Source organism: Primulina eburnea, chromosome 6 (assembly GCF_022965805.1).
Source record: "Primulina eburnea isolate SZY01 chromosome 6, ASM2296580v1, whole genome shotgun sequence".
Taxonomy (NCBI): domain Eukaryota; kingdom Viridiplantae; phylum Streptophyta; class Magnoliopsida; order Lamiales; family Gesneriaceae; genus Primulina; species Primulina eburnea.
In genome coordinates, this window is record NC_133106.1 from 31,360,059 (window position 1) to 31,504,237 (window position 144,179).

Genomic DNA, 144,179 nt, shown 5'->3' on the forward strand with positions numbered 1-144,179 from the left:
AATATATCAATTCAAATTTACCAATTCAAAAACAATCAGAGTTCCATGACAAATGATTGTATGATTATAACAAATATATTTACAACAAAAATTCCAAAAAATAAAATAAAATTGTGAGTGTGTTACGACTTGAAAATCACATAACGATATTAAAATTAAACTGAGTGCAAAGTCTCGAGTTATTTTTTATCACTAGCCTAGAACATATTTTTCTCATCCTCTTCTACTTGGTCTTCTTTCTTATATGAGAACGGGTCAGTGCTTGAGGAAACACTCAGTAAGCGAGGATGATCGGTGCACAATATATATACAATTACATAATTTTCAAATATCAAGAATACCAAGACAAGGCATATGACAACAGATCACAAATGCACTACACTGATGTTTCATGGTTTGGTGATCAGTTTTCAATTTTTAGTCCTCCAAGGTGCAAGTCAACAATTTTCTTCCTACCGTATATGTGCCATATTAGAGATGATAACATTCACCATGGGTTAAGGATCCCGCGGAAAAAACCCGAAACGGGGATGGAGATACCGATTTTTCGGGTTCGGGGATTTTTAAAATCCCCGATGTAGTTTGGGACGGATATGAGATTATTATCCTCATCTCCGAATCCGTCTCGAAAATAATATCAATAATAAAATAATAGTATTATTAGTATCAATAATATAATAATATTATTATTTTTTAAAATATTCATAATAATAATATTATTATATATATTAATATTAATATTATCACTAATAATAATAGATAATAATAAGTTTTGGTTCGAAAAAATCTCCGAATCCGTCATCGTCTTGTCATATTAATATTTTTGAAACAAAGATGAGAAGTTGATCCTCGAAATTTCGAATTTGGGGATTCCCTGAACCCGAAAAAACAAGGATCGATACGGGTATGTTGGTGGGGATGTGATTCAGGAATATGGATAGGGATGACAAACCCGCCCTCGCCCCGCCTCGCCCCATTGCCATATAACATTTCTATACTCATTGTGTAGGTGGGTATGTAACGATTTCATACCCGTACCAGTTTTATACCCAACACATAGATGTCATATAATGATTTTATACTCATTGTGTAGGGATCATATAATGATTTTATACCTACCATATAGACGTCATATAATGGTTTTATACCCACCGTGTAGGGATCATATCATATTTCAATAATCTTTCTTCATATTAGACTTTAAAAGTTCCGTTTCCACAGTGTAAATATAATGAGGATGAATGTTGTGTGTATCAGAATGTAGGTGTTGTGCGTGGGTGTTGTAACACCCACGACAACATGCAGCGGAAATTATAGTTTGATACATTAACACGCAACAGGACTGATAACAATACGAGAGACGAGATATAAATTATGCACAAGTATAAAATACTTGCGCGGTGCCTCAGGGCAAAATAATTCACTAGAAAAATTTGTAAGTTTACGAAAACCAATACTAATGAAAGAATAAAACAACTCCCTAATTAAGACGAGTAAAAAACAATTGCATCCCTCTAACAATCCGTATAACCAATATACAGATGATGCATCAACTTAGAAGTGAAAAGTCTTCAGAAATCAACACACTAATCAAAACATTAATTAGGCGTTGTCTTCAAATATTGTACACTTCACAGCAACATTTTAACAATGGCACGTGATAGCTTTGATCTCAAAAACTCTTCGTACAAAAATTCGTCTATAAAAATTTTTTATACTCTCTATCTTATATTTTCCCTTCTCTTTTGAGTCCTATTAAACATGGAAAACAATTTAATTAGGAAACAAACTCATTTAAAATAAGGATATCATATCTTAAAGATTTTATAAGTCATATCAATCATAGTCCCATATCAAATATTAAATCTACACGAGATTATATCATAAAATTCGAGATTATATATATATATATATATATATATATATATATATATATATATATAACATAAGTCTATTTACCAAAAAAAAAAGTGCAAAACTTTATATATAAGCTCGCTTTATTCATAATAAAACGTGAATAACAAGGGTGATTCTCGAAATTGCTCTTTCTTGTATAAAACATAAGTCTATTTACCCAAAAAAAGTGCAAAACTTTATATATAAGCTCGCTTTATTCATAATAAAACGTGAATAACAAGGGTGATTCTCGAAATTGCTCTTTCTTGCTCGAAATCTTGAGCTTTTTTGAGATATTCTGCCTAAGCACCTCTAGCCTTAATCTCGAAGACATGGAGTGAAGTGTTGTACATTTTCAAATGGCAAGATATCCTATTTATAGGTATAGAGGATGATGAGAGAGAGACATTATTTTCATCTTTAAATTTCGAACATCAGGATCCAAAGTTTTTATTTATTTTTCTCTCGATAGATGACTATTACGATTTGCTTGTCTTTTTATTATGTTATCTTGAAATATATATCTTGATAAAAGTTCACCAATTTCGAAAGCCATTCATCTATCAAATTTAACTTTCAAATTCTTGGGCACAATCTAATACAACTCAAAATTTTATCCTGTACAAATGCCCAGTATTTAAAATAAAAGATTTAATAATTTGAGGGCTTTACATCCTCTCTTTATTGTAAATTTTTTTCTCCAAATTTGAGTTTACTCGCTCTTCGAAGAGGTGAGGATGTTGCTTACGCATTTTTTCTTTCATTTTCTAAGCGACTTTTTTTTTCCAGTATGATTGGACCATTGGACCTCGATATATAGAATAGTTCTCCGCTTTAGTACTTGGTTCTTTGTATCCAAAATCTAAATAAGAACTTCTTGGTACTTCAATTCCTCATTCGAATGTCCTTTGATCTCGAGTAGTCCGGTTTTAGAATATGACTTGGGTCCAAAATATATTTCAGTGGCTGTGAGACGTGAAAAACATTGTCGATCCTAGACATGTTTGGTGCTAGTGTCAGTCTTTATGCCAATGTACCAATTTTCTCAAGAATATCAAAAAAAGTCATTCATATTGAAGGTTCGATTTCATATCCTTACTAGATCGAACAAACCCTTTCATTGGTGAGATTCTTACATAGGCCATTTTTCCAATTTCGAATTCCACTGGTCTCATTTTTAGATCGGCCTAGCTCTTCTGTTGATCTTGTGCAGTGTTGAATTTTTCTTTAATGATAGCTATTTTTTCCACTATCACTTGTATAAATTCAGTCTAGTGATAGCCTTTTCCCTTAACAGGTCCGAGTATAGTGGTAATTGACACATTTTCCCAAATAGAGCCTCTTATGGCATCATTCTAATATTATCGTGGTAACTATCGTTATAAGAGAACTCTACTAAATATACATGTTCAGTCAAAATTCTACTGAAGTCTAGGGTGCATGCATTCCCTCCAAGGTTTGGATCGTTATCTCTATTTGACTATCAGTTTGAGGGTGACAAGTTGTACTAAGAGTAACTTTAATCCTCATAGATTTTTGGAAATTTTTCCAAAATCAAGATACAAATCTCGGATATCTATATGATAGGATGTTAGCCGAAACTCCATGTAGCCACACAATGTTGTCCATGTACATGGCATCTAGCTTATTCAGATTATCGTTTATGCGAACAAGTGGAAAGTGTGTAGATTCTTGGATGTCTATTTACGAATACTCATATTTCATCGTGAAATTTTCTTGCACTGACCAATCTAATTACAAAATCCATGGAAATATGCTCTTACTTTCATTATGGGTGCTCTTACTTTCATTATGGGTTTTCCGGAGATTGGAGTATTCCTCTGGCCCGTTGTTGTTCAACTTCGACTTGTTGACAGACTTGACATTTAAAGATGAATTGTGATACATCCTTCTTCGTTCAGCTCCACAAGAATTTTTCTTTACATCTCTAGACATATTTGTACCATTAAGGTCGACTGGAAATTTCTACTAATGTACTTCAGACATCACTTACTGTCGAATGTTATCAATATCCGGTATGCACAATCTTTTATTTTCCCACAAAACTCCACTATCATCAATATGAAGATATGGAGACTTTCATTCTTTAACTTGTTCTTTAAGTTTTGTCAAAAGCTTAATACTTTCTTGAAGGCACTGTTGCAATGATATCGAGTTTATAATCTTCTTATCCATGTTTTTCCGAATTAAAGAGTCAGATACCTTGTTTCCTTCCCTAGATGGTAGCTTATCAATAAGTCATAATCTTTTAATAATTCAATCAATCGTCTATGTCCCATGTTCAATGATTTATGTGTGAAATAGGTACTCTGATGCTCCTTGAAGATTTCACACTTAGGGCCGGAAAAGGTAATGCCTACAAATTTTTAAGGCAAAAACCAATGCGGTTAACTCGAGATCGAAATTTGGGCAGTTTTGCTCGTACGGTTTCAATTGTGTTGAGGTATAAGCAATTATTCTTCCTTCTAGCTTGAGCGCTCATCTCATACCTTCCTTTGGCTCATTGCTGTAAATGGCAAAATCCTTGCATTCATGAGGCAGCATTAACATTGGCGTAGTTGAAATTTCTTCTTCAAGGTTTCAAATCTTTTCTCACAATCTTCGATCTAGTTAAATTTAGAGTTTTTTCGTCTGAATTTGTAAGCGTTATGACTATCGAAGAAAAACTTCGATGAATTTTATAATAGTATGCTAATCCTAAGAAGTTTCGAATTTTGTCACAGTCCACGATCATGTCTAGTCAGTGATTGCCTATAATTTTTTGTGATATATTGACACCCCTACTACTAAATATGATGAGTCCAAAAAGGTAACATTCTTTAAGCAAAATTCTAATTTCTTGAATTTGGCGTACAATTTTGTTCCTTAATGTTTGGAGTGCGAGACAAAGGTTTTCGTTGTAGTCTTCTTCGCTTAGAGAATAAACGAAATAGATTACTATCCAGATATTTGAATTTAATTTTGATAAATGAAGATTATAATCTTATCTTGTTATTCCTTCGTCTTGATACATATTCATCGATTTCGAATTTATTCATCTAACTAGTTTAAATTTCAAATTCTTTTATTAAAAAAATTTTAAATTCTTTGACACAATCTAATACAGCTCAAATATTAATCGCACAAATTCTCAGTATATAAAAAGAGGATTTGAACATTTGAGGGTTTTATAGGGCTATTTTTGGTCTTTTCATGGGTTTCTGATTGTTTGTTGCGCGAGACTTTTATATTAAGCAAAAACTTGTGTGAGACGGTCTCATAGGTCGTATTTGTGAGATGGATCTCTTATTTGATCATCCATGAAAAAGTATTATTTATTATGCTAAGAGTATTACTTTTTATTGTGAATATGGGTAGGTTTGATCCGTCTCATGGATCTTAGGGTTGATCGGTCTCACGGATTAAGATCAATGAGACGCTCTCACATGAGACGCACTCTTTATATTATTATTATTATTATTATTATTATTATTATTATTATTATTACGAGAGAGTCTCGGAGAGTTAATGATATGAAAAAAAGTCCAAGTTGCTTTGGGTGACACAACAGGTTTTAATTAGCTCACGGCATTTCGAAACTTGTTTTTTTGACTTTTATTCATCATTTTTATCATGGAAAGTGAATGTTGGAAAAAAAAGGATAGAGGGTATATGTTAAGTTATAAGCTCAACACCAATTTTTTTTTATTCAATGTTATAATCTAATAGATTTATAAATTATTTTTTTATTAATTTTAACGTTCGATATATAATATTGTAACAATATATAATATTAAAAAATGGAAAGTTTTCAAAAAATCATATTCCTTCAATAATTAACTTTTTTTGTAATAATTTATTATAAAATTTAAAATTCAAAAATCTTTGTAAATTTAACTTGTAAATAAATTCTTTAACAAGGGCTTGTTACAGATACTCGAAAACCTAAAAAATAAAATCGAACAACTCTCATATTCTCCTATCATTCTTCTTTATTTTGCCAAAAATATCTTTACATATTAAATAGAATATTTCCCATTTGGAATTTTACCTTCAAAACAAATATCATATATATTGAGTAAAAACAATGACAGCCACAATGTTTATCCGAGTTTGTGTAATACGTGAGTGATGACAAAAAAAATAATGACTTTAATTCTTAATATCAGCACTTTCTCAACCAAGTTTATAGCATAAGAATTGTCTAATCTGATTTAACCGATTCATTTTTAGCTGATTAAAAAATATTTTGGAAACCAAATTTGATCGAAATTACCAGAGAATTAAGTGAATGTGTATTTTGATCCAAATTAAAGTCATATTTTACGTGGAACGTTTAAAGCAAGCATGATTGCATGAACTAGGCTAGGTTTCATCATACTGCTCACTAACAGGGTGGGAATTAAGATCCAAACCCGTATTCTTTTTTTCCTCCGGTTCCTTCTTAACTCCGGCGAAGTCCTCCTGTTCGAAGGACGGACTCCAAGGCGCCGCCGCCCACTCACGGTCGCCACGCTCCTTGAAATACTTGACGGCCACCTGTATTCTCCTCAATATTGCGAAGAACTCCTCCACTTCCTCATCCGCCGGCTCCGCCACCTTGACCCCTCGGCCGACTTCTTCTACCATTGCTTTACCTTTCTTCTCCTGATTTTCTCCGTCCTCCTCCGCCCGCTTTCTCTTCTCAACTTCCATAGAAAAAGCTAGTTTTTTTACACTATAGAGAAATTATTGTTTTGATTTTTTGATATATTTGATTAAGGATTGAATGAAGCAAACGTACGATTTACTTCGTTGATTTAAAGAGTGCACGGTGCTGAAAAAACGTGGAGTACGATGTAAGACCAAGATGTCGGTGACCTCATCGGATGACGTATGTGTTGATGACGCCAGGATGGTGATGCCGCAGCCTGATAGAAAATCTCGAGGGAACAGTTTATGCCGTAGAAGCATAAAAGCTGAAAAGAATAAAGATTGCATTACGTAATCATATGACATCATCATTTTTAATTACTTTTATATTATATAAAATTGAATTTCTAATATAATTGCATTATTCGATAATTGTTATAATTTATAGTCATTTTTGGCATATAAAATTAGAAGAGAAAAGGAAAGGAACAAGAGTTGAAATAGGCTTTAGAGTGATCAATTAATTCAATTTTTTTATAATTTTCTGTTAAATAACAATATTTAATCTATTTATTTTAATTATAAATTATCATTATAATATATTTTTGGAATAAATAATTAATGATCTTGAAAACAAACTTCATTTGACGTGGTTTAAATCAAATTATTGTATGTTGTTTAAAGAAACGTGAGGGTATGTTTAAATAATATATAATTTACATAATAATATATATATTTTTGAAGGCATCTAGCTACTAGGAGAATAAAATATATATAAAAAAAAAACGGAGTGTTATTGACGGCGGAAAATTTCAAAATTTTAATCAAATAACGCTGCGTTTGGTTGATAGGATTAGGTAGATTTATTTTTTATAAACCTACCTAATCACTTGTTTGTAGGGGTGGGTAACGGTCGGTTTGGTTCGATTTTAGTCTACAACGGTTCGCTTTTTCGGTTTTCGGTTTTGAATATCTCTAGTCCAAAACTAAACCATTTTATTACGGTTCGGTTCGGTTTTTTGTAATACGGTTCGGTTTTTACGGCCGGTTATATACGGTTGGCTAAAATTTGTTGAGAGATAAAATTATATGTCACTTTATGTCTTTAAAATCTAAATCATAGTATTTTTCAAATATTTAATTTGTGAAACTTGATCATATTTATATATATATATATATATATATATATATATATATATATATATATAACATGTGTTGTGTATAAACATGTCATACGAATATAATAACTATATATAACTAATTAACCATGTAAACACGGAAAATGCATGAATCCAACGGAATATTCAGTAATAAGAATGATAACAAGGTGTCAACCAGCTCGAATGGAACACAAATAATCTTACGAAATATTAAAAAATATATACAGAAAAAAAAGAGAACGTCGACTGATGAGTGGTGAGAAATAAGAGAAAACGGTCGGATTGAAAAATTGAGGGTTAATGATACTAAGTTCCTAAATCTTAATAGGCCCATTATATATAAAAAGACTTATATTTAACAATAATATGACTCATTATACATAAAAACCTTATATTTAACAAAAATATGGCCGGTTCGGTTTTTCGGTTTTTTTGGGGCTTAAAACCGAAAACCGAACCGAAAAACCGAACTTTATATATTTTAAAACCATAATCGACCGAAAAACCGATAAAACCGAACCATTTAAACCGAATTATTCAGTTCGGTCGGTTTTTTCGGTTTTTCGGGTTTTATGCCCACCCCTACTTGTTTGGTACGTTTTTTATTTAATCAGGTCAATCTTTCCTATGAATGATTAGATTATATTAGGTAGGTTAAAATAATATCTCCTCATCTTATAGGATTATTTATCTCACTCTTAAAACATCTTATTTTTCCAATTTTACCCTTATACTAAATCCAAACTCCCCACCACTTCCTTTCACCGACCGCCCATCGCCGCCGGCAACCGCTGACCGCCGCCGCCGCTTCTTCCGGTCGACCACCGCCGCCGATTCCGTCCGACCATCGCCAGCCGCTTCCGGCCGACCACCGCCAGCCGCCGCTTCCGGCCGACCGCCGGACCGGGCCGTCGCCGAAGTAAAGAAAATAAAAAAGCAAAGGGCAATTTCGTCATTTTATCAAAAAAATCAAAATTATCTCATAATTAAAAATCATACCAAACATAAAACTATTTTACATCATATATTACATTTCTATCCCAATCATTTTCTTTATCATTTACATATTAATCATTAGTTTATTTAATCCTTCCAACCAAACTTAACCTAAGTGGCTTCAAGAAAAAGAAAGATAAATATTAAACAATTAGAATTCAATTTTATTTATTTCTACTCAAACATCTAAACATTCGAAACAACGATTTCTTCGAATTTCTCAAGTAAATAACTATTTTCTAGTTCAATCCAACCATCTAAAAAACGTGATTATGAGAAAATCACAATGTTCGTATGTAATTTGCATTTTTCAAGTCTTTTCATATTAATGATGATTTGTAATTTAAATCCTGAAATTTATATGTTTCTTTCATTTATGGTCATGGTACGTGAATTTTTGTTTTTAGTCTTGTAAGTATATATTGTTTTTATTTTTTGTATTTTAACTTGTATGTTTTTTGTTTTTGATAATTTTTTGACGGAAAACCTGATGTACTCCGGTCAAGATCGTAACAAAAGTAAAAAATAAAAATAAAAAATATATGACTAAAAATAAATATTTATTATAAAAAATAAATACAAATTATAGAATTAAAAATACAAATTCATAGTTAACAACTTAACATAACCAAAATCGAAATAAAAAATTCTAATTTCAGGACAAAAATTGTAACTTTCTCCGTGATTAATAAACAATCCTCTGTTGCTATTTTATTACAAAATTTCACTTTACATTGGATATCACATAAATTCACAAAATTTAAATCAATACAATTTAGCTTCGATCCATGGATTGATATGCATGGCTCTCCTATAATTTTAATTAAATTTATATTTAAATTATTGTGAATTCATAGATTTACATACGTTATTATTCATAATATTATCTCATCTAGGTCGAACTGTCTATGTGGGCAAGACTCTTGCCCAAATATTTTAGTATACAAGCTTATATCTCCACGGTTTATGTGAGGTTAAAATAATTTTGGCCAATTATTTTCATCATTATTAGCTCGCAATCATTAAATACCAACGACCTCCAATATCAATGCATACACTTATAAGTGACAACTCTCACAAGCCACAAGTATTACAACATGTCTCTTATGAGACGATCTCACAAATTTATATCTATGAGACAGGTCAACACTACCGATATTCACAATAATAAGTAATACTCTTAGCATAAGAAGTAATATTTTTCATGAATGACCCAAATAAAATATCTGTCTCACAAAATACGACCAATGAGATCGTCACACATAAGTTTTTATCCAAATATTATAGACATCCAACAAACTCGTTACTAGTGTTCAGTATTCCAGCATAGTATGAACTTTTTCCTCTATTATTTATTTAATTGTGTTTTTATTATAAAAATAGGAGAATATGTATTATAATATTTATTTAATAAATTTCAAGTTGAACTCTTAAAAGACCAAAATGGAGGATGTATTTATTTCGAATAAATTGGTAGTTTTTGGTTAACTTTACTCCCAAGACATTTTATATTATAAAAACCATTCATATTTATTAACATAAATTAAGTTATATAATATTATTGAATATTTTATAAAAAATTCTAATCAATACGGTAGTTATTTATATTGAAACGAAGGTTATTTTTGATAATATTATACTATGTTTATCTATGTACACAAAATAGCAGATATTTCTGCTTGGCGACCGAATCATCCCCTGGCGGCCTGGCCCTATGTATATTCATATATACACTATTAATAAAAAAGAAAGATGTTAATAGTATTGTCTATGAAGTTTTTTTTTCAAAATTTACACTATTAATAAAAAAGATATTAATTGTCACTACTTTTGATGATGTTTTTTTAATATTTTAAAATTGGTCTTAATTGGTTTTTAATATTAAAAATGTGTTAGCTTTGTCATACAATGTACTTGTAACTTAGTGGATGAATTGTTGCTTTCTTAAGTCATGAGTTCAATCCATACTTAAGCGCAATTTTTTTAAAAAAATCAATATTTCAAAATTGTAGATCAATCATCGTTTTTTTCATAATTTTGTCACGATGTTCGTTTAAATATAAATCAAATTAATTATAAAAAAACTATACGAATACGTAATAAATCTCAATTTATCGAAAATATAATTATGTAAATCCAAATCTCAAATAAAATATTTTGATGGAAACACAACCCTTTTAACACGCAGATTCCTGCACACCAAAAGCTCCACTTGCTAACCCGAATCCGGGACATTACCGGCATCAATTTCATTAACCGGGTCTGAGTTAAGATCCAAACCCGCTTTAACACTACCCCCCTCCACCGTACCAAAATCTTCCCTTTCCAGTAACGGAATCCACGATGCTGCCGTTAGCTGACGGCCGTTCCGCTTCTTGAAGTATTCCCACGTCACCTTCATTCTCCTCACCATGACGAAGAACTCATCCACCTCCTCGTCCGCCGGCACTTCCACCTTGACGCTGTCGTCTCCTTGCCGTACCGTCCCTTTCTTCCTGTCAGCTGCTTCTCCGTCATCCACCCGTTTTCTCTTCTCAAATTGCATTAGTTATCATGTATCAGAAACTTGGGATTAATGAAATCGCAATTTTTTCCAACATTAAATAATTTGAAGGGGTTGAGGGACAAAATATATTTGTCAAATAAAAAATTAAAAATATACCATGTGAAATTAGGGGATGGTTACCACGAAATTTGATTCCGCTTACGTCATCTGAACCGCGTTTGCTGACGTCATAGTACCATACAGTAAATATCCCTGGTTTGAGTGATCAATTGCCAACCAATAATTTGGGTCTAAAAGGACAAAAATTGACGTTGATATTCTAAAACCTGACAAAAATATTTTAATTAGCTTGGAGTTTGGTGGAGTGGGGTTGGGGCTGGTCTGAATTTTCTTCCCTCAAATAATTTTGGCTCCCCCAATCAATTTATTCCATTCAAATAATAAAATTAACAAAAATATAGAGAATAATATCTCGAACAATTTATCATTTTTATATCTATATTTATGTATGATAATTGATATCATTAGTTATGAGAATTTTATTTATTATTGTTTTTTAAATATACATAATTCATGTGTTCTTCGATCTTCAAAAGCTTTTTTGTGATTCAATGAAGCTTTTAAAGATCGAAGAGTCTGTCTCCTTCCTTAAACTTCATCAACATCTGCATAGAGGTTAATGTAAGGGGCATAATAGAAAAATAAATTTTTACTATCTATAATCAACAATATGCACGTACAGAGATGTTAAAACGAGTTAACCAACCAAACACACTCGTCACAACCCGTCCTATCTCATAACCCAAACGGTCGACTATTTTGATTAACTATCAAATAGGTTGCTAAAACCTTAACTCAACTTATCTTTTATGGCCAATTGGTTAGCTAGGCATGCTTAGACCATTTTGTCATCTCTCTATATGTATAATGAAGAAAACCGAAAATTGTAATTTTTTTGTTCAGTAAATTTGATTGCATACCATACTATCAAATTTCAGTATTAATCCATTATTTTTTGTGTTTTTAATTTAGTCATTTTTCTGATGTGATACTGACGTGACGTTGATGTTTGTATTATCATATCAATATTTTCTATTAAAAAGGATACTAAGATTGCAAAAAATCGAGAGAATTTTCTCTAGGAGAAAGTTTTAACTTAAATGGCAAGTAAGTCAATACAATAATAGTGCATGACTCTAGGAGATGACTCCAATTGTGATATTTTCTTTCCCCGATAGTGATATGTGACTGAAAAGATGTGTTTGTTCGGCAACCTTTCCAAACAATTTCCATATTTCCATCAATAAAATAGAAGACTATCGTGGTGCAGTCGTTGTCAGATGGTAGCAACATTTGCTGATAATAAAATAATATATTAAGAAAACAAAATAAATATACTTAACGTTATTTCATAATTATAAATTATTTTTCAAAAATATATTTTTTGAACTCATTTCACATTTTCCGATCAAATCGTTTTTTTTAATGTTTAGTTTTTCATTACCACAACACGAATTAATCGGTTATTATATTAAACTATAATATATTAGTTTTCAAAAAAAATTTGTGACATGACATTTACAATAGAAAATATCCCCTTGAAAAACATACATAAATCCATCTTTGCAGCCCAATCAGATCTACAGGCCCATTGTTGAGTGGACCAAACTTTGATTACCGTCTTTAATTGGCCCACCAATCTCCAGGCCCACTATTGAGTGACTAAAATGGATGAACGAGGGAATCCGTTTCAATTATCATAATCAGTAATGCGTGGCGTATGTGTGATAGTAATCAATGCATCCATTTGGTTAATTGAGATACTGCTCTATGATTATTTTGATTTTTGAAATTTAAATTAAAAAAGAAGAAAAAACTTGCAAATATGAGTAATTCTAGTTAAGAAATAATACAGTAATATGAATCATAATACGAATTTCTTTCTTGCAGTGTATTGTTTTCGTAGTATATTCAAATTAATTATTCTCTTTAATTTTTCTTATCAACAATAAATTATATTTTAAATGTTTTAATTCTATTTTAAAATAATTTTGTAATTGATTTAATAATAAAAATATATCCTACGAGCTTATATCTGTTTTTCTATTACTTAAAAATCTAGACACGAAAACCCAATTTATCAAATAATTTGTGTAATGATTTATTTCAACTGACAAAATTGTTCTTTAATTCAATATTTGGGAGGAAGGATTTATACTGAAAATATAAAATGATCTTTATTTTTTATATTTGATGGAAATATTTATATTTTAAGTTTTATTTGAGTGTGCTCTGTTAAAATGATAATTTAATAGTGTAGTGTGCCAAAATTAGTACAATAGAAGGTGTATATCGCCAAATAATATCCTAATTATTATTGGTAATTGTGAATGCATCCCTATAACATATTTTGGAAAAAGAAGGTAAAAAGAAAGCAAATATATATCGTCATTTTTAAGGGGGAAAAAATCAGGTTTGGAAAATCAAGAGCATTCTTTATATGTTATACTCTATTTCCAAAAAGTATAGTCCTTAAATATTTTTTATTGAATATATTACTTTCCAAAGTTCTCAATAAAATATATTTTCAGTGAAAGGAAAAATATGTATCTGATTTTATGAAAACAAAGAAACAAACCTAACAATAAAAAAACGATTATATTAAAACCGTCTAACGGATACTAATATGTGAAACATGTCAACTCTACCCATATTCACAATAAAAAGTAATATTCTTAGCATAAAAAATTATAATTTTTTTATGGATAACCCAAATAAGATATCCGTCTCACAAATTCGATCGTTGAGACCGTCTCACACAAATTTTTGTCTATATTAATATTAATTTTGTATTTTTAATAATATATTAGAATAAAACCATAATTTAAGTATCGAACAAAATCCAAGGTCATCAACTCCTCACGTGACCTTGGGAACTCAACAAAGATTGGATGACCACGTGAATCACTTAGTGATATTACTAAAGGCAAAAACTTATGTGAGACGGTCTCACGGGTCGTAGTTGTGAGACGGATCTCTTATTTGGGTCACCCATGAAAAAGTATTACTTTTTATGCTAAGAGTATTACTTTTTATTGTGAATATGGGTAGAGTTGACCCGTCTCACGGATTATGACCCATGAGACGGTCTCACATGAGACTCACTCATTACTAAATGCCACCAAACAGTCTTGTTTGTTTTTTATCATATGTTTTCGTTAGTTTGGTGGTTTTGATTTATATTTAAAATAAAAAATAATATTTTTAATTTAAACAATATTATTATTAATTGAGTCAAACAGACAATTTGTCACACGAAATCGATTCATCAAGACAATCTGAAAAAGTTTTTGTAAAGATATAGAGACCGAAAACCTGAAAAAAATCATCGTCTAATTTTTAACTTTATAGAAAATATATCCTAACGTTTAAAAAGTACTGAATTTTTATTTAATAAACAATATTATAAAAATATACAATAATAAATTTGTAATTTGACAAAAATTTGTGTGAGACGGTCTCACGTATCGTATTTTGTGAGACAAATATCTTATTTGATTTATCAATGAAAAAAATATTAATTTTTATGTTAGAAGTATTACTTTTTATTGTGATTATGCTAAAAATATTACTTTTTATGCTAAAAGTATTATTTTTATTGTGATTATCGGTATGATTGACCCGTCTCACAGATAAAAATTCATAATACCGTCTCACAATAGATCTACTCTTGTAATTTATTTACAACTTTCATAAAAATTCGTAAATTATTTCTCCATTATCTAAACTTTTACTTTTTTAGTTGATTATATACATCATAACTTATTTAACAGAAAAGATTATGATTGTGTATATCGCATTCCCAACTACATAATATGTATTAAAAAAATTCACGCTTTATGAGATTTTCAATCGAAATTTTGGTTAAAAAATAAATCGATTTATCTTGAACTTAATAGATTTTTAATCAGATATAAACACTTTTTTATTTAATTTATCGAATACGATTACATAACAAAAGCTTGAAAATATTTTAAAATTTATTTAAACGATTAGACTTCTTTCGCACCTCGCAGTGGCACAACCGTGAATAATGGCGAAGGAAAGTCCCAAAATGGGCAAAACGGAAGATGAGCTGTAATCAGTCGCCGGGTTTTCAGAATCGGCTGGTCTCGAATTCATTGCCTGCCAACAACACAAATCGTATCAAATAAATCATAAATAATTTTTTAAAAAAATATATAAATCATAAATAATTTTAGATGCACTAAAAATTATATTATACTAATTTAAAATCATTATAAAATATATAATACATCCTTTTTTTAAAGACCATTTCTCTGACTATTTGTATAAACTATGCATATAATGTTTTCCAACAAATTAAATTGAAAAAACTCAAATTCACCGCTACTTATTTATATTATAAATTATAATAATTTATATATTATATATGCGAAGACAGTGAATCAATTGACGAAATATTAAATTCATATCATAAGTATTTATATATCAGTTACATAAGTAAAATGAATTTCAAATGTCTCAATTATTTCGTAAATTTGAAATTCATCATAATTATCACAAAAGTATATAAACATAATATGTTTTTTCGTTCAAATATAATAATGATCACATTAGTCAGTCAGTTATAATATATTTCCTGAACTGGGGGACATGATATGATATTGGTTTCATCATCGGAAATCGCAAGATTGGGTCGAGCGGCAAGTCAACTTGGTGCGGGGACAGATTTAAGAGTTTTTTTCAAAAAAATGACCATGAACCGTGTTGTGAGGAGAGTGGCAAGAGTTTGGATGATCGCGATTTAAAAATAGTTTTATCAACATATCATGCAAAAAATTGAAGAACATCGAATGTAATTTTATAGTATTTTAGATTTTGTGTTTCTTAAATCAGACATAAAACTCCCTATTAAATAATGTAAATCTGCCTGAATTTTTATAATGTAGGGGGCGAAATGTAATTTCCTTTTAAATAAAAATATATAACCATATTAAAGTTTTTTAATGAAATTTTATGCTTTTTGAACTTTCATGGGGAGGTGTAGAAACGATTAGACCATTTATCGATAAAGCTGGAATCTCCTAAAATTAATAGAAAATCTCGGACTTTTTGTTGAATATGAAAAAAAACAATCTATTTTGCGAATTTATTCGCTGCCAGCAGTGAATTTAGGAATTCTCAAATCTAATTATATAATATAATTATATAAATATACCATGTACATACGGTGTACACACTCCTCCCTTAAATGGTCCATTTTGACTGAAGAAAATAGAAGCAGAGGAAGAGGCAAAAGAGAAGTGAGGGTGAAAACAGACCGGAGACCAAAGAAATCAGTATGCGTATTATAATGTTTTGTTTCATATTTTATTTAGATTTTAGACGCAACGCATTGATATATCTGTGTTTTTTTTAATGTAAATTTTATAATTTTTTTCTACTGAGATCTGCTTTTATGCTCAGTCAATGGTGGTGGTTGCGGAATTAAAGAAAAAACCAATTTGTTAATTAATAGTCCACGTTTTGCATTTTATATTATTCACAGCGAGAAGCCGTAGCGATAGCATCATTTTTCGTATACCCTTTTTCGATAGTGGTAGAAGAGGTCTATGTCACTGGTTTTTCTGCTGAGATTTCGATAACACCACACCCTGAGCTTTGTCATTTTGTATTCCGGCAAAGAAGGTTATAGCCATAGATTTCTAATCCATTTTCTGCACTCTTCGGGTCGTTTTTTTAACTCTTTGTTTCTCTTATAAATAGGCGTTTTTTATTCATTTTTTTCTTTCCTTTTTGTGGTTCTTTTATCAAGAGTTGAGCAGAAGAGGAAGGGTTGATTGAGGTAAGGGGGGATAGGAGTGATAGATTTATGTCGGCTGGTTCTGATTCGGCTGTTGTGTTTGGGGCTGCGTTGAAGCTGGGTTTCTCATCAGTTTCTTCTTCATCTGCTCACCGCATGCGAAAATCTCTCTGCTGCAAACTCCAGCAGAGCGCCTACCTTTTTTTCCCAACCGTTTCGATGCGTTTGAGGCCCAAAAGGTATACATCTATCACCCTTAAACCCTCGTGGGTTTTGGTTCTTAAATTATATATTATGTTTGAGGTGATTTATGGCTGTTTTTGGGGTTGTTAAGCGCTGATCTGAAATGGGGTTTTGTGATTTTATTTGGTTTTGTGTTGATTTTTTGTGGGTTTTTGTGATTGTGTTGCAGGACTTGTTCCGGAGTTGAGTGTTTTGGTGGTTATCACATAAATCGGCTATTCCATCTACTTTTGTTCTTCAGAGGTTTTCGTACTTAGAAAAAGTCCTTGATTGAAGTCTTTTTGTTTGCTTGAGACCCATTTTTGTTTGCCTATTGTTGTTTTTTAGTTTGTTGACTTATAAATTTTGAGGGTATTCTTTATTGAGGGGTTATTTAGTGATTTGAAGTAAGGCAAAAATGCCGGAACCTCACAAAACAAATTCATCGAATCAAGAATCTGTTATCAGAAAGTTGGGGAACAAGTTTGAACCCATCCGAACCTTGAGGAAAGTGGTGATTGTTTGTGATGACCCGGATGCTACCGATTCATCTGATGATGAGGGAGCCAGTAAGACTAAGGGTAAGAGGTTTATCCGCGAAGTCTGTTTCCCTGTTGAGGACTATAGTCAAGTGGGGAAAGTTGATGAATCGGAGAGGAACCCCAAGAACAAACGGGCAGCCCTGCTAATTGAGAGAAAATGTAGCCCGATGACCAGAAAATATAGAGGTGTTCGGCAGCGTAAATGGGGGAAATGGGCCGCGGAAATCCGTGATCCTATCAAGCAAAAACGAATCTGGTTAGGGACTTATAGTACTGCTGAGGAGGCGTCAAAAGCATATGAAAACAAACGAATGGAATTCGAGGCTTTGGCTGTTAACACAGACTTTTCAATGCACAAGAGTTTGAATGACTCTAACAATGAAATTGTATCCTCTGTGGTGCTATCTAAGAACAGCGAGAACAAGAAATCAAATTATTCAAATGCTTGTGCGTCTGAAAACGACTCTGGTGCAAGTTCTGTGTTGCCGGTCTCCCGCACGTCTCCATCTTCTGTGCTTGAGTTGGATTCTTTGGGCTCAAGCTCAGGAGTCAGCCCTGAAAACGAGGATAAGATAGTTGATGTTGTACCTGTGGACAAAAATGTTTCAGAGAAGCAGTTAGCGGGTTCTGGTGATGGTGGATTGGTGGGCAATGAATTGATGGCGCTGACCCAAATGGGTGTGGATATGGACTTGGCTTTTGAGCTCGATTCGTTCACTGAGTTTGATGATTTCGCCCCACCATTGGACGACATCCTTGGTGAATTTGATGATCTTCCCATTTGTGGGTTCGATGATGGTGATCACCCTACCGCGTTGCCTGATTTTGACTTCGACTTTGACTTTGACGCTTGCAATGAAGCCCTTGCTTGGATCGATGAAGTGACTACCTCGATGAATGTGGCACCACCGATGATGAACGGTGCACCCCTCGATATAGCATGCCCTAAGTTTTGCAGCTATTAGGACTATAATCTTTATTATATGTATCGGTAACTTCGAGCTAATTTAAGAAGAGTGTTCTTCTCTCGAAGACCAGACTTCTTAATTTTCTCGAGGGGCTTTTTCAATAATGAGTTTATTTGTTTAGTTCATGAAGAGACATTTTGTATCCATGCATATGAGATTTTGTTGAAGAGTTTGAAGAATCCTTTGGGTTTTCTTGTGCTATCGGAGCAGTCCAAAGGCGTTTTAAACTTTAAAGTGTTTTGTATGTTTGGATTTGAGATATTATGAATTTCAAGTTTTGTCATCATCTTAAATCCTTGTTCTTATTTATTTTTATGATTCAAATTGAAATACGAGATGGAAATCATGATGATGCTTGCGTTAAGAAAATTTGATCAATTTGCATGCATGAAACGTATTTTGGCGTGTAAAGGATTATTATTTTGCTAAAGATTATATACGAAATTTAAGATTTCTTTCAAAAACAAATTTGTGGGACGTATATAATCCAAACGCGATCTTACATTATAGAGTGTTGCATTCCGGCAATTTGAACATTGAGTAGGTCTTTTGTGAGACGGTCTTATGAATCATTATTTGTGAGACGGGGCAATTTTACCGATATTCACAATAAAAAATAATACTCTTTTAATAAAAAGTAATATTTTTTCATGGATGACCCAAATAAAAGATTTGTCTCACAAAATACGACTTTTGAGATCATCTCATATAAATTTTTGTCTTGAACATTTGGCCTAGGACCAAATCTGAAAAATTGCTTCACCTTAATGGTAAAATATGAAATTTTTTACTGGTTGATTTTGTGAGATAGATCTTCAACACGATCTGGATCATGAAAAATTATTATTTTTATGTCAAAAGTATTATTTTTATTTGTAAATATATATCAGATCATTTCGTCATACAAAAATAAATTTATGAGATCGTCTTACAAAAAGATTTATTTATAATAAAGTAAAAAGTTCAAGGATGTTTTTACTTTATTATTGATTGTTGTTACCATTTTACATCTTGTTTCTCTTAATTGGTTTTTATAGTTGGAATGGAAAGTTACATATTCCTCATACTTTGGTTCCACTTGTGTTGGGTCCGCCCCTTGTTGTTTTGTTGCTTTATTACACAGTTTGAGGCTGCTGGTATACATTCAATGGACACATTCATTCCATTGAGTTGACCTGTAAGTGTCCTAATGGATGGTATACACAAATAATAATTGGGAATTTCACATTTTTTATGCTCCATATCGAAATCTACTTGTAGTATGATTTTAATTTTAGAGTAGGTCTTTTGTGAGACATAGTACAAAATTATCTTATAAGAAAGACAAAAACTTGTGTGAGACGGTCTCACGGGTCGTATTTGTGAGACAGATCTCTTATTTGGGTCATCCATGAAAAAATATTACTTTTTATGTTAAGAGTATTACTTTTTATTGTGAATATGGGTAGGGTTGACCCGTCTCACAGATTATGATCCGTGAGACGGTCTCATATAAGACCTACTCTATAAGAAAATATTACAAATACAAAATTTGCATAAAATCGATTCATAAAACCATCTCACAAGAGTTTGTGTGTGTGTGTGTGTGTGTCTATATATATATATATATATATATATATATATATATATATATATATATATATATATATATATATACCTAATTAGATTTCTTATAGTTGGTGGGTGTGTGTGTGTGTGTGTGTAACTTGTAATGTTTTCGAAGGGAATATCTCACTCGATTTTTTTATAAAAAATTTATGGAACGGCCTCTCGATTAAAACTGAACCCATCCTACTTCTACTTGTGCTAGTGGCCCTTGACAAGAGTAGAGTGGTTGGCAAAAACTTTAGTGAGTGGTCCATTACCATTATGCTTGTTTGCTTGCGGTGAACGCTAAATTCAAGTGCCTTTGACTTTTCTGTGTCAAACCAATTTTAATTCATGTGTTAAATGGTAATAAATTAAAGCATACTCGATATCAATTTGGATATTAGTAATATTGAGTTAAATTTTAATAAATTCTCGTAATATCGATATATAACAATAACACAAAATATTGGGTTGATTTTGATTATAACAAATTTTTTTTTATTGTGTTTCTAACATATTTATTCATATGTGAATTGCTAACTCAAGATAGAAACTGAAACTCTAATTTAGCCAAAGTAAAAATCTGGCTAGATGCAGTATAAAAATATAAAAATCATCACATACAATCACTCACATATATACATGAGAGTTGAGTTTCAAAGTTTGGTTGAGCAAGTGTTCACAAAAAGAAATTAAAGATTGTGTTTGTAGTTTTGTTATAAGAGACATTAAACGTTTTTGCGAATTGTGAGGTTACAACCAACAATCGACCTCACAATCGAAAGTGTGCTAGAAGTTTCAATTAGGCAAGAGATAAATCTTAAGTTGAAATGTGTTTGTACATAAAGTTATGTAAATCAAAGTCCTCTAGTGGATCATTACCAAGAGGAAGAAAGGTTGACGTAAGAGTTATTAATATCTGAACATCCATAGATAAATTTGTGTCTATTTATTTATTGCATTTATTTATTACTACTATTTTAAAGATGAATTAGTGAATTATTTTATGTGTTCTTCTAATTCCTAAAATATTGCATATCATTATTTGATAAAATATTTCACCAAAAAAGTTTTTACACATTTAACTTGCATATCTTTTAAATATTTTATCAAAATATTTTCTATTGGTTTTTACGAAAAATTATTTTGATCGTCTTAAGCTTGGTTTGAAGACCAAACTCGATTTAAGTAATCGGTGTTCAAGATTTCAAGAACCGAACTACTGTAGTTCAATGATTATCTTCCAATCGATCATATCACAAAAACTCTTATATGATCTTCTTACAGATTAATTCGTGAGATTGATCTCTCATTCATTACGATTCATAGAAAATATTACTTTTTACGTTAAAATATCACTTTTCTTTGTAAATATAGATCAAGTTATTCCATCTCACGGACCCGTCTTGTGATACACTAGAAAACTGGAATTAGGTAGTACTGAACCAAAAAACAATATATATATATATATATATATATGTGTATGTATATATATTTTGAGAAAGTACAAAAATATAGGATAGAGTAATATTTTATACATCGAGACATATCACATGGTCCAGTGTTTTTGTATTAATGTGCCCTTTTTCGATTGAGGACCAATGTACCAAACTTGCCCCATTAATGCCCCCATCGGCACAAACCTAGTACTTTATTCGTACTTGCTAACCTAATTAGTTAAGTGTCTGTCAAAGATTGGGTTTGAATTGGGCCAATCTTACCTATGGACATTATTATGTAATGGGCTTTCGAGGGCATGTCTATTTAAAATTTAGGAATGAGATTTTTTTTTGTTTTTCTTTTGTAACAATACTTAGATGTGGGCATAATATAATCTAAATCGGAAAGCCGAAAAACCAAACCAGAAAAAATCGAAAAATCGAACCAAACCGTAATCTGAACTTCTTATTTTGATTTTATAACCTAACCGAAATTATCATGATTTGGTTATAGTTTTATGTAACTCAAAATTTAACCGACCGTTTAAACTGTACATTAATAATTTATTATTATTTATATTTGAATATTAGTAACTAAATATAATTTTAATAATTCAAATATAACTTTTGTATTTCAATTTATATATTTTTATTCCTTCAATTTGTATAAATAATTATAAATATTTTACTAAAAAATTGATTCAAATTTGCACACACACACACACATATATCTATATATATATATATATATATATATATATATATATATATATATATGTATATATAAAATTAGTTTAATTTATAACTCACACAATTAATAAATCTAGACTAACAAAACTAAGTGATATATAATACAATTAATTTATATATTTTTTTGTTGCGAATTATGTTGGATAATATAATATATTTTGGTTATGAAAAAATTAAGGTATGTTTATTATATTGTTAAGTAAATGAAGACATGTTTATTACATTATTGTCACCAATACAAAACAGATAATGAAGCTCAATGCATTCTAGAAAACAAAATAAGCAATATATAATTCAACCAAAACAAAACATCTTATAAAATATATGTGTTCCAATGTATTAAACCAAAACACATTACATTCAAGTTTCCAACAATTACAGTGAACCAAAACACATTACATTCAAATTTCTCACAATTAAAGTACAAGTTTCTAACATTTCCATTCAACTAAAACACATTACATTCAAGTACATAACCGACGGTTTGAACGAGGCCGATCAATATTGAAAGATTATATTAACTAGCTTGTAGTCTGTAGAGATCTTTTCGGGGCAAAGTGATACGGTCTCACGCGGGTTGTATATTGTGAGATGCAGAGACGGATCTACGCTAGGGCTATACTGGGCTGTAGCCCAGCCCAATTTTTTTTATTTAGCGACGATTTTAGCGACGGTTTTTTGATAACCGTCGCTACTGTTGCGACGGTGTTAGTAAACCGTCGCCGATTGGATCGGCGACAGTTTTATCAAAAGCCGTCGCAAATATTAGCGACGGTTATTGCTAAAACCGTCGCTAAATTATTAAAAAATAAAAAAAAGGTGGATCGGTGGTTTTAATTAGCGACGGTTTATTCAATAGAACATCATTACCACTTTGATGTTTTTAATGCAGCAATAGATTTCATTTTGATGGAGTTAAATACTCGGTTCAATGAGTCATCGGTGAAACTTCTTTCTCTTAGTATAGCTTTAGATCCTAAAAATTCATTTGACTCATTTAACAGTGATGATATTTGCAAGCTTGCGAAGAAGTTTTATCCTGGAGATTTCACAGATCAAGAAATTGTTGTTTTGAAGTGTGCATTGATACATTTATAAACTCGATGTGATGCAGAATTTAAAGGTTTCTACACTTGTTGAGTTGTGTCAGCAATTGACCGAGAGTGGACGGTCAAGTGTTTATGTTATGTTGACTAGATTGATTCATCTTGTTTTGACATTATCTGTGTCTACTGCCACTATTGAACGGACTTTTTCAGCAATGAAGCATGTGAAGACGGCACTTCGCAATAAAATGGAGGATGACTTTCTTGCCGATTGTTTGACACTCTATATTGAACGAGATTTAGCTAAACATATTGATGTAAATTCTATTATTGATGAATTTTATGTTTTAAAATCCCGTAAGGCACAACTTCGTTGAACGATATAATGTACTTTTTTTTTAATAATATATAATTTATCATATTGAGTTCAAGCCCACCCCAACTCTTATTCCTGGATCCGTCCCTGGTGAGATGTATATCTTATTTGGGTTATCCATGAAAAAATATTATTTTTTATGGTAAGAGTATTAATTTTTATTGTGAATATTGGTAAGGTTGACCCGTTTTACATATAAAGATTCGTGAGACCTACTCTCTTTTCGGTAGACAGCCAAATATATAATATTATATCTTTTTTTGGTAATTTTTATAATGAAAAATCTTAAAATATCAAACAATAACATCTTTAAAATAAATTCATTCATATACAATAACAACTTATTTTTAAATATGATTCTACAACTTATAAGCCCATAAAATATTGTATAATAAATGGAAACTTATAAATCGTTTTAAATAATTTAGTACACACTTTCTTAGTTAGTTTATTTAACTCTTCCGTTGCTGTACAATTTATCTAATCGAGTATAAGTAATATTTTACTTGTCACCCACCGAAATAAAATCAACTCTTTCACAAATTTTGGATTTGTTGCTGCTTCACCTAAAAGCTCTTCTTTCTCTACTAAAATTTTGTTCTGTGCGTATGAGAAAGTATTGAATTGTCGGTGGCAAAGATTGTTGGACGTTGAATGGTGAGAACACGAATCAATTTGTACATATTGAAGATTCAAAAAATCGACACTCTGCATGGTGGATGAAGACCATGGTAGAATCATAGTGTCAAAAGACCAAGTTTATCAAGTTCTTTAAATTCATTTGGAAGAGAGAAAGAGAATAGTCGCTGCCAGACGTGCAAATACAAACTACGCAAGTAATAAGAGACCGGAGAGAGCTGATAGTGTTTTGTTTCCTTCCTAACCACAAATATCTGGAAAAATCAACGTCGATAAGGACCGTGTTTATCATAGGAACCCCATGTATCACCATATGACCCAAGATATCTTGTTTCGTGAATTCCATTCAGCATTCCGTATCCTCCAACTACTGCGTCGATGAAAAGTTGGTTCAGGAAACAAAATTTTAGACAAATCATTAAACCTAGTGCATAGGTTTGTGTTTGTGTGCAAGTGAGGGAGAGATTGAGATACCCATTTCCATCCTTGATTGCTCAGCACGTAGTGTCTCCAATTCTCGAGCCATGGAGATGAGATTTTGCTCCATCGATCGATTTTGCTCTACCAGCTCTTCGTTCTCTTTCTTCTCATGTTCGTATAGTCCTCTAAACATTGAGTGGATGCAAAAGCAATCATCAGAAACACAACATTAAGACATTGTTTGAGCACGCATAATGTAGGTATTTTCATAACTCAAATTTCGATAGTCCCCCCTGCCACTAACCAATTGGACATCATTTCCTCTGTCTTATACAGGCAACTTCATGTACTATAGGACCGATGTTAATGTTGATTACAAAACTATTGTTAGAGACATTTATCATAAATTAAAACTTCTGTATGGACTGTTTTTAGCAAAGTATTAGGACAGAATGTCACAAATTAGAATCCCGTGTACGCAAATTAAACTCGTTTTGTGTGGTTAGTTTCAGGTCATTGTTGTTCAACGCCAACCAATATGCACATGTACATTTTGTATATTGAATTTGGGCTTATATTTCGCGGTCTGTCTTATATCTGAGGGGAAATCCTCAATGTTGAATTACTGTCGAGACACCTTTCATAAGCTCGGGAGTTTTGGGGTCAATCTATTCTATCACATATCACCAATCAACTAAGAATTTACTTCATACCTGGCGTCAGCAAGCTCTTTCCTCATCTTTTCAACATCAGTCTTCATTACAGTTAACTGCTTGTTCTCAGCTTGGAGTTTATTAACATCCTTCGTGAGATTTTGAACCTGTTTCAATAAATCGTTCCGAACACCACTTAGTTTCTGAGCTTCAGTTCTTAATGGAGCCACCTCTGCTCTCAGATGTTCTGATGCACGGAGTTCAGCCTCTAGTTTCAGCCCTCTTTCAATCAAGTCCCTTCGTTGTGCCTCTCGTTCACTATTCAGTTTAGGAATAACCTGACTTAATCTGTGAATCTCATCTTTCACAGACGAAATATCCCTTTGAAGCATCACATTATCATCAATCACATGTCTGTTTTCAGCGAGGAGTCTTTGAATATCTCTTCGTTGGAGATCTAGTTCCTCTTCCATGGCAAGAGGATGAGGAAGGGGACCTCGACGCAAAATAGGCCGTGGATCATCAGGGAGGCCTCGAAAATTATCAGGATGCCGTGGCATGCGATTTCTCCCAGCCATTAGGAATAGCCTACATAAGCTATTCTTTGTTTAGCGTTACTGATATGAGACATCAGAATACAAGGAAAATGCACCAAGTTGAAGAACCAGATGTCACGCAAGAATTTACACATTGGGCAGGGATGGAAGATCTTTCCACTCCACTAAAATTACGAAATCAATCACATTAGCGGTATGTCCCTAAATACACAGGTCTTGAGACAAAAATCTAACTGTAGAGTCCATTATGTGACAGTGTCTCTTTATTGTGGAAAAATTTAAAGCCAAATATTTTCTCCAGACAATCTTGAAAGATTAGAAAGGCCCTCAATTAGAAAGCACCATACACAGTTTAAATTATCAACTATAATCTTCAACACCAAACAATTGTCAAGAAACCTATCAATTAGAGTTCCTCGCTGTGAGTAGCCAATCATGAAGAACCGAGCTGATGCTTTTGAGAGAGGTTTTATTTCTTTTATCGTAAGAGTTATATAGGTATACAGACTCAAAAGTTAATTAGATTGAAGACATTTTTTTTATAATTACCACTCAACCAATCCAAGCAAGGTTGATCAAAGCTAAATCGGCAAAAAGAAAAAAGAAGATTAATAATTAGCTAAAGCATGAAGATTGAAAACCCAATACCATGGAGAAACGCATGGAAATGGGGAAAAAAGAAAAATCAAACAAATTATTATAGTGAGCCACGAAAGGATGAAGGAAAAACTAGAAGGTATCTGCCACTTGAATAATCTGCAAAAATATAATAAACCATGCCAAAGTGTTGGAAGAGAAGTCAATATTAATACGCCCAATCTATGTTAAGAAAACATAGAACTACTGACTTGGAAGAAACGTATACCATAAAGAAACAAAGGTACATCAATTCCTTGCACAGAACGGAACTTGATAGCTTAAAAAGTTGCTAATTCAACTTCATTGAAATCTTTTTTGACCAGCATAATTACAGAGGCTTGAGTACAATGAGGGAAAGCACATAAGCTAACTGATTACTTTCTCGACTCTCAGCTCTCATTTCTTTTCGTTCTCTCATTTTACTGCAAATCATTCCAATGATTTTTCACATTCAATCAAAGCTCAAGTCTATCCTGAATATGTAATAGGATGACACAAAACAGGAAATGACTTAACTCTGGGTTAGAAATAATCTTTACTCCCCAGCGATCCGTTAAATTTTTCTTAACAAAACAAGAATGAACATGTAGTTCATACAATACCTAGTACCTATCTCACTATTTCAAATAGATTATGTTAAGGTGAAAACATACCGAACACAATATTTTCAACCTGGAGGACTTTGATCTATAAGAGAAAAAAAGATACAAATAAACAAATAATTATCGTTCTTCCTAATATACAAATATGAAATGGAGTTTCTTGACAAAATTTAGTAATGACTCAATATATGGTACTATATTATGCTAGAACTAGACCGCCGTGAATAAAATTTATCAAGCAACGAAAAGAAAGCAAAAGATTCCAATTTTGTAACCCAGGTAGTCACAACAGAATCAAAATCAATCATTTTTACCAATAAAAAGGACTGAAGCTGAAATTTACGACCACAAGATTATTAACAGTTAAAGTTTTATCCAGAACTTAATTAAATAGAAAAATTTCAACTTCAAGAAGCATTAATTCCGAGAAAATACATAATACTAAATATTGGGGAAATTCAGAATCGAATACACCAAAAAAATTATATGTTTCAGCTAATTATTAACCCAAAAAATGTCCACGGGGAGATAAGATTACGATTTTCGCATCTGTGATATATGTTTTTATCAAATTAACATTTATGTTAATATGAGAGTTTAATTGAGGAAAGCCATACCTGTGAATTTCAAACTCTAATGCTGTTCTGGAAGAGCAAATTTTAACTCGGTAAATTCATGACAGTGAACCTAACTCCTAAATCCTAACGCCACGTTTTGTTGGCCTTTTATTCAGCCAAGCCCAATGGTCTGGCAATACAACCTTCAAATTTGTGGAAATTAATTGTAAATTAGTTTGGGGTCTCCACTTTCAAGTAATTTTATTTGCTAAAAAAGTCATTTTCACTATGGATGTTCATCCATCGGTTCGATTCGGGTTTTCATTTTTTATTTCGGTTTTTCAAATATATAATATAATATCCGAACTATTTTTCTTCGGTTCGGTTCGGTTTTCTACCGAAATGGCTCGGTTATTTCAATCGATTATTTCGTTTTAATACAATTATTTAAATTAATAAGACAAATATATTGTGAAATATAATATGGTATTTTTTACATGATTTCTTAGTAAAATATTTAAACATAAAGTATAAATTAATTACATAAACAACATTATTCATTGATATCATCTCAAAAAATTGATAATAAAAATAAAAGTATTAATTTATTGAAATTTCGATTTTTTCGGTCTGTTCGGTTTTGACATATATAATCCAAAACCAATATATCTGAATTATAAAATTCGTTTTTCGGTTCAATTCAGTGTTCGATTTTTGAGTGGGTCTCATGTGAGACCGTCTCACGAATCTTAATATGTGAGACGGGTCAACCCTACCCATATTCATAATAAAAAGTAATACTTTTAGCATAAAAAGTAATACTTTTTCATGAATAACTCAAATAAGAGATCTGTCTCACAAATATGACCCGTGAGATCGTCTCACGTAAGTTTTTGCCTCGATTTTTTCGGTTTTATCCGAAGTTTGAACACCCCTAATTTTTACCACAGTCTTTTAGCCAGTGACATAGTCCCCTCCGAATTTAACAATTCAAACTCTAGAAGCGCGGGTCTCACACAGATGGATCTTATTTATATTTGGAATAAAAATTAATAGTATTTATATAAAAAAATATATATTTTTTCATTAATCGAGTCAAGTCGGAGAAATGTCTCGTAAAATTGAACTGTACGACGATTTCATAGGAATTTTATGTTTTCACCACAAGCTTCTTAACCCAAGAGTAACACAAAATCCAGCAAAATAACAACAGATATCCAAAAAAGCAAGCCAGAGTAACCTGCGAGAGATTAACTGAGTGCACCATCGTTAATTTAATTCTCAATGTTGAGCCAAATTTCCGGGTGTAATAGTAACGAGAAAAAAATCCGTCATTGCTCGAATTGGATTGTAAATTAAGGCGTTTGATTTGAGTTTAGGGGATTTTAAGGGCTTGACTATCAAAAGTGTCTAACGTTAATTTTAAGTATTAAATTTGTGTGATTCGATCAAAATTGTAAGCGTGTAGTACTAAACCTGGAATGCCAAAATATTTGGGACCAAACAAAGAAAATAGTCAAACATCTGAAATTAATCAGGGTCTTTCCTTAGCACATATCATGTCTAAATGTCCACCGTTAGTTTTAACTATCAAATGGAGTGAAAGATTAACTCGATCAAAATTTGTAAACGTTCATCATTAAATGGAGAACGCCGAAACATTTGGAACCAAATCGAGAAAAAAAGATCAAATATTTTATCTGTGAGATGCATGGGCGTTACCAGGATTTCAAAATATGGGGGGCTAGAAAATAAAAAAAAATTAACCTAGAAATCAATACAACATTTTCCACATGAAATAAAAATTAAGTGCAAACCATGATTTTCATAATATAATCATCAAATTTGGATAAATATTTTCCAAAAGTTCAAATATTAATCATATGATAGAGTACGCATAATAAAAATGCACTTTCTTTTATTTTAGAAAACTCGAGCCACGGAAACTTTACGAACCAAGAAGACTGAAAACTACGTTTTTTATGCTTAAAATCGACAAGTGGATATTCATATTTATGCTGATATGGTCCCATACCAACATATTCTCTTCGAACATCATCTTGTGTATCACATGGATATTCCCATATTCTAATTAGTTTCCCAGGATCACGCTCATAATAAGGATTATTTCCTTCTAATGGATCGAGAGCAACTTCATTGTCAAATTTGAGTTTTTTGGTTTTCAATGTAGATCTTGAACTTGATGGAAGAGGATCATTTGAAATTTTTGATAACTGCTCATTGTTTTTTGGATGAAATAATCGGTAATGGTTCTTTTTGACATTGTGATTCACCTGTAAATAAAAAAAAACTTGTAAAGGTCATTTTATTTCACCTAAAAAAATACTCTTCATTTAAATTAAAAGATGGAAAAAAAACAATTTTGTCTATTTTTGAGTAACCAAACATCAAAGACACTAAACAGATAATTCATGGTGATGGGATTCCATAAAAGAATATAATTAATTTATTGCAAGTTTTTAATCTTGAACCCAGAATAGACCAAACCCAGATTCAAAAACACTAGAAATTACAAGAATCTTGAGGAAAACATAAACCAATCAACCTCAAATAATCTAAACTCGAAACCTAGCAAGAATCAAGAAGGATTATGCTTAAAAAAAATTAATTAAATTATTAGAGAGATACCTGATAAGTAAAAAAAAATTGAAAGTGACGGATAAAAAAATTATAGGAAAGAAGGAGAAAATTGGGAAAAAAGAGAACAAGGGGCAAAAGAGGGGTATGGCTGAAGGACCGAAGGAGGAACCGAGGAAGAATGAAAGATGAATTCCAATTTCCACGCCTGAAGCTGTGACCTGTGAGATAGGTTTTTTACTTTATTTTTTTTAATGGCTTTCTAAAAAAAATCAAAATCTTGGCTGAGCCTGGCCATACTAACCATACGTCTATGGTGAGACGTGTCAACCCTACTGATATTCACAATAAAATGTAATACTATTAGCATATAAAAAGTAATACTTTTTCATAGATGACCCAAATAAGATATCTGTCGCACACAAATTTTTGCCAAATATATAACAATGTAATCATGGCATAAAATAAATCGATTATTTCCCCATCTGAAAGTTGTAGAAGTATTTTTCAAAATAAGGTTAGGAGTAGGGTGGTATACTGAACAGTAAGACACCGAAAAATACATATTTTTCGGTACGGTAACTTCGATATATCGAAAATTCGGTCTTTTTTGTCTCACCCCTAATTAGGAGCGGAAAGAATTCGCATAATCAAAATGCTGGAAAGTTTTGTGTTCTTAATTTTGGGGTCCTTAATTCTGTTATGAATAGTTCTCTCATTTTGTGGCGACATCTACAAGTGAGACTATGATACTTCGTTCACATCACTTTGTGTCATCGATTCATAAAAATAATAGTTCTCTCAAAATATCAGGAATATTTTAGTTCTCTCAAAATATCAGGAAAGTGAAAAGTCGAGATCAGTACAAAATATCAGGAAAGTGAAAAGTCAAAATATCATGTAAGTTAATTATTTCAAAATTAAGTCGATCAATGTAGGATGGTCGATATCTATTTATTACAGCCCCCATACACGGTTTTGTTTTGCCTCTTAGCATAGCGTGTCCATTTTCTGACATGTATGTATATGCGGTCCCAACGGGATATTCCAGAAAATAATTAATCGTGGTAGTTCGAAAATTTTGTATAGTTTTAAGTCAAGAACTGAAACTCTTCGAGCCAAATCTCAAGCTTATCTCAAAATTCACGATCAGTTCATACTACATTAATTTTTCTATCTAGGGAGTGTTTGGATTCAGAACCTAATTCTTGGAAACCATGAAAAAATATTCCACAAATCAACGTGGAATCGTCGCCACCATATTATAAAGTTAGCAAATGAATGCAGAAAATCGAGTAAAGTATGGTGATTTAACGCAGAGCCAGATTTTCATTTCTATCCGGGTTAGAATTTTTTAAACCATGGTTGAGCTAATATCGACAAATAGAACATCGGACTATCAGAAATAAGATAAAATTTTATGTATAAAAAATATCGGAAAAAAATAGTCACCCGGGATACCGCTCGGGCGGAGCAACACATGGATCCGTCCGTGATGGTGAATATACTTTTCATGAAATATTTGAAAGACTTAAAAATATTATCAAGCTAATATTTTTTTAAAAAAAATATCAATCACATATATGATATAACTCCCGTGTTTAAAAACAAAAAAATTAAAACACATTTACCTTATTTGTAAGAGATTCTATGCATGCATGATTATTAAAAACGCCTTTGAATTTACGAGGGGGTCCTAGTGTAATCAGTCCATGTTAAGCACGTAGGTGTTTAACAAATTGTGAGATAGAAATACGCTGATCATAAGGTTTTATTTAGAAAAATTAACTATTTTAGCTGTTATAAAATAATTATGATTTAAAAATACTTCTAAATTTTTATAGGTGGTGGTGTTGTTAAAATTAATTTTATGTATTTTAAGGTATTTTGTGTTATTTTATTATATATTCATGTTAATAAAATAATTAAAATTTGTTATCTATTTAATAATGTATTTCTCTGTGCTTTTAATTTATTGTAATAGTTATTAAGTATGTTCAAAATTCAAATAAATTGATTTAGTTACTTAAATAAAACTGAAAATTATTCAAAAATAATTAAATTTAAAAATAATATGTGTAAATATCGATAACTTTATTAATAGATATTTGTGGAGATACAATCATTGTCGTGAAAACAATAATATGTTATTTACACACAAATTCAAATAACATCGTCTCACAATTCAATTTTATGAGATGATTATCGACCTGACTAATGAAAAATATTATTTTTTTACTTTATGTATGGATTAGGCCTATCCGTCTTATTAATATAGATCCATTAGTCTGTCTCACATTAAACCTACTCGTTTATTTAAGAGTGAAATTTAAAAAATGAGTTGAAATAAATTTTGGGTATTATGCAGAAATTGCGTCATTTTGCTATAGAATCTACATTAAAATAGAATTATGTAGCTCTAAAAACATTCGAAAGAGCGTAGCTGTGCTGTATCTTCAAACAAGTTGAAGATTTTTTTAAAAAATAAGAAACAAGTTGAAGAGAGCAGAGAGGGGACCCGAAAAGGATGGTTAAATGAGAGGGTGACATAAATTTTATGTTTTAAAATTGGGAAATCTAATAATCTTGTGTATCCCACTCTAATAAAAAAAATTTAATCAAAATTCCCCTTTATGAATATCTGAGTAGGTAAACATTTGATCAATTATCATGGTTTTAATTTTCTTGCCCAATAATTTCTTGAACGAATCTATCGCATATTATTTGTTTAGTAAGGTTGTGTTTGGTTGGGTGGATTAAATAAGGATAGATTAATAGTCAAATATTTATCGTTAAAATTTTAAGATGTTTTAATAATCACTTTGACCCGGTTTAAGATCGAATTTTATTAATCAAATAGTTATCTATAAAATTGGACCTTAAATCGGGTCAAAATGATTATTAAAACAACTTAAAATTTTAACGATAAATATTTGACTATTAATCTATCTTTATTTAATCCACTCAACCAAACACACCCTAGATGTATTGTTTTAGCTCCAGAAATTTATACAAGCACATCATAATATAGCGAATAAGGATTCTATCATAATAATAAAAAAAAAACTAATTAATTTTCTTTTCATAAGCAACAGATAACGAAGGCAAAGCCAAAGTCGGCAAAATTTTGGTTTTTTCAATCAAATCTTTGATAAATTGCCTTCAGCCATCATCAAATCTCACAATCTCAAAGCAACTTGTTCACTCCGGTAAAACTAACATACATATGAGATATTCCAGAGATTTTGATATTTTGTGATATATATCAATAATTGGTTTACAACTTGATAATTTGTTTAATAAATATTACTCCGATTTATGTCATTATTTACTGTAGTTTCTGGAAGAGCGGGGACCAAAAACCTACTTGTCTCGACTTCGAAACAGCCCATCTCATAAAACGACAACTCCTAGGAAAAACGTCTCTTTCGAGTTTAAAAATCAAGAAACTAACACGAGCTAGAAATTTATATGACCTGCGATCTATTACTGCTTCAATCCAACAGGTGGGTCCATTGGGAATCCAATAATCAAACAGGCAGCCAATCAAAACCCAGATAATATGATTTTTTTCTCCTCTAAGCCAATGAGAGAAGAGATAAGGCCCTCGATTATGGGTCCCAAAATTGCCAAGCATCCCCTTTGATAATATCCCAAAAATAGACGAACTGGACGTGGACCGACTCAAAAACTAATAAATACACTGCAAAAGTGCACGCTGTGGGACACTTGAACAATCCCCACCTACAAATAATTTGAACAAACTTCTCAAGGTTTATGCAATAAATCAAGAAAGCCCACGTAATTTTCTTGATTCGATTACCTTTTTCAAGCCATAAGAAAAGCTCAGATATATTCAAGATCTCCATGAATTCAGACATGAAACTAGCCAACACCTTTGGAGCAAAATCGGCAAGAGCTTGTGATAACTGCATCAAGAAAAGAGCGAGATGGTATTGTGCATGCAGACGATGCATTCTTGTGCCAATCTTGTGATTCATCTGTTCATTCGGCCAATTATTTAGCTCGGAGACATGAAAGGGTTCGCCTCAAAATCTCATGCAGCAAATCTCTTGATGCAAAATGTCAAATTTATGAGCCTTTTTGGCGCAAGGGTTTCACCAAAAAAGCTCGAACACGAAGGCAGAAAAAGCATGAAAAATCCATTAGCCTACCTCCTCTTGTTCCTGAAATTTGCAGCGAAGAGAATTCCCGTGAAGAGAATGAGGAACAGTTACTGTGCAGAGTTCCTACATTCGATCAGTCTGTTTCAAAACCGTGCAATTCTATTGAATCTGCAAATATTAATATTCTTGCAGAAATAACACATTCTGCTGATTTTGGCCACGAATCCATGTCTCTGTCGGATGATTTGAGCCCAAAAATGAATAATCTACATGGGTTTCTTCCATCGGAAATGGATCTAGCTGAGTTTGCTGCTGATGTCGAGAGTTTATTGGGTAAAGGGCTAGACGACGGCAGTTTGTGTAGTATGGAAGGATTAGGACTTTTGGATTGTGATGAAGAAGAAATATATCCATTGAATGATTATTTAGGGTGTGAAAGGGTTAAAGTTGAAGTGGGAAGAGAAGATTTTGACTTTAATTTTGGTTATGATTCTTCAATTAAATGTGAAGAAGCAGTGAAGAATATTGCAGTAATAGGAGAGCCAATTTTAGTGAACATGAAGTGTGATTCGAAGAAAAAACAAAACTTTTTGAGGCTTGATTATGAAGGTATCATTTCAAATTGGGACGGGAAACAGTCTCCCGTGGACAACCGGAAAAAGGCCGGAATCCGACTGTTGGTCAGATTGCACGGTATGTTTAAATTTTGTTTATTGTCATCATTCATAACTTTGATTTAACTATTTGTGTGGGACGATTATAGTGATTCCTTTTGGCGAAGTTAAGGTTGGGTGGAATTAACCCAGATTTACTTGTAAATGCAGGGCAAATGTGGAGCAATGCATGTGTGTGGAGAGATGAGTGGAGCAGCAGCAGCAGCAGCGATGAGTGATGGAGGGAGAGAAGCAAGGGTGTCTAGGTATAGGGAGAAGCGTCGGAATAGATTGTTCTCGAAGAAAATAAGGTACGAGGTTCGGAAATTGAATGCGGAGAAGAGGCCCCGAATGAAAGGGAGGTTCGTTAAGAGAGCAACATTTTGTGACAGCCGCAATTAATTTAGCTTTGCTCAGTGCTAGAGTTTAGCTTGCTTGCCTACTTGTTCTCAAGTTCCCGAGATAGGCATACATTTCTGCGTCGCGTATGGTTCTCTCCATCCCACGATTCTTTATGAAAACCAATAATTTTATCTCATGAATCGTTCGATTTTCTTTGGATTGATGCATCTGAAATGACATGGATTTCATATTCATTAATTTACTTGAATTGAGTAAAGTAAAGTGATATTCAAATCAAGCATGAAATAAATCATTTTCAAATATACTAGATTAATTTGAATTTCAATCTTCTTTCAAAAAGTTTATTTCATAATGCAATCATTGCCGCGTAGTACAACACTCTTCGGTACCTCATGTTTCAAAAGCAGAAAGTACTATATTTTATGATATTTTCTCTGTCACACAATCAATCATAGGCGTAGCAAAAAATATTTGTTCTGGTGGACAAAATGTTTATAAATATTAATTTGAATTTCATATAATAAAAATATAAAAAAAAAACTACAGAAACATACCGAATTCTTATAAATATTAATCTGAACTTCACGTAATAAAAATAAAAAAGAAGTTAAAGGAACGTACCGAATTCATATTTAAGCCGAATTTTGCGATTTTTCAATACATCAAACTTGTTATGATAAATTCTGTATTAATACCCAGAACAATATTCATTTCTATATAAACAACCACGGTATTAGCTAAAGATCATTTTTCATTTTATTACGAAGTGATGTCTCGATGAGTTCCATTTTAACATAACACAAATATAATTAAATGCCTACATCCATAATATATCGACAGGAGGGTTAAAAAACATTCATGCATTAGGCCAGATTAAGAGTATAAATTTGAAATACAAACCTAGAAGACATTTTGTTTCTTCAATTTTTTCCGAAGCTTTCTAGTGCGTGCGCCATTCTTCTTCGGTAGTCGACTGGTTTTTTTTTTTTTTTTCAATAATGGTTTTACAACACATAATAACCATTTGAATTGGGCTTTAAATCTACACATTTAATTGCTCATTTAAATTTGGCTTTAAACATCAATTGGACTTTAAAATTCAATCCATTATTTTTTTTTTGTGAAATAATGGTTCTACGTATTTAATAAATACCTCTAAATAAATTGGTTCGACACTACCTGTTGGGGCAGTGCCCCACAGGATTTGGGTCATTGATTTTAAAAAAATTGATAAACCCCATGTATGTGTGTATAAATCTAGTCCTTTGATCTTTTCATAGGGACAGTGCCCACAAAGTAGGATGAAATCTTCCGCTTTAAACATACATATCTAAGCCTAAAATATAAAAAATATATGATGGGCTTATGCCTAGCTTTGCCCACATTGTTCTGCACCCCGGCTGACAATTTAGTTTTTTTTAAAAATAATAATAAAAATAAAAACTGACAATTTAGTAATTTGGTGATTGGTGCGAAGGATTCAACAATTGCTTGCTATTTTACATTTTCATCTGCACGCGATTGAACATGAATTTTTATGATTACATTGATAGATTTTAAATTGTAATAAATAAAGAGTAACTAATTAAAATAATATGCCCTAATTATTTATCGTATAATAAGATTATAAATTTCGTAAAAGGTTCACACAATTAAAACATAATTAATAAATTAAAAAGGTTTGATCATACATTGTAATAAACTTAATTTCTTAAAAATACAAATCAATATATTCAAAGGTTACATTTCAATGTATACTACAAATTGCAATTCCTATTATGGAAAGAATTAATATATGTATATGAATATAACAAATAATTTTATTCTTCGAAAAATCTTTTTTGGGAAAACTGGACCTTTGGGAAAGGTGTAGGAGGGGTACTTAAACAGGCCTACAAAAGGACTGAACGGACAAGTTCTGAAAAAGCCCAATATGATTACTACTTGCTTGAACAATACGCCTTGTTCTTGCCAAATCTTCACTTTGTTTTTAAAAGGAAAATTATATAGAAACAATTAAAAATTTAATTTCACGTGTCCAAAAAGTCTAAAATTACTATTTATTATATTGTTTTACATATTGAAAAGCACGACTTTTTTAATACATGGAATTTTTTTTTATCCAAAACGTTATTATTAAATAATAAAACTTCCACTTTTCGAATAACTAATTAAATTATCAATTAAGTTAAATTTATACATAACAAGGCGAAATGTATATGAAATTAAATAAATTTTCAGAAAACATTTTCTCGATGAAGTTCATAATTAGATTAATTGTTAATATGTTTTCATTATCTTAGTATATGTAGAATAAAAATAAAATAAATTCATTTACAAATAAAATAAATTCATTTACTCTCTTAACTACACAGTATTTGGAATAAATTTAGTTATGGAGACGATCAGAAAAATATAATCAATAATTTAATAACGATATGAGTTGGGCATTATATAAGAAAAAGATGCTAAATTTTGGACTCTTTCAGTGTTTTTTTATGAAAGAGAAATTATAAATTTTGATGTAAATGAAAATACTTTATCAATAGATAAATCGACTTATTTATATGTGATAATATTACTTTTCACTCAAATTACCATATATTATACAATATGTTTTTTTTTTATTTTTGGAATAAAAAATAATATTTTAAACTTAAAGCATCATATATATTACATTATATTTCTTAATAACAAAAACAAACAAAAAATAATATTTTTGAATGAATAATATTTTAGACAAAACAAATAATATTAATATCTGACGTGAATTTTTATGATATTTTAAATAGTTTTTATGTAATGAATTAAACTCAAGTCTAAAAATTACCAAAGAAGTCTACCGCAAGTTAAAATATATTAGCAATTCATTCAATGGCTCAGGTTGTCTTGTAATTTTGTCTTTCTCTTTATCAAATGACTTAATAATAGGCAAAAACTTGTATGAGACGGTCTCACGGATCATATTTGTGAGACGGATCTTTTATTTGGGTCATCCATGAAAAAGTATTACTTTTTATGCTAAGAGTAATACTTTTTATTGTGAATATGGGTAGGGTTGACCCGTCTCATAGATTAAGATCCGTGAGACGGTCTCACATTAGACATACTCCTTATAATAATCTCCTAATTGACAGCAGAATGTCCAACTGTCTTAGATAAGTAAAACAGTACAATCAGCCCCATCCATATTAAAATTAAACAATGTTCTAATAGATCTACACTTTGTATGTTACACTTCATTCTTGTTAATTTCTACTACTTTTTTGTGCACATTATTTTATATATTTTCGACTTATACAAGGTATATATACTCTAAAGGGTTTTATGCTTGATTTCTTAAAAATTTTCAACCGGTATAATTGATGTTGGATGTAATAATTGTCCATGCTTGGTAGAACGATCGAACTATGGTGTTTGAGCTGCTGTGCGGTTTAAAAGATTTGAGTTGCACCATTACCACCAGCTATAGCTTTTGGTAAAGCGGTAAGTACTCGGTCCTACAATTGGTGTAAGAGTCAAGGTCACGAGTTTGATTCTCATTGATTGCAATGAGTGCAATTATTGGGAGCGAGATTGTTTGATACAATAATTATCCGTGCTTGGTAGAGTAATCGAACCGTGGTGCTGGAGCTGCTGTGCGGTTTAAAAAATTTGAATTGCACCATTATCATAGCTTTTGATAAAGCGACGAGCGCTTGATCCTACAATTGCATTATATGGAAGATCCAAATACCAAATTTTATTCTTGTGACACCGGAAAAATTCTACGAGAAAGCCAATAATATCGTGGGAAGTGAAAGTATCAATCCCATCAATGTTTGCTTCAGTGAAGTAATCAATCCCATCACTCCTATGTTTCGGTAGTCAAGAAATAGATTTAAACCCTAGCTTGCCATTGATGACTAGATGACAAGTGCACTATACCTAAACATAACAGTTGTGGGAAAATGAGGTAACGTAACAAGGATTCAAAAGGTACAAATTTTACTCCTTGTATGCAATATACCAGCAACCACTTTAAGCAATACTAAAATTGAAAACTGTGTCTGAAATCTTTGTAAAGTCGTGTGTTTCTAATCATAAAAAAGAACATGACTCAACTGGATATATATCTATCTCCAGAGGCTCCGAGAAGAAATCAAAGTCTGTAAAGTTTGCTCTAATGGTGAAACAATTGGATTCGGCATCAATGCAGTTAAAAATAAAACATGCCGAAACAAACAAATTAAATAAACAAGAACTTTGATTTCCCCACGAAGTGCTAGAGACGAAATATCATAAAGCAGAAATTAACTGTGGTACAAGTTAAAATGATGGCATATATAGATTAACACTTGATTGTGTGATTACAGAACCGGATTTCAACAACTCACCTATAATAAATATTATCTATTCTTGGCGAATGCGATCATCCATTTTGTAACAAAGTACTCACGGTTTACTCATTCAACATTCAGTTCCTAGGGTACTCGTGAGAAAAAAATACGAGAAAAAACATCAAACTAATTATATAAACCAAAGAGAAATATAACTGAATTAACTGACTCCACTAATTGTGAAGAGGATCTGGGCAGCTTGGTATCCTCCTTTTGTAATCAAGAAATGTACCATTACTGCCATTGAAATGCTCTATGGAGATTATGGTTTGATTCTTGGGAGGAAGAGGAGAAGGGGAAGGGGAAGGAGCTTGTTCTGGAAATGTCCTTACTGCCCCTACCTTGCTTTGGCAGGAATTCCATGTACGCACAATTAAGATGACAAGAAACAGGGCAATATACGAGGGCAAAACCTGTCTTTTTCCGCTGGAAGATGACATCTCCGGTGAACCCACGTACAAAAAAATGCTTCGGTTTCTTGTGTTCCGGCTATCGGATTTGTTGCTGGTCAGTGTAAGTCGCGGCAAGCTTGACTAATTCTCTAAAACATACTTAGCTTTGTATGAGTTTTATATAGAGAGAGAGGGACAAGTGACATGAAATACCTAAGAATTTATTGACATGATGCCATGAACTTGATGATTAGTTTATATTTTTTAATTCCAATTCTGACTTTTTTAGAATATGAGTGATCATTGTACCAAACAAATTGCCCACAATATATATATATATATATATATATATATATATATTATTTATATTTATTTATTTATTTATTTACACGAATCTTTTAGTTGGAGATGTAGACTGTTAATAATATGGAGTTCTTGAAAGATAAGAAAATAAAATATATCTTTACCTCAAGAATAATAGGATAAATTCTTTATTCAAAATAAAATATTTGATGGTGAATCGTTCTATTATGTTTATATATTAAATTTAATAAAAATTGCAAGATTATTTATGTTAGATCATCGATCAGTTTATCGAGGGTGATGGGTACACAGGACCTAGGGGTAAGGTGGGTAGGTCTAATTTTTAAGTTCAATTTTAGTTTGATCGAGGCAGATCAAGTCAAGAAAAGTAGAAAACCTTTATTCTCAAAAATAATAGTAAAGTAAAGGAAATCTTGATTGATGTATTAACACCCACATAAGCCCGAATAGACTGATACCGACAAATTAGGCCCAATTAATTTTTTTTATAATTTTTAAATATGAAAAATTAGAGAACGTGTATTTAGAAAGTATAATTCCACTAATATATTTGTCTTAGACACAAACTTGTGTGAGACGGTCTCACAAAATATATTTTGTTAGACGAATCTCTTGTTGGGTCATCCATAAAAAAATATTACTCTTTATGTTAAGAGTATTACTTTTTGTTGTGAATATCGGTAGGGTTGAACCCGTCTTACAGACAAAAATTAGTGAGACCGTCTCACAAGAGACCTACTATTTTTCTTTAAATTATACAAATATGAGGAGAACAAAATATAATACATATTTTCAGTCTGATTAGTGCTTAAATATAAAAGAGGTTAGTGCTTAAATTAAAAGGTTCACTAATTCGTTCGAATAAAAAAATTACATAAACAAATATTATAATTAAAATGAAATTATACAAAATAAATCTTCAGTCTGAGATATCATCTCCTTATCTAACCATATTCGGAATGAATCAAAATTTTTCTTCTATGATCCATCGAAGTTTATGAGACGACTCGATCCGAACCTTATTCTCAATAACCAAATTGGTTATGGTTATCATTTATATTTGTTATAAAAAAAATATCGTATATGCTTTGAGCATATAAAGAAATAGAAATATAATATGCATACATTCTCAGAAAGTACAGTATGATCTCTAGTCCAAGATTGTAGGTTATCGGGTTTTGTTCCGAAAAGGGTCTAGAGGATTGTTTGGCTCTGGCTTTGAAAAAGGTTGAAAAATATGAGAAGGTATTTGTCTGATCTTCTGGACAGCACTTTTTAGATTTTGTACCTTGAATTTGTTTCTGCATTTTGCCATTTTTTCCTTACAGTGCATTAAATCTGGAGGGTGTCTATTACTCTTTCTTGGTTAACGAGATCCTATCAATATGAGCACTACCCTCACAACGTGTAAGATCTTACCACACATATAATTTTTTTTAAAAAAGTAGGTCATATATATGCATGGACAAATCTTGGTCATCCATCCTATCATAGAAGCAATGCCCACATGAGTAGGATGAAATAAACACTCTTTTTTTTATATATTTTTCCTCTCAGCTTCATTTTCTTTTTTCACTCTCCCTCTCTTCAAATTTTACTAATTCAGCATGTTGGGATGCAACCAAAGTCCCACATTGAAAGATCTAGAGAAAGATCATGGGTTTATAAAGATGGAATGATATCTCCATTGGTATGAGGCCTTTTAGGTGGTTCCAAAAACAAAACCATGAGGGTGAAAACCCAAAGTGGACAATATCATATTAGTGTGGAGATATCCGGATTCCATTGCTCTATAACAAACAAAAACTCCTTATTTGGTGAGGGGAAAACCGTTGGAGATATTATGAACCACCCACAGAGGATATAATTTATATACAAATATTGGTGGAAAACATTTTAAAGATTATTTGACATGGTTTTCACACTAAATGGGGTGTTTACTGACTTCACATATATAAAAACCTTAGCATGGCATTGGACATACATATCATATAGAACGTGTCAATATATCTATACATATAACTGAAATTTCATATACATTTTTGTATCTGTATCATGGCTTATTATGCAATATAGTCAAGTGGAGAAGAACTTTGTTTTAGGGATGAAAGATCAAAAGAAATAATCACTCAAAATTACTGCTTTAGTAATTATCATATCAACCCTCCATTAAGTATTACCACACAACATTGATACACCAAAATTATCATAATAAACGGTAAAGCCTTTGAATAACAAAATAAATCAACTTAATTTAATGTGATATTGATCCCAATATAGCCCTATCAACTGAAAATTTTCACCATGCCACACGAAACACGATTCTACGTGATCTGATTCATCCAAAAATCATCATTTGGCAAAGTAGATATCGTTGCAGATAAATCTTCAACTCTCGTGTTGAAATCTACACTCGCCCAGTCATGCCAATGGTTGAAGAAGCACGATTAGTTTTATGAGCAGGTTGAGTGGTAGCTTTAGAGAAGTACATGTAGTAGTAGATATTCAGAACCATCGTTCCAACCACAAAGACTGCCCCAGCAATGAATACACCTTTCCGTAAAGATTCACAAGAAAAATTGTCTGCTAAGATCATGTTACGGTATTTGGTGTGATATGCGTTGTTCTTAGCACCAGCGATTAGGCATGCTTCTGCTACTATAAATGTCATCCTACATATTTGGATAAATCATTAGAATTATATGCTACCGAGTTGCACGAAACCTGTTAAAGAATCTAATGAGATAAAAAAACTGGTGAAAAATGTACTAGATTGCCGTCTTCATGTACATAAATATATATCATATAGAACAAGAAACTAATGGAAGAAATGGAAACGAAAAACAAAAACTTCATAAAGAATACACTCTCTTACCACGAAGAAACAAAATATATTATGGTCCAGGCACGATTTCCACCAGGAACCAAAGGCCTTCCAAAACACATGCACTTGGTAACGCCCATAAGCAAAGATTCACTTGAGAGAAGAAACAAGAATGCCCCCACTCCATATCCTGTGGCAACATCAGACTTGTAGACACAATATGTTCGATTAGTGACCTCTTCTATGGTTAAAGTGCCCTGTCACACAAAGAATAAGAGAGAAAGATACAACCATAATTAGAAACATGCTGAGTTAAGCTGAATACAGACATTTATACAGGAAAAAAATTCAAAACAAGCTCATGGCCTTTATTCTGGAAACAATTTTTATGCTGATAACTCAAACTTGACAAGGACTCCTAGCTAACTAATAGCATATACCCTTTGCCCAGATTCTAGCTAAGCTAAGTTCAAAACAATTACAAGGACAACTAGTTAAGCAGTCTGGTAGTCATGCTGAACCGTGTTGGCCAACTTACATCCTGGTTTTTGCTACTAAACTAAGTAAACTTACAAAACCAATGCAAATGGAGAAAAAATCATAACCAGCATGCTCGAATAATCACCAAAGTGTCTGGTAAATATATTTTGATTTTGTTTAGTCCCACAAATTTACATCAAAACCAGTACAGTAATGTTAAGCCTAAGGAGAATATGGGAAACACCACGGGTTTAACAAGGGAGAGTTTGCGAAATGACTCTTGATCAAATTTTTTTGTTCGATTTATAACCATCTTTGCCTTTTTTTTATCCATAACCTTCACATTTGCCAAAAAATAAGGGATGCCATGTGTAAGATAATGGTCGCCTGTTGGAAACTATAAACACATGGTCCTGGGATAATGATTAAACGAATACACAGGTCAGAGTTGAAATCTTCACGAGGTTATAAACTTGATTTCCCCGGGTTTGATCATTCGGTCTTTTTGGGATTTGGATTCTCTGCTGTAGTTGAAACACAACACCTGATACTGTGCATTTTTTATACGATCATCTCATGGACATCACACAATGTCAGATAAATTTAAAAAATTGTCAGACGAAACAAGATGATCAAAAAGAGCACAACACCGATGCTGTGTTTTCAACCACAGCAGCAGAGGATCCAAATCCGTCTTTTTGTCCGTAAGATGACCCTAAAGATACCCAAACTATTGATATCTAACCTCATTGGCAATTTATCGATTTTATAAATCGAATAGTATTTTATATCCACTTACAGGAAATGTACATCAGTACATGTAAATAATCCTAAAGTTAAGACAATTTCTTATCACCGCTACTCCACCAGAGCAGTCACTTGACCACATTCTGCTAAATATCCACATAAATTTGCCATAATTCATCTAACATGTGGTCAATTGTGTTGCACAATGCTAACATTAGCTTCTCATAAATCAAAAGTTGACTAAGGCAATTGAATGTTGAACTGTCGTCAGGTATCAGTCATCACAACACAATATTGTCAACTTCCATCGAAAGAGATGTTGTTTCTCCTTCAAAATGGCTCGCTTCACTACTCATGTATATTTCACCATCTCAAAACAAGAACTTTCGTCCAAGGACTACCATTTGGTCACTAAAATTGGATAATATTTTATCCTGTTTTTTTGGCTCAAATATTTCATAAAAATGACGTCCAAATCATGCTGGAACGCTGAATTCACACATAAGAGTATCTACAAGAACCAAGTATAGCTATTACAACCCATTGTTGTCTGCTCTTAATACTCACACTTGTGTGCAAGGTGCAGTAAACCCACTACGTTTTACGGAGGATAGTTCAGGTGAAACAAATTCTAAAATCAAGTGAGTTACAACCAAAAGAAAAGTTGGATGTATACTAACGGTAGCAAAATAATAAACTTATGAGTATTGATACAAGTTCCTTTTGTATGCAGCTAAATAATTTTTTTTCCCAGTTAAGCATAGTACACAAGAGAAAGGTTGCATATTTTAGTTTTCCAGGTTAAACATATTCCAAGGACCATATAATTGCTGCTTCCAGCATCCACCTCAATGCAAACAAAATCTCTCACTCAAGTCTTATCTATCACAAGTTTTATCTCTTGGTTCCTTTCCAAAGGAGAAGGTATTGTGCATAATAATATGATGAGACTCGGTCCTGAACTATATTAGGGCCCTCACAATCTGTTTCCTTTCCGATTTTGGCGACTATAAAAGAAACACAAATGCAGGCAAACCATTCCCATGAACTTATAATTGGAATCTTCCCCTTACCCTAAAGCAACAGAATATGCTGATTGGGGCAGAAAGAGGGACCTTTAATTGTGATTATTCATCCATACCAACAATGTTCACCAAAAACTACTAACAACAGAATTAACTAAACAACCAGGAAGCTTTGAGGAACTGGAACAGCCAAAATGTGTTGAAATTTCTTCAGAGTTGCCCAATTTCAAAAAGTAAGTGTAAATTATAAAAGAAAGAATGGTGAAAAATAAACAACAAAGTACCCACAAAAATGGTCTTTGTCTAGAAATCAAAGGCTGTATGTGAACTCATGGGAGGGACAGAGAACGTGGTATTGGCCACCTAGCCAGGAGAAAGCTAACAAAATTGCTTCTAGGAATCACGGGGGAAATGAAAATTAGGAATTACAATCACTTCTACAAACAGCAGGAAATTGCACTGGTTTGCCTGAAAACAAATTCTAATTTCTTTTCATGTGTAGCACGACCAAACAAGATTACAAGTTTTTGTTTATTGGGCAATGCAAATCATGGAAATTACAAGCCAAGGTTATCACTCAGTATTTTCAAGGACATTAAATCAAAGTGGCTTACTTGATAAACAATTCCTCGCATCCTACCTTTATTTCAGAATGTGGCATAGCTGAATAAGCAATTTGTTGATAAATCATTACATCATATCTTTGTAAATTATCTTCGAAGCTCCTCAAATTCATATAATGCAAGAAAATATCTGGCACTTGACATTTTCTTTACTTTTTTCTTTTGAAAATTCACTTATACTATCTTGTAGCAGTTCGCATTTCACATTTAAACAGGTACACTACTTAGTTCTCAGTTCCAACTTCCAAGAAACAAAAGTTTCAACTTTCAAGAGCCTTCCAATGTTTGCCAGAATATGGGATGGAAACTGGAAAGCTGTAAAACCTTCCTAAAAAGTATCCTAAACAAGATAAATATCAAGATCCCAGTAAATATTCAATTTACTTGGCCAACCAATTAACCAAGGGTTGATGCAACTCTTAATTTCACGGGGCTTAGCTTGTTCAAATCTCGTTGAACGGTTCATACAATGGAGCAAAAAAGAAGACAAAAAGAACAATCTTTTCGCCAAAAAGGCAACTTAAGTGCATCACATCACTTCAAACTTAATCAGTCATCGATTATAGTTAATATTTTATAAAAATCCACAGAACATTCAAGCACTCAGCATTGTCATGATCCCCCATTAAAGGCATTAAAAAGATCATATTATTTAGGCAAAACGCTAAATAAACAAACCCAGTCCATCATTCACAAAAAATCATTTCCAGCCCAAATCGACCTTCCGTTCGACACCTTTCCAATCATAGAAACAATCGTTAAGTACAAAATCTCAAGAAACAAACCAAATGAGACCAAAAATGAAAAAGCATACCAAATTTTAATAACAACCCGATATGATCTACAAAAACCCAGTTAATTGCTAGTTCAATCAACATATATTTGCGCACATACACATAGAGACGACAAAGAGGGAGTGAAGAAGAGAGCAATTACAGTGCTACGACGTCGTTCAGCAGCAATGGCAAATCCGAATGCAGTTAAGCTCAGTACTATAACCAAAAGATGAACTAAAGACGACCCTTTTGCTTCCATCTTCACCGAGTTCCCTCCAACACTTTACTCTCCTTTTCTCTGTGAATTTGTGAAAAGACAGAGTGGGAAAAGCAGGAAATTAAAGCCGCAGTAAAAGCTTGATAACCCACGCGATTTATAGCAAGTGCACCACACGCCATGGTCGAAATTGGGAAACTCTGCCAACGCAACGGAACGTGGTATCTTTGACTGCTGTCTTAAAGAAATTATCATTCGATTTGATATATCGTTAATTTGAATGATTAAGAATAATTACTTGCAAATATATTTTTAGATATTTATAATTATCAATCAAATTATATTCCCGTTCATTATTGTTATCACTTCTTTCATCCAAAATTAAAGTCATTTGCCAATAAACAAATATTTATTTGTATATAAAATTATAAATCAATTTTTTACTTGTCAAAGATTCAAGATAGTTCAGACACAACGTAAAGAAAAATGTGACAAAAAATACAAAACTCATTCGTAGAATTGAATGTTCATCATTATACAATAACGATATAATTACAATATTTTAAATTATAAAATTGTTCAAATTTCACGTATCGATTACTCTTTTTGTAGGTATATCAATCCATATACTACATGTGGAATGCTCTCCCACAATAACAATTGTTGCACTCAAATACTATTACTCCACGAGTTCATTTTTTTCCTTAAATTCAATCAAAGACTATTTATTTTAGTTAATTATATATAATTAATTTTTAATTATAAAATAATAGATTTTAATTTATCAGTTAATTAATATATACTTATAATTTACATGAATAATTGTATATATTATAACGGTAATTTGGAGAAAAATACCTCTGTCAATGATTTAATTAAGATTTAGTACCCAACAGTTTTTTTTGTAATTTAATACCTGACCAAAGATCAACTTAGTTTTTACTACATGTTTTATGCATTTTTACATTTTTACCCTTTTTAATTAATAAAAAATTATATAAATCTCTAATTTTTGTTAGTCATCTTCTTTCCACTCATCATTCCCGATGCATTTTGATGACATGTACATTGAATTAAATATTTTTTATTTAAAAAAATACAAATTCATAACTAAGCATTGAACTTTTTGAAATACTTAGTTTTACTGGCGAAATACCTAATTTCAATTTTAAAATATTTAAATTGGTAAATGAGATACTCAGAATGAATATTAAAATACTAGATATTCGAATATGCAACGCAAGTTCACCAAGTGCTCGTATTTCCATCCAAGATCTATTTGGATGACATGTTCATTTCATTTAATTATTTTTTATTGAAAAAAAAACAATTCGCAACTAAATATTGAAATTTTTCAAGTACTTAGTTTTACTTACGAAATATCTAATTTCAGTTTTAAAATAATTGATTTGGTAAATGAGATACTCAGAATGAGTATTAAAATACTGGATATTCGAATATGCAACGCAAGTTCACCAAGTGCTCGTTCTGAGTATTTCATTTACCAAGTCAAGTATTTTAAAATTGAAATTAGGTACTTCGCAAATAAAACTAATTACTTGAAAAAAATTCAATGCTTAGTTACGAATTTGTTTTTTTAACAATAAAAAATAATTAAATGAAATGAACATGTCATCCAAATGCATCTTGGATGGAAATGCGAGCATTTGGTGAACTTATGTTGCCTATTCTTTTTTTTTTTTCTGAAAATTACATTGCATATTCTAATATCATGTATTTTAATACTTATTATGATATCTCATTAACCAAATCAAGTATTTTAAAACTGAAATTAGGTATTTCGCAAGTAAAACTAAGTACTTGAAAAGGTTCAATGATTAGTTGCAAATTTGTTTTTTTTTAAAATAAAAAAAAATTAAATGAAATGAACAAGTCTTCCAAATGGATCTTGGATGGAAATACGAGCACTTAGTGAATTTGCGTTGCATATTAATATCCAGTATTTTAATTCTCATTCTGAGTATCTCATTTACCAAAATCAAGTATTTTAAAATTGAAAGGTATTTCGCAAGTAAAACTAATTACTTGAAAAAGTTAAATGCTTAGTTGCGAATTTGTTTTCTTAAAAACAAAAAAATAATTAAATGAAATGAACATGTCATCCAAAAGGATCTTGGATGGAAATACGAACACTTGGTGAACTTTCGTTGCATATTCGAATATCCAGTGTTTTAATACATATTTTGAGTATGTTATTTACTGAATCAAATATTTTAAAATTGAAATTAAGTATTTCGCAAGTAAAACTAAGTATTTCAAAGAGTTCAATGCTTATTTGTGATTTTTTTTAAATAAAAAATATTTAATTCAATGTACATGCCATCCAAATGCATCGGGAATGATGAGTTGAAAGAGAATTTGATCAACAAAAATAAGGATTTATATATTTTTTTATTAATTAAAAATGGTAAAAAAGTAAAAATACTTGAAACATGTACTAAAAACTAAGTTGGTCACTTGTCAGGTATTAAAATACAAAAAAAAATTGATAGGTACTGAATCTTAAAAAAAAAGATTGACAGATGTATTTTTTTACAAATTACCCATATTATAACACATAAAGGTTATAGTACATCTACTTATAAAATTTGATTTCTTAACCTCTTCAAAGAGATGAAAATTGTTATTTGTATAAATGAGTGATGCCATCTAGTGAATAATTATTTGATCTTTATATTTTTTTAAGATTTAATTGTTCCTTACAAACAATTAATTAAACTTACAATATTTTCGAAATATATGTCTTAGGCCATCTCCAATCATGGCACCACAATGGTGCCACCAAAACTGGCATTGGATTGGAGCAGCTCCACAAGCTGCTCCAAATTGCTGCGCCACAATTTTTTTTATTTTTTTAAATTTGATTAATTTAATTTAATTGTTTAATATTTAATTAATTAATATTTTTTTGAAATTTTAATTATAAAATTTTTAATATTTTGATTATAAATTAATTAAGTGTAAAAACAAAAAATAAAAAAAAACACAGATTAAATTAATAATGCGTTAAAATGATACAAATTACGAACAAAAAACAACAAAAATTACGAAACAATAAATAAACTACGACAACTAACAAACCATAAAATTACGAAACATAAAAAAAATTACGTCAAAAAAAGGTTTTTAGTAATGCGGTAAACCAGATTATAAATAATTAACATAAAACAGAAAGATTAATATTGAAAAAAAAAAATATTCTTTGGAATATTCTATTGTAGTGTAAAATGTAGTGCAATGTGGTTGGAGATGATTTTAGTGTAACACCAATGTAGTGCAGAATGTAGTGCAGTGAATTGGAGATGGCCTTATTGGGAACTTTGTGATGATTTTGATTCAGTATTTCCATATGCATGATGTAACGTCATCTTAGATTTTTTTTTATTACGATCTAACTTGCAGTCATTACTTTGATATGCGTACTAGGTACACATTTAAGTTGATGTAATAACATGCAAATCATATTAACGAGGTAAACCATATTAGAAAAAATATGTGAGATGAACTCGTCAGATAAAATATTAGTAAGGAGTTTTTGATATAATTTTTATCTCACATTCATATCAATGTTGATATTATATACGTAACTCTGAAAAACCAAACGACAAATACAGCTATGGTGTTGGGTACGGACGCCACAACACATGACCAAACCCAGCATTTGTCAAGTTTCCAGACGTATAAATGCCCACATTTCTCGTGCTTCCGAAATTGTCGCCATAAAATTTTCTTAGTTTTAGTTGTGTATACTTTTAGTTTAACCTAATAACTTATCAAACTAACGGTTTGTGATATCCTACAGTTGGGATACTAACTATAAGTGAGCAAACCCATCAAACCAAGCTTTTATCAGTTTTTCTAAATAGCAAATCAAATCGACCAATTAAAAAAATAAAAACCGAACTTATATTTTTTATTCGGTTCGGTTTGATTTGACTTGATTCATACATTATTGAATCTGGAATATTTTTCTTCCAAATGAAATATTTTGATGAATTTGACCTCATATAAAAATAATTTTTTGAGACAACAAACCAAGACACTGCCTGCAAAAGTTTTTGAGAGGCATATGCTAAATCTAAGACTTAGAGACATGTCTCACATGCTTTAGTGCAAGTGGGAGATTGTTGGGGATAGTGCCCTTAAAGCATTGTTATTAAATTATGTTTTTATTATTAATAAAAAACGACATTTATTATTGAACATATTTGCATGAAATATTATTGTCATGAATATCACAGTAAAATCCTTAGTTTATTGGATGTAACCATGATTTTAGTATATATAAAAGTTATATATACACGAGGATTAAAATTATGGATAATAAACTTAAATTAAGTCCGTGATGAAATTAATTAAAGTATGGGATCTTTAATTAAAACATCACTAATGCGGCCCATGAACATTATGAATGTGACTGTCTTATCCGGAACGTCGATGTAGAGACATCTAGATGGGGGCATTTATATATAATCAGATTATGTAGGACTAGGACCGATTTAATTAGATATTTCATAATAAATTCCGTTGTTAATATGAAATTCTATTTAAATCATAAGATGATCATATATGGACATATCTTAATCCTGATGTGATTATAAACTCCTATTCATTTTAATATGATTCTTAATTTGCTTGTTTAAAGTTTGCGATTGTGCATTCTTAATACTTGCATTTTAGATTTATATTTGAAATAAATGGCTGGGAATATGAGTTCACAAACATGGAATCCATTCCTTCTTGCGAGAAGTAGAAAGACGATTCCTTCATTTGTTAATTCTAGAACTGAGTGTTGGGCCCAACTAATTTATAATTAAGTTATAAATTAAACCACTCACTGGTGAATTAATGGTAAACGAAGATAAGAAGTAATTGAAGAGGTAAACGGAAAATTCCTAGCTTCAATTACGAATTGTCTATGGAGGATTAATCCATATGTAATGATTATATCAATGGACTGCTCAATTTTGTAGAGTAAATATTTCATAATGAAGAAGAGTGCAATTCCATATTTTTAGTGGAGTAATTATGGAATTAATAAATTAGATAAATTAATTAAAGAGTTTAATTATTTATATAATTTATTGGAGCTTCTAATTATGAGTCCATGGTCCCCGGTACGCCTTTCAAATTAATGACGGATTAAAAATGCAATTTAGAAATCATGTGTGGATATGGAAAAATGTTTCCATAACTCCAAAAGTTTGGAGATAAATATAATTGATAATGAGATATTAATTATATTAAATAATAATTATGAGATAATTATATATTTGGATTATTATGGTAATGTCCAAAAGTTGATTATAATATCTTTAATTTATTGTGAATAAATTGTAGATATTATTTGCTATCTGAAAATAAGTTAGAATAAGATTCTAATACATTTTGATAAGATCTTATAAAACCTATTTAATATCTTTAATTTATTATGAATAAAATTTAGATATTATTTAACATCTAAATAAGTTTGAATAAGATTCTAATTTATTTTTAATAAGATTTTAGAAATCTTATGACTTTTAAAATAGTTTTAAAAGACATAAAATATAATATTCAAAAATAAAAAAATAAAAATCATATCTTGGCATATCCTACGTGATTTGGTCGAGAATCTCAATTTGAATGAGATTTGATTTTTGGTCGAGAATCTCAATTTGAATGAGATTTGATTTTTGGTTTTGAATTATTATAAATAGGATCTTAGGTTTTATTGATAGAAAAAGATTCATTCTCTACTTTTTCATGAGTTGAAAAGAGAGTAGAGAATAAAATAAAAGTTTTGATTTCTAGCTTTTGTGTTTTTGAGTGCCCACACACTACCGTTGATACGAAGGATCGTACTGGAAGGCTGTGGTCTTTACACATCTCGGATTTGCGAAAAAGGAAAACTACAAGAGGTTAGTTTTCTAGTAATTTTTTATTATTTAAATTCATAGTTAATTTATATTCATATGTTCGATTATAATTTGTGAAATTATATAATCGCTTCCGCTGTGTTTCGATTTGATCGAAAATAATTTTTTAGCCGGAATTGTTCCGGAGGCTATATGATTTCCAACAAATGGTATCAGAGCCAGGTTTTATTTCATATGAATATAAATTATGTGAATTTAAATTCATGAGAGTGAATTAATTGTTGAAAGTTTATTGTGTGTATTGTATTTTTTTTAGGCCACTGTACGTATTTTTTAAAATAAAATAATTTGGCCGTGTCCTTAATTTGTTGGGTTTGTGTGATTTATGAAATCTACCGTACACTTCAATAGAGGAAGGAATTTTTTTTTTTTTCAAAAGTTGATTTGTGCTAACAAATTTTTTTCCAGTCTTGATCGGAAATTGTTCCTGATCATTCTCGATTCACGTCGCGATGAAGCAGTGAGCGTTGCAGTGGACTGTGCGACCTCCACTCACGGCCGCTGGATCGAGAAGATTTTACTCGCGCACGGGTTACACGAGCGAAATTTCTCACTAGACGAGGCACACTCCGGCGACGGGAAAGATGGAAAATATTGTGACTGTCACAATAAGTTAGCCACAATTCTCAAGCTTTTCTTCCATGGCAGACTACTGCTCAAGGAAGGAGAAGGGAGAGAGGCGTACTTTTTCAGTTGGGCTAGGATTTTTCATAGCCCAATTTTTAAGTTGGGCCAAACAATTAAAAAAAAAAAAAAAAATTAATAAAAATCTGAGTGACCCTTTTATGAATTGGCAATTGATTTTAAATATGGCCCAGTTACGAATTGGGCCAACTCATATTTAAATCTAGATCAGTTTTGAACCTGACCCAACATATTTTAAATATGGCCCAGTTACGAATTGGGCCAGCTCATATTTAAATCTAGATCAGTTTTGAACTGACCCAACATATTTTAAATATGGCCCAGTTACGAATTGGGCCAGCTCATATTTAAATCGAGATCAGTTTTGAACTGACCCAACATATTTTAAATATAGCCCAGTTTTAAATTGGGCCAGCACATATTTAAATGTAGACCAGTTTCGAACTGGCCCAACATATTTAAATATAGCCCAGTTTCGAACTGGGTCAGCACAGATTTGAATCAGATTTTTTTTTTAAAATCTGGCCCGATTTTTGAATTGGACCAGTACAATGAAATAATAAAATAAAAAGTTACGGAACTTTTTTTTTTAAATTGGACCAATTTTTGAATTGAACCAATTATTATTATTTTTTAATGTTTAGCCCAATTTGACTTAATTTATTAAAAATAAGTTTTAATTTGTTGAGTGTAAAATATTGATTTTACAATTTGAATTATAAAATTAATTTGAAATTAAATAAAATTGTTTTATTTGATTTGTTAATTTTATTTTTCAATCAAAACTTGTGATTAGAAGGACACGATTGAAAATTAAAACTTTCAACAATATCTCACTCTCATTTTTTTATGTCACTCATCATATTTAAATTAGATTTAAATTTCATGATGTTCTATATGTTGCACATATCATATCAAAGAGACCAATAAGATTGGACTTTTAATAATTAAATCATAAGATGTTTTAATTAAATAATTGAAAGTTTGAGAAACTTTAATTATTTTATAATAATGAGTGAGAGAAGGATATATGACAATAAATCCTACGACCTCCACTATTAACAAAAGCAACGTGAGGTTTAAATGACGCCTAGTGACGCATAGGACGTCCTCCCTAAGGAAGGTTTTCATTTAAATCAAAATTCAAGGCTTAGTTTCCGAAAGGATAAGATTTTTTAGTATGATTCATAATTTACCTACCCTAAGGAGGCAATTATGGATTGTATTTTAAAATCCAAAATAGTGGGTCACACTCATATGGATGCAATTAAATAGTTTAAATGCATCTAGGTTAAATTTAAAGGTAATTAATAATAAAATTGAAGATATGAGATATCTTAGTGTTTTATTTATTAATAGAGATAGTCTCGATTTAATCATCATTTAATTCTTTTGACCCTAAGGCAACTTATTAAATGTGAGATTATATTTCCTTGGAATTGATGGAATAAATAATAATGTGTTATGCATCATATTTATGATTCCTAAATTGATTGTATGATTGTGATATTTGTTCAACTTATTAAATGTCGTTTTTATTCATTAATTTCAGCAATCATGTCTACTGGTCCTGTTCTTGCTTTACTTAATGAAAGGTTGACTGGTGAAAACTTTTTGAAATGGAAGAGTAACATTAACATTGCCCTCGTCTGTGAGAACCTCAAATTTGTCTTATCGGAGGAGTGTCCTCCCGAGCCCCCTTTGAATGCTGCTCGTAGTGTACGAGAAATATATGATCGATGGATTGCGGCAAACAATAAAGCCAAGGGCTACATGTTAGCCGGAATGAACGATGTGCTTAGACTTAAGCACGAGCATGTAGAGAATGCTTATGAGATAATGGATTCTCTGCAAGCTATGTTTGGTCAGCCATCTGGTCAATCTAAGCATGAGGCCATTAAGAATGCCATGAATGCTAAGATGAAAAAAGGCCAATCAGTTGGAGCGCATGTTTTGAACATGGTTAACTACTTCACTGAAGCTGAGACTCATGGTGCGACCATAGATGAAGGCACACAAGTGAGCATAATTTTGGAATCATTGCCACTGACTTTCCTGCAATTCAAGAGCAACTATGTCATGAACAAACTTAATTATAACATGACACAATTGCTCAACGAGTTGCAAACCTTTGAGGCTATTTCCATTGGAAAAGTCCAAGAAGGTGAGGCAAATGTTGTCAAGGTTAAGTCACCTTCCTCCAAAGCTAGTTTGAAAAGGAAAAATAAGGGGAAAGGAAAGGGAGCTCCTAAAAAGCAAAAGAATTGGAATGGTTCCAATGGCAAAAAGAAGGGTGACACTGCAAAGCCCAAAGGAAAATGTTTTCACTGTGGGATCGATGGTCATTGGAAAAGAAACTGTCCCAAGTATCTCGCTGACCTAAAAGAAAAGAAGAAAGGTAAATATGATTTACTTGTTCTAGAATCTTGTTTAGTAACCATTGATTCTTCTATATGGATAGTTGATTCGGGCGCTACTAATCATGTTTGTTGTTCTTTGCAGCTACTTAGTTCTTATGAAGAGCTTGCTGATGGGTCCTTCACGATGAGAGTTGGCAATGGTGCAGTAGTTTCGGCTAGAGCAGTGGGAGTTATTAAACTTAGATTTAATGATAGACATTTGGTTTTGAACAATGTTTATTTTATTCCTAGTTTTCGTAGAAATTTGATTTCTGTTTCCAAGTTGCATGAACAATTTTATTCGCTTTCTTTTGATAATAATGAGATTGTTATTTTGAGAAATGGTCGTATAATTTGTACTGCTTCAATCGAAAATGGACTATATATTCTAAGACCAAACGAACAACCACTGCTTAATGTCGAAATGTTTAAAGTAGAACATCCCAAATCTAAAAAGCAAAAGGTTTCTCATGAAGATAAAACATATCTATGGCACCTAAGGTTGGGGCATATATCCTTAGAAAGATTAAACAGACTTGTAAAGGATGGTCCTTTAAGAGAGCTAACTGTTGGCACTCTTCCTGTTTGTGAATCTTGTTTAGAAGGAAAAATGACTAAGAGACCTTTCTCCGCAAAGGGCAATAGGGCCAAGGAACCACTAGAGCTTATACATAGTGATGTATGTGGTCCTATGACTACACAAGCTAGAGGTGGTTATGAGTATTTTGTCACTTTTATTGATGATTACTCTAGATATGGATATATTTATCTCATGCATAGAAAATCCGAGACTTTTGGAAAGTTCAAAGAATTTCATGCGGAAGCCGAAAGGCAACTAGGCAAATCTTTAAAGTGTCTTCGATCAGATCGAGGCGGCGAGTATCTAGATACCGAGTTCAAAGATTATTTGCTAGAGCATGGTATTTTATACCAACTCACTGCACCTGGTACACCTCAGCAAAATGGTGTTGCTGAAAGGAGAAATCGTACTTTGCTTGATATGGTGAGATCTATGATGAGCTACTCATCACTGCCAATCTCGTTTTGGGGTTATGCAATAGAGACCGCCACTTACATTCTGAATGCAGTGCCATCGAAGTCAATCCTTAAAACACCTCTAGAGTTGTGGAATGGGAGAAAACCTAGTTTATCTCATTTTCGCATATGGGGATGCCCAGCACATGTTCTGGAAGGAAAGACTGGAAAATTGCATCCACGTTCAAAAGTGTGTTTGTTCGTGGGATACGCCAAGGGAACGAGAGGAGGTTGGTTTTATGATCCTCAAGATAAAAAGGTAATTGTATCGACAAATGCCATCTTTCTTGAAGATGATTATATGACTAACTTCAAGCCTCGAAGTAAGACAGTACTCGAGGAGTTACTCAATGATGAGATCATTCGAAGTCCAACTAAAGTTATTAAGGAAACCATTAATGATACCATTGAACCAAGTCAAGATATCATACCACCTCGACGTAGTGGGAGGATAGTTAAACCACCCCTCCGCTATCGTGAAGATGAAGAGGCAAATGTTGCTGTCACAGATGGGGTGGAAGATGATCCATTGTCATTTCAACATGCAATGGAAGATCCTGACAAAGAAAGGTGGCTTGAAGCTATGAACCAAGAAATGGAGTCGATGTACTCTAATTCTGTCTGGATTCTTGTAGATACACCTGAAGAGGTTAGACCTATTGGGTGTAAATGGATCTATAAGAGAAAGAGAGGTGTAGATGGGAAAGTAGAGACTTTCAAAGCAAGATTGGTTGCAAAGGGTTATACCCAAAGAGAGGGAGTCGATTATGAAGAGACTTTTTCGCCTGTAGCCATGCTTAAATCTATACGCATCTTACTTTCAATTGCTGCTTATTTTGACTATGAGATATGGCAGATGGATGTCAAGACGGCCTTTCTGAATGGTCATCTAGACGAGGAAATCTACATGAAGCAACCAGAGGGTTTTATAGTCCAAGGCCAAGAGCAAAAAGTTTGCAAATTGCTTAGATCCATTTATGGACTAAAGCAAGCCTCGAGATCATGGAACCATAGATTTGATGAAACAATCAAATCTTATGGCTTTGATCAAAGTGTTGATGAGCCTTGTGTATACAAGCACATCAAAGATGGAAAAGTGGTATTCATAGTGCTTTACGTAGATGACATTCTGCTTATTGGGAATAATGTGGAAACATTGTCTACTGTAAAGGGTTGGCTTGCCAAGCAATTCCAAATGAAAGATTTGGGAGAAGCAAATTATGTTCTTGGAATTCGAATCGTTCGAGATCGTAAGAACAAGTTGTTGGCATTGTCTCAAGCTACTTATATTGATAAGATGCTATTGCGTTATAGAATGCAAGATTCCAAGAAAGGTTATCTACCAACCCGACATGGAATCGTCCTCTCTAAGGAGCAGTGTCCTAAGACACCGCAAGAAGTTGAGAACATGAGACGCGTTCCCTATGCCTCTGCAGTAGGCAGTCTTATGTACGCAATGATGTGCACTAGGCCGGACATATGTTATGCTGTGGGGATAGTCAGCCGTTTTCAGTCAAATCCTGGTTTGGATCATTGGATAGCGGTTAAGAACATTCTCAAGTATCTTCGGAGAACGAGAAATTATATGCTTGTCTATTCAGGTGGAGACCTTAAAATAGACGGTTACACTGATTCTGACTTTCAATCAGATAGAGATACTCGAAAATCGACTTCTGGATCAGTGTTTACTCTTGGTGGCGGTGCCATAGTCTGGAGAAGCATCAAGCAATCCAGCACAGCCGACTCGACCATGGAGGCCGAATACATAGCTGCTTCCGAAGCTGCTAAAGAAGCTGTGTGGCTTAAGAAATTCCTATCTGATTTGGAAGTTGTTCCAAATATGAATAATCCACTCACTTTATGGTGTGACAATAGTGGTGCAGTGGCTAATTCGAAGGAACCTCGTAGCCACAAGAGATCGAAGCATATAGAAAGGAAGTACCACTTGATCCGAGAGATAGTGCAAAGAGGTGACGTTTCTATTCTCAAGATTGTGTCTGCTGACAACATCGCTGATCCATTCACCAAGACACTGCCTGCAAAAGTTTTTGAGAGGCATATGCTAAATCTAGGACTTAGAGACATGTCTCACATGCTTTAGTGCAAGTGGGAGATTGTTGGGGATAGTGCCCTTAAAGCATTGTTATTAAATTATGTTTTTATTATTAATAAAAAACGACATTTATTATTGAACATATTTGCATGAAATATTATTGTCATGAATATCACAGTAAAATCCTTAGTTTATTGGATGTAACCATGATTTTAGTATATATAAAAGTTATATATACACGAGGATTAAAATTATGGATAATAAACTTAAATTAAGTCCGTGATGAAATTAATTAAAGTATGGGATCTTTAATTAAAACATCACTAATGCGGCCCATGAACATTATGAATGTGACTGTCTTATCCGGAACGTCGATGTAGAGACATCTAGATGGGGGCATTTATATATAATCAGATTATGTAGGACTAGGACCGATTTAATTAGATATTTCATAATAAATTCCGTTGTTAATATGAAATTCTATTTAAATCATAAGATGATCATATATGGACATATCTTAATCCTGATGTGATTATAAACTCCTATTCATTTTAATATGATTCTTAATTTGCTTGTTTAAAGTTTGCGATTGTGCATTCTTAATACTTGCATTTTAGATTTATATTTGAAATAAATGGCTGGGAATATGAGTTCACAAACATGGAATCCATTCCTTCTTGTGAGAAGTAGAAAGACGATTCCTTCATTTGTTAATTCTAGAACTGAGTGTTGGGCCCAACTAATTTATAATTAAGTTATAAATTAAACCACTCACTGGTGAATTAATGGTAAACGAAGATAAGAAGTAATTGAAGAGGTAAACGGAAAATTCCTAGCTTCAATTACGAATTGTCTATGGAGGATTAATCCATATGTAATGATTATATCAATGGACTGCTCAATTTTGTAGAGTAAATATTTCATAATGAAGAAGAGTGCAATTCCATATTTTTAGTGGAGTAATTATGGAATTAATAAATTAGATAAATTAATTAAAGAGTTTAATTATTTATATAATTTATTGGAGCTTCTAATTATGAGTCCATGGTCCCCGGTACGCCTTTCAAATTAATGACGGATTAAAAATGCAATTTAGAAATCATGTGTGGATATGGAAAAATGTTTCCATAACTCCAAAAGTTTGGAGATAAATATAATTGATAATGAGATATTAATTATATTAAATAATAATTATGAGATAATTATATATTTGGATTATTATGGTAATGTCCAAAAGTTGATTATAATATCTTTAATTTATTGTGAATAAATTGTAGATATTATTTGCTATCTGAAAATAAGTTAGAATAAGATTCTAATACATTTTGATAAGATCTTATAAAACCTATTTAATATCTTTAATTTATTATGAATAAAATTTAGATATTATTTAACATCTAAATAAGTTTGAATAAGATTCTAATTTATTTTTAATAAGATTTTAGAAATCTTATGACTTTTAAAATAGTTTTAAAAGACATAAAATATAATATTCAAAAATAAAAAAATAAAAATCATATCTTGGCATATCCTACGTGATTTGGTCGAGAATCTCAATTTGAATGAGATTTGATTTTTGGTCGAGAATCTCAATTTGAATGAGATTTGATTTTTGGTTTTGAATTATTATAAATAGGATCTTAGGTTTTATTGATAGAAAAAGATTCATTCTCTACTTTTTCATGAGTTGAAAAGAGAGTAGAGAATAAAATAAAAGTTTTGATTTCTAGCTTTTGTGTTTTTGAGTGCCCACACACTACCGTTGATACGAAGGATCGTACTGGAAGGCTGTGGTCTTTACACATCTCGGATTTGCGAAAAAGGAAAACTACAAGAGGTTAGTTTTCTAGTAATTTTTTATTATTTAAATTCATAGTTAATTTATATTCATATGTTCGATTATAATTTGTGAAATTATATAATCGCTTCCGCTGTGTTTCGATTTGATCGAAAATAATTTTTTAGCCGGAATTGTTCCGGAGGCTATATGATTTCCAACACTAATATCCATAGATTACGAAAAGGTGAATACTTGAAACGTGGCAGAAGTGGAAAGAAATCGACCCGATAGATTCCGGCCCAAAGACGAAAGAAGAAGATGTAAATCCTGATATGATCCCAAACACCAAAGCTCGTACGTTTCCTCTCCGGAACATTATCTGCCTGCAACCAACTCCATACACACAAATACGTTATTTTTAAAAAATTGGTAAATTTCTCGATGTAATCTGTATCTCAGCCGCTCAGCGCCGTACATTAAATTCAATTCTTCAGTTTTTTTTTTATTTAAAAAAACAAAAATTCAAAATTATACTACTTTTTTCGTGTGTCGTATATCCTCAGTGAAGCTGGAAATGGAGAAGTGACGTACCACATATGTAAGAGCAAGAAAATGGAGACTTCCTTTTGTTGCCACTAAATTTTTAATTCGTTCATATGTTACATATGTTTGTTTTCTAGATTTTAACATAAAACTAATGGTCTATAGTCTATAGATTTTTTGTGGGCTTCTGTTTTGGTAAGTACGGACAAGCTTTATAGAAAATTAAATATAATTAATTATCATATGTAAGAATCGAATTATAAATATAAAATAAATCTACAATTATGTTTTTCATAATAAATAAAATAGGTTTTATTCGTTCATGTGTAATTATATATCATTAATTAAAATAATTTTCTTATAAACAAATTGATCCTCATCCTGAGTCCGCCTCGATAGAGAAAGAGATCTAGATTTGAACCCACTGATGATAAAATACAATCCAACCTCAGTAAAACAAAGAGATCTAGCTTTGAACTAACGTACGTGATTGCCAAAAACAATGTTGTAAATGAATAAAGTCGTTCTTGAACTATTTGGATATCGATTCGATAAATCGATTCGATAAATCGATTCGATAAAAAACTCGTGCCAGATTGTTTGTTACGTTTATCGAGTCGTTGAAATATTATAAAATGAGAAACATACCTCTTTAAATTATTCTATCTTCATTAACCTTTTGGTTAGGAATAATCGACGCTCTCGAAAACGAGCTTGAAAATTATATTTTTTAACGAGCTTGAAAACGAGTATGCTTAACGGGATGAGCTCGAACAAAAAATAAACGAACTATTAACGAGTCGATCTCGAACTATTTGCGAGCTTAATAAGTTTAAAAAAAGCCGAACTTGAGCTCGAATTGAACTCGAGCCGTGCTCAAAATTATATTTATATTAAACGAATTGAGTTCGAACCGGATACGTTTTAGCCATATTCATTTTCATTCTCGTCAAAAACAAGCAACATTATTGCGTCACTGCGTCGATGATTATCTTCAACCGAGCCTGATAATGTTGCGTTTTCGCGTGGCAAACAAATGAGACACGCATCATCATCAAAAGCACCACATATAACAATATTAGCATGATAGCAACTTTTGAAACAAAAAATAAACACCACGCTTTGACTTGTTATTATCTATACAAAAGTTGAAATTTATAATAACTTTTTAAATAATTTAATATATACAAAGCGAATTGGGCTACAAAGATGACGACTCCTCTAAAAAAGAAACAAAAAGATTAAGGCCATGACTCGATACCACGTAGATTTCCCTATTATACAAATTTTACTTGGCATAAAGCCCTCCAGAATCAAATCTCAAAAATGGACACAAATTACCAAGAATCCCCCTCCTCTCATCTCTTACTTACAATATTAAAAAGAGGGGGTGAAATCGGTTAATAGCTTCCAACTCATACTTACAATGCATTCCTTTAATTACAGACACTTTGAAATAACATTATATACACACTTTTTGGACAAAAATTATCAATAATCCACCTATTACTTAGCTCACACAATCAAGATTGTGCAAAAATCTTCTTCTTCCGAGAACAAAAGCGAGTCTGTCGAAAATCGGCTTGGATTCTTTGTACAATTACACTCTAGGCCAGGGCCGGGATGCTGCAGTTTCGCCTATCCCTGTCGAGGCAGTCGAACCCCTCGACTCTCACGGCCGGATTGTTACCAAAATTTGCTCGAACACATCCACCCTTGCGAGTGGATGATGGGGAAGGGGCCAGACCAGACCCTTCTGCTGATGGGGTTGGGATTGCACGTGGTGAGATGGGGTAGAATTTCTCGTCCCCGAAGCGTGCGTCCTGAGTTAGTGGGTTAGATACTCTACTGGGCGGCGACCCTGAAAAAAATGGGGGCGACGAGGCTACATGGGTAACGGATTGATCAACACCAGAACCACCCTGTTAGATTGAAAACCAAATTTCAGAGGCAGGTTGAATGCTTTAAATAAGAAACAGATTTTAGTTACTAACATTAAATGCAAAATAAAATTTAGCCGTAAAAGTCACACACAATGAATGATCCATCTGATCCATGCATTTTCAAATAATAATTACACAGAAAACTAACCTTTGCAAGAATGATGTCAAGCAGTTCATTTCCAGCTTTAACTTCACAAATCTCTTGCTGATGGCTGCTAGGGAAAGAACACGAATTTTTTCAAGAAAAATCGGAACGCTTGAAATAATTTTGAATCAAACGACCAGAAAAGGTATGTAAAATTGCAAAATCTACCTTCCATGCCATCGGAGAGGTCTCATTGAAGAAAAGTCGTTAAGGGTGGTATGGATTAGGCCGAACCGCCGCGGCTTTGGGCAAACAACAGTTTCTTTTTTCTCCACAGATCTTCCGCCGCCACCGACCGCGGTGATCCCTATCATCTCTTCACAGGAAACAAAGCCCTTTTTTTGAATTGCATAGTGATTCATTTTTAAATATCTTGAATAAATAATACACCTGATGTGGTCATGAAAGGCGAAATCTTGGTTAGAAAAATAAATTCAAGACGAAAGGATATGATAGATCTGTAGACAAGAGGGACGCAAACAACCTCAAGTAACTTATCACAAATTTGTTTATTTATGTTTCTTTGAAGTAATTAAGATCCGGACAAAGTGGGCAAATTGGAAAAGTGTCGGATGAATTTGACTCGTTCTTACAGAAAAAAACACATAGTACACATACAAAGATTAAAAAAGTATTTTTCTCCCGGCAGTCATAGAAGAGAAACACACAGATCTGTGGAAAAAATCGAAAGTTTTGTTTGTTTTTCTTTATATAATTCTGAAATATGAAGCACTTCCGGGTAACAGATCAATAAAAATCTACAGACCCAAGCTGGAATATTAAAAGATATAATGAAAATTCAGCTGAAACTTTAACAGATCTGGAGGTAAAAAAGTTTTTCAAATTCCACATACAGAATATATCTGATACAATCATCACAAGTTATCATGTTAAGAACTCAACTCAGAAGAAAAGAAACATATATCCATAAAAAAATTTCAGAAAAAAAACCAAGATTCAAGTTTCTTCGCATCAAAGACTTGTTTTTTATTTTCAGGAAAACATTCCAAACTCAGCCCACCTCAATATACAAGAACCGCAGTAATAGTACTAATAAAAAAAATAAAAAGATAAGATCTAAATTAACCTGGAAGAGCTGTACACAATTGTGAAGCACCTCCAAAATGGGAGGATTCCGAGAGAGAAAAAATTAAAAGAAAAAAGAAAGAGAAAAAAACGAAGAGCAGAAAAAGAGTAAGGCTCGGGCAAAGAGGGGAGAGGAATTTGGAAACGGTTCATTATATTTATACAAGTTGCGGTAAGACTGAGGATAGACCAAATAATGTTATTTTATTTTAATTTTTTTTTATTAGTCGTCCACTTGTACAAAACAATAATTTAATATCATCACATATCTTAAAATAAAAATAAAATATATATTAATTTATACTAAATAATTGAATCTTAATATTAATTTATAATATTCCTAAATATTGAACAAGATTCTATAGTGCATGATTCTTCCATCTTCGTATAGAACAAGTTCATGTACCTTACTCAAGAATTGAATATATATTTTTTAAAATAGAAATATAAGAAATAAATATGAAAAGTTTAGATCAAATATTATAGCACTCTGAGATATTAACCACTATAATATAATTTTTATATTAATTAATACTTGACAATTTTGAAACTGCAGGAACCCTACGAAAAATATAAACAGATAGAAATTTGGAGGAGCGTTAGTGGTTGTGCTGAAAATTAATTGTTTATTCAATTATAGGTTGCTGTAAAGAGAAGCAGGCAATTATAGGTTATAACTGTAACATTAGAATCTTTAACTTTTTATTTTATTTTATTTTATCTTAAAGCATCAAAACCTATATTGGATTAGTCAAAAGTAAAAATTTGTGTGACACGTCTCAGAGATAAAAGTTTGTGAAACTGTTTTACAAGAGACTTACTCCTATTATGGTCACAAGCTTATGCATAGAGAAGATGTTCAATGTGTTTATTACATAATTCCTTTACATCTTTTGATTTATGTGCATAGATAATAAAATATGTATATGATATAAAGATGATAAATAAAAAAAAGATAAATTAATTATTTATAACTCTAATTTGGGTTTAACCAAGTGACTTCCTTTGTTTTTGGTTTTCTCATGGCAATCGATAATTCAGCTGCATAGAATTTTAACATAATTTTTTTAAAATAGTTTTTGAGTTATTAAATATTTCTGATTAATTAATATTTTAGTTATTTTTAGCATTTGAAAAAATAAATATGAAAATGGTTATATTATGCATTATTATCAACAAAATCCAAGTGTAGCCTTGGTAGATAGATGATATCCATATAAATAATTTCATCATCTACTCAACATATGATAAGTGGGCTGAGTGTTGAATCAAAACCACTAGTCAATATACCGTGGTCCACTGAATGACCATGATTTATCCACTCAGCCCACGAGTCATGAGTTGAGTGGATGATGATACTAGTCATATGAGTAACATGAACAAAACTCCAAGATTACGATATCCCACCATATTGTTGCCATAACTAGTCACAAGCTTGTTAATCCTATTTTCAAACTCAGCATTTAAGACTATCAAAACGTATTCCCAAATTAATCATATTTTTGCAGAAATGGAACCATATATTTTAGATAATTCGAAAAGGGAGCGGAGCTTGTGGTGATATCCACGGGGAGGCTCGGGTCGTGGGTATTGGACAATCCCGGGTCATGGATTAGGTCCTGACAAGTTTGGATCGGTTCGGTAATAGCCGGACAAATGACTGCCGAGACATCTTCTCTCCGGGCTGCTAGAAGCGGGGCCTCTAGATGAGATCTCGTGTGATGGTTCTCTATCCGGATTACCTCGATAATAACACTTCACTCGAGTGCACACGCATGAGATACCTTATCTTGGTAATCATTACTAACAAAATCACATGAATTTGACAAGACGAAAGTTACAGTTTGACAGATCAGAAAAGCAGGGTATGAGCAATAATCTTGCCATAATTAGTAAGTGTACACAGAAAATAAGGTCATCATTGAATTTCTTTCTATAAATATAAGGTTTGTTTAAATATTGATGCATTCACTTACATATTGCCTACAACATTTATTACAAATCTCTCTCTATAATCGTTGACTGATTTGAGTGTCGGAGTTGTCAAGCCGAAGAATCTTCTCGCGCCCATTAACGTTCTTTCTCTATTGAAAGTGTAGGTCCAGGTTTCCGGGCAACAATCTCCAATTCATCGACCGGACCCAGTGAAATCGCCCACCAAACTTTTACCCGATTTCACCTGGTCCTCATCAGCTTGAATGACTGCAAACATAAGTAAACAATCAGTAAACTCAAATACTTTAACTTCTAAACAAATAATTGAGATAGAGTTTAAATAGAACAAACAAAATCCCCCGGATTTTATTAGTTATCATAAACTGGGTAAAACTGATTTAAGAAAAAAAAAATGATGAACCAAATTCATCACACTTATCGCAGAAATGGAACAATAAATTATCGGTTGTGTTTGTTTTACTTGTCAGAAATCTGGACACTTTAATACTTTATTATTGCCGAGTGGGGGTATCCAGAAAAGCACAAAGCCGGATGAGCATAAAAGAGCAAATGCAAATATTTATTTATAGAATTCAGAAAAAGAAAAGAAAAGAATGCTCATTTATAAAGCCACTTAAATTGTCCCGTTGGATTCTAATCCTGGTGATAACAACGAGTTAGTAGAGTAGGTTAACATTTATAAATATACATGAATTCGATTTTTTTTACTGACTTGTATGATTTACAGATTACTACGTTATTCTATCAGGTGCATACAAAATGATAACGATTGTAGATTTTTACGTCATAAAAAATATCTATAAGAAATAAAATATTAAAATTCCTTTCTAACAAAATTTTTTAGGTCTACATGCATGTCCCACGTCCACGGAAACCAAAATTTGCTCATCCCAATCGAATTCATAAAAATAAAATTACATGAAATGAAGTCCACGACGAGGAATGTTTTGTTGACATAGATTGGGTGCAGGCTCCATTGGAGCGCATTGTTGGTAGGGAAAGTAAATTGTGAAATCATTTTCTTTTTGAAATTCCATCTCAGAAGAAGGATATGATAAATTTCGAATCTAACCAAAATGTCAAGTCGCTTTCTTGTCTTAATCCAAAAGGGTGGAAAAGTTTCCATTTCTTTCGGCGACTTTGAATTTTCCTTCATATATAAATTTATTTGTTAAAGAAAATTCTGTGACGTGGTTGTCCATCCTGAGAAGCATCGGGTTCTTGAAATTGATTTCATACAAACAAGGAAGTGACAGAAATCATTATCTACATGAATACTTCAATGGGTGGAAATTATCGTTTTCTGAAGATTTATTAATAAATTTTTTATATTTAACTCTTAAATTTATACTGTAGCAATTGAGAAAATATTCTTCCATTCTTTTTTACCCTTCTCAACATTTGTTGAACAATTGTGCCTTTTAATGAAAAAAAACACTTGATGATGCACATCGGGTTCTCTGGGCGGGTTTAAAATGGAGGTTGGAGTCCGCCATGCCAAGCTCTTTTACAGTACAACCCCGTGAAAGAGATTCATGGCATCTTCAATACGGGGATAAAATTTTAGGGCGAAACCATTCATATTATGAGAAACAATAGATTTACAGCTCGCTTTAATGTGTAACATGTCTTACATAAACCGGAGTTTGAGTTGAGGTTAATGACCAAGGTTAAGAAGGGTTTTCGGCTGCTGCTCTTTTCTTGGCAAAATATTCTTCTGCTCGTGCAATGTTCTTAGCTACTGATGGCTTGACCCACTTCTTCCGGCCTGGGAGTACGGTTAGGGAGCAACCTGAAGCCTCAAGCTTCTCTTTTGCTGACTTTGAGAAGGCGCGAGCCTTGAATTCGAGTTTCACATTCAGTTCTCCATCACCTAAAATCTGAAAGAAAGATACGAACAATAAGATAACAAGGCTTTCCGAATGCTCGTGTAGTACAAGACATTATTGATGACCAACAAATATTTATGACTTTACAAGTGTTTGAATGATGAATATAGTCATAGATAACCGGGGTATGGTGGATCTTGGAAAATATTTGTTCAAAAACACAGACTTGTACGAGGGAAAAAAAATAATAATCCCCGGTACACCCCTGCCTTAGCTAAAAAAAACAGAAAACGAAAGAAAAATGTCCAGTTTGGGATACTTAATAAAGTCTAAATCACATAGCTACGAGGTAAAACCAGTACGGTAGTACCGCCAAATTTTAGAAGGTAGCTCAAAATTATTATATCCCTAGACGCAAGCTAGAAAATGAGAAACACATTCTTAGAATTAACATTCAAAGGATACATGTGAATGGCCATTTATATTAGGCAACAAAGACTCCAAAAATAAGTATCCATTCAAAAGATCAAACTCATGGAATCAAGCACAACAAAAAATTTACACCTTAACACCATGAATAAATCTTGTCTTACAATATCCATTGACGTGAAACCTTCACTTCAGTCCCAGGAAAACAAATGAAACTAACAACATAAAATCAAAGAATGCCAAAACAAAGAACTTGGAACAGGTATTCAATGAAATGGAATTTGTTAACTCCTTATTAGAGTAACTGGCCCAGCATGGTTAGCTAGTTTCTAACCAGTGGGTTTTTTTTGTACATTCTTTGTCAAACATTCAAAGGACCAAGAATGTCTGACAGAATGTACAAAAAAGTTCAAATGACCAGAAACCTCATATTCACATCTACAGCTTAACATCACCTCCCAAAAGTGCAAAATAATTGAGTTAATAATTGATTATATGTCACGTCAGTATGACTAATAGATGCAATTATAGCGAAGTGTTGTCGTCTAATCATTACCTTTAGAGGAAGTCTCCTTTCCCTTCCTGATGGGTTGATCAGACCTTTTGTCTTCAGTGACTCCAGGGAAACCTCTTCTCCCTCTTGAAATCCGGCATCAGCAATATCTTTCAAGTTGACGGGCACATACTTCGGCAGTCCAGCATGCATACCTTGTGGGAAAAAAAACACATATCAACAATCGTATGAATTAAACCTACTCGAGGTTAGTCTAACTCATTCCCTGCAGCTGAAGGTACAGAAGATAAATTCTATCGCGTATATATTAACCGCAAATGAATGTTCCTTGATATTTATTGTTTTCATTCCAATTATGATTCCTTTCTAAATCTGTTAAAACTCATATGCCATATTCATATGTTAATTCTCCACCATTCCATACTATGAATATTATAACGGTCCCTTTTAAAAGCTCAGAGACTTTCGCTTAATAGATTACTCTTACTTTTTTTCTTGCAAAAATAAACTGAATTAAGATAATCTGATATCATCGTAATTTCTCATACTCAATAACCTATCACTACACAACTCTCATTTTGTGCTGATCTTGCCATTGACCTCAAATCCTTCCCAAATCCAGGCTCTTTAGCATCGAGAAATCGAGTGCAATGCAACCAGAAAACCTCACACTAAACCATTTGAATACAATCGTCTTTATTCCCCTCAATCGATCAATTCAACTTTTTGAAATATAATTTTCACCAATTCAAGTATGATTCCGGTTTTCATTTCATAGATTCACCAAATCAAGAACAGATTTCAATTTTCATTCCCTCATTGTTCAGCAAATTCATGGGCATATCTGATAGCTGGTCAATTTTATAACAGAAAACATTTCAGTAATATTGTGATTACAATTAATAGTTTCTGCTAAAACCAGAAAAGCCTAATGGATTTAGGATTTCCAAGAAATCAAAATTTATGCCAAGCAAATAACCAGATTGACATCAAATCTTTGTGAAATTTCAAGAACTGAGCCGCATAATCTAATGAATGTCACTCCTTTGACGTATGCAGAAGTGGAAGGGAAGCATAATTGTCTGCAAACTCGACATGTGCATCTGTTTCAAGTGTCTGAACTAATTTAAAAATGGATATCAAAGGGTTGCACCAAAATCCTATTCTCTATGCTTGTGATTAATCAATATTTCCACGACATTTCCCATGAAATTTAACAAGACAGCGAACTTTGGATAACCATAATGCCCTATTCAAAATGTAACACATTTTAAGATCCAATTTTCAGGCATGGATATTCTAGCGGGCCACCATCCTATTCTTTTGGCAGCAAAAATGGGAAAAAAATTCTAATGCATCTAGACCTATGAAAGTTAGATATGATGCAAGAATGTTTATATAGCTAGGGACTTCAAAATTTCTGTTGGATTACCGAAGTGATACTAATTCCCTTTAAATGAAAACATAAACTAAACCAACTACATCATGGAATAATTATAAAGCGCTTACCCCAAACCAAACATCCCCAAGGGAAAAAACCATCAACATTATCCAAAATCACCATTACTTGTACCACAAACAGTTCCACACAACTGTATATAAGCTAAGTTAGCCACAAATACATAATGAGAACGAACAAAATCATGTAAAATCTTCAATCTTTACAGCAAAACTATACCTCCAGCAATCCCTCTCAACTTAGGAATCCTCCGGTACAACGGCATCTGTCCACCTTCAAACCCCTTTCGAACCCCAGGACCAGACCTAGATTTCTGACCTCTCATTCCAAACCCACAACTGCCTCCCTGTCCAGCCGCATGCCCTCTCCCCTTTCTCTTCGATTTCTTCCGCGACCCGGGTTGCGGGCCCAAGTTATTAAGACGAAACCGCACATTCTGGCCCCCTAATCCAGTCTCTTGGACACCAGAAGCAGCTAAATTCAGAACGACAAGTGGTTGCCTCTGTTTTGGTTTAGAGTGGGAGAGTTTTATGGAAGGAAATACAAGTGGGTTCTCCTTTAAAGTTCGTATATTGCCCTGTTGATAGGTAAAAAAAACATAATTAAAGCCGTAATTCTAAAATGCAAGTGAAACTGGATCATCTTCGAGAAAACATGATATATGAATGAGTGAATAGATGGTGTTATACACATTACCTTAAAATGAGAAGAGGAAAGATGAAGCAGCAGCGTGGTTGTGGAAAGGGTGCGGGTGGAGAGGGAGAGTAGAGAAGATGCCATAGCTGAGCCTTATTGGATCTGCAATATGTCCTGAAACCAACGGATTGGGGTGTGGTGGGTTTTTTCCCCTATTGGATAAAATAACTATCATATTTTTAAATAAAAAATGTGATAAAAATGATAAGCTTTTTTTTAAATGGTTTTTTCCCCTATTGGATAAAATAACTATCATATTTTTAAATAAAAATGTTATAAAAATCATAATTTTTTTTTTAAAAAAAATCAATAGAAGCTTTCATTCAAATTCTTAGAATCACGCCGATTAGGTCTTGATCTAATAGTTAATATTGAAATTTTGAGATTTGTTGGTTTCAGGTTTGAGTTTTGTTGATTACGAGTAGTTTTCTTAATTTAATTAGGTAAATTTAGTTGTTTTTTTGTCCTAGATAAGCAAGTTCAGGGTCCTATGCTCAAGTCTCGTCGGTACAGTACAGATGATTAAATTATATATTTATAGTCTAAAACAATATCATCGTTAATCACTTCAACCAGCTAGAAGTACATGAACAAAAAAACTAGGAACATCAGTAAAAACAGTTGCCGTCCTAACCTGGCAGCACAAAACAGATTTTGAAGGTCAAGCTTTGAATAAGTCTCGAATATCACATATTTAAGCTCAAGATCAATAGTCTAAAGCAGTGACTCCAGTAATGCCGATGTCTCGGCATCTCGACTACTAACAATTCCAGTTCCCAACAGGAATGGTCATTGCTGGTAAAGATGGATGCATCAATATTGCACTTTAGAGCAGATGGTTGGCCCTTGCAAACTGGTCAGAGTGATGTTTGCCAGGATTAGCACTCAGATTCGTAGGCACACAGTGAGCAAAAGCCCACTGGGCCAAAAATTCCATGGCTAAATTAACTGCAATTTAGAAGCAATTCATATATTGTGTTCGGATCGATAAATTTTCAAATATATTCAAAAGTTTTTTTTTTTTTTTTTTTTTTTTTTTTTTTTTTTTTTTTTTTTGTCTTAGGAAAACAAAACCATGAACTTCAAATTCACACTTCCATGTTTATAAAATATTTCATGTTAATTATGAAAAATTTCAACTTCACCAATAGTTGAAGTAATTGAAATTCATTATGCTTTCTGTGACTAATGTAGTAACTCATAAATTAAAAATGTCATCTATTATTTTATCGTTAAAAATAAAAATTAATCGAAATTCATGAATTTCAAATTCATCTATACAACAATATAATAGAGCTTCGCGTTCATGTACCTAAGGAGAGTTCCCACGTAATTTCAAATTCATTTATCAAAATACAAAATAGAGCCTTCAAATTTGCCAAAGTCCACCATCTTTTGGCATAGCTAGGGGAACATAATAAGAAGTATAGCTTACTGTATAATTTTACAAAAATGAAAATAATGTATAGAATAGGGATTAGGAAAAGCATATACAACCCGAAGAAGAAGAAAAAAATATTATTATGTCATTTCCATTATTACTTTTAAAAATTCATTTCCATAAATTATCACAGAAGGTGTTTGACATAGTACTATAAGCTCTTAAAAGGAGTTGTTTTTAAAAAAATCAGTGACCCAACTTTTTTAAAAAAAGATCTTATTTTAACATTTTACTTCTCCAACAAAATTTCATTGCAATTTTTGCTTAAATCCCTACCATGTCTTTAACAATTTTTGATAATTTCATTGCAATTTTTGCTAAATAATAAATATAAACTATTTTTATTTTTCTAATATAATTTTATTATTTACGATAAAATTTTAAAATATTTTCATATATATATATATATATATATATATAATAATTTTTAATAATATTTGACAATAAAAAGATCTTATAACACACACACACACACACACACACACACACACATATATATATATATATATATATATATATATATATATAAAATTTTAATAATATTTGACAATAAAAAGATCTTATAACACAATCTAAACATATTAAAAACTTACTTAACTTACTTTAAAATGACCAGACATCTTAAAAACTTATAAAAAAAACTGATAAGATATAGAACTTACAAGATGTTTAAATAATTTTAGTCAAACACCCTCTCAATATTTTCTGGATACAAATTAGACACATAAATACTCTGTTTTGCAATTGTTGGTACAAATCACTCTCATTTTATATTTATTTTAGGAAAATGAAATTTTTGATTATGTATGTTTGTTTCTAACCAAACCAAGCAAAAATAATTTCCAATTATTTTAGTTAAATTTATGTTTTTTTCTCTTTCAGTCACCTTAATGATTCAACTTTATTTTTAATATTGATTTTTTTTTCTGTAAGTAATTCACGTAAACTAAATTGAAATATAGCCCCAATTTTCCCACAAGTATTTTTTTTATATAATTTTTGTAAAATCATAATTTTGGTTATTTATATTTGTTTTTTTTTTGTTTATAAGATTTTTATTATCTATATTGTAAAATTTCAGTCTATTATATTTTTCAATTTTTAACAATTTTAGTCTTTTTTATCTATGACAGTAAGGGACAAATCAACACACCACCATGTTGAAAAATGCTTAAATTGCAGAAAAAATATAATAATAATAATAAAGATAGTGGAATAAAACTAAAAAATTGACAACACATATAGAACTCTAAAATCATAAATAGTAAAAAAAAAACATGACTAAAATTGCAATTTTCTTTTAACTTCCCATTACACATTTCAGTGATTCCGATGTTCCCCCAATTTAATTGAGCACTTCTGTTGGGCTAGATTCATACGCGTGTGCAAGCTTGTAAAAATGCATGTATCGTGGTCATTAATTTTGTGCAGGAGTCAACTTGAAATCGAAAGTAGAACTGCATAATCTTCTTCAATCTTTTTAATTTTTTTTTTATCGATTCTGTAGATTCCAAGTACTACTTCCAACAAAGTGGTATCAGAGATTAGGGTTTTTTTTTTAAAAATAAATGACAAAAATAAGGCACTGTAAAATATTGCCACCATCATTGGCGTTGCCAAGAATATTGGCTGATGCTGCAATTTTTGCAGCCTTTTTTGTTTTATTCTTTTTTAATTAATTTTTTTTTTGAAATTTGAAACAATGTTCCAATTGGTTTTTAACATTTTGTTTTGATTATTGTTATGATGAGAAACTCTTGTATACCATTTACATATTTTTAAAATAAATAAAATCATCTATTAGTTTTTTAGTTTGCTGTTTTTAAGGTATTTTGACTGTTTTATTGTTTAATAATAAATTTAATTATTGCTTACTTTTTTACATAAATAATTTGTTTAACACAAAAATTCTTGTGAGACAATCTCACGAGTCAATTTTGTGAGACATGATCTCTCCAACACGACTTAACTTATAAAAAAATATTATTTTTTATGTTAAAAATATTACTTTTCATGGTAGATATAAGTCGGGTCATCCTATCTCATAAATATAGACACATGAGACGGTCTCACAAGAAGCTTCCTCTTTGTTTAATTACTTTTGTTTGGTTCGGTCTGGGTGCCACTCAAAAATCTTAATTATATCGACTAAAATAACTTAGCTTCCACTTCTTAATTTTGCTCTCGTAGTACTTAAGGCTGGTTAACTAATTGTTTTTTTAAGTATAAACTGGAAATAATTTACAGTTCAATATGATTATGAGAATTGAGACCCAAATTTTCTGCGTGTGTATAATCTTGAAGCTGCAGGAAGAAAATTTAGTTTAATTTAAATGATCTTGACTTTTAATTTAATCAAGATGATTAAATATATAAATTTAGTTTAGTGTAACAAATCATTTATTATATATTGCTTGTTCAAATTTATTTAATAGTATAATATAGATTTATTTAATTGTTATTTTGTTAGTGGTCGTAAGCTATCAATAAAGAATTTTTGCTTTTAGTTTTATCTTAAACAGACATTATGGATTAATATATATATATATATTTTTGTCGTTTTCAACTCAAAACAGAATCCGCCCTGCCAAAATTAGATATGGTAGCTATCCTTTGTTTGTGACCGAGTTGTAATTATCAGAACACAGATTAAAGCAATCTACAAACATACTCGAATCATTGTTTGTTATTGCTTACAAACAAAACTTACGATGAAAATATACATATTAATAGGTACGCATCATGCAGCTTTAAACATCTCCAAAATCCCGATATTTCCACGAGTAAGCAGACCAGACCCTAAAAGATATAGGACGATCGACTTTTGCTGCAGCCCATATCGTCTCTTTCAGATTTCGAAGTTTAAATGGACACCGCAACCTTTTTCGTGTAGTTTTACTGGCCAGCATAAATGCATGATCCACTCAAATATATAATATAAACCCTTGTACATTGTGTTGTTGCTTTCACCAATGAAAATCTCGGGATTTCGGCTTGTGTGAGAGAGACTACAACACATAGTGCTCTGTGGTTCTCTTGTAGTGTAACAGTGAGACTGGTTTTTTGGTAGAATCTTGTTGTTTTTTTTCCTTGACATTGGGATTATGTTGTCTTAATGGGGAAATGGAGTTTAAGAGATGTAAATGTTTACAATGTTACCAATATTAATTGAATGAACAAGAAATGAAGAAAATAATAACTTGAAACTGCATTAATCCGGTGCTGTTCCGCGGTCGCGAGGAGACGGTCGATGGTTTTCGCCCATATCGATGAGAGATCGTGTGTTGATAACTAGACTGTCCATTTTGGAGTTTGAATGAACCGATCAGCTCTATGTATATTGTCTAAGGTTATTGACATACCATTGAGAATATATGTGGTTTTTCAACAATCGAAGGGCTTCTTACACTTGATCAAGACAAATAGAACTATTATATTGCAAGCTTGCTAAATTTGATGATTATATCAGTTCACCATGAATTGTGTACGTTGGTTGAATGAAATGAGTTTAATCAAGTACCCGGCCAGCAATTGAATGTGCTCGACGAACACAGTTACACAAGAGTTAAAAATTTCTGAACTTTTTAAAAATGTCGTTTTCCTACTAAGGAGTTAAACACCTTTTAAGGAAAATTGATACTGTTGCTGAAGCTAATAATTGTTGTTGAAATCTAATAATATACATTCCTTCTTTAGGAAAATTATGGTGTAAGAAAGTCATTACGAAATTTAATCGTGCGTATTACGTGCTAAATTTGAAAGCTTTTTGCACTAGTAAAATTTTATTGACAGACTTCATCAGTGGTTAATTCGACGATTTCGAATCCTAAGTGATATATAGTAAACAACACTAATGAAGTAAGATACCATTTTATTTCATATGTTAATATTTATTTGCTTAAGTAATAAGGCACAAAAATAAAAAAAAATTAATTTCTAAATGCAGAAATAAAAACGTGAACCGGTTAAAACTTTCCTTCATGTTTTTTAACGTTTTCAATTAACCATAACCAATTAAAACTGTTGACATTCAAACTTCATCTTTGTGTTCAAACTAATTTTTCAAAGCAAGCTATGATAGCCAACTTTGAAACCATGAATGGTTTCACACTTTGACTATTCACATTTCACCGATCCCAAATTTTTTCCTATAAATAGCTATACGTGTGCATTCATTCAATCTTTCCCAAGACAAACAATAAACAAGCAATTGAATGTTTTATAGCCTAATCATTTAGACAAATTTTATTATGCTCTATAGTTACAGCATTGTCCGATCTTCCGCATCAGAAAGAATTTTCTATGTAATTAGAGTTGTGTGAGTTCCACTTTGAGAAGTGAGATTGAATGTGTCATCCAAGAATAATTATTTTTGAAGTTCTTGGAGTCCCTCTAAGTTGTTCTAGGAAAGCTTGTTGTTATCTCCTATTGTTGTAGGAATGATTTGTACCCATTATTGATATAGTGGAGATTTATTTTGGTGGAACTCGATCTCGTGGTTTTTTTTTAATTTAGATTTTCCACGTGAAAATTCTTGTGTCATTTTTCTTCTTAATTGGCTCTTTGATTTGAACTATGTATTTGATGCAACTAAAATAAATGGGTCGCGTGGACTGCGGACGCGAGATCTGATTGGTTAGTAAACTGGTTCAATTGGCCCGTAAATGAGCTCACCTGACTGGTAAACGGATCCACGTAGACAATATACAGTTAATTTGCGGGGCGTCACCTGCCTCACGAACACTCGTGAAGTGGGCGTCGGGAAGGTTCCCGACGTAGACACTCCAACGATCAAGTCACTCAACAGTTCAAAGAGAACTCAGAGAATTAAAGAACTTTTATAAAAATGAGAGCATACCTTGAATTGTCCGAAAACTCTTCTATTAATAGATTTTTAAGATGACTAATGGGCTTGGGCTTCTGCGATCATAATCAATATTTTGGACCTCAATAGTACTAAACCCAGTTGATTTTATTAACCCAACAAATAATTGGTCTTATACCCATATGTATTATCTTCATGTTTGCAGCAGAGTTATGACTAATACTTGCTAAGTGTCATGTGATCCTGAACTTTGTTTAATTTTCTTCTCCTTTTGGAATAACTAATTTTTGAACTTGAGGTGTTTTTTTTATTGCATTTGTTTTTGTGTTTCTTGCTCTATTGTTTTTGTGCTGCAAATTTCTTTCAGACTCTTGCATATTAACTTTATATATTTTACATTTCAGTTTGGACGTTCAATCAAGAACTAATATTGCGATCAATTTATAAATAACAAAATAAGAAAGGAATAGAGAAAATGCGTCTATTCTTTTGTGGTGTCGTCCAACTGATCATCTACGTTACGATAAATTTCCATGATCTGACTTGTGGATACACATTTTGGGGTATCTTTTGATTTTTGGATGAATTATTTTATAACTTGTTCATGACTTGTACCATACACTTTTGGGTCAAATTTTTACTTGTAGACCATATTTTGGATGAATGATTTATTGAATCTAATTCATTTTTGTTGTAGATATTGTGTTACTGATGTATATTTGTTCAATTTGGAGAAGTGAAAAATACTTTTTACTTCACTATTTTTTTTTAAAAAAAATGAAGTTCCAGATAATTAAAATACTTCAAAAAATTATTAAATTAGTGCAGTGGTAATCAACAATTATTTTGTCAAATTAAAATTAGATGAGGTAAAATATTGTTTATTATTTCTAAAATGCATATACATGGTGAAATAATACAACAAATATTCTTCAAAAAATTCAACTATGTCGAAGTAGAAGAAAACGTTTATTCGTCAGAATTAATAAAAATTACGAAGTCGGCCAAAACAATTACTTCGTTAACTTTATATATTAGTGCAGTCATATATAATTAATTACTTCACTGTTTGAAGAAACAATGGAAGTAAATGCGACATTTTAGTTCACCACAATAGCAAAATTTTGAAGTTGTAGAAATATATTACTTCTACAATCGACTTAAATTGTCTCGTCATATATATCAATTACTTCGTTATTTGATGACACATATGAAGTAAAAAATGTATTTTATTTTGGTAATCAATGTAATTTGTGAAGTCATATGTGATAATTCGCTTCGTTATTTCACAAAACTGATGAAGTAAAAGACTTTCTTTAAGTGTAAATATATATACAACAAAAAAAAATACGAAGAAAAAGCTAGGAAGTTATGTTGAAGAGACGAAATTCAGAAAAGAATAATCTTAAACTTTGGAGAAAATTATGTTAAATTATCATTACTCACACGAAATTATCCCAAATAAAATCGTATATACAAAATATTGTTTTATTAATGAATCAATGGCTAGTGTTTATCCATCATATCACTTTAACAATCAAATTAATATAAGTTATTATTTCATATTTCTATCATACCCATCAAATACATTATCATAATATTATAAATTGAAGAAAATATAGTTTATAAATTGCATTTATCATTAGTGTGAAATATTTTTTAAAAAAATAAATAAACCCCTCCATATTAAATTAAAGGTATTTTACAACTTTAGCTATGTTTTTAAAAAAATCATGCACATTTCAGCGCCATTTGCAAAGGGTTTTCGTCTGATTTTTAAAAAAAAATTGAAAATAATTTTTTTATTTAAGTCGTTAGTTTCTTGTTGATTTAGTAAAATTAATACTTGTAGTCTTAACTCTTAATAAAAATTCAAAGGTGGTGACTAACTGATTTCTTTCTTGCTAGGATATACGAAATTTTACAGTCAGTAAATATAATTTCATCAAGAATATCTAATTCTTATGTATTAAAATTTCAGCATGAATTTTGTTATCATTGGGGCACTGAAATATGGACAAAAGGCCAGATCTTGGATAATCGCACAATCCAGCTTGACCTACATAACAGAGGCTATTCAGATTTCAGACTAATATATATATATATATATATATATATATATATATATATATATATATATATATATATGTGTGTGTGTGTGTGTGTGTGTGTGTGTGTGTGAGCTCTAGGGACTTAGGCCTTGTCGCGCATAGAGTTGACCTGCCAATTAGAGAGCATATATTTGTTCATTTACATGGAGCCTATTTTTGAACTCGTAGGCAGATCGAAATTCAACTGCAGCAGCTTTTGGCCGAAATTTGCTTAACTCTGCAAATATTCTTAAGTAGCTAGCTAGGCTGTGTGATTTGTTGTCTCTGTCTCTAATTTTTTGTTTTTATTTTGTTTTAAAGAGTAAAACATTACATTACGACTTTCGAAACCCTAGCTAGAGTTTGATACGTACTTTTGGCTAATTAATCTTTCCCAGCTAGTAACTTTTGCCCCCACACACACCCCCACAAAAAAAGAAGAAATTATTACCAATACTGTAAAATAAACCCACATTTACTGATACTCTTGCATTGGCATTTGGAGTGGATACAAACTTGTCAATTTTTCTAAAGAACTGCTATGGGTCGGCAATTAGTGAAAGTGTTCAAAAACCTTGATAGCTAGCTGATAAATGTGAGTCAAGTTTTAGTACAAAATATTATGTAATACATTAAAAGTTCCACATATGTTGAATGATACGACTTTTGAATGATACGACTTAGTTCTTTGAAATTACTTTTATATTAAAAAATTCTAAGTAATATTTTTGTTTATCAAAACATTCATTATATCGTTTTTCCACACCCAAATCCCAAACCACATCAATGAGAACCTGAAATTCCAGCAGTAGCAGCAGCTGGCCAATTTCAACAGAAGCCAACAATTCCAGCAGCAACTCATATTTCAGAAGATGATAAAATCCAGCAGACCGAATCCAGCAGACAAATCCAGCAGCAGAAGAGCGAATTCCAGCAGACAGTTACTGATTCAACTATTGAGTTGTAACTCAAGCATTTAGCATGAAATAAAGGCTGTTAATGACATATTATGGCCATTTATTTGGGAGACTAACAGTCAGATTTTGGCCTATAAATAGCACCCACATGAACCTCTGAATTGGTATTACACAAATCTTGAGATTATTACTGAAATTTTCGAGCTAAGAGGGTGCTGATTTTCGAGCAGCAGAAACCAGTAGCAAGAGCAAGCCTATTTCCAGAACTCAACCGAAACTCTCCAAGCAAATTACGGTAAGTGGGTTAATGTATAAATATTTTGAAACTCGTTTGATGATTTCTGATTTAAAGCAAAGTACTCTTGATTTCTGATATCTGATTTTGAAGCACTGAAACTTAGTGAACTAAGGGTAGGAATATATATTCTGAACATTACTGATTACTGATTTCTGATTACTGATTACTGGCCTCACCTCTTAGAGGAGAGAACATATAGGGGACTGATATCAGTTTAGCCATGAAATTCACGAAGGTGCTCAGTGCTTATTTGATAAACTTCTGATTTTCGATTATTGAATACTGATTACTGATTTCTGAACACTGAACACTGATTTCTGTTATGAAAATAAGAATTTCTGTATTTTTTTCGTATTATTGTTCTGTATGAAAATGATTTCGAAAACTGGGAGTTATTCCCGCCCCCAGCTTACTGAGTGACAACCATATCACTCACCCACCAAAACATCTCAGATAAGAACGATGAAGAAAGGCTAGAAGAAGAGGAGCAGATCCAGTTCTGGGGCTGGTGAAGAAGATTGTTACTTCTCAGTTTTATTTATGTTGTTTTCCGCTGTGTCTGTAAGACATTGTGATGTCTGGTTTGTTTTACATCTCCGCTGTAAAACATTAATTATTCGAGTTTGTATCAGACACTGAAATATTCAGTATTTATGAATAAAAGACTGAATTTCGTACTTCTGAGGCTTGTTGTTTTCGAATGTAAATTTGAGAACAACGCCGGTGTCAACCAACCCCCGTCCCGGGGCGTGACAACATCAATTAAGGATTTCGCAGTTGTTTCCAAATTACTCTGGATTGAATTGTTTTAAGGAACTAATTAAGTTTTAGCAAGAAACGGTTATGAATCATATGTTTATCTGATGTTTACATAAACAGTAAAATGTTTATCACTTTTCTATGTGAGAAATAAAATAATTATATGAAAATAAATGAATGAATTTAAACATATATGCATTTTATAACAACATCTATCAAAATATACTTAATATTTTAAAAACAATTTATTTCTTGATAAATTACTTATCTGATATTAATGCACTAAAATTTCGATGTTTACTTTTATGCTACACTTCTTGATTATTTTAGTTGCAAGGAAAACTAATCTTTTTTTTAATGTAAGGAAAGAAATTTATTTTTATGTCTACAACAAAAATAGAACTTTGACAAATTAGTTTATTGGTGTATCAATATACTAATCGCCACTGTGGTCTGTGAACATATACATACATACATATATATATATATATATATATAAAGAAATAAAAATGACATTAACGATAAACGAAGGAAATGGGTCCATCTATTACCATTGAATGATTCCAATGTGAATGGCATCATCCACATTTCGGAAAAAACAAAACTTGTCTCTTTTTACATCCGCATTGAATTTGTAAGTTTGCTTGGATCATATATTTCTCTTTCAGTGAGTGTGCCTTGTCAACACCAACATTAAAACACTTCCCACTCTCACTCACCAAGGAAACAACACAAACAAAACATTAAGAAACAAATATACGTAGAATCCTTCTTGAAACTGATTGATCATCAAATCTTCCAATTGCTCCAATTTAATTTGTCCCTTTCTTATCTCCGGCCCCAGTTCAATCCCTCTTCTTGATTCTGCAGTGTCATGTCTCTAACACCTCCGCCATGCCCCACCGGTGCTCCGATGCAGGTGTAGTTGCCTTCATTATGGGCTGCTCCGAATGTCGGATTCGAGAGCACATGCCCCACATAGTACTCGTTTATCGGTGGCCTGTTAGGGAACGGCAGCAGACGCTGAGGAGAAGTGTACATAGGTGGTGGCGGTGGTATGAGTGGTGAGGATGCGGGAAACAATCTTGTAGGGTATATGGATCTGAAAGGCAAGGATGGATCGGACATGTTGGTTGGTTGATGATGGTACCCTCCATGTTGCATTGCTTGCCCATTGCTATATATATAAAATTACCAACAAAAATATAAATGCAATGAAAGAACGTTATTACTGAAACATAGCTGGTTGGACTCTAAAAATATATATACCTTGAAACATAGCCTAAGTGATGGGTAGTTGGGGCTAAATCATTACTGAAAACAAGTTGACGAGCCTTGTTCAATGTTTCTGTCTCCCTTTCTGGAAAAATAATAAACCACAAGCAAAAATTGATCATTATTAATAAACGGCCATTTTTATCAAGATTCGGGTTCATCCCTGCAGCTAGCTATAATATCCCCTCTCCAATGCAGTGAAAAAAAGGTTTATTAATAAAAATCTCAACAAAGAGTCATTACGATAATGGTAGGGATCACTTGAAAGAAAAATTTCTAATTTCACGTGATAAATTTCCCAAATAGTACATGACTGATTAACGAAATTTTCGAGTTGGACTTGCGTATCATTCCAGTACATAAGCATTTATTTATTCATTCAATAATGTGAGAAGAAAAGATTGACAAAGACAGTGCTTCAATAAACTAGGAATATAATACCATTGCCCAATACAAAAAGAAAAAAGAAGAAGAAAAAGTGGGAGCATAATTTCACAGTATAACGAACTTTGCTAAAATTCATGTTTGCAAAGAAACAAAGAAAACAAAGAAAACATACAGTTGAATGCATATATAATTAAATAAATAATATGAAGAAAATGAAAAGAAGAGTTTGCCTTGGCGGTGGCGGTTCATGTGTCCCCCAAGAGCTTGAGATTTGCAGAACTTAAGGGAACAAAACCTGCATTCATACACCTTCCCACACTCATCTTTTGCTTCCTTACCGCCGTTTTTCTTTTTCCTGTAGCCTCCTACTGCAAGTATGCCATTTAAAGCAACTTTGATGAGACCCATCTTATGCCTACTTCAACCCTAATTTCATCTAATTCATTAACCATAATTATTATCTTTTTTACTTCTTGTCTTGTCAATGTTTTTTTTACTTTCTAGGGTTTCGATCTCACACTCCCATTGCCAAGAAAAAATGGGTTATCTTTTTGATGAAAACATGCAAGAAAATCTTATTGATCTAGCAAAAGTTATTGATTTCATGTTGGAATCGAGATAAAAAATGGTGGTGGTGGTTGTTTTTTCTTTATTTTCTCTTTTTCTTAGAATTCAAGAAACCGCATCCAATAAAACAATACTAAAAGACAAAGCCATGTACCAGCAGATGAAGAGCTATCTTCAGAGGTCTGTTTGCCGTAATCTTCCGGTAAGTTATTAAGATCTAATGGATTTCCCTCTGATCTCCTGGAAAAACAAAAAACAGAAAGACAGAAGGTTAGCTAGGGACCAGTAAAATTCAAATCAAAAGCAAGCTAGAAAACATTTAGAAGAGAAGATAAGATGCAGTTGTTCGGGGAGGAGTTTAGCTAATTAAGGTTTTGGTGGGGTGAGGCCTACATAATGGAACGTCCGACAGAGAAAGACAGATGCCAAAAGATCAAAATTTATTCGGAGTGATCAATAATTCTGGACTTTCTTGCACATGGGATTCAACTTAAGCTTGGTAAATTACAAGACTTTCAGTTTGGGACTGAAATTTAGAGGGCTATAGTTGAGTGATGGGTGAAGAAAAAGAAGGGTTTGAAAGTTCTCTCTCAGTTTCTTTCTGCCAAATACACTGGGAACAATTTCATTTTAATACCTCTCTCTCTCTCTCTGATACTTATCTCTCTAGAAAATTGAATGAACATGAAATAAAGAGGCAGAGGGTCTCGTGACTTTAAAAAGGACAGAGTAAAAGAGAGGCTTGGTGTGCAGATGCATGGTAGTATAGTGCAGTGTAGTGTCATTTGGTTTGGGATTGAGAGAGAAGAGTGAGAGGGACGTTGCCTTAATCTCTTGGCTCGGCGTACAGTAGCTAGTTTTATTGCCCTGGTGCTAGCTACATAGTAGACTCATGATACCAAAATATATGTCCATACACACAAAATCTTGCAAAACTAATTAGTTACCACTTCTTCATCAGGAGAAAACTTGGCCTGGAGGATTATGTTGCGCCCCAAATGTATGTAATATCATTGAGAGTTGGTGACTTGACACTGTTCAAATATTGACATCTACTTACAAAGTCATTTGTGGCTGCATCATGTTAATCAAAACATAATGTTTATATTATCATATTATCCAAAAATATTTGAGTTGTATAAACATTTATAAGTACACCTATTGCTTACGACACAACGTAAAACATCGGATCCCGTGAATATGATGCACTATATGATCTTTGTGATTGTTATGGCGCAGACAAGGCTTTTTCGGGATCGATGGTCGTCGAAATTTTAGTTATGGAGGCAATATGATTGTCGTGACGAATGACGGTGCAAATTAAAACTTAGTTGATAGATGAAATTATCATGCGTTCAATTATATAATGTTAAAATAGTATGTATATACACACATGCATATATTCACAAAGACATATATATTTTCAATAAAGTGGAAAAAAATAGTTCTGACTAAAAGTCAACATTTACAAGACGTCCGTTCTTCTTATCCCATCTCCGACTTTTCATAAGAAGCTAGAATTGGTAACAGTTACCTTCAAGCTAGGAATGGATTCCAAATAGGCATCTTATAAATATGGCATCAAATTAACCCTTGCCACTTAATTTTGGAGGACAGAAATGGGATTATATACACTAAGGGCAGTGAAGACAAAGGCTTTATCATATACATATGACAGTGCAGTCATGATCAAATTCATGTTAGGAAGAGCATGCTGCCTGTGTAGGGGCCTAGGTTTCGTGGGGTTAATATTGTACTCATGTCCCATTTATTGAGGTGTTTCTATTCATCCTAGTACTTTCATTGTTTATAAAATGACTTTAACATCTCATATAATTAGTTCATCTCCCTAGAAACCTTTGGTTTATCTGGGAATCACCTTTCAAAATGTTCTCACCGCGCGTAAATAACATAACAGCAGGAAATAGTACGAAATGTATCTGTTGGGACATCGTATTCTCGCACCCAAGACGCAGCGGAAGTTTAAAAATTTTGTCCTTGGGCGTCGTGTGTTCAAATCATTCATGGGGTGTTTAGAATTATAACTTTGCGTTCTTAACGCTGGACTCCAAACTATTCCGATGTTTAAGCGGATATAGCCCTTCTTGTAAATCCCTACGAACGGTTCATCTCCTTTGATCGTCTAATTAGGTCAACGATCGAAAACTGTTTCCTCGTTTGGTTTGCACTAGAAAATCCAAACGATTTATGCGTTGAGACTGTAATATCCGAATTTCCAAAAGACGGAGACAAAACGGCGTGACGGCGCGACGAGATGAACTAAAACAATTGGCCAAAATTTTCCTTCAATTTCTCAAAAGTTGGCCGTGAGTTTTAGGGATTGGAGAGAAATTTTTTTTCTTTTGTTTTGTGTGCAAAAATTAGGTTTTTTATTATGTGTCCTAGTGGTGTATATATAGAGTGAGACTCCTAATCTAACTAGGAGTCTATCTCCCACAAAGACTCTAATAATTTCATTTTATTTAAACTCTCGTATTATTAATATATAATGTATCCATTAACCTTTAATAATACATGATATAATAATATTATATACACATATTTTATATCTCTATATAAAATATATACATGTATATTAATTAAATTAAATAACCATTATTTAATTAATAAATTAATTCCTTGGTTAATTTAATTCTAGACTCCTCTAGAACATATATCAGAAATTGTGCAAGTTAGTAGTCACCACTACTAACACAATCATTTAATTAGTAAATTCTAAATTCACTAAAAAAATGATTCCGAACTCATTATAATCCCGAACGACGAATCGAGAGTTCCGATGTACCAAGGATACAAATCTTGTTCATATAATGAAAATCGAAAATTTCGAAGATCAAAATTTTCATTTACCAAATTTAGAACTTGTCATATATGACAGTTACCATATTTGGTAGCCACCAGTTTTAGTGAACTCCTTCACAAAACAGGCAGCTCCACTCTCCTTCCTTATTTAGCAATCATGCTAACTTCCATTTCTTCCATCATATGGAATTGGCTCATAAACTTCCTTATAAGCTTAATGTTTGATCTCCATCAAACTATAGTCGCCAAATTCCAACTCCCTGAAATTTGACTATCTCAACGGGAACACAGAATCCGATACTTGTGTGGCCCTCAATGGTTCAGGGATACAGCTAGTCGTGGGTTCACATCTCCATGTGATTTAGAATAACATTTATTCTTATTCAAGTTTACCCTAGTTAACACCATTATTTTCATCAACTCCTTGATCAAGAATGTCATAGATCATTTTTTATTGCACCCATCGGATCATGGTAAGAGCGTCTAGTAGCATCGCCTCATGATCCCCTAGGTATCACTGATAGTGCCTGCAAGAACATTTAGTCATGGTTAGCGTACAGTACGGCTTCTTCAACACATATATCCCGATCGAATATGTAACTATTGGTATATCGAGAGTTGCATATGAATTCGATAACGATGCGATTTATCTTTAAGTATAAATAGTGGCATGGTATGTGCAACTAGGAAAACACCTTTCCCTAAAGCACATTTCTTACTCTGTCCAGAGACTCTTTGCACTATTAACTCATTAGATCACATAGCATATCTTCACCCGTAGGCGAACGGTGAATCCTTGACTACAATGCATTTGCTCCTACGTATTTCGAAACTACACCCAACCTCGCCACCTGACGTCCCTCAATGGAGTCGGTAAACGGATCAAAGTGCATGCTAGTACGTATAGCCCCTACATTGTCCCGGGTCAAAGGACTAATGGTGTACAATCATAACTGCGGACTATTCCACTCGATAAGTGAGAACCACTTGGACAGTCTGAGGGAGGGTTGTTCAGTGCATCATCATATGATAACTCATCTGTGTGAATGGACATCTCCATGCCCTTGCCAATGAAACATGGCGTCTACATCACATATGCTAGTCTCGAGCTCGAGCGACCTTTATCCTTGTTTTAGGCGGCTGATTCGACTAGGAACCTGTTTAGAATATACGGTACACTTCCTAATGAGTTTCATGATCTTACGTTGAGACGCAGACCTCATGATACCTATTGTATACTCAAGAACTTTATCTATGCAGCTTGCATGAGTATACAGATAAAGTATAATGCCATAATCGAGTAATATCGTAAAATATTATTAAAATAAAGATTGTTTTATATTATAGTCAATAAAAGCCCCAGCCACAAGTTGGCTTGCCAGACACCTACTCTAACAATATATATAGTAAATTGGTATGTTTTAGTTTCTTGATTCTGTAAGCCGTCAAATTTAGTCCATTGAGTTGGTTTTTTTCCACGTTTAATTATTTTAGTCATATGTTACGGATCTTGTCCGAACCATGTTAGTGCTCTATTGAAAAAGGACCAGACGTGAAACAAAATATCATCTTATTGAATTAAAACCGAATTTTGACTATTTATATGACTTAAAGCGAGAACAATTCCAATAGTAGTTGTGGTAGATTTCAAGCTTATTTAGATCGCGAATTTGAATTCCACGATACTTCAAATTTCTAATTCAATTGGATGGACAAAATTCGACTGAAATGCATGTTATATCGAATGAACAATTTAAATATTAGTTGTGGGGTCATTTGGTTTATTTTTATCAAACCAAATTCATCGATCCCAATACAATCTCACATTAACAACATATATCTAATTAGGGTTCGCTTGGTTTTTAGGATGTGATAATTGAATGATTGATAATTTGATTGATAAATGTTGGATAGGATAAGATATATAATTTGGGTTGTATTTAATCTCATGTGTGGTGCAAATGTAAGAGGAGGGATATAATCATGTCAAATTTGTAAATGACCAAAATACCCTTTCTTGTTTTATTTTAAATTATTTGCTCTTATTGTTCCCTTCTGCCTAAGCTACCGTATATTTCCCAAAAAATCTGAGGGGAGGAGAAAACCCTCTCCACATTGTTCTTCATCGAAAATCGTAAGTCGAGGTCATATCCTTCAAAGCTATGAACCGAAGTTCCAAAGGTAAGCATGAACATGGTCTTGTCTTTTTTTTTTTTAACAGGTGAGTTAAGAATCTAGATCTACAAACGTGGTGCGAAGCAGTGGAAGAAACCAAGATCTACTCTGGAGAAAAAGGTTTTGTCAGTAATTTCTGAATTTTTTGTTCGAGAAATCTTTTCTTTCCGATTTTCATACAAACAAAATCGAACAAGTTTGTCGATTTGATGCGCAGATGTAGTATTTTTTTAGGTTTCTGTTGTTATATTTTCTTACGATTAGGATCTAGTTATTACGAAAATAGATTTAAGTTCTTGTGTCCTTTAGGTTTCTTGCATCGATTGTGTTTTTTTATGTCCTTACTATTACTGAAACAGATAAAAGATTTGAGTTTTGAGTTCGAAGTTTATCCTAATATGGTGAAAAATCGAATAATTACTTGAAACAATATTGCACTGGAAGATGTTCCTACACATGACATTGAGTAAATCATCTCCTGTAATCAATATTTGTTAATCTTTTTAGGAATGTTTAATATTTTCTGTACCAATGTCTAGGTGTGATGGAACCGAAGACACCACCACAGTGCAATTGTGGAAATGGTGAAATGATATTACGGAAAGCTGGGGATAACTCTACTCGTCCCGGTCACTATTACTATATTTGTCCCGCAGGTCTCAAACATCGGAACAATTTCTCGTGGTATCTCGAGTACCACGGTAGGAATGTAACACCCACCGACCAAAAGTCGTACAAATTTGAACCTAAGTCAACTAATTTGGAAGATCATTCATGTCGTACTAGTACCCAAATGTTTTCTAAGAAGGAGTCAATGAACTCGTCCGCGGGCCCATATGCTCGTCCTTCGAAAGAAGCTCATCAACAGGGCAGCAGTCAATTTTCTGGAGTGGATTGTGGTATCTCATGCAGAGGCTATGAGTTACCAAATCATTGCACGAAGAGCACACCTTATTCACGTGAACATGTCTGTTGTTTATTTGGGTTCATATGCGCGCTGATCTGCGTGCTTCTCCTCCTCGTTGTAGTACTTGTCTTCAAAATCTGATCTGTTTCAACTTTGTATATATTCTGTTGCTGTGTTAATTTGGTTTTGTCGAACGCTATGACATGTACTTACGTAACTTTTGACATATCAGACATATATGTTGTGTGCCAGTTATGACTCTTTGTTATTCTGGACATATGTGGTTCGTTAATGTGCTAACATGTCTTATCTCACTCGTATACACATCAGAAGCATGTGATCGGTAAGTATGTCACTTGCAAATATGAGTACACTGTTGTTTAATTTTACAACTTTGTGCCTATCTTGAAACTATTGTACATGCTCACGATTTATATCTACAATCCGTACAGGTTTTCCTCGTCAATGTTGATTTGGTGACGGGTCTATGTTTTGGGAGTACGCAAAACATCCTTAACCGATGTAAGCAGTCATAATACTTACTTCAAATATGTATTATATGTCTGTCAGTTAAGCAAATATTTAACTGTTATTGTTATTATACTTACTTTGTATTATATGTCTGTCAGTTAAGCAATTATTTAACAAATGTATTATGTTATTGTTAGATGGTGTTATAAATTTCACAAATTGATTGTCGATGTTGCCATTCCTATTACTGCTTCTATATCCAATCTTGTGTAGTTGTTGAAGACGTGTGTTCTCTTACCAAATGCAAATCTTTTGTACCTGCACATATTAATTGCAGAGAACAGTTTGTGCACTTGAGCAACCTGACGAATCATTTAAGAGCATCGATGTAGACATTTTTTTGTGTGATATTAAATGAAAATGGTACTCTATTCTCTTGTGAATGACAAACATTTATTCTTGGGTAGGTAGACTCTCTTTAATTTCTTGGTATTACTTAAAGTAGGTCACTTTCACCTTTGACACTTACATAAGAAGCTCGGTTTAGTTCATCAACTCTTTCTTTTTTCTGCAGAACACCACCAACATGTCTGTCACCTACAAATCTGCTTCTGAAGTGACCGTAACTAGCCATTACAAAGTGGAGGTGATTATCATCTCGGATGATGAACAAGTAAACGGAGGATCACACAGTGGTGTTGGCAAGGAGAAGAAAATGAAGCATGTTCCAACGAAAGTTTCTGATTCACCAAAAAAAAACACTACCTACAACCATCTCTGCGCGAAGGTAGTGGATGAGTACTACAAAACCAACATGCAGGCTTCCAAAGACTGCAACAAACGTTCCAACAATGATTACAGTGGTCGCCCTTCCAAGAAAACTTTACGTCCGCATGGCGAAGCAGACTATGTAATAATCAGTAGCTCGGATGACTCAGATCAGTAACCGTGAAACTGCGTACAAGTATTCCCGATGTATTCGACCCTTTTGCTCCCCACCACTGGACTATCTTCTGTATGCATATTTATTTTCATGAAATCGTTCGGTCGTAAGTCGGGTATGTTTGGCAAAACGTATGATGTCGTGGTGTGCATACGAAGGTTTATTTTGGATTTTAGCGCGTGTTTATAAGTCTGCTCTGGTAATTGTGACTGTTTGAGATAAATTATGTTATCTCTGTTGTGAAACCACTGTAATGCAATATAATGTTTTGTATACTAGCTTATATGGTATCTTTTGTCTTTTTACAAAATATTTGTCATTTTCGTTGTTCATAATACCGAAAACCATTTGTTGGCTAAAGCATGTAGGATGAAAGTAAGCAATCAGTTTATGAAAATGTAGATTCGAATGGAACCAAACAATGGTACGTGTACTTTGTGAAAAATGCATTATTATTTTTTTGGATTGTGATAAAATGGAGGCTCATGCAAAAGACCAACACAGCTTAGTGCTTTTAAACAAGTAATGAGATGTTGCCTAGTTAATCGTAATACAAACATACTACAATATAGTTTGGTTTATCGACATAAAACCGCTTCCCAGAAGTACTACTACTGAAAGAATCCATTACATAGTTCGTTTTCACATGAAAACTCATTCAAAATTACAGATGGCATTACAAACAGGAAGGAAAGGAAGAAAAAAAATCGGCCACACGAACATGAATCCGACAATTGGGTCGAAGTTTCTCGAATTATATTTCTGCCGAACAAGAAAATGAAATGGCCAAAGATGATCATTGCGAGATGTTGATAATTAAACACCGATATTATAGAGAAGTGCCATGATATAGTATCAAATACATCGTCGTCCAAAAGTGGCAATATCCACACACCAAATAGGTCGAGCCATTACAAAAAGTTCAAAAACATTAAGTTCGTGGAACGCATACCATGCGAGGTTATGGATTAAGTAGGCGCTTGATTAAGCTGATCTTTCCTTCGAGATTAAGACGCAAGAACAAAGCTAGTTTGTTGGGGTTATCCACCAGTAACTCCGCCACATGCACTTTATCGTCCGAACTTAATTCCGGAATGGTTCCTAAGGTCGCCAACACACTGTCCATAGCAATTTCAATTTTCGAATCAGATGCCATTTCTTTTATGAGATTGGACATTGTTTCCTTTGTGATTTCAGCTAGATTATTGATTGCAGCAACAATTTGGTTGTCAACTTCGTCTAATTGCTTGCGTTTCTTTGATCTCACCTTTGAAACTCCAGATGGGTTGGAGGGGATAGTTTGAGCAACAGACACTGATTCACCATCTCCTTCAACTGGCCGGTAAAAGTCATCCATGACAAATTCCATGTCAATGGGTTCAGGCTGCGTCATATTTAAGACATCATGAACAACAGCTGAAAAGGTCTCCACTCGATCACCTGTTGCTCTATCGTATCCAAATATTTCGCACCAATCTTTGTAGTGGGGCCACCTCTTGTACCGCATGACTCGAACACTATTGTCAACCTGAAAGGTCTTCGTTTTAATAGCGTACACATTTGAAAGATAAACATGTAAAGTTTAAATAAATTTTTTCACCTTAAGTAACGCGTCCCATGCCTCATTCGTAGCGTCTATCATGTTTTCGGTGTCATTCCAACCAATCCCACTCTTGCCTAGCATTGATGTCAAACATCCGTACTGTTTCTTCCACACGTGTATTTTTGAAGTAATGTGGGGGTGACCGCGTAAGTCTGAATCATTGAATGCGTTCCTCAATGCAGTTTCCAATAAAGGTAGATACCCATTGCGGAATCCGTTGTCTGTTTTATAGCCTTTGCCTATTATATCTTTCAACGCCACAATTAGAACCTCCTCCTCAGGGGCTGTCCAGATACGTCTCACCTTATCTGTTTTGGTACCTTTCGAAGTCACACTTGTGTTATCCATTGCTTCAAATGATTCTAATACGTTCACCTGAAACACATTAAAGTGCAAAGTTAGAATGGGAGATGAAACATTATATTGCAAAAAGATGAACACATTTGACAACGTCATTGCAAATCCAACAATTAATCGAAATAATATTTTACAAAACGGTTGTTCTCAATACACCAAGTAGTACGTACTAAACAAATAAAAACAAGAGGCAAATTCGAGATACAATAACAATTCACTATTGTCTTAGTTGTGGTACATCGACATTGCAAAGTTATCTCTCCACGAATCCCATGCATCAGAGGAATTAAAATCCTCGATAAAGTAATTCTCATTCTGTGGCATTGGGCTTAATGTCTCCTCTTCAAGCTCATCGACAAGATTGTCCGGCATTTGAGCTCGAATGAAGTTGTGTAACAGAATGCAGGCCATTATGATTCTGTTCTGAGTTTTAAGTGGATAGAAACAAGGACTTCGAAGAATAGCCCATCTTTTCTTAAGCAACCCAAAAGCTCTTTCAATGACATTCCTAGCTTTGCTGTGTCTCCAATTAAAGAGTTCTTTATAATTTTGGGGAGCATTTGTGCGATTGCCCCAAGAATCTCTATGGTATGGTACTCTTCTATATGGCGTCAAGAATCCCTGGACGTTTGCATATCCGTTGTCGCACAAGTAGTAAGAACCTACCATCGAAGTCAAATATTTTCTCAATTAATTTTGAAATAAAGAAACATTAATCGAAATAAAAAAATATGCTGAGATGACATTATTAGATCAAACAAGATGTTAACCTCTTTCAACTTTAAGACCGTCATCACGTGATAATGCATCACGAAGCACTCGGGCATCCGCTGCAGATCCTTCCCACCCACAGAGCGCATAGATAAAGTTCATATCTCGATCGCACACTCCCAGAACATTCACGGCAATGGTTCCTTTTCTGGTTCTGTATTTTCCCTTGTCTAATATAGGCACATGAACATTTATATATGTACCATCCAACGCACCAACACAACCCTGAAAAATAAGATACAGAAATAAGAACAATAATCATGAAGATGTATATTATACTTTAAGAAACGAACAACATTATAAATGGAATTTATAATAAGTATTCTTTAGCAAATGTTCAGATTACCTGGAACCATTTCCACGTCTCGTCCGTGCAGGTTTCATCGACCGGGGAAGGCTTCACAAGCAGTATAGTATGTAACTTCAATACTGACCCCAACACTTCGTGGAAATGGGTGCTGATTGTTTGACCACTTCGTAGATAATCGTGACCAATGACTCGGTTCTTTTTATGATGCGCCAAAATAGACAAAAACATAGCCACTTTCTCTTCTGTCCTAACATATCTAGAGTGGCCCAGCCCCCCGACGTGTGTTAGCAAGTAACAAAGTTGTGCAAATGAATTTCTATTCATCCTCAAATTCACCACACATTGAACATCTCCGGTTTCAATAATTCTTCGCAAATGGTTCATTTGTGCATTACTTCTTTCCGTCATGTTGTACGAAACTAACGTTCTACGTGCTTGACGACGTCGATCGGCGATACATCTCGTGCGATGTCGTATTAGAAGACATACCAGAAAGATTGTACGGACCATCATTTCATGTAGCAGTAGGAAAATTCTAATGTTATGACGTCTCCCGTCCATTTTGCCCACGTACTTACCAAATGCAAATGAAAATTAGAACGAGGCAAGAATTACAGAACGAAAGCTCAGAAGCATGGTTATTACAGATTTAACTCGTGCATTTCAATTTTTGAATCTTTAAAAAGTGAAGCTACAATTTACAATACAAGATTTTTGTTCTACAACCGCCCAACAAAGATTCACAAGAAACCTGTCATACAATGTCACATAATAAAATGTCGCACAAGATTTACGGAGAAAAAATGAGGTTGAAAATTTCAGTACAAGAACTTGAAAAGTAAACGACAACCGAACACTAGTAGGCTATGTACAACACATTCGCACTAAAAAACGACAACGTGAAACACGAAATGTTCGTCAGTCACTAATTTTCGTCAAGTTTATGTACTCTGAAAAACGTTATGCAGGACATACAAAATCAATAATCAGACAAAGAAACCAAGCTGTACTTTATCGACTTTTACCTTCGAACAAACTTGGAAATTTAACAGATCGGCCCTGCAGAAGATGAATTTTTCTTCACCACTTTCGGTTTCTACGGTAGAAGCCAGCCATCGGTTCCTGAGAAGAATGAAGGAGAATGGGGTGTCCGTACGCCACTTGCAACATTTATGTTTTTGAGAACAAGGGTATTTTGGTCAATAGAGTTTCTGAAAAGGACAGGATGAATATTATCCACGAGAAATGCAGGGATTTGTGGTCCAAGCTAAACAGTGAATTTTGTCTGCCTAATAGTCAATATGACAATTACAAATTATAGCAAACAAGTGACAACTAAACAATCAGACCCTAATCAAGCGAACCAAACTGGGCTTTAGTCTTTATAATTATCAATCCCTAACTCTGTTCATATATATTAGAGAAAATGTATTTTTTCTCCATTAACTTTTTTATCCTTTTTTTTTTGGTCCACCAACTTTTTGTGTTAATAACTTCATTGGTCCATCTATCATAGGAATTTCAATTTCCGTCACGTCAACTTTAGTCATCGCCTAATTAGCATTTTTGGACGGAAATTGAACATTTTGGTGGTAGATGGACCAATATAACAAAAACTCATAAGTTATTGAACCAATACAAAAATCGAAAAATTAGTAGACCAATTACAAAAAAAGACAAGTTCTTGATTTTCTCTATATATTATTATCACAGCTCACCGAAAAGAAAGCCAACCTCTCTGGGGTCATTGAATAGATCAAAGTTTGGCTCATGTTTTTTTTTTTTGGGTTTTATTACGAATGGGCCTAAAGAAAAAGTTCACTTTGGAACTTCTCTATATGTCTTAGTAATGAAATGATGTGTAGTACAAACTGACTTTCTTCGGAAGCAAACAAGCAGGGAATCAAAGAATACACTGAATAGTTCCGCATTAATCCATATATAAAATGATTTCGCTTTAGTTATACTTATACAACAAAAATATTTATCTAAACGTGATAGATAATTTTAATTATTTTTAATTTAATGAATTTTTCCATAACTTTTTTTATTAAAAGTGATTATTATTTAAAATTTTAAAAATATATATAACAATAAGATTAAAAATATAGAAGAAAAATGTCAATTTTAGACCCATATGTATTTATATATGTCATTTTTCATGGAGAAAATAATTTTTTTACTCCGTTAACTTATCCTTTTTTTGTCAACTAAATTTTTAGTTTTTTTATCTTTGTACAATCACTACTAAATTTAAGCTATTTTGGTCCTTTTTCCAATGGAAATTTCAAATTTCGTCAAGAAACACTAATTCGACGGTGGCTAAAAGTGACGAGTGGGTCTCATGTGAGATCGTCTCATGGATCTTAATCTGTGAGACATGTCAACCCTACCTGTATTCACAATAAAAGTAATACTCTAAGCATAAAAAATAATACTTTTTCATGGATGACCCAAATAAGATATCCGTCTCACAAATATGACCCGTGAGACCGTCTCACACAAGTTTTATCAAAAGTGACATAGCCAAAAATTTGGTAATTTCTTGATTTTGAAGGGAAGTCAATATATTTTGGAATCAACTTAACATAAAAAGTCAAACAAATCAATTTTTTTTACAAGTTTTGTGAATTTCACCAGTAAAGATCAACAATTGTGAAACTAAAATGTGTTTTAACCATTATTTAATCAGTGTTTTTTTTTTTTTACAAAAATTGAACATTCTAGTGGTAGATGAACTTTTATTGTACAAAAATCAAAAATTGGAAAGTTAGTAGACTAAAACAAAAAGTATTAAGTTACTGGACCAGAAAAATAAAATTTCTCTTTTTTAGTCATGTATGTTTCGATGAATCAATTACAGTCTTTGTAACTATGTTTTTTTAATCAATTTTAATTTTTTTCATCAAAATCATGTAACTAAATGACTAATATAATTGTTAAAATTTAAAAATTATGATTTCAAACATACATGCATATCTCGAGAATTTTTTTAGCTACGTACTTATAAAAAAAAGTAACAATAATATTGATCTTTTAATTACATTATTTTATATTGAAATGACTAAACGTGATTAAAAGATCATATTAAATGACTATTTTTTATTCAAAGAAATATACAAGACTAAAAATATCACACCCCAATACATCATGACTAAAATTGACCTTTACGGATAAATATAGTATTGAATGGATATCTAAAAAGAAAGGCTATTTTAGAAAAAAAATAAAAAGTTCAAAGAAAAAAATATATAATGATGATATAATTGTAGTTTTAAATAAGACTTCACTAAATCGATCAGAAGTTAATTTAATAAAGTGTTCTGAACTTAGTTAGAAAGTAAAATTGTTAGCTAATATCGAAATTAAATTCATTCTCATCTTTTACTTTATTTTTATTTTTTTAGTTGAGTCTCATCTTTTATTTTGACATAGGAATTTTTAATCCAAAATTAACCTTTGGCATCTACTTAAAAAAAGATGAGAAAGAATAATTATGTGAATCAAATATATTTGAGTAGGTCTCTTGTGAGAGACGGTCTCACGAATTTTTATCTGTGAGACATGTCAACCCTACCGATATGCACAATAAAAAGTAATAATCTTAGTATAAAAAATAATATTTTTCATGGATGACTCAAATAAAAGATATGTCTCACACAATACGACCCGTGAAACCGTCTCATAAAATACGACCGTGAGACCGTGTCACACATGTTTTATATATAAAAGAAAGAATCCAAATTATGAGAGGTTATATATATATATATTTATATATATGTGTGTGTAGTGTGTGTGTGTGTGTGTGTGTAGTGTGTGTAGTATTGTGTGTGTGTGTGTGTGTGTGTGTGTAGTAATGAACTAGCAATTAGATTGAGTTGAACATTCCAAGAAAAAATGACAAACCAAACGATACCTTATTGGAGAAAGAAGAATAATTTGGATTGTCGTATGTATGAGAGAGCCGGCAGGAGTCTTGTTGTGTTCCCTGCATCACGGTTGTCCCATCACCAATCATTCTGAACCCGCGTCTTTTCACTACCCTTTAAATATCGTTCACCTCTTTTTTTTGCTGTTGTTTTTGTGGGGAAACTGGCTCTCCTGTCTTTTCGGTGTTTTATTACATTCTGAATTCTGATATAGTGTCATTTAATTTCTTTTAAAGCCGTTCAATGAAGTACTAAAATAAAATCAAAATCTGTTATTCAAGAATTTTTTTTAAAAACATATAAATATTCTCTATCATGGCTAGCCTGATTTACTGGGTGAATGTTCTTAATTTTTGAGTCATGCATGATTTTTTTCTTCTTTTTTTTTAATACTCTGGTTGGTCCCGTCCCGTGGAGAGGTATTGATTAAAAAAAACATAGTTATATTCACCATTTTCCCATGTTTTTTAAATATATGATATGTCTAATTTCTAGCATGTTTTAATCCAATTTTTTTTTTTTTTACTTCGAATATTCAATCAATCCATACCGTACCCAAAAATACATATTGTAACAAAAATTACAATAATAAAAATATTTATACCGATACCCCGTGTGTGTATGGCACACCGTTTATATCAAAATGTTACGGTATATCGAGGTTTCGGTATAATATCAGTATTAATATATACCATTTTATACCTAAAAAATACATTATAAGTCATAAAATTATAAGTCATCGAAAGGCTCGACTATTTAGATGGTGCATGAGTTGTTCTAGGATTTTACTCTTTTGAGGATTTATCATATTAGATGATTTGGGCTATAAAATGTTATATAGCAAATATGTATTTTATTCTTTAAAAAATTTGACAAAGGATACGCAGTATGCACCATATTTTGGTGATTGGTGACTGTCAGCCTCGATGTAAGCTCCATCTTATCCATCCAGTTAATTACTTTTTATGTATTTTTATTTTTGAAATACATGGGATAACTTCACAAATGCCTTGTCCCATGTCTAATCTTAACTATCTTCACACCTAACTTGCCTTGTGAAATACATCAACTCCAATTACTTCCCAAGTTCCTTGTCTAATCTTATGAACGGTTCAAATAATCACCATTCTTTCAAAACACGACGTCCTTCCACAATCGTCCGCATTTTAGCCGAACAAAGCCCTTAAGAAAATATATCTCAAGTCTTGAAGATATGAATGGAATCTAGCACTAACACAGTGAAACTCATATTTCATTGAATAAAGGTTCCATAACTCTTTCATAAAGACTTTAAATATGCCTGACACCGCCAACGACAGTAGAGAAAATTAGGGTGAACAAAAACATTTTTTCCCATACATGTACAAATTCATCTTCCAATTTTCAGTTTCATCCCATTGCTGCAGCATCAGTTCAGAACTTCATACCATCATACTTTCTGAGCCAAAAACCTTCAAGATTTTCGTTCCACTAGTTTCAATGAGCTAAATTTTGCATTTACTAATTCGGCAGCAGCACGAGCAGAAGCTGATGCACGTTCAGCAGCAGCAATAGCAGAGAAAGCCTGTTGCAGCACATCAGATGAATGTGAACTTGGTTCTAAACTCTGATCACTTGAAGATTCGGATATACCGGCAGAAGGGGTGCTGTTACGAGAACCTGGAGATTGCAAATGTCGCTTTTCTCCATTTTTACCATCTAGATAATTAACAGATTGCTTTGTGCTAGACGAACTTTCTTGAATTTCTGGCCTCGGAATTTGAACAGATATTTGCTTCGGTCCGTTCTAAAATGTATACGATGCATTGTCAACACCGAGAGAATGGTTCGGATAAGATATGGAAATGAAAAAAGATAGATTAATATCTTGAAACAAGAGAAATACCAAAAGATCTTCGTGTTTCTTGCTGAATTCATCTTCAGTATTAGTCCAGTCCCAATCAACATTATGCTCTATTGCAATTTCCTTTAGAACTCTGAGTTTTACTTGTGGTGGCGGAGCACTAACAGTGAGTTTTTCAATAATCTGAAAGACAGGGATACACAGCATTCAGAATCCATATGGTAGAGAGCATTTTGATTTCCAGGATATAGCTTAATTTGAATCATATCAGATGCCTGAGTGTGAATTCTTTTCTTGATAACAAAGAATGAAATAAACTAACTGTACGATTGACGCTGGTATCGGGGCGAAGCTCTGTTGCAGCAGCTATGAATTCTTTTCCATACTTTGCAGCAAACAAATTACGAACATGCAATAGATCTGGCAAATCTGAACATTTGGGAGCTGCAAAGATTATGCTTGCCACTGCTTCTCGAAGCTCAATTGGGCAGTCCCTGTTTCAAGTAGCAGAGTAACAAACAAACAGAGACAAGGGAAAATTTCTTTGAATCAACAAGAATCAGAGGCAACTGATATAAAAATGTCACCTTCATTCTGGCAATTGAGCTTGATTTTTATCATTTACACAAAATTATTAATATGCGAGGTGCTCAAGTTCATAAATACATAGACAAATTTGAACACAAATGCATATTGTGATCTTACTTATGATGTTTGAAAAAGATAATTTTAAGATATTACTAAACAAAACACGAAGGAAGATTCTAATTGTCCTTTCTTTTACCTAGAGATGCGTATGGGTCCTGGTTCCGGAAAACTTAAGAACGTACTAAGCAAAAACTTGATGGAGATTCTAAGAGTTACTAACTAATGCAGAATAAATGGTTATTTACAAACTGAAGTATGTCAATAGAAACGTTGTCCGTTCCTTCCAATAATATTGCTTAATATTTCTTTTAAATAATTTCACCCAAGCCATTGTTGTCTCACTCCCATCCATTGTGAATCTAAAGATTCGGCACAGACTTTATATCTCAAATAATGAATAAAAGCTCACAGTAATGACACCATACCGGTAGAGTCGGTACCTCATAAGAGCTCCATTTATGGAATCTCGAAGATGTAAATGTTATATAAAGACCCATTTAATCATTTAACCTCTATTTTTTACAATGAACTTAGAAAATCTCTCAACTCTTCGAACTTTTCACAATTCATAAACATAACGATAAAAAATCCTTTTTCAGTTTCTTTCACTCTAAACATATAGACAACTACTATCAAATAGAGTGCACTATATAATTAGAAAAATACAAATGTGAAGAAATAAAGCACAGTTGTGGGCTTGTAGAAATGCCAGCTTGCCAGCCATTCCATGTATGATACAGATTAAATCGATTTCTAAGTACCCCGGGCCGGACAGATTATTGTCCATTTTTAACTCCATCTGAAATTATAAATAAAAAGACTCTAAAGGCATCATCAGTTTTGCTTGTCCAACTCAAATATCTAAATTTAACCACATATATGGAAGCAAAGCAAGCTAAGATCATTCTGTAAGAATTATCCATCCAGAAGTTATTAATTAGATAAGATGCATCTAGCACAAAGTTGTATTCAAGTCAAGAAAAATACCAACTAGAGAGTAAATTTCATAAATTCTAAAACAATCAGCATCCAAGAGGATTTGCTCTTAAATTCTAAGAGATTCAGCATTCAATAAAAAAAATGGATGTGATATGAAATCACAAAAGGGTTTTACCTCTGGCTTTCAAGAATAGGTACCCTAGCAAGAACAAATTCACAGAACAACTCTATTATCTCGTATGATTCCCAAGTGTTCTGTTCGCGTATGATGTGCTCCACCTAAACGAAAGTCAATGATACCAAATTAAAACAACAGAAACTACAATTTCAACATATAGAGATAGTCAACTTGAATCAAGATTAACGCAGTACCCTGATTCGAGCAATTGATTCCTGGCCAGCCACTAAAAATTGGGCAATCTCCTTTTTCATGGCCTTCAGCTGTGCCTCTCGCTTGTTTTGCAACAACTTGATGCGTGAGATGGCCAAGGTCAAGCATGTTTTACTACAAAGCCACCAATTAACATCAATTCAATAAAAATCTATATAGAACCTGAAAGGTCGTGATCTTTTAAAATAATACAGCACAAGTTTCCAATTTCTGCACGCACAAAGACGCAGCATGATCACTTCAACATAGATTGCTCAGATTGTGCAATGAGGCTCGTAATTTCAAAGTATCCACCTTTAGATCTATAAGTGATTGATTCCTCAGTGACAAGTTCTCCGTTGACTACAAATCTTAGCCCACCATTAGTAAAAATGCTTGCAAAATCTTAGTACCTAAAAACCTTTTCTGAACCCATGAATAACATTAAAGTCTACCCTCTTTCTTAAACACAAATGTCCGGCACAAAAGCAAAAAAAAAAAAAACATATAATAAAACTCCCTGTTAAGATCGTGGAATTGAAGAAACGTCATAGTATCATTAGAAAGCTGCTATTTTTAACCATATTATGACTAAAAACAATGGGCAATTACGAAAAATAAAAACCCAGAAAAAATCAACTCAAAAAGAAAGAAACTACCCAAGAACCCGATGAAGATCAGTGTATTATTATTTACCCCTTCTTTCTGAACAAGGTACCAACTATTTCAATCTTAAATTACCAGTTTTTTTTTTAAAAAAAATCAGAAATATTAGCATAGAGAAAACCACCAAATAATGATCACAAAAATTGTTAATCACTGACCATTTCGCTCCCAGAAGTCCCCTGTTGAAAAGTTGATTCAGCATAGACATCGGATTTCTTTGCAAATTGACTAATTGATTGTTGATGGATAATTGTTGACTATGTATATATTTTGGTCGAGGGAAGGGGATGAATTTTGCGAACAGCCTATCCACATCGATTCCTCACCTAGAGAAAGAATTCGTTGCAACTATTCCATCAGCGATGTTACTTTTGAACTTCTCTCCCATTATTCGGAATGAGCTGTTCTTTTGTGAGACGTATTTCTGCATACCCATATTCATAAAAAAATATATTTTTTAACAGTTTTTTTTTTTGTTAGACATCTCATCTCTTTAGATATTCACGATAAAAAACTTTTTTATCGTGAATATCAGTAGGGATGAGACGTCTTTTAGTATAAAAAAAATATTTTTCAAAAATAAACTAAATAAGAGATTCGTCTAACAAAATACAATCTGTAAGACCGTGTCACTCAAATATTTGTCATTCGAAATATTAAGTTTAAAACCTTTTTTTTTTTTTTTGACATCTTTCGTTTTTAAGACAATAACTATCATAATAATTTAAAAAAAAAACTAAATTTAGTATTTGAAATACAAGTTTTTAAAAATAGCATACCCAATTGAAAAGACGCACACAAATAATCTTGAAAATTAATAATAACACAAAATTTATCTAGAGTTGGTTATCAGAAGCACTTTTTCTTACATTTTTTTTATAGCAAAAAAGAATTTGGCAGTTAGAAAAAATAAAAATCTCAAACCAAAATACTCATGTTAAGGATAATTAATTCAAATTACAATAGAATTAGTTATGAATAGTATGAATAGTGTAATTAAGGAAATGAAAGGCCCAGAGAATTATTGAATGATATTAGCCCAAAAATGGCCATATGTTTAAGCTCATGATCCATTTGAAATATGACCAACGGTCTCACGAATCTTTATCTGTGAGACGTGTCAACTCTACCGATATTCACAATAAAAAACAATACTCTTAGCATAAAAAGTAATTTTTTTCATAGATGACCCAAATAAGAGACTTGTATCACAAAAGACACTCGTGAGATCGTCTCAAACAAGTTTTTGCTTTGGAATATTCTCAATTTATGTTATAAAGGTTTCTAGTTTTCTGAATACTTACTTTTGAGATGGTGATTGATTTGAATGTCAAAGGTTTTCTTCCAGTTTTCTCCAACGAAAATAACGTTATTCGTCGTGACGTATGTGACAACCCCAAAAACTATTATCGTAGATATGGAGAGAGCATCTAAGACCACTAAGATTGACTTGTTATCTAAATTTTGGTGCTCACGATTTCGAGTAACTTATTTGCTTACAGCATCAATATTAAACCTTTAAGAGTGTGCAAACAAGTTGGATGAATATATAAACATTAGATTTGAAATGTGCCCAAAAGGATTTCAAATCCACCTCCTTTCAATTCAATTATAGGTAAAAATTTGTGTGAGACGGTTTCACGGGTCGTATTTGCGAAACGGATCTCTTATTTGAGTCATCAATGAAAAAATATTACTTTTTATGCTATAAGTATTACTTTTTATTGTGAATATGGGTAGGATTGACTCGTCTCACATATTAAGATATGTGAGACGGTCTCACATGATACCCACTCTTAATTATAATTTTAAAAAATTAGATAACGCATAAAATTGATTTCTTTTGGGATTCATTCTTTAAATTATCAAACTAAATCTAAAGTGAGTCTCATGTGAAACCGTCTTACACCCTACCGATATTCATAATAAAAATTAATACATTTTCATGGATGACCCAAATAAGAGATCTATCTTACAGCGTTTCACGTAAGTTTTTGCATTTGTTCCGGTCCAAATGCAACTTCCGTAGATATTTTTAAGATTTTGGTCGAGAAACGTTGATTTAATAAATATTAAGGTTAGACGTAAAAGAAGACCGGATGTTATCCAATACAATTCAAGATTGGGCTTATTTTTCTCATAAATGAGTTAATGCCATTTGTCTCTCTTTTCTACAACTACATTACTACAGTCTAAACTCACCAAATTTACCAATGAAAAAAAGAAAGTCACACCACTACTTTATTGAGGTTCTTGAATCAAGCCATGTAACAATGTCACCAAGAACATTCAAAATTCTGTCATCTGGTTCTCCTTCAAGAATGCAGTGAAACCCATCTTCGTAAAGCTTCAGAGTTTTATCTTGGCTCGAAGCATTTTCATATAAAAATTTACTCACGAGAGGATCAGTCACTTTGTCAGCAGCTCCATGAAGAATGAGCATAGGAGATGAAACATGAGACATTCCCCAAAAAAAAACACTCATTTTTTTCAAGAAAATAGCGGAACATACTTGATGCAACTTGGAGAAATGAAATGGTACCGACCTTCTTCACCTGAGACTCGATATATTTTGTAGCGTTTAGTAGCTCCACAGCAGTCCTGAGTCGCGTTTGATCAGAGTAGCTGATTACATTGTATGGAACCTAAAAATAAATGAACTCGGAACATGTTACAGTTTGAAATGCAATGTGTTACTATGAAATTTCTCAAACTAAACTAACAGTTTGAAATATACCATTTGTAATTTCTCGAGTTCTCTGAATCCCAGCTCCGCTAAATCTTTCTTGGGAACGAGCTTTGCTTTCGGCATAAACTCGGACATTGATATTAGGATTCTCTGTAGCTGAGGAGGGGGTGACATTTCCTTCGAAATCTGACTACAAAAACTGGCATCAGATTTCATTTAATAGCGAGCAAAGTTTGGCTTTGTGTCCGACTTATATCCAAGACTTTGTAATGCAAAAGTTCTTTACAAAGTAGAAAAAAGAGGATATGATGTGAAAGTTGAGTTTCCACAGTGTGAACGTGACGAGGGTGAATGTTGTGTGTATCAGAATGTAGGTGTTGTTCGTAGGTGTTGTAACACCCACGACAACATGCAGCGGAAATTATACTTTTAACACACTAACATGTAACTGGAACAATAGTAATACGAGAGACGAGTCAGATAATTATGCACAAGTATAAAATACTTGTGCGGTGCCTTAGGGCAAAATAATTCACTAAAAAAACTTGTAAGTTTACAAAAACCAATACTAGTGAAAGAATAAAACAACTCCCTCAAGAAGGTGAGTAACAAATTGCATCCTAAACCTCTAACAAACCGTATAATCAAAACAATATGGGATGCATCAACTGAGAAGTGAAAAATCTTCAAAACTCAACACTCTAATCAAAACAGTGATTAGGTGTTGTCTTCAGATGTTGTCAGCACTTCACAGCAACAAGCTTTCAACGACACGAGATTTGCTATTCTCGGAAAACGTCTCTGCGTATCAATTCGTCTCTCACTCCAAAAGCACCAGCACCGAGTTCAATATCTTCTCCTCTTATTTATACCCACTTCATCCTTTTTCCTATTAAACATGGAAACCAATTTCATTAGGAAAAAACTCTATTGAAAATAAGGATACTATATCTTATAGATAATATCTTGAGTCTTTTGAGTCCACACGAAATCATACTCCAGAAAGGCAAAAATACTAAGGATATTATCAAAAGGAAAGTAATTGATAAGGAAAATATATCAAGGAAAAAATCAAGGAATAAAATTCCTTTCAATCTGCCCCTTTTTTGCCTTTCTGGACAAAACCAGTAAAAATGGTAACTCCCCCTGGATTAGTCAACCAGTTGTTGACTCCCCCTGAAAAACAAACCTAGTAAAATTTGCAAGTTAGATGTTGTAGGTTAGATGTTGCAACACTCAGATTATAACATCGATTAGTTCAATATCAAGGGGGAACTAAGAACATAACAGAAGCAGTTACGGCACACCAATGTCAGAATTTTATGAACTATAACCACAAAAGCATCAGTTAGTTTCCTTCACTCCTGTCCGCGTCATCATCAGCCATTTTTGTCCCACTAGTCCCAGCAGCAGTGTCTACTCCCCCTTTTTGTCCAGAATGGAGACTTGCCGCGAGCAGAAGCTCATAATCAGCCACTTGATTTTCATAATGCTCGATGGTCGCCCTAGCATTATCAATCTGTTGTCGACCATAGGCGATTTGAGCACGAATGTAGGAGAGGGACAGTGTAACATAGCCAGCAGGAGGTGTCGGGGGCAGACTCGAAATGTCAGGCAGAGGGTCAGATGTTGTTTCACCAGTGTGGCCAACATCTGCAGCAACACTCGAACCCATCCAAGGCAGATCGACTTTTCTGTTGCCTTTGAAGTAAGCTGGGGAAATCTTCAGGGAATCACCAACAGGGCAGAGCTCTTCATCAATATCCTGAATGAATCCTTGAGTTTCCAGGATGCCATAGATGAGCGAAGGGTAAGGAAGCTTGGTTTTCTTGAAATCCCCTTGAGCGTATTGCACTGTATTCTGAAAAACCAGCTTCCCAAAGTTAAAGGCACGCCCGGTTCCAATAGCGAATAGCATGATGGCCTGTGAGCGAGTCACGGTGGTTGTGTTGCTTGATGGAGTCCAGTTCCAAATAGAAGTTTTATGTAGAACAGAAAAGAAGGAGGTGAGATTTGCAGCACTCAATTTCTTGGGATGATCAGGGAAAATTTTGACCACACCTCCAGTAAGCAAAGTTGTAACATCATGAATATCCAAGTCCTCTTCAGCCTCTTCAACATCTGGGGTGTCATAAAATGCATTGATCACGGCTGGTGAGAAATTGTAAATACGATCCCGAACGAACACTCTGCCGTATTTCACCGAGTCTTCATCGGCCACACTCCTCAAAAGATTGCAATAGAACTCCAATACCACTCTGCGACAGTAGGGCATGACTGCAGTGACAGTTGAGAGCAGCCTTCGGCTCTTCAAAAATTCAATCAGATTATGCTTTCCATACGCATCAAAGTCAATGTTTTTTCTCTTCAATCAACTCTCGATGAATAAATATGGGCCACAGTGCCAAGGCCTCTTCTGAGTAAAACTTCGGAGAGAAAGACTTACTGAGATCATAATCAGCAGAGTCAGTGTTGTGGGAGGTGTTGTCAACATCCTCCTCAACACCGGGTGCATCAGCAGCTGCATTCTCAGAGGACTCGTTAGCTTCAGAGTCAGTGTCCTCAGACGCATCATCACCTTGTTCCTCTGACTCAAAATCAGACACAGACGAAGAGGAGGAGGAGTCAGAAACGCCAGGCCGGTTTTGTTCAAACTCCTTCATCATTTCTGAATCAGGTTCTTCCTCCCGAGCCATTTGTCTCTTGGCCGCTTTATCTTCTTTAAGCTGAGCAAGAAACTCGGCCAGTGATTGCTCATCGTCTTCAGGCTCATCAGGAACCCTTTCTTCAGAAGCATCTTGACTGTCCATTACTGGGTGATGTTGTTGAACACCAGAAGACGAGCCACTTTCCTTCGCAGCAGTAGTTGGTTTAGGGCGAGCCACCAGCTCAAAATCCTCATCATTGGAGTCGTCTCCAGATGAGAAATCAGGGTCCAGAATAAAAGGGACGGTGGATGCCCTTGGTTTCTTTGTAGGAACAAAGTCGGGGTCAAACCCTGCTTGTCTCTTTGACGTGCGACGTATAGGGACAGGGGGGAAAGCTCTCTTCACAGCCTCAAAATCTGGTGGATTTTCAATGTCGATTGCATTCCCGGGTGCACCAGGAGCAATAGTTTCCAGTGGCACTGGTTCTTCTGGTACACTGACCATTGCCATCCCCTCCACATTGATTTTTCCCCCAAACTCGCAGCCATTTCATTTCTGATATCGTGACGATCGAAGCCAGCCATCTGTAGAATAAAGAACACAAGAAATAGTGTGGAGCGAAGGGTCACAAGAAAATTCGAAGACAGAGATAACTTTTCGCAACAAATGAGTAATGAGAGCAGGACAAAATTATATACTGTGCGAGAAAATAACAGACGATAAAGTTGTTGCATCATCCATTCCTGAGTATTTAAGCATATCCCTCCAACGGTAACATTCTCTCAACCCGTAACCGCAGCTTCTTTCCAAATCAGAATTTACGCTCATCCAACGGTAACTTTCCGAGCCAGTGTAATCATTAAAAAAAATCAGGCAGAATGAAACGCCACATCGAATTACCCCACTAACCGTTAGATAACAATTTATTTCGAGATTGGGTTGGTTGGGGTTTTTCTTCGTCTTTCATTTGTCAAGAACTGATAGTCCACTGGACATGATAAATTTACATATCAGCAATATGAATAACTTAAAATTTATGCCTAAAATGTGAAAAAAAATTGAGATATACATGCAAGTGACCAAACTGTGATCAGCCTGTACTTGGGTGTTGGCAGCACCTCTTGGCAACACTCACTCGTGAGACTAAAACTTTCTTCAACCCTTTTAATTTAGACATGGTAGCTCCCACTCCAGAGGAACGGTCTTCATAGGACTCCTCTAGGTAGCTTTTTCCATCTGTATTTTGACTTAGAAGTGGTAACTCCCACACTAGAAGAACGGTCTTCATGGGACTCTTCTAGGTAGCTTTTTCCATTTTCTTCCAAACAATTTTTTGTTCAAATATTCTCCTCTTTTTTATTTTTCACCTTATTGCTCAACAGTTTTTCAAGTCATTATCTGCATAGGATAAAATCATGTGGAACACACACATCCGCAACAGCTTTATGACTTATATTGAGCACACTCCACACCTTAAAGGATTTTGTTAGAAAGTTTGATTCTCAACTGAGAGCACACCATTCAGTAACCGACACTTTGTACAGACTTCACACAAAACTGAATGAATGAAATATGCCTAGCATCCTAAAAGTAAAATGCACATGCATGCTGGGTGTTGTCCATAGGTGTTGTAACACCCAGGACAACATCTGTGAGTGATCATTGTGCACACAGGCTGAGAGACTTCCTTAGATTGGAGAATCTCTCAAAATCCAATGGTTTTGTAAAGATATCAGCCAGTTGGTTCTCAGTTCCAACAAATTCCATTCGAATCATACCCTTCTCAACCAAATCTCGAATAAAATGATGTCTAATGTCAATGTGTTTTGTTCGAGAGTGTTGCACTGGATTTTTTGAAATGTTAATTGCACTCGAATTATCACAATATACAATTAAGGTGTCACTGTTGAATCCATAATCTTTAATCATTTGATTCATCCACAACAGTTGTGAACAACAGCTAGCAGCTGCAACATATTCGGATTCAGCAGTGGACAAAGACACACAATTTTGCTTTCTGCTATACCATGACACCAAGTTGTTGCCAAGATAAAAACACCCACCCGTGGTACTTTTCCTATCATCTAAATTTCCAGCCCAGTCAGCATCACTAAAGCCCACTAAATTGGTGTTTGTTTCTTTGGTGTACCATAAACCTAAGTCAACTGTTCCAGATATATATCGCAAAATTCTTTTGACAGCCTTTAGATGAGTGACTTTAGGATCAGCCTGGTACCTAGCACACAAACATACACTAAACATGATGTCGGGACGACTAGCACTTAAGTAAAGAAGACTGCCTATGATGCTGCGATACTGAGTGTTGTCAACACCTGCAGCAACATTGTCTTTGGACAATTTTCCAGTCGACCCCATTGGAGTTTTCATGTGCTTAGTGTTTTCGGCAGAGAATTTCTTTAACAAGTTTTTAACATACTTGGATTGACATAGAAAGATACCATCGTGCATTTGTTTGATTTGCAATCCAAGAAAGAAACTTAATTCTGCTACCATGCTCATTTCAAATGTGGTAGACATGCACTCAACAAAATCATCAACATGCTTTTGAGAAGAAGCACCAAATATGATGTCATCCACATAAACTTGACACACAAGTATATCATGCTTAGACTTTTTAATAAATAGAGTTTTATCAACTTCACCTCGTTTGAAGCCTAAGTCAAGCAGAAATTCAGTAAGCTTGCCATACCATGCTCGTGGAGCTTGTTTAAGCCCGTACAATGCCTTCTTCAACTTGTAGACATGGTTAGGGTGGTGTGGATCTTCAAATCCTTTCGGTTGGCTCACATAGGCTTCTTCTTTCAAGATGCCATTCAAAAAGGCACTTTTCACATCCATTTGATACAATTTTATGTCCATGTGACACGCAATAGCAAGCAAAAGTCTAACCGATTCAATCCGAGCAACAGGGGCAAACGTTTCATCAAAATCAATTCCTTCGATTTGAGTATACCCTTGAGCAACTAGCCTTGCTTTGTTTCTCACAACAATTCCAGATTCATCAGTTTTGTTTTTAAAAATCCATTTGGTTCCAATAACATTCACATTATTAGGTCTGGGAACCAAATCCCACACATCATTCCTAACAAATTGTTCAAGTTCCTCATGCATCGCATCAACCCAAAATTCATCTTTTAAGGCTTCACTTATATTTTTGGGTTCAACGAGTGAAACAAAACAGGAGTGACTTACTTGAGGGCACACGGAAGTCATGCATACTAGTCCCATCATTTTTCGATAGTCTACCTTCTCCTTTCTTCTAGTTTGCATTCCTTCAAATGTTTCTCCAATGATCTGAGATGATGGATGATTTTTCTGAATCTTGCTCGGAATGTCAATCCCATCATTGGTTACACCATCATCATTTTCAGTATTCTCTTCTGGTTCAACATTTGATTCTGCCAATGCAGGTGTTGTCTCAGGTGTCACAACACCGGGTCCAACATCTGTGTTAGGCAGTGTCTCACTTGTATTCAGGAGCCCATCAACTTCATCCTCAATTGTTTTTCCTGTTAGATCTGCAAGATCATCAAACACAACGTTAATAGATTCCATAGTCGTTCTTGTTCTCAGATTATACATGCGATATGCACGACTATTGGATGAATAACCAAGAAATAAACATTTGTCACTTTTAGAGTCAAATTTTGCAAGATGGTCTCGATCATTCAAAACATAACATACACACCCAAAGACATGAAAATACTTGAGGTTCGGCCTCTTTCCCATGATGATTTCATAGGATGTCATAGTAGAACCACTCCTTAAGTACACACGATTTGAAATATGACATGCTGTGTTCAAGGCCTCGGCCCAAAATCTCTTTGAAATATTCTTAGAGCTTAACATGACCCTAGCCATTTCTTGCAGTGTTCTATTCTTTCTTTCGGCTATTCCATTCTGTTGAGGAGTTTTAGGGGCCGAAAATTCATGAGTTATCCCTCTCTTATCACAAAATGATACAAAGTGTGAGTTTTCAAATTCTTTACCATGATCGGTCCTTATCTTACCAACCCTCAGATTATGTAGATTAGTAATCTTAGCATGTAGTTTCTTGAAAGCATCAAATGTATCGGATTTTTCTCTAAGAAATCTTACCCAAGTAAAGCGAGAGAAATCATCTACACAAACACATGAATACTTCTTACCTCCAAGACTTTCCACTTCCATTGGACCCATAAGATCCATGTGCAAGAGTTCAAGACACCGTGTTGTCCCAAAGTGTTGCAACACTTGGTGGGGAACACGTGTTTGCTTACCTTTTTGACATGCACCACAAACATACGGAATTCCAGAGGATAGATTAGACATACCTCTCACAGCATCGTACTTACCAAGATTCTTTAATGTCTTGAAATTTGCATGTCCTAATTTTTGATGCCACATGTTTAATTCGCTCACCTTTGAATGATTGCTCACTATGTCTTCTCCAAGTTGATAGCAATTATCAGCAGACCTAGTACCTGTCAAAATGCGAGTATTAGTCTTATCAAACACTTCACAATTGTCTTTATCAAACTTAACATGCAAACCGTCGTCACAAAGTTGACTTATGCTTATTAAGTTTGAGTTAAGCCCTTCAACATAGAGCACATTGTGTAGATTAGACAATCCATCAACATTCAAGGTTCCTTTCCCAGCAATTCTTCCTTTAGCACCACCACCATACGTCACATGACCACTCCTAAGCTCAACAAAGTCAATCAGATGGTCTTTAGAACCTGTCATGTGGCGCGAGCAGCCACTGTCAAAGTACCATATTCCTGCAATGTTAGTCTTTAATGAAGTATAAATAACAGAACATTGAATCTGTGCCTTTGGTACCCAAACCCTTTTTACCATCGGTTTTTTGTTGGCAGTGTTGCGCCGGGTGTTGTACAACACCCGTGACGACATCTGTTCAGATTCCCATCTCTTGTAATCCTCTCTCAGTTTAAAACAGTAGGGTTTGATGTGTCCAGGTCTGAAACAGTAGTGGCAGATAAAGTGGCGTTTTCTAGATTTAGACTTCTTGATAGACATTCGCACTTTTGATGGAGCACTCTTTTCAGTATGTGTGGTATTGGGGGTTTCAACACTTCCTTTCACAAAAACAGTTGGTTTTTCCTTTGCATTGGAAGATTCTCCAGTTTCGAACAGACTATTCGAATAACCAAGTCCAGCCTTATCATTCTGTCCAATCATCAAAAGTGAGTCAAGTTTGGATGAACTTGAATTCATCTTGGCAAGTACCTGAGTTGCTTCTCTAAGTTCTTCCTTGACTTTGCATAATTCCAGATCTTTCTTGCTCAAGATTACTTCAAGTCGTGATATTTGTGACTTCAGCTCAACGTTCTCTTTGGAGAGAATTGCATTTCCTTTTGTTCTTTTGATCCAGTCTTCATACAGTTCTTCGTATATTGACTGCACACTTTCTAGGGTGACTTCATCGTCATCAACCTCTTGTGTTTCGGACTGACTTGACTCCCCAAGGACTGTCGAATTAAGACATACAGAATTCGAAGCGGTGTTGCGACCAGGTATTGCAACACCTGTGGCAACACCCAAAGGATTGATTTGCATTGAGCGTTTCTCCTTGATCACAGTAGATAAGGATGTGTGATTTTCAGATTCATTTGATCCTTGATCATCTTCAGATTCTTCATCACTTAGGGTGATAGTCATGCCTTTGTTTTTCTTAAGACGATTGGCACACTCATTGGCATAGTGTCCATATCCCGAACACTCTCTACATTGCACTGAGTCCAGGTTCCTGACAATAGATTGACTTTGCACTTCGGTTCTTGGTCGAACCTGTCCTTTCATAGGAGTAAATTTTTGAGCTTTTGTAAAAGTGGTGTTATTGGGCAGCTCAGATTTTTGCCCAATTCTCTTCTTTTCTCTCATAGTTTTCAAGTAATCACCAAATTTTTTAGTAAACAGAGAGATCGATTCTTCACCTAAATCAGACTTATCCACTTCTTTAGATAGTTGAAGAATTTCATCATATGATTCGGTTGAGGCTTCAAGGGCTATTGTCTTCCCTTTATCCTTTTTCTGCAGATCAAGATTCATTTCAAAAGTTCTTAGGGAACTCATGAGTTCATCCAGGTTGATGTTTGAAGTGTCTTTAGATTCCTCAATGGCGCAAACTTTGACATTGAATCTCTCAGGAAGAGATCTCAGAACCTTGTTTACCAATCTTTCGTTTGGTATGGGATCTCCTAGGCCATGTGATTCATTTGAGAGTTGTCTCAACCGGCAGTCATACTCAAGGATGGACTCCTTGTCCTCCATTCTCAAACTTTCGAACTTTGATGTCACCATTCTTAGCCTAGTTTTTCGCACACTTGCAGATCCTTCACAGTGTTTCTGGAGTATCTCCCAAGCATCTTTGGCGCATACACTGGTGGTGATTAAATTAAACATCCTTGTGTCAACAGATGAAAATATCGCATTGAGAGCCTTGGAATTGTAGTTTGAAGATTGCACTTCATCGACAGTCCATGCACTTTCAGGTTTGAGCCGTGTGTCTCCATCAGCATCCTCGAGTTTCGGTGGACTCCAACCATCAAGTACACGTTGCCAAGCTCTTTCATCAATGGATTTAATAAAAACCCTCATCTTAACTTTCCACAGTGCATAGTTTGATCCATCCAACACGGGAGGCCTAAAAACAGTATTTGTTGATCCTTCCATAATTCCTTTTCACTCTGAAAACAAAACAAAACAGAATCTCACTTAGTAACGTCAAGTGGAGGCTCTGATACCAATTGAAAGTTGAGTTTCCACAGTGTGAACGTGACGAGGGTGAATGTTGTGTGTATCAGAATGTAGGTGTTGTTCGTAGGTGTTGTAACACCCACGACAACATGCAGCGGAAATTATACTTTTAACACACTAACATGTAACTGGAACAATAGTAATACGAGAGACGAGTCAGATAATTATGCACAAGTATAAAATACTTGTGCGGTGCCTTAGGGCAAAATAATTCACTAGAAAAACTTGTAAGTTTACAAAAACCAATACTAGTGAAAGAATAAAACAACTCCCTCAAGAAGGTGAGTAACAAATTGCATCCTAAACCTCTAACAAACCGTATAATCAAAACAATATGGGATGCATCAACTGAGAAGTGAAAAATCTTCAAAACTCAACACTCTAATCAAAACAGTGATTAGGTGTTGTCTTCAGATGTTGTCAGCACTTCACAGCAACAAGCTTTCAACGACACGAGATTTGCTATTCTCGGAAAACGTCTCTGCGTATCAATTCGTCTCTCACTCCAAAAGCACCAGCACCGAGTTCAATATCTTCTCCTCTTATTTATACCCACTTCATCCTTTTTCCTATTAAACATGGAAACCAATTTCATTAGGAAAAAACTCTATTGAAAATAAGGATACTATATCTTATAGATAATATCTTGAGTCTTTTGAGTCCACACGAAATCATACTCCAGAAAGGCAAAAATACTAAGGATATTATCAAAAGGAAAGTAATTGATAAGGAAAATATATCAAGGAAAAAATCAAGGAATAAAATTCCTTTCATGATGAATTACTTTACACATTGGAGCTACAAGCATTATGCCATCCCATTCTTTTGGTGACTTGAGAAGTGCTTTGATTGCAATGGCTCCGCCCATGGACTGACCGAATATGAATCGGGGGAGTCCTCGAATCTCTGGCCTTCCTGTGTATCACATTACAATGGTGTGACTTGTCTCAGAGGAATAAGCAATCAAGTCCGCCCTAATGAAGAATCAAAGTAAGAACTCTCAAATAAATGTCCAAAAAAGGATACAGTACACACATAGAAATTATGATTCACTTCCCAACTCAAAGTCCTAGTTCTGTCGCTGTATACACGTGAATTTTTACCTGAATTTGGTAGTGAATCAAGGAAGGCTATAGAGAAGGCAGTCACCTTTCATTATCTTGAATTGTTCGTTGACATTGTCGACTATCCCATCAAAAGATGGAACGTAGCCATGCAATCCTTCGGATAGACCAAAGCCCGGATGGTCAATTGCATAAACTCCATAACCCGACGAAGCGATGTATTTGGCAATGCCTGAAACTCAGAATATAAGATACAAAAAAAAAAAAAAAAAAAAAAGCAGTGCAGTTTGCTTAAAGTTAAGTCATTCGGGCACCAATCGTATGTAAAGAGGAACAGAGACACATTACATTAGATGAAGAATGACAAACCTTCAAAGAAAAAAGTGCAGGTATCACCATATCCATGGCAGAAACACAAGGCCCCTTTGATTCGTACGCCAGGCTTCGGCAACCAGCTTTTGCAGAAAATTTCTTGTCCGTTTGAATTGATCTCATACCACTATACAAATATTTGCACTCAATATCTTTCTTCGAGTGTCACCAAAAAATCGCAACTTGAAATAGACGCTACGGTGCTGCTAATCGAAATGCTGCATATGAATTGATGGCAGACGGCGGAATTCTTTCACAAACATTCAGAAAGAAGCTCACAAATTCGATTGCCAGTTTCACACCAGCTTGTCAGTTCTTCAATAAAATCCATGTTTAAACACCGCCAATTTCACCCCAGATGGTGAGTTCTTCAAGAAAATCAATGTTTAAACAACGAGGAATACGCTTACTTTTGTGTTGTATGGACCTAGATCCTCTTGTATCCAAAATAACCAATAAAATAAAACTAAAATAGCATAAGATTCTAGTCCAGAAAAGCGGGGACCAGCCAAGTGTAATTTTTCTAAATATCTAAATTTGCAAAATATCAAATATCCCCGATCAATCTTGATGCGCCAGTCTGCCTAAATGAGGATTGATTCCAAAGCTTAGTACAACTCACCTCCTCTGTTCTGATCCCAGCTGGAGCCATCTGCTTGTCAAACCAGAAAAAAAGAACTCAGTCTCCAAGCACAAGATGCATACAAACAGAAGTTCGTACGGTCAATCAAATATGATTGATGATCTAACAATACCTTAAACAATATATGATCAAGCTGCTGCTGAACAATACTAAAAGCAGATCGCACCCTTCTGCGAGCCATGGCGTGATCCAAATTCTGCGAGGCGATGGAGTTCAGCTGATCACTCACGCCTTCGATTTTCTTCTTTTTCTGGGCCATTACGATCACTGCTCGCCTCGTAAATGTAGGTCTCGGACCCAAAGTTCGCCATAAAGTAAAGGGTCTGACGGAATTCCAATAAAAGTGCCCATTTACCGGCGAGAGCGTCCGGGAAGTAGAACACAAAGCAAGATCCATTGGGAATACTTGTTTATCGGTAAAGTGAAAAAATAAAATTCAATTTGTTTATGTAGGCTCTCTGCCAGTCCACCGTATTGAAAAAAACGTGCATCTGAACACGAGGGAGAAAGTAAGTAATAGATACGGAAACGAAACCAATCACCGGCCAAGAAAAACAAGAATCTCGGCTTTACAATCTACAGTTCCAGGGTTAGCGGATCCGTTTCACAGTAGTGGTGGGTTGTTCAAAAGCTTCGTGATATATTATCATTAATTAAACGAGTCGATTCACTCCATGTCTTGAATGAAAATTATTAATTTTTACATAAAAATATTTTTTCATATTTCGGTGGAGCAAAAGATTAGTCTCACGTTAGCAAAAAGTGACAAACTATCTCATAAGAATTTTTGTAAATTAGTTTTAATATTTTTTTATATTTAATAAAATAATTATATATAAAATACATTGTATATTTATATCAATATTTTAAAAAATCATCTGATACAAATTAGATATTTTAGAGTAAAAAAATAAATATGAAGTATGTTTTTAAAAGTGAAGTGTAAATAATGCTACATTAAATGTTTGTATTGATTATATTGTTTTATTTAATTTTGGTTAGAGTTTTGAGTTTTTTGTTACTTTTATATATTTAGTTTTTCATATTCTCTAAAATATTAAATAAATTATTAGACCTCGTAGTTTTGATAATTCCAAAAAATAACTTAGTGTATTAGATCTAGTTATTATTTGATCTGTATTATTGACACTCAACCGTTTCAGTAGAATATTTTCAATCGGTTTCACAATATTAAGTTACTCGATAGCCTCATGAGTATTAGTATATGGCAAACTACTCAGCCACTCACTATATCCAAAAATATATATAAACAATCGAGTCAACACATCTTACAAGGATCTTACTTAGTTTTCATAAACGTTGGTAGTATGACCATACCCAACAAACAGGATGGTCTACGGACATAGCTAGTTAATTATGATGTCAATGACCGTTTTCTATCACATTTGGTATATGCATATCTGCTTATTAAATGAAATATACGATAAAGCGAGAAAGGACGAGAACAACAATTTCTTTGCATTAATGCTCATTTAATGAGCTCATCAGTCATCGCTCCAAAGAATACTAATTCAAATCACCAAGGATCTTTAACGGTTATTGTCAAATACTCGACCGTTCTTTTCCAAGATCGTTTTGGAAGTTTCTCGACTGTTTGATTCGAATGATTCATCATCTTATTTCTATATAGATTGCTATAATGTGTGTCTCAACCGTTGCAAAAAGTTACTATGAGTTTCAATTTAGGCAGTGAATAAGTCCAGGTTTAAGCAAATTGACACAAATTTTATAAAATCAAAATCTTCTTATGAAATTCTTTCATAAGTAGAAAAATAGTTGGCGTGGGAACTTGAGTCTCAAAACACACTTAATTAAACATCACTTGTGTTATTTCTTTATTGTATTTATTATCTTATTTAAACTAATTTATTTGATTTTAAAGTATTCATAATATTCTTCGGATTATTTCCACAAATTTGTGGTCCGACCGTTTTTAAGAAGTTGAGAAATCTAGTCTTGATACTTAACACCATCAAGATTGGTCACACTATTTGACAGAGTTTAGAAAATATATTTTACAAGAATTTATTCAATTTCCTCTAAACGTTAACCCAATTCTAACATAAACTATAAAATATTTATAAAATTCACGATGACATTCTTCACTAAAAATCGAAAAACGTAATGTTAGTGAAGAATGTCATCGTGAATTTTTGATATATTGATTGTCCATACGTTAATATTATTATTATGTAATTATAAATTTAGTATAAATATTTTTTCAAATGTTCAATAAATAATCAAAATTTTCATATGATAAATGATTTTTTTGAAAAATATTTATTGATTTTTTAATTTTTTTAGACAAATAATATATAATTTTTTAAATAACTTTTTAAAAAATTTATTAATAAAGATTTCACTCAATCGAATTATCAAATATAATGTAAATAATTCAACTAGTAACAATTACACTCAATCCTTATTTGAATATGATCCCAAATGATATAAAAATATTTAATATTTAAATATATTTATTATATCAATAATTTTAATTAATTATTTAATTTTTACAAATATTTAACAATTTTTTAATGTTTTCTAGTTGCAAAAACAAATAAGATTGTAATTTTGAGATTTTTAAACTTTTATTAATATGAAAATTAATGCATCAGACTTAAATTTATCATATTTATATATTATTTTATCTATTTATTTGTTTGAGATAATTATAAGTATACTAAAGATAAAAAAAAAACGTTTTTTCACGCTTAATCTTGTGCTAATCTCGTTTAAGCTCGAAAAACCTGGAGCTCGACATACGTGCTTCGGGGCACTTCACGTTTTTTAGAACTTTGGTATTTTGATTATTAATTACTAGCCAATAACATATGAGCAAGTATATTGTGTTATGATCTTACTGATATATATTGATTAGACATGTCGAATCGATCTCCAGAGAAAAATAGTATTTCGACATAAAAAATAAATATTTTATGCTTTGGGTTGAACCGAAGATTCGTCTCACAAAATTAACTCGACAAACGATCTCATATGATTTTTTGTGCTACCATAATGACGTGAATATTTAAAATCCTCCTAATTTACATTAGGTTGCATTTTGAAATTTATTGTGTTACAAAAACTATAATTTAAATTAGAATCGTTTTAGCTAGAACACCATAATATCTGTTATCATAAGTTTGATGAGATGAAATCATAGCTCTACGGTTGGTTAGCATGAATTCCAATGACGTTTTTTCTATCAATTTCCTAGTCTTTCTCCGCATAGAATAAATAGGTCTGGCACACCATCCCAGTCAAATCAGGTAATTGGTTACCCTTTGTAGATCATAGTCTTTTACTTGATATTGGCAACACACCCAATAAATGATTTTATCACTCGACGTAGCATAGAATTTCTCATATTAAATCTGTATAGCATGGATAATTGATATTCCATTTTTGTATTGGATAATTCACTGAAATAATCCGATTAATTATGAGGAATGATAATATCAAATGATATCATTCTATCTAATCGTTATTTGTTTGAGTTGTGAAACGAGTTAACCATGTCTTTACATGCAGATTTTTTCATGAGTAGAATCGAGTTAGATATATATCCACAAATTGATTCGTGAGATACTCTCATAGTCTCATGAGAGTTTTGTGCTTTTTTCAGTTTGAGTTGATCAATAGATTTGTGTTTTTTTGTTTCTCATGCAAATGCAAATACAATCTTGAAAAGTTGGGCTACTCCCATTAGTCTAGATGAATATGAAAGTGGGCTTTAAGTTATACCAATAAATGGATTCAAACACTCTTAAGCCCATTAAAACTTGAGTAGGGCAATAGCTAATACGCTTGGGCTATGAACAACGACATCCAATTATAGAATTTTTTTTTTTAAAACTATTATAGATTAATTATGTCGACCATTTTTTTACCCATTGCATGAAAAATATATGTAGTATATTTTAACAGATAATTATTGATTTTTAAAACAAATTATTAATACTTTCTGCACTCCATGATTCTTTTAAAGTTATCTTCGTAGTTTTAAAATCTCTTTTCTAATATTTGTAGATCATTGTATCGAACGTCTTTTTTATTTTTTTTTGAAAAAAAAAAAAGATTTGAAATGGGCTTCTTAATAATTTAATATTATACAATGAAAAAAAAAGGAACTAAAATTTTGGAAAAAAAATATACTTTTACTTTAATTTTCCTTTCTTCAAAAAGAATATGTAAACATGGAATATATTTGTATTTGATAGGGACGGCCTAACATGGATCATTTTATAAAGAAGATACTAAAAATTAGTATATTTATTTAGAAAATGTTGATAGTGCTAAGCAACGGACAAGAAGTATTTATTTGTAAACATTATCATTAATTAGGGTATGATGCAATGTAAACTAAATAATTATTTAATTAACTATCTAAACTAATTAATAACTTTATTCAACTAATAGGACGTTAGGACATGATCTCATCTGAAAACATTATATGGTTGTAATAATTAAATTTAATGAAACCCGCATTAATGATTTAATTAATTCCCATAATTAACTTTACGGTTTTGTACGTATTATGTTCACTTACTTAGATATAATATACAAATTGCTATGATTGGCATTTACTTAATATTTTGCAATACATAATTAAGGTTACTGTTTTGGATAAATTAAATTTCAGGGTTTAGTTGTACTTTTCGCCAAGTTGAATATATATACTGATATACTATATTAATTCTTTTAGTGCTGTTTAGTGTCTCTTTAGAGTCGAAATGGACGAGGGAATTAATTATATAAAACTTGAGTTAAGTTATATTGTATTTTGGTTTTTGGTCATTTCTTTTATGGAATATTAATGTGACGTTGGACGCGTCAATATTTTTCGATATCACATCAATATTTTTCAGTATTACATCAGCATTCGAAAAACAAAACCAAAAGTCACCTAACTTACATGATCCAATGATCAAAAAACAAAATAGAAAAACTTTGATGACCATATATGTACGTGTGTGATGCTGAGAAGTGAGATGAATTTATAACGATTTACGAAAATGAATTCCATAAGAAATGAGAATATGTTTCATATGATATTGTTTCACAAAATAATATATATGAGACGGATCTACTCGATTCATACATATAGTGAAAAGTAATATTTTTAGCATGAAAAATAACTAATTTTCATTTGTCGCTTGGAGATGATCTTTTTCATAAGCTTGATTTATAAGATGGTATCATGAATTTTTTTGTCCAAAAATGAACATCATAGAGAAAATCATGGAGAGCCTCTTGGCATAAGAAATAAAATATAAAATTGGAATTGAACTGTAAAATATCCCGAGAGGATTAAGATTGATTAATAATTAATATAGGGAAGCATCAAATATGTTAAGTAGGTCTAAAAGAAAATAAAATGTAACTAAAATTAATGACATGTAAATTCTATATTATTATTTATCGCACATGCAGACTTGAACTTTAAGGTATAAAATTTTTACCAAGGTTTGACATATATGAGTTTTGACAATGTTGATTCGACCCTCAAAGGTAAAAATAAAATAAACCGATCGATCAATATAATTCAAGTTGCAATATTTTGAAAAGTGGAAAATAATCGTACTAGCCAGGAAAGAGATATTTCTAATTAAAATTATTGAAAAAAGGATACATTTGTCTAAATTTGAGGGTTCATATGTAAACAATTGTAAACTATAAATCATTAATCCGAAATATTTCTTTGAATTGAGGAAAATAAATTAAATTGTTCAATTATTTGATGAAACAATGATCCATCCATGACCTATTGTGATCTTACAATTATGTAATAATTATTTATTATATATTGTCTTAAAATCCATCACATTTATTTGGACGCTATTAAAACCTATATATTTGAAATACCACTTTAAATTTTAAACTTGGTTATCCATAAATATAACGAATTTTTAAATATACAAAATGGAATCAGGGAAACTCTTTGTTTAAATAATTAATTTAATGTATCATTCAATTCATATACAACCTTTATAAAAAAAAATTCAAAATCTTTCAACACATTAATTCAAAATATCCAATGTTTTAAAAGCAGCACATAAGAACGTCTATCGCCACGAGTTTTAATAAGGGATGCATCTAGGCGTTGTTACATTAATTAGTCACCGCCTAGATGACCTCTTAGATTAATATTGATAAGATTGGTTAAAGAAGAATATATTTTTAGAAGGGGCTGAATAAACATTTAGTATTTTTGAACTCTTTTCTGTTGAGTGAATTAGTTCTTTGAGAAACTGATCCTAAAATATTATTTGTCAATATATATCAGTCAACTGATAAAAATGTTGAATCAGACTGAAAATATATTGAATAGTTATGGTAGATGTAGTGTAAAACTGAAATTATAACTGAACTAAGCACACAGATTTTTATGAATGTTTGGAGACTTCAAATTCTCATGCGTCACCCTTTCTATCACAAAGATATGGTTTTACTAAAAGACTTCGATATATTACAACAGATTATAATAATCCACTTCAACTGGTCTTACACACTTCCCGACTGAAACTCTTAGGTTGACAACTCGTGTACAGTTAGTAACTAAAACACTCTAAAATGGTAGTCTGGATGCTACTGGAAATTATAATAGGTGTAAATTTTAAATGTGCGATATGTAAACTTTAGAATATATTTGTGAGGTGTATCACAAATGATTGAAGGTTGTAGTTTGATTGCTTTGTGTGTTTTGCTTGCTTTTTCAGTCACCAACCTTTTTTCAGCTGATTCGATCAGCTATATATAGTCTCTGATTTTAATGGTCGTATTGAATGCATTTAATGAATATTTAATGACAAATATACGTTGAATCGTCATTTAGTTACTTTATTTGACAGTAGTACGAGGTGTTCAGATTGTTTTGTTCTGATACAACTGTTCTGCTTTGGTATGACATGTCAGTTTGTCTACTAATACTTCAACAAATGACGTGGCCAATAGATAAGAAGTCAATTGGTCAGCCGATCAGTTCAGCTGTGCAATATCAGTTGTAGTTGATGTCCTATCAGTTATAAGTACTTCAATTTGATAAGGTTTTTCCAGTATAATTCAACCGAAGTTTTCAGTTACGTTTATTCGACTCTTCGATCAATTATGTCATTCAGTTCTTCTTACAGATTTATTTGTCAAACTCTGAAATCAATAATATTCCAACAAATATATATTTTTACTTTTAATTTTATAAAAGATTATTTGGTATATTTGCGTATCAATTTATATCGGATCAATATGAAGAAAATGCCACGAGTTTTGAATTTGAATCAGATACAATGGAATTGTCGTAGACATATAGAGATGAAGATGAATAATTAGATATTTAAAATTAAAAAAACATCTAGGTAGTGGGTCATCATACTCATATCGATTTGTAAAACATTGCTAAAACCACAAATTCTCAAGGAAAATTATTAGATTTGTCAAATTGTTAATTGTCATATTTCACATTTAAGTTGTCAAAAGTTGCTTTTAGTGCAACAAGTTTGTGTTTTTAACTTTTAATCATTTTTCGCATGAGTGTTAGATATTGTTAATATGAAATAGGATATTAATGTTGATGTAAAGGCTCTTGATTATAAACGTAAACGAAATTTATATATTGTCTGTGTCAGAAATTAGTGTTGTAATCTGGTGTTGTTAACACAAGCGCACAACATGTATAACTCGAAAAAATAGAGACCATATTTAAATTATATACAACTACGATTACTTGTGCAATGTCTCATATCAAAAATTCACTAAAAAAATATGTAATATTTACACCAACATAATACTAGTTAGAATAACAAAATCAAATTTCTTGACACTCCAAAGAATTAAAATACATCAAAATAAACCAAAATCAAAATAGATGCATAAACTGAAGTTGCTTAAAAACAATAGAAGAACATTATTCGATCCACACTCTACGTCAGTGTTGTCTTCACGTGTCTTCAACACCAACCAGCAACACGTTATAAACATGAGTCGATTACTCAAATTCTGTAGCACAAAAATTATCTCCAAATCTGAACGGCTTGTACATTCAAAGAAAAACTCCAGCAGCTGCATAAAGATCTTCTCAAAATCGGATTGTCTTTTCATAAGAACAAAATCTTACAAACATGAAAACAAGAGTTTATTAAGAATAAGAGTCTACTCAAATATAAGAAATAATATCTTAGAGATAAATACCAAAAACAAATTATAGAGGATAAATATCCAGATTAGATTAAGTCAACCATTTTTCAATTTAAATAAAAGACAAAATTAATTAGAAATAAAATATTTTTTTCAAATATTAATATCATATTAGACATTGCAGATGCATATGACACTATATCTAGATTCCGATGAAAAATCAATAAAAATTTGGTACATTAAAATTATATCTTGACAACTTGAAGAACCAAAAACCAAAATAATCAACTGATTTTGATAATTCTCGTAATTTCTTACCATCACCTGTAACTAAATGTTGCATATTTATTTTGAGACAAAAATTGAAAAAAAAAAAATATTGTTAAAAGTTAAAATGCAAAAGAAAAGCACGTGATCACGCGTCCATGCGTGATCATTGTATCCCAAACGAGTTTCGAGATCAAACTAAAATTTATTTTTAAAAATAATAAATATTCCTAATAAGTCCCGATAAAAATGCTGGACCCCACCTATGACAATTTTTTCAAATAATTAGATTATAATGCTAACTTAATAATGCTAAAGGAGAGACAAGTCTTTGATCAATAGATGTCCTAAATGGAGGTTCACTTTTTTTTAATCCTTATGATTTTAAGATCTTCCATTTGATAGGGTTATGTTTTGGATTCTATTATTTTCCTTTTAAATCTTCTCTAGGATTTTGAGTTATCTTGTTTAATACTTTAATCATCTTGAATTTATAATACTTAAATGAATCTCATATCCAATTTTGGGGTTCAATCAAACATATTCATAATTAAAGTGAAAAATAAAATTTTTAACATTAACAATAATAATTTTTCATGAATCACATCAGGTTAGATATCCGTCTCACAAAATTAACACGTAAGACTGTCTGACATGATATTTTTGTGCAACTTTGGTATCATTTGATGTTATATAGATGCCGTTATGCATAATTCTATTGGTAACTAAGTATAAACATTAAACGGGACATGTCATTTAGTTGATGTGGTAAATGACCGAGGAGAAAAAGAAACATAAAAATCAACATTCGCCAAATGTCATTATCTCCATCTTTTGTAAAAAAGGCAAGAGTCAATTATTTGTGCTACTCGTGATATTGTCACTATCTATAAGATCGTTCGTGCTTGATATCTTTGAATGTTGATTTTGAAAGAGGCCGGAAAAGTAACTGGTAATGATTATGGATTATTGGATTACCTCATTCTAATTATAAGGTGTGTGTGTGGCTTTGATTTTTCATTTTATTCCTGTAGCGGAGAACCTATTCAATATGAGGACTATTCGGTTCTCGATCTATCTTTTGAAATTTAGTTGGAGCAGACTCACTAATGCAAGTTTTCTTTAGAAATATTTAGAGTCCCAGAAGTAAATTTCTTAGTAAATTCTATATATATTGAGGCAAAGAATATAAATAATATTGTTTTCTTGCTCTATTTTTTCATATTTGCACAACAAAAATTTATGTACATTCACCAATTACACACAAAAATCTATTACGTATACTATTATCATGACACGTGCTTAATTAATTTGATGTCCCGCATGCCGCTCAACCTCATCTTGTTATATCATTGGTTTAACTCTGGAAGTCATTATGAATATGGCCATTATCACAAAAATTCTAGTGAGATAAGCTCACGAGTTAATTTTATGGGACAAATTTCTTACTCGATTCGACCTATAATTCTTTTTATTTTTTATTTCTAAAATACCGAGTTAACTCATTTCATTTATATAAATTCATGAAAACATCTCATAAAATACCTAATCGATGAGTATTATTGGTTTTTCTAAGCAAATGAAGCATGCTACCACTACAAAAAAATTATGTTTAACGACGGTTTTTGCGACGATTCAAATTAGCGACGGTTTTTAACAACGTCGCTAGTGTCATCGTCGCTAAATATGGCGACGATTTCTCAAAACTCGTCGCTGATTAGTGACGGTTTTGAGAAACTAAACTGTCGCTAAATTAGAGACGGTTTAGACAAAAACAGTCGCATATTTAGTGACGGTTTACACAAAAGATGTAGCCAATTTAGCGACGGAATATGACCCAAACTGTCGCTACTTAGCGACGGTGTACAAAATCGCTAATCAGCGATAGTTTTGTCAAAACTCATTGCTGATTAGCGACAGTTTTCTCAACAACCGTCGCTAAGTACTTAGCGACGGTTTCTTCAAAAACCATAGTTGTTTTATAATTTCTTAAAATATAATTTATTTTTAAAATATTTATACAAATTTTTAAGTAATCTCTACTCAACTCAACTCATCTAATTTAATGATTTTAAAATTTATAAATAATATATGAAACAATTAAATCTTTCGATATTAAGCAAACAACAAAATCGCTTAAAACATATATGACATATGTGAAGATGTTTGATAAAATGGACCGAAACACCCAAATTTATAGACAAGTTGCGATGATTTTTTTGAGAAACCGTCGCTATTGGCGACGGTTTATTTAAACTGTCGCTAAATCGACGACAGTTCATAAACCTGTCGCTAGTAGCGACGGGTTTTTGAAAAATGTCGCTAATTATAGCGAAAATTCTTAATATCGTCGCTAATTAGCAATAGTTTCAGCAAAATCGTCGCTAATAATTAGCGACGATTTTAGCACAACCATCGATAATTACCGACAGGTCTTGACGGTTCCCTTGCAATGTCGCTAATGAACGACAGTTTTGCTTAAATCTTTGCTAATTAGCGACGATTTTTGTTAAACCGTCGCTAATCAGTGATGTTTATAAATAGTCGCTAATATAAAAGCGTCGAAAATATTTTACTTGTGACGGTTTAGGCACCTGATTTTTTTTATAGTGTACACATTCGAGCCATTGAACTTTAAGCAGAAACACGCCAACACGCCTACCCTTCTGAAATTTTTTGTTATCTACTACTTGTTAATATAATCTTCTCACGTAGGGGTAATTGCTAAAATTATTGATAGGATATTTGGGATATTAGACAAATAGGTAGCAGAATTGTATAACTCCACTTATAATTTCTCGCTTGTCACTCTAAAATCCACTCCGTAAATATGATAAATATTAAGTTGAATACTAATTATTAATGTCCACATGACCATCTCACGAGTAAATTTTATGATATAGATCTCCAATTTAATACCGTCCAAAAAAAATATTATTTTTATGTTAAAAATATTAATATTCATTGTAAATATAGATCGAATGTATTCGTCTCACAGATACCGTCATCTAATTAACTGATGTGAGTATTTGCATTAAAAAAAATTGGACGCTCTCTTGAAAATCCGAGGATTCAAAATCGATCCTTTTTACATTTTAACGTGTTTATTAACTAATATAATGCATTTCGAATTTCCACAAAATGAGTCATTTGAAATCATTCCCTCGAATTATTTTATCGTTGCGTCAATCACAAGAAACTTTGAAGGATTTCCATTGAGACAGAACCCGAACAAGCGTGACAGCATGGTGCCTGAGGTTCCCTATTCCACAGACTTGGCCATAAAATAATTTAAATTTGGGAATAATAATTGGCAAGCAAATATATAGTTTTGCCCTAAAAAAATAATATATTTATGGGGCAACGTGACAATACTCCACGCTCTGTCATAAATTCGAAGCCGAAGCAACCAATCGGGTTTGGGTCAGGGCGATGCACCACCGATTTGAAATGGGTGGAACCTACCCATGATGGTCCCAAATTATGGAGACAGAAAGTCGTGGACTTACGTTATAGGAGAGAGCAGTCATCGTATCGATGTGAACATGTTTCAAATTTCTCGAAATAGTTATTGAAAAATTGATTTTAATTCAGTAAAGTTTTTTTTTTTGCTCCCACTGCTGACCTAACACCTCTGGTCTTTGGAATTGAAATTTAAAAAAAATAACTAAATCATCACATGCGTTCATATTTTTTAGTTTCAGAACAAATTTTTCGAATTAAATTAATATATTAAAGATAATATAAAAAATCAAACAATACATAATAATAAAAATATTTATATTATAATTAAATATAAGTTAAAGCTTATCCAAAATAATTGCTAAAACAACATGATTTACAATTTTAGAGTTAAAATATTAATCATATAGGTATAATCAAGTTGTTTAGAATGTAATTTTTTTAACAATTAATGACATAATCAATCGATTCAGTATTTCTTATGACATAGTTGATCGGAAAAAAGTTTGATGAAATTTAACTTTGAGAATATTGCGTCCCGAGACCGGGGTGGGTTGACATTCGACATTGTTTAATAATCACACAATCGTAAACAACAAGCCTCGAGAGTTCATATTTACGAAACCATTCTATTTATTTCATAAACAAAATATTGTATTTGAAACTCCAAAATATCAAAATAAGTTAATGTTTTATTGCATCATAATGTAAAATATAGTCTTAAGGAAAAAAGAAACTAAACAACCACAACAGTCTTGTTTTCCTTCATCATCCCGAAATAGGTTTGTTCCTCGTTTTTTAACTCTTCCTCGTGCGTATATGAGAAGAGGTGAGTGAGCTAGTGACTGATATGATTTAACACTCAATAAGCTGGAGAATTATCTCAGCCTTAAAAAAGTAATTTTTAATGGAAACTGCAAATATAATAACAAATATTTACAAAAATATTCTTATTTTCGTAAATAAACAAGTGTCAAACTTATGCACAAAACAGATAATGAATTTCATGTCTAACTGATATTAGTCCCCTATAATTTAATCCTCTGAGTGCGACATAAATCAAGAATTAGAATACGTGTATTTTCAAAATATATATTTTTACAATTTGTTCATAAATTACAGCGGTCCAAATATACAGATTAAAAAAAAAACATACATAATATATATGTCACTCAGTTTTAAAAAATAGCATGAATTAAAAACAAAAAATCCACTTGCTGAATTATGCTCCAAAAAAACACGGAAATAACAATTAGAATTTATCATCTGAAAACTGACACTAGAATGGACATAAAATCATAATCGAATTTATGTTAAATCAATTTGGTTAAAATCGATCTGAGCTATAATAAAGTAAGGAATATCATGAATAATATGAAATGATATGATACATTGTTCTCTTTCCATGCCAATCAGTGAGAACTTTTTGACGTTAGACTTTTCCTAAGCCCGATTCATGCATTTTTACCAAGATGTTAAGATGGAAGGATAATTCTGAAATGAAAAATAATTTTTGGTTTTCAAGATGAAATTTATTTTTAATATTATTTTTTTATTAATATGATTTTGTAAAATAATTAATTATGAATTTTGTCTTTCTAGACATATGATAATTATTATAAGAATTTTATTATATACTATCATTATTTAAAAATATTTTATTTATAATAAAACTTATGTTTCCATATTTTGTAGGATCGTTATTGAGATAAAATCTAGGAGATAAGGATGTTATAAATAAGAGAAATTAGCTGAGGAAAACTTTGTGGCGTCGTACTTTTGCATGCCGTGAACTTCAGAGGAAAAACAATTCACATAGACGTTGTTGTTTTACATGTTGCCGTAATTGTTGAAGATATATACAGACAACACACGTTTTGACTGAAGATCGTGTTTTTATTACTCTAGTTTTCGATACCATGTTATGATTTCTTGAATACGTTTTATTCTTGTTGTTTGTTTCAGAAAGTAATTTTTTTCTCAATATGTTGAAGAAATTAGTTTTCGTTAAATCACTGATATTGATTTTTGTAAACTCAATTTAGTTTTCTAGTGATGTTGAATTGAGCGCTTAAATGAAATATTCTGCTGCATGTTGTTGATAGATGTTGCCAACAACTCACACAATACCTAAATATTAAAATTTATTGTATCCTTCTCATTAATTAATTGTATCGTTTTACCAAAAACTAAAGGTGATAGTAATCAACTCAAATATTTTAAACTGCATAGCAGTTCAAGCACCACGGTTCGATTGCTCTTCCAGTAGGATAATTATTTCATCCAACAATATTCCTCCTAATAATTGTACTTCTTGCAATGAATGAGAATCGAACTTGTGAGTCTGGCTCTGTTAGCAATTGTTAGGATCAAGCACTTACCATTATGTCAAAAATTATAGTTGTTTTCCAATGTGCAACTTCGTTTCCTTATGTTTATGGCAGTGCAGAGAGTACCTATTTGAGTACCACTAGGTCAGACTATTAGGCCCGTGAATCCAGTAAGATGTGTGTCTATCTGCTGGTGATGTCTTATATCCCTTATACATCAGTCTCATTATTTTTTTACCGTCGGTGTTGTCCCCAACAGAGACAATATTACCCGTTAATATCTGATGTCATTCTTTTACACCCATCTAGTCAATCAGATCAATCAGCATAACGTCAGCAGTTTGGCGCACGAGAACTTCTCAAGAGATCAACAATCTCAATACTACTCTAACTTATACATGCTTATCGTAACATTCGCCCAAAAAGTAAAGAAATATGCTTCTTGGGAGATTCGAACTCATGACCTCGCTCTGATACCAATTTTAAAACCGAGCGTGTACCGTTTTATTAAAAATTATAGTTGGTAGAAATGATGTGTGCAACACAAATATTTTAAACTGCACATAAACTCAAGTACCACGGTTCGATCGCTCTTCCAACAATGACGATTATCACACCAAACATTATTGTGTCGAATTGCTATTGTAATATGCCTGTATATAAACAGATACATAAATGTATTGCCTTCCTGAAGAATGAAGATACGCAATTCAAAACTTACATGTCCATATGCTTTGGTCAAAAGTGCCTTTTTTTCAGATTGTCACTTTCATTTCCTAATTAGGTCTGATTATCGTATTCATTCCTACGTACGCTCATATGTTAATATTTCTACGTTTCCTTGAACCGGTGCCACTCCCCCAAAGCGATAGCAACAGAGTGGTTTTCTTTCTCTACCCTTTCATGATTTTTTATTATTTGTATTTCGATATCCTCCTACGAGGTTTCATCTATACTAGTGTACCGACGCACGCGTTGCGTGCTTGTATAATATTTTTTATAATTCATTTGATATATATTTAAATGAGGATCAAAATATAATTATAAAAAATATCGAGGGATCAATGTAATTTTGATATATAAATTTAAAAATAAATTGAAAAATAAAAAGAATAAAAAAAGGACTTCAGTGAGAATTGAACCTATAACCTAAACTCCAATAACAATGACTCTATCCGCATAAAACAGACCATGACACCAAAGTTAGTTACTCTAAGTGTCTCACACTTAATATAATAATATAGATATTAGATATAATAAAATATTGAAATACATTTGAATTTTAGTTATAAGTTAATTCTTTTGGATTTTACTTTATCACTTATCAATATTTAGTTTTGTTGATCATCTTGAATTTTTTTGGTGGATTTGTTCTTTTTTCTCCGGAAACTGCTGAACCAGTCAAATATTTCTTATTTGTCACCGATGATTTCCTACACGGCTCATGTGACATTAAGAAAGCATGTGTTACACACATAAAATTTTATCAAAAAATAAATAAATAGAAACCAAATAAACTCCACCAAATATTTCAAAATAGATGAAAAAGCTTTTTGAATTGTTTATTTTTGCTTTTTTATCGGGGAGATTTAAATATATGTAATATATTTTTTATGCTCATCACACGAGTCACGTCGAATACAATTCAAACGCAACATATTATTAATTCATTCCATATTTTCCAACAATATCAAGATTATGTGTTTATATTTTGTAAAATTACGTTAGTTTTCCACTTTTCTAAATAAGTGTGTGCAACGAATTTGTCTTCCTTTTCAAAAGTGGAACCAGAATTTAACGTCCATAAATTCAATATTCGAATCTAATGATTGGGTAGCTCTATCTCAAGCTCACCATCTTCTCCTGTTGATTTCCAATTTCTTTTATTATCTTTATATATACTTTTCTATTCATTCCCTTATCTCTTCAATTTCTTAAGTTATCGGTTACTCAATCTATATTTATTTTTAAAAGTTTAGCATATGATTCTTCGTTTACATAAAAGGATTTACAGTAGGGCACGTACAAAATTAAAATATACATATAAAAGCATTTTATTATTATGATTTATAATTTTTATTTGAAACTGATATGCAAAGCCGATTAGTCGGAAAAACCTAAAATTCATCTCGGGAGCAAGACTGCGCATGTGTAGACCGATCGAGGGGGCGGATCGGTCGTGCTCTCATTCGAAGAATTTTTGAACCTTTGGTATATTTTTTGGAAAATTTAGAATTTTATTCTTGAAAATTTGAGTTTGAACCCTGTTCTAAATCGTGGGCGTCATATTTATTTAGAATTTTTTTTGATAAAATGAAGCATATGTAGAAAATTGAAATGGCTTTAAAAGTTTGATTACATAGAGACATATTATTAATAAATAAGACTTGAAATATTAATTTACATCTTATTCGTTCACGTAGTATGTCAACTGTGCGCAATGAAGAATTTTCTTGTTAACCTCATGGTACATAATTTATTACTTCAATTTATTATTATGGGGGCTCGTGGCATTCCTTTGTCGATTTCTTTTTATAAGGAATTTTTGACCTGTTGAAAAGCCTTAGAATAAATTTAACACTTTATATTGAGAAAAAAATATATATCATATTTTTAGTCTTTTATTTTGTGTTTTTTTTTTTCAATTTTTAGTTTTACTAGTAGTGAATATGCAATTTTATAGATCTTGGTTCAAAAGATGACACAAGAGAAATCGCTTAGTTTTAAAAGCTAATATTCATGTAACAGATCCGGAACAGGAGGGAATGTACTAATTATGATAATAAGGATTTTCAAAAAATGCTTCATAAAATTTTTATTCAAATACATACTTTAACTTTTTTAACTTATAAAACATTAAAAACATTTTCAATGTTTATGTAAAAAAAAAAAACTTAAGTAATCTTAGTTTCCACTTCTGCCCCCACTCGTCTATATATATCTCTCCAAAAATTCATTCACAGAAAAACACACTCTATCAGAGAATCGGATATAAATGAATGTCTGAAGCTGCGTGGAGTTATATATATATATATATTTGCGCATATATTGAAGGATGGAACGAAGAAGAAGCATGGTGAAAATAATGAAGATACAGGGTGCAATGAAAAATGGCAGCAACAACGATATATATACATGATAGAGATACCATCACACACACACACACACACACCGCTCTGCGTAGCATCACAGACAACCAACTCAGCACCAACCCTTCGTCCGCCTTCAACAGTACTATAATCACCCACCTACACACACACACACACACAGAGATATAAATAATACATACATATATATACGTATATATATCTCTCTCTCTGTCTCTCTCCTTGGCTGGCTCTACAAGGAGTTTGTTTGTGTTCCATATGAAAAGATTATCAGTATTTCCAACGACACCCCACTTTCCTTGCAAAAACCACAACACCCTCCTCTCCCTCTCCTTTTCAGATAAATCGACCTCCAGGTGGGTCCGAATGCAGTCCACGGATATCGATTCCGCCACCACTTCCGCCACCCTCCGCTGCCATATGAAAATAATTGTCATAATGGGCCCAACTGGCTGCGGTAAATCCAAGCTTTCCGTCGATTTGGCCTCCAGATTTTTTCCCGATTCGGAAATCATAAACTCCGACAAAATCCAAGTATATAGTGGGCTTGACATAACCACGAACAAAATCCCATTATGGGAACGTAAGAACGTCCGCCACCATTTACTTGGCGAGTTCGAGTCATCCGATTCACACCCAGAGTTCACTCCCTCCGATTTCCGCCTCAGCGGGGCAGCCGTCATTTCGCAGATTGTTTCCCGTCGAAGAATACCCTTCATAGTCGGGGGCTCCAACTCGTTCATCTACGCCTTGTTGGCGAAAAAATATAACCCAGATGTGGATGTATTCAGCGATTTTAACTCGGATGTGGACTCGGTCTTCTGTAAGGAACTTCGTTACAGGTGCTGTTTCATTTGGGTTGACGTTTCTTCACCGGTATTAAATCAGTATTTAATCAAACGTGTAGACGACATGCTTGATTCAGGGATGTTCGAGGAATTAACAGAGTATTTCCTTCATCCCGAGTCGAACCCAGTTAGTAAATGCGGGCTAAAAAAGGCGATCGGGGTCCCAGAGTTCCAGAAGTACTTCGAGAGGTACGAGAATGGGGGATCGATGATTGAAGAAATGGAGAAGCAGGCGTCGTACGAGGAGGCCGTGAGGGCAATCAAAGAGAACACTTGTCAGCTGGCGAAGAGGCAGGTGGGGAAAATCCTGCGCTTGAGAGACGCGGCCGGGTGGGAGTTGAAGAGGGTAGACTCCACGGCCGCGTTTCTGGCGGCGATGGGCGGCAGGAGGGCGGCGGAGATTTGGGAAAGACACGTGTTGGAACCAAGCGTGAAGATTGTGAAGCGGTTCTTGATGGAGTAGGTTTTCCAGCTATTCCCAGCCCTCTCTCATGTTTGTTGGAGCAAAATTTTCCCTTTTGTTTGAGGTGGTCAAATTTAATTTCTCTATTTTTCTGGTGTAGAATTTTAAATAAGGGGTGACTAAATATATATTGTTGCAGGGGGCGACCAATTTTGTGACTTGTGAGTTCGAAGAGAAAATGTAGATTTTTTTTCCCCTAAATCTTTTTTATGTACATTTTTCTAAATTATAAATACACAAAACGGAACCAAATTCTCCCTTTTTTGTTGTGATATTTGCAAGTGGTTACGGATTATTGTGGGTCGTATTTGTTTAATTGAATGGATTATGTATTTATTTTACTTCAAAAAGTTTGAAATTAAAATGAGATCGCTATCGCTATTCTGGCCTCCTAGGCCTTGCATTGAATGCAAAGGTACAATATTTGCCTTTTGGTGATTGATGGCATAAATTTTAACCCTCTATGCCACAGCTTGTCTTGTCTTTTTCCAAAGGCACAATTTTTTAAGCTTGCAAACGTACGATAATTTAGCTCTTTTTTGTATTTTCGTAAATGTGTTGCTTATGGAGTCACAAAGTGCCTATGTGATGGGATAAATATATTTCAACGAAACTTTGAATTTTGTAGGTCTTGCTGTTTAACAAAATTAGTTATATATTTTATTTTCCAGTAAACTAGATTTATCTCGACCGAAAAGAATTCTGGTTACGAGCATTTATCTTTACTTGGTGTGAAGATCTTTAACGCGTGGAGCATAGTCTGCTTCCGTTTGATTTCAGTGGCTGGGGTCTCGACTTCGAGATCCTACACTAAGCTTTTGTTCTTTTGTGACCACTTTGGATCTGGCTTAGTCCATCTATTGTGCAATGTGTCCTGTTCCAAAAGCACGTCTGCTAAAGTTGGGAATCTCTATTCCAAAAATACAAAACTGAAGCTATTGGTGTCAAAAAGCAGGAAATTCTTACAGAGGTAGTCCATTTTTCTAGAGTTTCTAAACTGATTTGTGTATTTTTTTAGCAAAAAAATTCTAATGAGACGATTTCACATATGAATTTTGTGATACAAATATCTTATTTGAATCATCTATGAATTATTTTTTTACATTTCATGCTAAAATTTGATAAGGGAAACTGTATCTCGGGAGACATTCTATTGTGTCTTAGGTAGAATGAATGCGGTGAATTATGAGTAAAACAACAGAGCATGGAAGAAAAAAGTGGTCCTGAGGCTCTGTAATATTAACTACAGCGCAAATATTGAGGGTGCCTTAATTTCATGCTTTTTGTGCTATTCTCCTCGTTGTCACGTCAAAATAACTGCGGAAACTATATTGACAATTGTAAAATTTGTGTGAGACGATTTCACATATAGTATTTGTGATACAGATCTCTTATTTGGGTTATCTATGAAAAATTATTACATTTTATGCTAATAATATTACTTTTTATTATGAATATCGGTGAGATTGACTCGTCTCACAGATAAAGATTCGTGAAACCGTCTCACAAGAGACATACGCATTAACAAAAGAACATACCTTCGGGCTTCTGCCAATTAATATCTCTTCTGGCTTCTGCCAATTAATCTCTCTCTTTTAATTAATTAATTACTCGATTAACATAATTAATCATTATTATTTACTAAATAATCCAAATGTAAATAACTTTGTTGTTGTTGGGTTCATGGCTGACAATTGATTAGCTACTCTCGATAATAAAAACGAAGTTAAGTCGCACAGATGTTACAAAATTCCTCTTTTAAATTGTAATTGTGCGAAATATATCAGGTAGTGTTTGTAAATGTTATAAAAAAATTATTATGGGTTTTTGTTTTACAATGTTTGCAATTTGTAAAAATAAAAAAAAAATTAATCACTTTTTTCAAATAATTGCAAACATTACCTGAATATCAAAATCAAATGATTACGAGTTGTTACTAGAACAATCACAACAATGAATAGTGAGTCTCATGTGAGACCGTCTCACGAATTATGATCTATGAGACGGCTCAATCTTACCTATATCCACAATAAAAAGTAATACACTTAGCATAAAAAGTAATAATTTTTCATGGGTGACTCAAATAAGAGATCTGTCTCACAAATACGACCCGTGAGACCGTCTTACACAAGTTTTTGTCAATAAAGAATTGCTAAAATAACTAAATAATAAGGAAACATTAAATTTCTTGCACGTATTTTTTGTAAAAAAAAAAATTATCGATGATCAATTTAAGGTTTTCATCCACTTATTTACATATTTTTCGATTTTTGTTGGAATGATGACATAACTCTTGAAAATGATCATGTAACAATAAATTTTGATGACATGTATAATGTAACGTTAGCAATCGAGTGCAAAAATACTAAAATTAAAATTATTTAACTAAGAGCCCGTTTGGTACCAAAAGTTTTTTGATTAAAAAAGTGATTTTTTAAGTAAAAGTTGTGTTAATATTGTGTTTGGATGAATAGATAAAAAGCACTTTTTAAATTAATAAATGTGTTTGGATACATATCATTAAAGTGTTTTTTTAACTCATTAATTTATATATATATATATATATATATATATATATATATATATATATATATATATATTATAACGGATTTCTAAACAAGTGTGATGTATAAATATAAATAATTAAATCCATACCAAAATAATAAAATATTGAAATCTTAAAAACCATAAAAACAATTGTTAATAACAATGGTTAATGTTTACATTCTACTTTAATTTATTTAAATAAAAACTAATAGTTCAATGTCGATCTTGTATTGGCAGTGAATTTCTTATGTCATCTCTCAATTCTTTCATTTCCGTAATATTTTCTTGTTTTGGCTCTTGCTATCTCGTACCTCTGTCTTCGACATAAACATTTTCACCATCTTGGTCGATTTCTTGTAAATCATCAATATTTTCGAGTTGTTCAAGAATATCTCCAGCCGCATCGTATCGCCTTATGAAATTGTGTAAAGCAAAACATGCCACTATAATTTTAAATTGAGTATCTAGACAAAATGTGGGCATATTTTGTAATACCTTCCATCGTGCTTTGCACACTCCAAATGTTCTTTCAATAACTGTCCTTAACCTGGAATGATGATAATTAAATACTTCATTTTTTTATCTGAACTTTGGAGCCAATCGAAATTTGGTTTCTATGACATTCTTAAACAGCTAGTGCAGTTCTGTGAGTGTAGATTCTGCAGCGAAAAAAAAAAGCAAAAAATGAACGAACAAAAACCTCGACGGAAAAAAAAAAATTGTACCTTGTAGAAGAATGGAGAAAATATTGAGAGGAGGCTACTAGTGTGGATGTTTTTTTTAGGTTATGAAAAAAGCTAGTGAAAAAAGCTCTAAAATAGGGCTTTTAAAAAAGCTCTAATTTCAACTTAAATAAGTGTTTTTTTAAGCACTAGAAGCCCACCCAAACAAGTTAAAAATTAAAAAAGCACTTTTTTTTTTAAAAAAAACACTTTTTTAATTGTAGCTTCTTATATCAAACGGGCTCTAAGACTATGAATCAATGATAACATAAAAAACAATGCAATTTAATTTTTTTTTCATAATAATAAGGTTTTGTAAACCGTCAGTGGTGCGGAAATGTATGTACCGAAGAACATTTGTTTAAGGTCTAGCCAACGGGATCCCACTCGAGTACTCCAAACCTTATCTTTTTTTAATATTTATCCTCATTGTTTATATTATCAATTGAAGGAAACAAACATTAGTTGATTAAAATAAGTATTTCAGATTTTGGGAAATACTTATCTCATTCAAAAAATATAAGTACTTGATAAGATCAGACGAGAGTTAATCTTCTCTATATTTACAATAATAAGTAATAAATTTTTATGGGTGATCACTCAAATACGAAATATGTCTCACAAAATTGACTCATAATATTGTATCACAAAAGTTTTTGTACAGTTGATCTCTTGTTAGATAATCTCATAGAACTTCATCGTGAGAACCTTATTGCCAACATCAAGGTCATAATTTATTCAATGGCTGCGTTTCTGGAAAATGTGATTCAAACAATATAAACTTATGCAGGTTTATCTCAATATTTTGGGGTCATTTTCTATATAACAATAAATAAGAAGTTTCAGAATGGCTAATTCGGAATTATTGATGTGGACTTTATATAATAAAGTACACACCTATTGAATGAACCGTGTATAGGAAATGAAAATGAATTTAAGTCCCAATCATAGGTTTTGCACTCAAAACTTATGTGCATTTATACAGCTCATCCAGGATTGGGATATGGAGATGGGCACTCTGTAATATCCATTCTTTTATATCTCAACCACCTTGCAATCTATTTTTTTTCCTTTTCACATTAAGTTTCCTGAAATCGCAACTTCCGATGCGTTTCGAGATAATACAGTAGTCTGTACGTCACGTTAATAAGATAAAATGCACTGGACAAACTCTGCCACAAGATCACCGGAGAAAGTGTTGATAGGAGGAGTCGTAGTTCTGACCATTGGTCAAACGTTCACCTATTCCAGTAACTCGGACATCACCTCATAGATATAAACAACTTATTTTTAATCGAAGAACTTGGTAGCTTAGTTAATAACTTAATAACATGGTCTTACAAAACCAAACAAATGGGATTAAACGTCCACAAAGTATGCCTTTTTATTTCGAATTATACGGTCTAAAGATAAGATTGAGTTAAAATGGGGACGAAGAATTAGATAATATGTAGATTTGTTTGGACGAAGATTTGTTTCGTACGTACTCAAAACTATTATTTGAATACATGCAATGTTGCTCCAAAAGATGAAATCGCTCACCTTAGGCGCTTGTCACCCCCGGCTCGACAAGAATGTGAGAGGAGGTAAATCATGGTGACTCAGCCAACCAGCAGCAGCTAGACCTTATGCTACGCCGCGCACAAAGAGCTCCCCCTCATTGGAGGGAATTTAACTCCCACACTGCCGCTTGCGAGACTCGATCCCTGGTCACTGCTCCAAGATTTACTGCTGCTGACCAACTGAGCTAAGCCCATGCGGGCAACACATGCAATGTTGATCATATATGAAAGTGGAATTAAGTGATTAATTATTTCATGTTCTCGCCAAGATAAATTCTACAATAATTGTTAATGAAGAGAAATATAATTTTCATATTAAATTTATTTCTCTAGATATATTCTTTTTTATTGATATGATATTTAATATTTAATTATGGTTTTACTTTTTAGATAATTATGTTAAGATTTTATTGTGATATAATATCTTCATTAAATCTAATTTCATTCTTGATAAGATTGTGTGGAATATTGAGTTTGTCTTTTCTAGATATTATATTTATAATAAAGATCTTGGAAATATGATATTATTGGTTTAACTCTTGATTTCTTTATTTTGTAGATTTCCTTGTGAGATGAAGTGAATTATAAATAAAAGAGATGGAGATTAAAAATCATAGAGAGACGAAGAAAAATTCAGAAAGTTTTAGTGGAGGAGTTTTTTACTTGGAGGGGATTTTGTGGAGATTTTTGTTTGAGTTTTGGTGAGAGTGTTTTTCGTGGAAGAGTATTTCATGGAGTAGAGATTTTCGTAGGAGCTTTTTTCGATCTATTGATCGTGTGTTTTTCACTCTTCACTAGAAAGTTTTCGTTGTTGTATATTGTGAGCGCTTTGCACGTCGTGAATATCAGATAAATAAGTCATCAAGGATCGTGCTGTTTTGAAGAGTGGTGATCGCGTGTTGCCTCGAATGTTGGAAACATCTGCATACAACATCCGTGAAGAAGTTGGTTGAAGATTGTTTCTGTGACTCCAGTTTTTGGCACACGTTTCTTTTGCTTTCTTATTCACGTTTTAATATTGTTGATTGTTTTTAGAAAGTTTTATTTTCTAAACGTGTTGAGGAAATTGATTTAGTCTTAATCACTAGTGATATGTTTTTTTAAACGATTCGTTGCATGTTGTCCGAGATGCATCTATTTATTTAAAGTAAATTTGTGTTACAAAATATAATATTCCGCTGTATGTTGTCCGAGATGTTGTAACATCTGGCACAACACTTAATTCTGATTAAACACAAATTCACTATTTTACATCTCATACTGATATTTTTATTATTTACTCACATTTGTCGAACAACATAACTCTTACAGTTAAAAATCTGTCTTTACCAAGAAGAAAAACTGCTTCGAGTACATGTATATGAGCAGTGTTTTCAAAACTGTATCGAATTATTTGGTTCGACCGATCACTGATCTGGTTCGAAACACTCTCAAAAACCTGTTTTAACAGTCAGTCAAAATTAGTTAAGAACCGATTGAACCATTTTTCGATTTTATTTTTGAAAACTTATTTTTTCATTTTTTAAAATCTTAAATTTAATATTTTGTTATATATATCTTATAATTAATATTTTTTAAAATTGTAAATAGTTATTTAATTTTTAAAATTTTATAAATATATATTTAATGTCTATTTATATACATCTTTTAGATTTTTAAATATATTATTTATTAAATTATATTAATATTTATATATTATAACAATATTCAATCAGACAGTCACTTTGATCAACGATATCTATACTATATATAAAAGTTACGTTTGATAGAGATAAAAATGGACACAAACTTTTTCTTTCAGTTTTGTCCTTATGTGATACCAATATTACATTTTGTTTTTTGTTTTTTAAATTTAACAAACACTTTTGTTTTTTTTTTAAAAATTTCAACAATTCAAATAGCACTTTAATCCTCATGTAATTTGTCAAATTTCTTTTTTATCTTCATGTGATTATAAAAAGAGCTGCACACACTAACACATATGTGCAGAATAACTAATGATTATAAACATTATAGGTAAGTATGAATGACCCAACCTTACATCGTTTGGCTCAACTTGGACATGCCTGTTTAACGTTTAGGTGTCTTAAACAATAACAATAAATCAAGAAATGATGAGCCACGAGAAATAAATAGATCCCAAGAAGCTACAAAAAGAGTGATAGACAAAAATATTGGGAAGAGAGGGAATGAGTGGCCTTGGAAGCATCTTGTCGCCGAGTATTTTTTTTTTATTATTATAAGATAATAGTCATTTAGAATTATTCGATTTAATTATTTATATATTTAAACTATTTTGGTAAAGAATAGATCTTTTGTGAGACGATCTTACGAATTTTTATCTGTGATACGGGTCAACTCTACAGATATTCACAATAAAAAGTAACACTCTTAGCATAAAAAATAATATTTTTTCATGATGACCCAAATAAGATATACGTTTTACAAATTATGATCCGTTGAGAGAGTCTCACACAAATTTTTGATTTGTTAAAAAGAATTTGTGGGAATGTGTTATCTATTTGTTCCTATGGGAGTTATTGTCCTTGCTGTAAATATTTTTGTTACATAATTATTGGTTGATTTAATTTAAATAGAAATTAGTGGGTACTCCATTATTATTGGTGTAATTTAGAAATGATCGAAAAATTGCATTAAAAAATATATAATGGATATCTTCTAACTTTCAGAAAATGGTAATATTACAAAATTGGATCCAACTCAACTTTCTTTCTTTGTCTTTGTTTTTGTTTTTTTGAGCGAAAGTATGTTTAGCTTTATGTTTGGTTCTACCTTTATGGCTTTTTAGAGCATTTTAAGATAAAAGAATCATGGATTTGAAAAAATCCAAAGGAATACAACTGTTTGCTAGTTCATTTTAATATTTGCCTAAAAACTAAAGAACAAAAATACTCTCAACTACTGAATTCAAAGATAATATATTCTTAATCTTTAAAAAAAATATCAAAAAATCATGTTTAGAAAACAACATTGTAATCATATATTGTTAGTAGAACCAACCATTTGTACGCAATATCAAAACCGAACACATGAACTTGAATCTGATGTCAATTTATATGATTAAGCACCAATCACTTTATCAAAAAAAATTATATTTCGTGCTAATTATATAACTCAAATATATTTTCACCGTAAAAAGTTCAGAGCACCATATTTCGATAGTTTTTTTCCCAACAAATTCTCTAAGCTA

General features: G+C 32.6%; 10 protein-coding genes, 1 long non-coding RNA gene and 1 pseudogene across 20 annotated transcripts; 4 read left to right on the top strand and 8 right to left on the bottom strand.

Annotated features, from left to right (window-relative positions):
• Nucleotides 1–16,447: 16,447 nt before the first annotated feature.
• Nucleotides 16,448–19,035, top strand: LOC140834251 (ethylene-responsive transcription factor ERF118-like). Of its 2 annotated transcripts, none has more exons than XM_073199003.1 (3): nucleotides 16,448–16,553; nucleotides 17,030–17,256; nucleotides 17,430–19,035. In XM_073199003.1, the coding sequence occupies exon 3, from the start codon at nucleotides 17,658–17,660 to the stop codon at nucleotides 18,744–18,746; it is 1,089 nt and encodes a 362-aa protein (XP_073055104.1). In that variant the 5' UTR covers nucleotides 16,448–16,553; nucleotides 17,030–17,256; nucleotides 17,430–17,657; the 3' UTR covers nucleotides 18,747–19,035. The 2 variants fall into 2 exon arrangements, with proteins under 2 accessions (XP_073055104.1, XP_073055103.1); XM_073199002.1 differs by lacking the exon at nucleotides 16,448–16,553 and adding an exon at nucleotides 16,593–16,902.
• A 5,720-nt stretch (nucleotides 19,036–24,755) lies between these two features.
• On the bottom strand, nucleotides 24,756–87,019 carry LOC140834256 (protein FLX-like 3). Of its 4 annotated transcripts, none has more exons than XM_073199011.1 (4): nucleotides 87,014–87,019; nucleotides 25,723–26,259; nucleotides 25,064–25,194; nucleotides 24,756–24,959 (listed from the first exon to the last, which is right to left on the bottom strand). In XM_073199011.1, the coding sequence occupies exons 2-4, from the start codon at nucleotides 26,238–26,240 to the stop codon at nucleotides 24,853–24,855; spliced, it is 756 nt and encodes a 251-aa protein (XP_073055112.1). In that variant the 5' UTR covers nucleotides 26,241–26,259; nucleotides 87,014–87,019; the 3' UTR covers nucleotides 24,756–24,852. The 4 variants fall into 4 exon arrangements, with proteins under 4 accessions (XP_073055112.1, XP_073055109.1, XP_073055110.1 ...); XM_073199008.1 differs by lacking the exon at nucleotides 87,014–87,019 and adding an exon at nucleotides 28,078–28,227 and having other exon boundaries at nucleotides 25,723–26,250; XM_073199009.1 differs by lacking the exon at nucleotides 87,014–87,019 and adding an exon at nucleotides 28,078–28,201.
• Nucleotides 34,324–36,083, top strand: LOC140834252 (zinc finger protein CONSTANS-LIKE 16-like; annotated as a pseudogene).
• On the bottom strand, nucleotides 42,976–47,690 carry LOC140834253 (uncharacterized). The gene is made up of 3 exons (XM_073199004.1): nucleotides 47,489–47,690; nucleotides 43,729–43,934; nucleotides 42,976–43,525 (listed from the first exon to the last, which is right to left on the bottom strand). Exons 1-3 carry the CDS (start codon nucleotides 47,585–47,587, stop codon nucleotides 43,261–43,263), a joined length of 570 nt encoding a protein of 189 aa, XP_073055105.1. The 5' UTR covers nucleotides 47,588–47,690; the 3' UTR covers nucleotides 42,976–43,260.
• On the bottom strand, nucleotides 63,088–65,272 carry LOC140834254 (uncharacterized). Of its 2 annotated transcripts, none has more exons than XM_073199006.1 (4): nucleotides 65,115–65,272; nucleotides 64,196–64,417; nucleotides 64,031–64,094; nucleotides 63,088–63,861 (listed from the first exon to the last, which is right to left on the bottom strand). In XM_073199006.1, exons 1-4 carry the CDS (start codon nucleotides 65,264–65,266, stop codon nucleotides 63,547–63,549), a joined length of 753 nt encoding a protein of 250 aa, XP_073055107.1. In that variant the 5' UTR covers nucleotides 65,267–65,272; the 3' UTR covers nucleotides 63,088–63,546. The 2 variants fall into 2 exon arrangements, with proteins under 2 accessions (XP_073055107.1, XP_073055106.1); XM_073199005.1 differs by having other exon boundaries at nucleotides 64,031–64,097.
• LOC140834255 (large ribosomal subunit protein uL15c-like) lies at nucleotides 68,626–72,143 on the bottom strand. Its single transcript, XM_073199007.1, has 4 exons — nucleotides 71,997–72,143; nucleotides 71,520–71,877; nucleotides 69,884–70,035; nucleotides 68,626–68,949 (listed from the first exon to the last, which is right to left on the bottom strand). Exons 1-4 carry the CDS (start codon nucleotides 72,078–72,080, stop codon nucleotides 68,740–68,742), a joined length of 804 nt encoding a protein of 267 aa, XP_073055108.1. The 5' UTR covers nucleotides 72,081–72,143; the 3' UTR covers nucleotides 68,626–68,739.
• LOC140833470 (zinc finger protein JAGGED-like) lies at nucleotides 82,863–85,289 on the bottom strand. 2 transcript variants are annotated; one of them, XM_073197811.1, is made up of 5 exons: nucleotides 84,949–85,289; nucleotides 84,710–84,795; nucleotides 84,219–84,356; nucleotides 83,596–83,686; nucleotides 82,863–83,503 (listed from the first exon to the last, which is right to left on the bottom strand). In XM_073197811.1, coding segments are annotated over exons 1-5 (666 nt in total). In that variant the 5' UTR covers nucleotides 84,951–85,289; the 3' UTR covers nucleotides 82,863–83,154. The 2 variants fall into 2 exon arrangements, with proteins under 2 accessions (XP_073053912.1, XP_073053911.1); XM_073197810.1 differs by having other exon boundaries at nucleotides 84,219–84,350; nucleotides 84,698–84,795.
• A 2,201-nt stretch (nucleotides 87,020–89,220) lies between the features above and the next one.
• LOC140834259 (uncharacterized) lies at nucleotides 89,221–92,140 on the top strand. 2 transcript variants are annotated; one of them, XR_012118698.1, is made up of 4 exons: nucleotides 89,221–89,512; nucleotides 89,600–89,673; nucleotides 90,093–90,982; nucleotides 91,506–92,140. It is a non-coding gene; the product is annotated as an uncharacterized lncRNA (long non-coding RNA). The 2 variants fall into 2 exon arrangements; XR_012118699.1 differs by having other exon boundaries at nucleotides 89,221–89,678.
• Nucleotides 92,141–92,792: 652 nt separating this feature from the next.
• Nucleotides 92,793–96,194, bottom strand: LOC140834258 (uncharacterized). 2 transcript variants are annotated; one of them, XM_073199012.1, is made up of 4 exons: nucleotides 95,941–96,194; nucleotides 94,952–95,488; nucleotides 94,605–94,830; nucleotides 94,013–94,496 (listed from the first exon to the last, which is right to left on the bottom strand). In XM_073199012.1, the coding sequence occupies exons 2-4, from the start codon at nucleotides 95,474–95,476 to the stop codon at nucleotides 94,060–94,062; spliced, it is 1,188 nt and encodes a 395-aa protein (XP_073055113.1). In that variant the 5' UTR covers nucleotides 95,477–95,488; nucleotides 95,941–96,194; the 3' UTR covers nucleotides 94,013–94,059. The 2 variants fall into 2 exon arrangements, with proteins under 2 accessions (XP_073055114.1, XP_073055113.1); XM_073199013.1 differs by lacking the exons at nucleotides 94,013–94,496; nucleotides 94,605–94,830; nucleotides 94,952–95,488 and adding exons at nucleotides 92,793–93,402; nucleotides 93,475–93,852 and having other exon boundaries at nucleotides 95,941–96,187.
• Nucleotides 96,195–100,069: 3,875 nt separating this feature from the next.
• Nucleotides 100,070–103,713, bottom strand: LOC140834260 (uncharacterized). 2 transcript variants are annotated; one of them, XM_073199015.1, is made up of 6 exons: nucleotides 103,469–103,713; nucleotides 102,647–102,779; nucleotides 102,450–102,553; nucleotides 101,010–101,181; nucleotides 100,730–100,870; nucleotides 100,070–100,630 (listed from the first exon to the last, which is right to left on the bottom strand). In XM_073199015.1, exons 1-6 carry the CDS (start codon nucleotides 103,516–103,518, stop codon nucleotides 100,298–100,300), a joined length of 933 nt encoding a protein of 310 aa, XP_073055116.1. In that variant the 5' UTR covers nucleotides 103,519–103,713; the 3' UTR covers nucleotides 100,070–100,297. The 2 variants fall into 2 exon arrangements, with proteins under 2 accessions (XP_073055116.1, XP_073055117.1); XM_073199016.1 differs by lacking the exon at nucleotides 103,469–103,713 and adding an exon at nucleotides 102,886–103,410.
• Nucleotides 103,714–105,398: 1,685 nt separating this feature from the next.
• On the bottom strand, nucleotides 105,399–118,097 carry LOC140834261 (caffeoylshikimate esterase-like). The gene is made up of 8 exons (XM_073199017.1): nucleotides 117,622–118,097; nucleotides 117,489–117,518; nucleotides 116,864–116,993; nucleotides 116,580–116,726; nucleotides 116,215–116,345; nucleotides 106,048–106,185; nucleotides 105,857–105,955; nucleotides 105,399–105,765 (listed from the first exon to the last, which is right to left on the bottom strand). Exons 1-8 carry the CDS (start codon nucleotides 117,904–117,906, stop codon nucleotides 105,547–105,549), a joined length of 1,179 nt encoding a protein of 392 aa, XP_073055118.1. The 5' UTR covers nucleotides 117,907–118,097; the 3' UTR covers nucleotides 105,399–105,546.
• Nucleotides 118,098–134,709: 16,612 nt separating this feature from the next.
• Nucleotides 134,710–136,401, top strand: LOC140833471 (adenylate isopentenyltransferase-like). Its single transcript, XM_073197812.1, has one exon. It carries the CDS (start codon nucleotides 135,085–135,087, stop codon nucleotides 136,135–136,137), a length of 1,053 nt encoding a protein of 350 aa, XP_073053913.1. The 5' UTR covers nucleotides 134,710–135,084; the 3' UTR covers nucleotides 136,138–136,401.
• Nucleotides 136,402–144,179: the final 7,778 nt, after the last annotated feature.

Coding starts and splice junctions, on each gene's coding strand:
- LOC140834251 (XM_073199003.1), top strand. CDS start 17,658: ATGCCGGAACCTCACAAAACAAATTCATCGAATCAAGAATCTGTTATC.
- LOC140834260 (XM_073199015.1), bottom strand. CDS start 103,518: ATGTCTATGCTGAATCAACTTTTCAACAGGGGACTTCTGGGAGCGAAA. Junction 102,554..102,646: donor AATCAATTGCTCGAATCAGG/GTACTGCGTTAA, acceptor ACTTTCGTTTAG/GTGGAGCACATCATACGCGA. Junction 100,871..101,009: donor ATACCAGCGTCAATCGTACA/GTTAGTTTATTT, acceptor CCTGTCTTTCAG/ATTATTGAAAAACTCACTGT.
- LOC140834256 (XM_073199011.1), bottom strand. CDS start 26,240: ATGGCTGGGAGAAATCGCATGCCACGGCATCCTGATAATTTTCGAGGC. Junction 25,195..25,722: donor AAAGAGCTTGCTGACGCCAG/GTATGAAGTAAA, acceptor CTCAATGTTTAG/AGGACTATACGAACATGAGA. Junction 24,960..25,063: donor GCAATCAAGGATGGAAATGG/GTATCTCAATCT, acceptor TCATCGACGCAG/TAGTTGGAGGATACGGAATG.
- LOC140833471 (XM_073197812.1), top strand. CDS start 135,085: ATGAAAAGATTATCAGTATTTCCAACGACACCCCACTTTCCTTGCAAA.
- LOC140834255 (XM_073199007.1), bottom strand. CDS start 72,080: ATGGCATCTTCTCTACTCTCCCTCTCCACCCGCACCCTTTCCACAACC. Junction 71,878..71,996: donor TTTCCTCTTCTCATTTTAAG/GTAATGTGTATA, acceptor ACCTATCAACAG/GGCAATATACGAACTTTAAA. Junction 70,036..71,519: donor GTTGAGAGGGATTGCTGGAG/GTATAGTTTTGC, acceptor TTTTCCCACAAG/GTATGCATGCTGGACTGCCG.
- LOC140834258 (XM_073199012.1), bottom strand. CDS start 95,476: ATGGACGGGAGACGTCATAACATTAGAATTTTCCTACTGCTACATGAA. Junction 94,831..94,951: donor AGACGTGGAAATGGTTCCAG/GTAATCTGAACA, acceptor CTTATTTTTCAG/GGTTGTGTTGGTGCGTTGGA. Junction 94,497..94,604: donor CGGTCTTAAAGTTGAAAGAG/GTTAACATCTTG, acceptor CTTCGATGGTAG/GTTCTTACTACTTGTGCGAC.
- LOC140833470 (XM_073197810.1), bottom strand. Junction 84,351..84,697: donor ATCTGCTGGTACATGGCTTT/GTCTTTTAGTAT, acceptor TTGCAGTAGGAG/GCTACAGGAAAAAGAAAAAC. Junction 83,504..83,595: donor CACTTAGGCTATGTTTCAAG/GTATATATATTT, acceptor TTATATATATAG/CAATGGGCAAGCAATGCAAC.
- LOC140834253 (XM_073199004.1), bottom strand. CDS start 47,587: ATGGAAGCAAAAGGGTCGTCTTTAGTTCATCTTTTGGTTATAGTACTG. Junction 43,935..47,488: donor CTGAACGACGTCGTAGCACT/GTAATTGCTCTC, acceptor TTTGTGTGACAG/GGCACTTTAACCATAGAAGA. Junction 43,526..43,728: donor ATATATTTTGTTTCTTCGTG/GTAAGAGAGTGT, acceptor CCAAATATGTAG/GATGACATTTATAGTAGCAG.
- LOC140834254 (XM_073199005.1), bottom strand. CDS start 65,266: ATGAACCGTTTCCAAATTCCTCTCCCCTCTTTGCCCGAGCCTTACTCT. Junction 64,098..64,195: donor CCTCTCCGATGGCATGGAAG/GTAGATTTTGCA, acceptor TTCTTTCCCTAG/CAGCCATCAGCAAGAGATTT. Junction 63,862..64,030: donor TTGACATCATTCTTGCAAAG/GTTAGTTTTCTG, acceptor TCAATCTAACAG/GGTGGTTCTGGTGTTGATCA.
- LOC140834261 (XM_073199017.1), bottom strand. CDS start 117,906: ATGGATCTTGCTTTGTGTTCTACTTCCCGGACGCTCTCGCCGGTAAAT. Junction 116,727..116,863: donor CTGCACTTTTTTCTTTGAAG/GTTTGTCATTCT, acceptor TCTGAGTTTCAG/GCATTGCCAAATACATCGCT. Junction 105,956..106,047: donor AACTCGAGAAATTACAAATG/GTATATTTCAAA, acceptor ATTTATTTTTAG/GTTCCATACAATGTAATCAG.